At 47.0% G+C, this 144,179-nt stretch overlaps 2 protein-coding genes across 11 annotated transcripts; both read left to right on the forward strand.

Moving 5' to 3' along the window:
* Positions 1–359: 359 nt before the first annotated feature.
* Positions 360–25,408, forward strand: LOC144605510 (GTPase NRas). 9 transcript variants are annotated; one of them, XM_078420871.1, is made up of 7 exons: positions 370–526; positions 3,936–4,064; positions 8,037–8,171; positions 11,883–12,061; positions 13,799–13,958; positions 19,223–19,346; positions 20,236–25,408. In XM_078420871.1, exons 3-6 carry the CDS (start codon positions 8,061–8,063, stop codon positions 19,340–19,342), a joined length of 570 nt encoding a protein of 189 aa, XP_078276997.1. In that variant the 5' UTR covers positions 370–526; positions 3,936–4,064; positions 8,037–8,060; the 3' UTR covers positions 19,343–19,346; positions 20,236–25,408. The 9 variants fall into 9 exon arrangements, with proteins under 9 accessions (XP_078277003.1, XP_078277002.1, XP_078276997.1 ...); XM_078420875.1 differs by having other exon boundaries at positions 388–459; XM_078420874.1 differs by lacking the exon at positions 370–526 and adding an exon at positions 571–592.
* Positions 25,409–39,468: 14,060 nt separating this feature from the next.
* ampd1 (adenosine monophosphate deaminase 1 (isoform M)) lies at positions 39,469–78,461 on the forward strand. Of its 2 annotated transcripts, XM_078420458.1 has the most exons (15): positions 39,469–39,490; positions 44,881–45,055; positions 46,639–46,798; positions 48,030–48,195; positions 54,260–54,479; positions 60,749–60,878; positions 62,450–62,644; positions 64,309–64,440; positions 66,496–66,659; positions 68,997–69,123; positions 70,281–70,444; positions 74,073–74,193; positions 76,211–76,384; positions 76,936–77,046; positions 78,303–78,461. In XM_078420458.1, the coding sequence occupies exons 1-15, from the start codon at positions 39,469–39,471 to the stop codon at positions 78,459–78,461; spliced, it is 2,220 nt and encodes a 739-aa protein (XP_078276584.1). The 2 variants fall into 2 exon arrangements, with proteins under 2 accessions (XP_078276584.1, XP_078276585.1); XM_078420459.1 differs by lacking the exon at positions 39,469–39,490 and having other exon boundaries at positions 44,991–45,071; positions 46,712–46,798.
* Positions 78,462–144,179: the final 65,718 nt, after the last annotated feature.

The following is a 144,179-nucleotide window of genomic DNA, read 5'->3' on the forward strand; positions in this document are numbered from 1 at the left end:
CCTGGTGCGCCCAATCCTCTCCTGCATTGGTGCAGCACCCTCTCCTCCCCCCATCCTGGTGGGGTGTGTGGGGGCTGTGTGGGTGGGGGGATGTGTGTGGGGGGGGGGGGGGGGTTGGTGTGTGTGGTGTAGGTGTGTGTGGTGTATGTGTGTGGTGTGTATGTGGGGGGGTGGGGGGGGGGTGTATATGTGGAGGGGGGTGGTGGTTGCTCCTCCAGCCGCTCTGTCCCGCCTCCCCGCCACCGACTGCCAGCCGGCGCGCTTGCTGCTGCTTTTATACCGGCTATTTATAGCCGCGCCGCGCGCTGACGTCACCGCGCCGCCCACGTGCCCGGCGACGCAAACCCCCCGCGGCCGTTGGCAGCCACTGCGCCTGCGCGCCGCCCGGCGGCTTGGCCTTCTGCCTGTGACATTACAAAAAAAAAACAAAGGTTCCTCCACCCGGAGAGAGTGGGTGAGGTGAATATTTACACGGAGCGACAAGCTGGCGGGGGAGGGACGAGCCTGAGGTGCGCGCGGTGCCCGGGTAAGGAGGGCTTGGTGTGTGGGGAGGGGCAACCGTGTGTGGCCGCCCGTCCTGACTGAGAGGCAGGTTTGTGTTCGGTTGGCAGGGGCGGGGGGGGGGGGGTCGCGGACACGTGACACACCGGGGGGGGGGGGCGCGGGCACGTGACACATCGGGGGGGGGGCGCGGGCACGAGGACACACGGGGGTGGAGGGGGGGAGGAGTGTCACAGGACGGGGAGCGCGCGCTTTGGGGAGGGGAGCGAGCGCGAGCGCGGCCGTTAGCGGGCGGGGCGGGGCGGGGGCAGCGCGCATGCTCAGAAGCGCTCGGACAGCCAGCGCTGCCGCTGCCGGGGCCGAAGGAGAAGCGGTGAGAGGGGGAGGGGAGTGAGGGGGGATGGGGTGAGGGGAGAGAGTGAGGGGAGACGGTGTGGAGTGAGGGTGAGGGGAGAGAGTGAGAGGGGACGGTGTGAGGAAAGGGGGGTAGGCGTGAGGGGTGGGGAGAGGAGGTTTTTGGGGTATGGGGAGAGCGTGAGGAAGGGCGGTAAGAGTGAGGGGGTGGGGATAGGGTATGGGGGAGTCGGTGGGAGGGAGTGGGGTGAGGAAGGAGGGGTGGGGGGAGAGGGTGGGTATGGGGAGGTGTGGGGGAGAGGGAGGGCAGTATTGATGAGGGGAGAGGGTGTGGAAGGGCGGTAAGTGTGGGGGGTGGGGTATGGGGGAGTGGGGTGAGGAGGGAGGGTGTGAGGGGAGTGGGGTGGGGATAGGGTATGGGGGAGTCGGTGGAGTGGGGTGAGGAAGGAGGGGTAGGGGGGAGAGCGAGAGGGTGTGGGGGAAGGGGGGTGGGGAGGGTGGGTATGGGGAGGTGTGGGGGGAGAGGGTGAGGGAGGGCAGTAATGATGAGGGGAAAGGGTGTGGAAGGGGTGTGAGGGGGTGGGGATGGGGTATGGGGGGAGTCGGTGGGGGGGAGTGGGGTGAGGAAGGGCGATAAGGGTGAAGGGGAGTGGGGTGCGGAGGGGGGGTGTGGGGGAAGGAGGGTGGTGGGGAGAAAGTGAGGGAGGGCAGTAATGATGAGGGGAGAGGGTGAGGGGAGTGGTGTGGGAAGGAGAAGAGGGTGTGGGGGAGGTAGCGTGGGGAGGTGGGGAGAGGGTGAGGAAGGGCGGTGCGGGTGAGGGGAATGGGGGTGGGTGAGGAGACAGTGCAGGGGGGACACGTTGCGGGTACGGTGGGAGGTGGTGAGTGAGTGGAGGGAGTTGTGAGTGGTTGGGGAGAGGGTAGGATGTGGGGGGAAAGGAGGGTGAGTTGTGAGGAAGTGGGCGTGGAGGGAGGGTTTGTGGGAGGGGAGAAGGGCGTGGGGAGGAGAATGGGGAGAAGAGGGAGGGTGAGGTGAGGAAAAAGGGATGGGGAGAGGCAGGGATGCATGGGAGAAGAGTGGGAGATGGGAGTGGTTGGAGAGCGGTAAGAGAGTTTTAGCGGAGACGGGTGGAATGAGGGGTGTGGGGAGTGTGGTGGGGAGGGGTGAGGAGGGTTGTCGGCAGCGGGGAGGGTGGGGTGAGGGAAATGGGTGCATGGGAGTGTGGAGGGGTGGGGGTGTGAGGGCCAGTCAGGAGGCAGTGAGTGAGGGAGGGTGGGTGGGGAAAGGGAGTGAAGGTGGGTGTCGGGGTAGGGAGCTAGGATGGCTGGAGAGGAATGGGGAGGAGGGAAGAGGATAGGAGGGAGAGTGCGGGAAAGTTGAGGTTAGGGGAGGAGTGGGTGTGGAGGATAGGGGAACAGAAGGGGTATTAGAGGAAAGGGGAGGGAGAGTGAGTGGGGAGGTGAAAGGTGGGAACGAGGATGGCAAGGGCAGTGGGAGTATGAGGGAGGGGATGAGGGCACGTGTAAGAACGGGAGGGGAGGGAGGAAGTTGAAAGTGGAAGGAACAGGAGGGATGGAGGGGGTGTTAAGATGGGAAGGGTAGTGAGGGCATGAGGGGAGGGGGGGTGAGAGGAGGGAGGAGGAGTTATGGGTGGGAGCGAGAGAAGTGAGGGTGGGTGGAAGGGAGAGGGGTTGTGAAATTATTTGGGTAGGAGAGTGGTAGAGAGGAGAGGACAAGGATGTGGGAGGGAGGACGAGAGGACAAGTGGAAGGAGAGGAGTGGTAAAGTAAGTGGAAGGCAAGAGAACTAGGAGAGGACAATGGACTTTGCAAGGGAGTAAAAGGTTTATGAGGGGAGTGCACGTGAAGGAGCAAAAGAGGAATGCAGGAGGGAAGGGCAAGGGAAGAGGGGTTGGATAGGGTAAAAGCAGGAGATGTGGATGGGTGGATCTCGATGGGGAGAGTAATGGAGGGGATGTTGGCGATGGGCTCGGATGGGAAAGGATGATTGGAGGGAGGAAGGAAAGAAAGGGAGTTGGGAGAGGTGGGGATCAGGCAGGATGGGAGGGGGTGCTAGGGAGGGGCAATGGATGGGGGTGAACAGTGAGGTGATTGGAGTGGGAATTAATGGGGGGTAGGGAAGGGAGAATGGATATAGAGGAATGTTAGCATAGGAGTGGAATAAGTGGAGCAAGATTAGGAGTATGGAGGATTGTGGGCAGGGGAATGCAGAGAGTGGGAGGGGTGAGGAAATGGGAAGATAGGACAAATGATGAAGGGGGCCATGGGAAGGAGGGAGGGCTGCTAAGGGAAGAGCATGGGATATGACCAGGAAGGAGAGGGGTGGACTTGGGAGAGTGATAGAGAGACAATTGAAGGGGGAGAGCAATGGTGGGCACCAAATGAATGGTAAGGAGGTGGTAAAACAAGCAGCCAAAGATAGACCAAGCGATGGAGTGAGGCAAAGGCAGGCAAAGATAGAGGGTTCATCATGGGGCAAGAGGAGAAGGGGAGGGATGGAAAGGGGGATGAAGGAGGGGGTGTATGAGGAAGAGGGAGGGCAAGGGGTGGGTGGTTGTTTGGAACGAAGACGTGCGGTGAGAACAGTGGAAGGGAGAGTGGGGGAGGGAGGGGGTGTTGAGGGGATGCAAAGGTTGGTAATTCATGGGGAGAGCGCAATGGTAGTCTGGGTGGAAGGAAGCAAGTGGGGTGGGAAAGATTGCTGACAGATGGAGGATGTGGATTTGAGGAGGCTGAGGTATTGTTTGATCATGTACCTTAGGAGCAGGCCTTCGAGCCTGCTCCACCTATTAATATGATGTTTTGAGTGTCACCATAGTTCCCTGTTCCTGTGACTGGGGGAACATTTCACTTTTGCTTATCAAAAAATTATCTACTTTTGCATAAAAATATTCAAATCTATCTTTGTATTAAATATATTCATAGGCTCTGCTTCCACCCATTGGAAATATAGTCCCAAATACCGTAGACATTTTTAGTGTAAACTTTGCCTCGTCACTTCCAAATGAGCAACCCCATAATTTCCAAAAGGTGATCTCTTGTTTTGCATTCTCTCACAGGAGGAAACATTGTCTTCTGATTATCCACCCCACCCAGCAGGACCCTTCAATTGTCACCTCTCACTCTCGTCCAAACTTCATTAGATACGAGCCTGTGAACCTGCTGGGTGAACCTCCAAAGACGTACAGGTATGTAGGTTAATTGGCTGGGTAAAATGTAAAAATTGTCCCTAGTGGGTGTAGGATAGTGTTAGTGTACGGGGATCGCTGGGCGGCACGGACTTGGAGGGCCGAAAAGGCCTGTTTCCGGCTGTATAGATATGATATGATATGAACCCTTTCCTTCCAAGCCAATTCTCCCATCCTAGTTAGTAAGTCTTCCCTGAACTGCTTTCAGCACACAAATATATTTCTATAATTGAGGGTATTTATGCAGATATTTATTTAGACTGAAGAAGGGCCCCGACCCAAAACGTTGTCTGTCATTCCCTCCCCAGATGTTGCCTGACCCGCTAAGTTCCACCAGCACTTTTTGTTTTGCTAAATGAAGGCAGGAACTGGAGGGCACAGAGTTATACGGGTGACAGTAAGGAGTGCTGCAATGAAAGGCATGGGTGGGGGTGTGAGGTGTTGAAGTGATCAGGGTAGGCAGAAGAAAGAACCCAATGGGTAAGGACACCAGCTTTTCTCCCCTGAATGAAGAAGTAATGAACCAACTGGATTTGTAATGATTTTCTGGTAGTTTCATGATCATCATCACCAAAATGTTCTGTTCTAAATTAATTCCATTCTGAACTTGCGATTCCAGGTTGTTAGTCTTGACCACCAGGTTTCTAATCTGCTGATTAAACTAATGTGCCACTTGTATTTTTAGTTTTGATACTTAATAATCTGTTAGGAAGTTCCAGAATTTAGATGTAAAAACGATGGAGAAATAATATTTTTCTGAATTTGGAAGTTTGAGACTTGCAGGAGAACCTGAAGGTGATATTCTCTTGCCCCTCTTGGTCATAAAAGTAACAGGTTTTGGTGGTGGTGTCCGAGTAGGGTAATTGCAGTGCATTTTGTAGTTGACACTGGCAGTGGAGAGAGTGAATGCTTGGGTGGGTGGCTTTGCTCTGGGTGGTATAAAAGCTTTTTGAAGAGTGTTGGTTGAATTGTTCTCATTGAGGCAAATAGGCAGAATACCAGCTTAATCTCTGCCTTACTGCTCTATGCCTTGTAGATTGTGAAATGTCAATTGATTGTCAGATGTGCCACTTCCGTGCTTGTAACCCCAGCTTTCTCTGGTGACATCAGTTGAGTTTCTGGTCACTGATGATCCACAGGATGGTCGGGGATTTGGTGACGTCATTCTATGTTAAGGACAAGTGATTGAACTCTCCCTTATTGTAGATGGTCATTTATTGGTGTGCTCATAGTGCACGTTGCTTGCAACTTTACCAAGACGCTGCCTGGATTTAGTGGCTATGATTGGACAATAGGTTTGACAAACTTGGATTGTTTTCTCTGAAGTCTTTGAGGCTGAAGGGAATGTTGAAAGAAGTATAGATAATTATAAGAAGCCTGGCAACACGGTGGTGCAGCCGTGGAGTTGCTTCCTTTCAGCGCCAGAGACCCGGGTTTGATCCTGACTACAGGTGCTGTCTGTATGGAGTTTGTACGTTCTCCCCCTGACCTGTATTGGCTTTCTCTGGGTGCTCCAGTTTTCCTCCCACACTCTAAAGACATACAGGCTAGTAGGTTACTTGGCTTGGTCAAATTGGAAATGGTCCCTAGTGTGTAGGATAGTGCTAGTGTGTGGTGCTCGCTGGTCGGCGTGGACTTGGGGGGCTGAAGGGTCTGTTTCCTCGCTGTATCACATCACTGAACTAAACTAAGTATCAATATGGTGCACAGTCAGAACCTTTTCCCCAATGAAAATATCAAATACTACAGAACATGGTTCTAAGGTGAGAGGGGGAATGTTTAAAGGAGATGTGTGGTACAAGATTTTTACTGTGAGAGTGATAGATAGGTGCCTGAAATGTACTGCCAAGGGCAGTGGAAGCAGATATAGTGATGTTTAAGATCCATTTAGAAAGGAAGTTGAACATGCAAGGAATGGTGTGATGTGGATCATGTGCAGGTTAAAGGGATTAGTTTAATTTGGCATTATGTTGGCACTGTATCATCAGCTGAATGGCCTGTTCCTGGGCTGTACTCCTCTGTGTAATATTTAGTTTGTATGAAATCTACTGGGTATTTGATAGGATAATGAATGGTTTGATTTGAAGATGTTACCGCTACATCGTCAGCAGAGTGTACACTATTGTTACACGTGCCCATTGAAACATAAGGTGTTTTTGTGTTGCTGATATTTGATAAACTTTAGAGAAGCATTACAACAGAGCAAATGAGGTGTCAAACATTTTAAAAACATTCTGCTATGATTTAATCAAGATATTTTAATTGGTAACTTGAAAAGCATCCATCACTCAAAATATTAGCAATCAAAACTTAATCATTATATAATTTTATATTGGCAGAGCCATTATTTTGTATAGCCTTTTCACTCTAAGCTCTTTATCTCATGTTGATGTGCACATCCCATTGTTTTGCTTTTTTAAAAAAAATCAAATTTATAGCTGGTTGTGAGGAAAGAAGAATAAGGGATAAGCGTGATATCAGATGTTAATGATTAACATTGTCATCTGGACTCTGTAAAAGTATTCTTCTGCCAAAGAGTAGGAAAGTGCAGAGTTCGTTCTTCTTTATCCCTTGGTTGTCTACTTCATTGGTGGAGGGTTGAATCAATTTGGCACGTTTAATATTGTGATGATCATTAAACAGTACCATGCTTATTAAATAGTACTAGGTCCAACTTGTCCATGTTGATACAGATGCCCATCTAAGCAAGTCCATATGCCCATGTTTGACCCATATCCTTTTAACCCTTGTGTACCTGCCTAAATGACTTAAATGTCATTGAACCACTTCGTTCAGCAGCTTGTTCCATATTCATTCTACCCTCTTGTGTGAAAACCCCTCGGGTTCCTATTAAATCTTTTCATTCCCAATTTATACCTTTACCCACTGAATCTTGATTCCTCAACCCTGGGGGGGGGGGGGGGGGAAGCTGCACTATCTATGCCCCTCACAATTTTATACACCTCAATGAGATTGTCTCCTATGCACCAAGGAATTAAGTCCTAGCCTGCTCAACCTCTCCCTATCACTCAGTTCCTTATGTCCTGGCAACATTCTTGTAATTTTGTATGACATTTTTTCCAGCTTAATGGCATCTTTCTTATGACAATGTAACCAAAACTAATCACAATACTCCAAGTGGAGCCTCGATAACGTCTTGTAACAATCCAAAGAAATATTCCAATTTATGTACTCAGTCCCCCTACTATAAAAGGCCAGTGTGCCAAAAGCCCTCTTCACCACCCTATGTAAGTGTTGCAAGTTCAGAAAATGTAATCTTATACTTGCACATCTCTGTTCTGCTCTACTGCCCAGGGCTCGACTGAAAGTCATACCCTGGTTGGATCCCAAAATGCAACACCTTGCACTTATCTGAATTAAACTTCCACTTGTTCAGCTGATCAGTGATAACATTAATCACTGTCTGTAATACCACCTAATTTAGTGTCTCGTTGAATTCAGTACCAAAGTTCTTCGAAATCTAGCTTAGTCGAGTGCGGCCTTTGAGGGTTGTTGCACTCACTTAACCTCTGGAATTCAGCTCTTGCTCACATTGGAAAAAAGTCAAGACTAGCCATCGCTTGAAAATAAAATACAGACGTTGCAAATTTGGAATAGAAATGTGCTGTTTACTCCAGCACTTTGTTTTCACCTGTGAATGAGTATTGCTTAATTCCTCCACCAGCACTTATTACTTTGATGATTGAGTCAGCTGAAACGGTGGTAATTTGGCAGGCACAGTTTAGTAACTTCGCTCTTACTATTTTATAAATTTCTCTCGGCACTGATCTAGAGTAACAGGTTTGTCATTTCACATTGCTTGGATACTCTCCAGGTTGCAGTCAAGTTTTGGAGAGAAAATTTATGATTGCTATTCTTAATGGTTTTCCAAGTGTCACAAGTCCACCATTACAGCCTTTTAAAATTGTGTGGATAAATCCGATTAATATTCCCACCTTTTACCGCTTTCAGATTAACTGTAAAGGGAAGCAGGAAATGACGGAATACAAACTTGTCGTGGTAGGAGCTGGTGGTGTGGGAAAGAGTGCCTTAACGATCCAGTTGATTCAGAACCACTTTGTGGATGAATATGATCCAACGATAGAGGTAAGTGAGCACAGACCTGTGCTTTCGACAGAGGATAGGTTCTTAAAGTCACTTTGACAGAGTTTTATTTGTGTTTGGAATAATAGTGTTTTCTTTCCTGTAGTCAAAAAGAACCAGGTAACATCACTGAACTTTTCCAAAACACTTTCTGTTATTGATCTCCTAAACAGAAGTTACCCCACCTGTGGCCAAATTGGATACCTATTCTTCAATGCATTTTATTCAAACTCTTCTGTATAAACCTGGTTGTTCCTTTTCTTATTTAAACCTTGGCTGGGAACTCGCAGTTATAAAAGATTTGGGGTTCATATCTAACCTTGGATGCTTGTGTAGAACTGTCAGCAAAGTGGTCTTTCATATTTATGAACTCAATCTCCTCAAATAGGTATAGGGTGGCTATTTAAAATGTACAAAGGGTGAGGAGCTGTTTCTTTTATTACTATAAGGCTTAGCTACAACATCTTGTGAAGATACAAAAAACGAAGCTCTGAAAAATGAAAGTTTCCATCTTTCAACCATCGCAACAAGGAGGAAGTAGCAATTTTATAATACCTGCTGCAACTTCAGGGCCTTAAAATACTTTCCAGCCAATTAAGTAATTCTGAAATTTAGCACTGTTGAAATGTTGAAAACACGCAGGCCACTTTCTAGATTGCAAGTCCCACAATTGCAATCTATTAAGGGGGGTTTAAAGACAGGCCAGAATATTATGAATAACAGTCCCGCTCCTAGAATGAAGCCATGCAATTTCCTTTCAGGCTTCAATGTGATATGTTACCTAAATTATTGCATTTCTCTCAGTTCAGAACTCTTCCATTATTACTGCAATAACTGCAAGTCTAGATATAGTGCTTAAATCCCTGGGGCAGAATTGGAATCCGCAACATTTTAACTTTTGTCGAGCCGCATTTGACACCATTATTAAAATGGGCTTTAATCTTCAAATCAGATTATATTCTAACTGAATTTATTTTGCCCATTTGTTTGATAATTCCTTAAAGAATGATAAAATTGACAAATGGGATCTGCCTTTCATTGGTTCATGTATTTGTTAAATGTTTCCTTGTCTTTTGTAATGGAATATTCTATAAACCTCTTGATACCAATCTTTAATGAAAGCCAATGCTAATTGGCAAGCAATTTGCCTGCTCTCCACTATTACCTTCTTTCAGAGCAGATAAGTAACATTCTCCACTCTCTGGTACATAGTATAATTACTGCTTCCAAAGAACTTGGGAAAATGAGTGCTTCTACTTCAAAACTTCAATATGGATTGTCTGGGGCCTCTTATTAACGTAGAAGAAAAATGCTGGATGTGTGACGTAAAAAGAGAAAGCACTGGCAATACTCAGTGATTCAGAACTTTTAAATCACTGAATTGCTGTGACTCAGTTGATGGTTATTCAGCATATCAAGTTCATACCAGCTTTTTGCAGAGCATATGTTAGTCCAATTTCCCTGTCTCTCACCCTGAAAATTATTTTCCTTCAAGTCCCTCTCCAATTCTTTTAAAAGTCCTGATTAAATATGAGAAAAAACAGTTATGGATAGTCACTACTCTATTTAATAATGTTCATTGTATTTCCTACCCATCACTTTAAAATTATTTCCCCAGCCCTTGAACTACATGTTGTGGGAGTAGCTTCCCTTGATCCTATTTAACCCTGACAAGATCTTGTACAGCTGTATCAAAACTCTTATCCACTTCCTTTTCTACAAGAACAATCCAACTTCAGTTTAATCTTGTAGCTGAAATCTTTCATCCATAACCATGCTAGTAAATCTTTTTTACACGCTCTATAGGATCTTTGTATTCTTCCTAGAATGTAGTGGCCTGAATTGGCAATAATTTGAGGCATAATTGTTACTTTAAAAATATAATAAATGAGCAAAATCACTGCTTTTGTATTCTGTTATCGTACCTACAAGCCTAATATTCCAAATGACTTACTAAATATACACTTAAGATGTTTTGCCACATTCAAAGACTGCAAATATTCCAGGCCTTCTCTTATATACCTGTTGGAAATATGATACCTAATCTGTATTAACTCTATCTTTCTACCTAAATGTATCAATTTGCACCATCCTGTATTAAATTTAATTTGCCAATTCACTGCAAATTTTGAATTTTTCATAAGTTCGCAAGTTATAGGAGTAGAAGTAGGCCATTCGGCCCATCGAGTCTACTCCGCCATTCAATCATGGCTGATCTCTGCTTCTTAATCTAATTTTCCTGCCTTCTCATAACCCTTGACACCCGTTCTATTCAAGAATCAGTCTTTCTCTGCCTTAAAAATATCCAGACTTGGCCTCCACAGCCCTCTGTGGCAATGAGTTCCACAGATGAACTACTCTCTGGCGAAAAAAGTTCCTCCTCATCTCCTTTCTAATAGAGTGCCCTTTAATTCTGAGGCTATGACCTCTGGTCCTAGACTCTCCCACCAGTGGAAACATCCTTTCCACATCCACTCTATTCCTTTCATTATTTTGTACGTTTCAATGAGGTCCCCCCTTAACCTTCTAAACTCCAGCGAGTAGAGGCCCAGTGCTGTCATGTGTTCATCATATGGTTCCTGGAATCATTCTTGTTAACCTCCTCTGGATCCCCTCCAGAGCCAGCACATCCTTCCTCAGATACGGGGCCCAAATTTGCTCACGGTACTCCAAAGGTGGCCTGACCAGCGCCTTATAGAGCCTCAATATCTGTTTTTAATATATATGAGCAGTGGTCCTAGCTCCGAACCTGGGGATACTATTGTATATTATTTTCCTGTCTGAAAACAAACCACGTTCTATGTGTCTGCTGTCATCTTTAGCCAAATTTGTTATTCATGCTGGCATTGGTCATTTTGTTCCACTGCCCACAATTGTGCTAACCAGTCTTTACTTTGGGACTTCAAATGCCTTTTGAAAATCCACATTGGTGACCTCTGCCGCATTCCCTTCATCAGCTTCCCTGTACATTATTGTAAAAATAAACCATTTAATTAAAAGCAATTAGGCTTTCAAAACTTTATACTGGCTGTCATCATTAACTCGAGCTTCTCCAAGTGCCAATTAATTTTATTCTTACATTATGGTTTCTAAGGAGGTGAAATTGTAGTTGCTGGGCATGTCCTTGCAGGCCTTTAAAATATCTGAAAAATTAACTATTTCTCATCCCTGTCTGATCTACTGAGTCTTCAATATTTTCTTTCCGTTTTAGATGAATTTTGAGCATCAATTTTCATTAATAAAAGCACCAAATGCTCTAAACACTCAACAGATCAGCCACCACTGTTTATCTTACCAAAGGTCCTCTCGGGTTTGCTGTGTTTTCCCCGCATCTTCTGTTTATTTTCCAGATTTCCAACATTTGCAGTTTTTTATTTTATTTTATATTAGCTTTTTCCAGACTGTTTCCTTTTTAATGTGGTTTCTCTATCTTTTCTGCACTTTCCTTTTTAATCACTGTTCCTTTTTTGGTGGGATCTGTTCACTAAATTGTCATTGCTTGATACTGTGGCCACAAAAGAATTTTATGGGTTGTTGTTTGCTTATTTTTGTGCTCTCTGTCTTAATATCCTTCTGCTTATTCCATTACAAATGTGCAGAAGTATTGTATTGGAATAAATGCATAGACATTTCTAGAGTGATTTCATGCTTGTGGTGTAAAATGATTGCTAAACTATAATTGAAAATGAATTAATATTCTGTGTCTCTCTTCAGGACTCCTACAGGAAGCAGGTAGTGATTGATGGTGAAACATGTTTATTAGACATTCTGGATACAGCTGGTCAAGAAGAGTATAGTGCTATGAGAGATCAGTACATGAGGACAGGAGAAGGGTTCCTCTGCGTCTTTGCCATAAACAATCATAAATCATTTGCAGATGTTCACTTGTACAGGTGGGTGTTAAAAATATTCTCTATACAACTTAGTTACTTTTGAAAATGAATTGAAGTTTAAGACTTTTGGTTCCTCTACCATGACCCCTGAAATTCAGATGTTGGAGATCAATGCTTTTGAAAACCTGCCTCCCCATATGTGCATTTTATTTTTGAAAGTAATATGAGAAATATTAGGTTAACATAATTTTAAATGAGCTAGTTAGGGTATTGTTCAAAGTTCAGTTGCATTCAAATAAGTGGAGATATTTTGTCTGACAAATAATTCCGGTAAATAACCTACACAGACTTCGGAAAAGACTTCAGAAATATGTTTTGGAAACAACCAGAGAAAAAACTATTTTGGGTGTCTTATGTAGTATTCAGTGGAAGTAGAATTTTATTTGAAGAGTGGCATACTGCAGACTAAAGCTATATAGTCTTGAACACAATTGTAGAAGTATAATGGTAAATTGGAAAATGTAGTTTTATAATGTGGCAAATATTGTTTCATAATTATCAATGAAAATACTTGATTTTGAAAAATAAAAGGAAAATTGATTAACCAAAGTAGGGTTAAGTATTAAATTGCGGAGATAAAGGGATGTGTGAGAATTGGGGTACTTTTGAAAACCGTCAAAGATGGACCACAAATTACCACGTAAAGATAAGAGTAAACTTGTAAATAAGATAGAAATTGGTAAGAGCGTCTTGCACCATGTAAAAAGAGAATAAGAACAGTAGTTCTGATCAGAGAAATAAAGATAAAGGAAATAGTGCATGTTTCGTATCTGCCTTAAATATAGAAGACTTTGATTATACCAGTAATAGAAGGAAGAGGGGAGCTTGTAGGGGTGAGAAACTTTGTATGGAAATAATGCTGAAGAAACTGCAACTTGAAACCAATCAACATCTGGCCTGAATGACTACCTATTCTAAAAGAGGTGAAAGATGAGAGTTTAGTTTAGAAATAAAGTGCAGAAACAGGCCCTTCGGCCCACCGAGTCCGCTCCGACCAGCATCCCCTGCACATTAACACTATCCTACACACACTAGAGACAATTTACATTTATACCAAGCCAATTAACCTATAAACCTGTATGTCTTTGGAGTGTGGGAGGAAACAGAAGATCTCGGAGAAAACCCACGCGTTCATGGGTAGAATGTACAAACTCGGTACAGACAGCACCCGTTTGTAAGTTAGTTACCTAAAATTGGAGAATTTGCTGTTCATAACTTTGGGTTGTAAGCTATTCAAGCAGCATATGGGATGCTGTTCCAGTTTGTGTGCAGCCTCACTCTGGCAATGGAGGAGGCCCAGGACAGAAACGTCAGTATGGAAGGGGGCTTAAAATGTTTAGCAACCAGGAGATCCAGCTGGCCTTGACAGACCGAGCACAAGTGTTTGAGAACATTCAAAGTTTGATGACCAATGTACATGGGAATAAATTTAGAAAATGATAAATGGAGTTTTAACATCAAATGTGAAAAAGCACCAATTTCACTATTGTCCAACTTAATTGTAAACAGCGTTAAATTATTTTAAAGAATTGTGTAATTTCATTCATTTTTATAATTGTTGCCTAATACTTATACAATACACAAGCAATAAAACAGAATGCACCATCAGTTTTTGTGCCCCATTGTTTTTTTACTGCCTAATCAAAGTTAGCAATTGTTTCTTGTCACCTTTTGAATTGCTTGCATTTGGTTTTGTAACGTAAATATATAATGACATTTAATTTATTGTTCATTTAGAGAACAAATTAAAAGAGTAAAGGATTCTGAAGATGTCCCCATGGTCTTAGTGGGAAACAAATGTGATTTACCTTCACGGACTGTGGATACAAAACAAGCCCAGGAACTGGCTAGGAGTTATGGAATACCTTTCATAGAGACCTCTGCAAAAACAAGACAGGTAAGCTCAGTGGGAGGGTAAGGTAGTTTGATTAGGTAGTTTAAGGTAGTATGTCATTATTGGCTGAGGATTAAAAAAGTAAATGAAATCATGAGTCACTCCAACACTTTGTGTCTATCTTCGGTACGTACCACCATCTGCAGTTCCTTTCTACACGTAAATACATCCTCACTGTTCATTAGGTTTGATCATTATTGTAGAAGATGAATATATCTCTCAAAAAATGCAAAGTTTGAGGATGTTGCCAGGGCTGGATAATTATAGTTGTGAGAAACGCAATAAAATGGGATGATTTTCTCTGGAATAAAGGAGGCTAAGGGAAATTTGAGTTGAGTCCATGTAAAAACAAGAGGCTTGGGTGGGAGCAACAGGTAAGAAATTTTTTTCCTGAGCAGAGGTCGATAAGAAGGAAATATAGATTTAAGCTAATTAATGGGAAGAGTAGAGGGAAGTTTAAAGGGGGAAAAAAATCACCCAAAGAGTAGAGGGGCTCAAAGAGTGGTGAAGCCAGAAACCCTGAATGTGTTTTTAAGATATCTGGATGAGTGTGAGAGACATAATCTACAAGGCTGCAGATTGAGAAATGGGAAATAACCAAAATAATGATCTTTGAACAGACAGAACACAGTGGACTGAGTGGGTGATTCCTGCCCTGTATGTTTCTGTGAATCAATTATCTTCGGGAGGAAGATTCCATCATAGTCCATCCTAGTTTTGGGGAAAAGGTAGATTTAAATAAATTTACAACAACAATTGTACCGCTGGCAGCATGGTGGCTCAGCAGTAGAGTTGCTGCCTTACAGTGCCAGAGACCCTGGTTTGATGCTTGTGCGTTGTTTGTACATTCACCCCGTGACCACAAGGGTTTTCTCCGGGATCTTCGGTTTCCTCCCACACTCCAAAGGCGTACAGGTTTGTACGTTAATTGGCGTGCTATAAATGTACATTGTCCCCAGTGTATGGGCCGAAGGGCCTGTTTCCGTGCTGTATCTCTAATTTAAACTAATCTAATTCAGTTTTGTTCCTAGTCCGTTTAGTGTTAATGTAACATTCACAATTATATGTTCTTTCAAAAGTTGTGCTTCAGGTGAAAGAAAATTGACACAGTAAGTTTTAACCACAATGGGAGACTCCCAGACGCTCTCGTCATGTTGGCACATGTAGTTGCAATTGCAAGATCATTTAAAACTTGTTTAGAAGTAAATCTTTCTGACTGATATTATGCCAATTGATTCTCGATTAGCCAGGGTGTCAGGACTTATGGGTAGAAGGCAGGAGAATGGGATTGAGAGGGAAAGATGGATCAGACATGATTGAATGGCGGAGTAGACATGATGGTCCGAATGGCCTAATTCTGCTCCTCTAACTTATGAACTATAACTCAAAACTGACTTACTATTTATGGGAACATCAGGCAAAATGGGCACATTTCAATTCCTCAGATTTGTAATTGACCGTCAGAATTTATTGTTCAATTACTTCAATCAAATCTTCAGTAATCATTGCACGAAGGTGTGTGTTCTGCATTATCCGGCGTTAAACCCTGGCTCTGCAGGAGCACGCATGTGAAGGTTTCCTTTCTGGTCTGTGCTGAGTTATCAGTACGTTAACATTTGGGGCTCAGTGATTGACTTTGTTGTTCATGGGCTCGTGAGAATCACTCGCTGCTGTTTTCCCAATTGCTCTTCAGTGACCTTGTTAGAACATGACTATGTGGATATTTGTTAGAACACGATTGGCTTGACTGCAACATTCTCTAAAGATAATGCTGACTCTACTGTTAGAAGAATACGCATTTGGTTACCACATAACCTGCATGTGTGACACTACCTCAGCAAAAGCCTGTGGTTTTAGCAGAAAGGAGGTGGAACATTTTTAATTGAGATTTAAGTCCAATTTGTGCTTTCAGCGCTGAGTATATATAAGGTGCTATTTTACATGTAAATATTACTAAGTCAAATGTTTTATATTTACGGGTAAAAGATGTCACTTGAATTATTAGCAGCTCTATCACGTAAAATCTATCAAATCAAAGTGCTTTAAAATTGTGGTCAATTACTTTTAGCTGCTCACCTGCCTTTGTGTTGGAAAGTCAGAAACGACTCCAGTCTCCCTTTAAACATACTTTTTCCTCAAGATTTCAAAGCTGTAATTTCTTACCTACCTTCTGGTACTATTCCTTACTTGTTTCTAAGTTGAAAACCGCCAAAATCTTACACTTAAATATATTTTAAAAGTTTCTCGATCATTAGGTTCTACACCAGATACTTCCCATAACCAGTTTATTACTGAACTAACCTGCTTGAGCAGCCTTGATTATTCTGTACATAGGATAAGTCTGTACATGCCTGGAATGTCACTTTAGTAGATGTTTATAAACTGCAAACTGATACTTCTCTGGCAGTTTGTAAACTCCTGCACCCCACATAAGATGTTGTTTGATTTTCCCTCCTCCAGTTTTTTTCCTCCTGTTAGCTCCTGTTGACCTTGTACTAGCAATATTGTGACTGGCTTTGTGATTCAGAGATTTGACCTCCCAATCCAGAGATCTTCAACGACCATGAAGACAGTAGGAAATGTAAATTCAGTTAAATGTATAATCGGGAATTTCAAGGAGTCGACACCTCAAAAATGATTACCACAAATCTAATAGTTTGTTATAATGACCTGCTTTGTTTAATATTTTTTTTAGTCTGTTGTCCTTAACCAGTCTAGCCTACATGTGATTCCAGGCATGTAGCAATGTGTTTGGCTCTTAGCAGTTCTCTGAAATGCTGCATCAAATCATTCAGTTCATGGGGTGTTAAAAGGTGGGAAATAAATGCTGGTCTGCACAGTAACTTGCAGAACTGCTCAATGGGTAGAACACACTTTAGGCGTGTGTTTAATGTTAAAGGGCTGATTGTCATATGGTTCTATAGACAATAGACAAAAGGTGCAGGAGGAGGCCATTCGGCCCTTCAAGCCAGCACCGCCATTCAATGTGATCATGGCTGATCATTCTCAATCAGTACCCCGTTCCTGCCTTCTCCCCATACCCCTTGACTCCGCTATCCTTAAGAGCTCTATCTAGCTCTCTCTTGAATGCATTCAGGGAATTGGCCTCAACTGCTTTCTGAGGCAGAGAATTCCACTTGCTCACACTAGTTCAGTTTTATCTATTCTGATAAGATTTCTGAGTAGTGACCAGAGGTGACCTCTTCCCGAAATATAGCTTTTTTTCCTTGTCTTCATGGCTAGACATTATTATGGGGAACTGAAACTCTCAGCAGAGATCAACTGATCCAGTACAGAATTTAGTTCTTGATTTATGACCTGTACAGCAAATTGAATAATATAGTGCAGATCATTTATTGAGGGCACCTTTAATCCTACCACAGTCACTTTCTATAAACACTGAAAATAAATCTTCTACATCAGCCTCTCCTTCGGTCCTTTGTTAATTTAAAATTTAAAGTAAATTGCCAATTTAAATCTGCTAAACTAGTCAAGGTGTAAAGGATTCTGAGAGATTCTCATAGTTCTAGTCTTTGGTAATCCCTTGGTAAATACAATTTTGTAAGTTCCAAGGTAGGTGATGAGGCCAGTGTGGGATTCAGAAACTCTGGCACAAGGTGGGGTGGTGGTGTTTGATGCACTCCATTTAAAGTGAATGTTTATGCACTCCCAATGAATGGATTCGACACGTTGCCAAATGCAGTGCCTCCATTTCAGGCAGTCGCAGACCAGGGATTCCCACAAGTCAGTTGGATGCTATACTTTTTCAAGGAAGCTTTGAGATTTTAGACTTCTTTAGACTTTAGAGATACAGAGTCGAACCAGGCCCCTTCGACCCACTGAGTCCATGCCGACCAGCACTATTCTACACACTAGGGGCAATTTACGATTAACCTACAAACGTGTACCTCTTTGGAGTGTGGGATGAATCCCGGAGTAAATCCACATGGTTACAGGGAGAACGTTCAAACTCCGTACAGACAGCACTCGTAGTCAGGATCGAGCCCGTGTCTCTGTCGCTATAAGGCAGCAATTCTACCATTGTGTCGCCCATTGCGCCACTGTGCCGCCCATTGCGCCACTGTGCCGCCCGTAATCCTTGAATCATTTCCTCTGTCTACCTGGTAATCTGTTGTCCTGAAAACAGAATAGTATCTGTTTTGGGAGTCTGATGTTTGGCTTGTAAGTTGCATGGCCTGACCGTTGAAGCCAAAAGTGTGTAATTAAGGCTGCTTTGCTTGGATGTTGGCCTGGGAAAGAATATTGATGTTGGTTCACTTATCTTTCCAATGGATTTTGATGCTTTGGGAGAGGCATTATTAGTGGAATTTCTGCAGTGCTGCTGTAGGTAGGCAATGTCTAGGGATTGTACAGGATGTTTAGGATAACTGCTGCTCGATGGGTCATGTGCCTGGTATGTATTCTTCATCTTCAAATTTTTTCTCGGATGGCGGTGTGAAGAAAGGTTTATTATCAACTGCTCTTTGTGCTTTGGTCCGTACAATGTGCTCTATATTTAATAAACCCAACACAACTGGACAATTAACTGCAACAGCAATTCTGCCAGAAGACAGCACAGATATCATAATTCTAAGATATGTACGCACGGACCATGTTAGCTGAAATAGTGTATTTAACGTGCTGCATGTCTTAATTGTAGATGACCGTCATGAATGCTAGAATGTCAGTCTGAAGAAGGGTCTCGACCCGAAACGACACCCATTCTTTCTCTCCAGAGATGCTGCCTGTCCCACTGAGTTTACTCCAGCATTTTGTGTCTATGAATGGTAGAATGTTGTTTGGTTGATTTAAAAAAATCACCTGACTTTAAATGAATGGTTGAGTTGATGGGGTTTTACTGTCAAAGGTGACTAAAGTTCTTGAACCAAGCGGTTGATGGAATGAGATTTGACTACGGATTTGAAAGATCCTCAAGAAAGTCTTTACATAAAGGATATAAATACCAATGGTGAAGTTGTAATATGATAAACATTATATTTTAAAACATACTAAAAGCAGTATGATCTGTCACAACTGTTCAAAAACTATACAGTTTAAGAAACAATAGTCAAGCACTGACTGAAAGGACCATTGCAGCCATAATCCTGATATTCATATCAATTTGTTGTAAGGAATCCTTAAATGCTTTCTACTGAGTGTCTGTCTATTTGTATACTCTTGCTTTGAATAAAATGTTGATAAAAGACTGGTATTGATGTGTCTTTACTCCACCCAGAATCTAATAGAATCTTGTCTTTGAATTAAAGGGAGTTGAAGATGCATTTTACACATTGGTACGAGAGATTCGGCAATACAGAATGATAAAACTCAACAGTCAAGACGATAGAAATCAAGGTTGCTTGGGGTTAAAATGCATCATTATGTAATTAGGTAGGTAATGTCTTTTTATACTTGTCGCTCTTGTTCAGTGAAGGCAGTAGAACATCCTGCCTGAGAAGATCTTTCTCTATAGCTATAGAATAATTCTCAAGCAAATACGAAGCAAAGAAAGAGGAAGGAAGTGTATTTATTATATATAAACATTCACGATTCACTCAGCAGTCCTTCCAGATGAGACAGGGGTTCAAGTGCACCTCCTCTAACCTCATCTACTGCATCAGATGTTCCCGATGCAGATGCCTGTACATTGGTGAGACCAAACGTAGACTCGGCGACTGTTTCATTGAACACATGCATTTGGTCTGTCATGGCTGGCTGGATCTTCCGGTTACTAACCATTTTAACTCCCCTTCCCATTCTGGGCTTTCTGTCCTGGGTTGCCTCCATTGCCAGAGTAAGGCCACACACAAACTTGAGGAATAACACCCCATATTCCACTGGGGTAGCTTATAACCCAACGGTATGAATATTGAATTCTCCAATTTTAACTAACCTCCCACTCCCACCCTTTTGCCCCACCTAGGCTCCTACCTATTTCTCCCCACCGTGCCAATTTCCTCCCTCTAACTTCGCAATTCACATTTCTTCAACCTTGTCTCTTGCCTTCTGCTTTTATCTCTGGCTTTTAGCCTAATCTTCTGCCCATTGGAAAAACCTCACCTTTGGTGCCACATTATCTCCTGCCTCTCCCCTCTAGCTTTCTCTCCCCCCATGATCTGTCTGAAGAAGGGTCGCAACACGTAAAGTCACCTATCAAAGAGATGCTGACTGACCTGCTGAGTTACTCCAGCACTTTTGTCGTCTTAAATTTTCTGTTGCATATATTAATAAAAATGCTATATTTATGGACAGTCTTAACATTTTTTTGTTTCCTCTGTAGGTTATTGAATGCCTTCTACATGATTTGTAAGATAACAAAAAAACTGAGCAAAGATGGAAGAGAAAGACCAAAATTCCTTGGTGTGAGATTGACCCCACCTGACCCCTTTTTTAAATATATAAAGAAATCTGTTGAATTGTACAATAGGTTTACTAGGTACAGGTGCAATGTTTGCTCATTCTCTTTGTGCATTACACTAAACGTACCGGATGTAATTTTTATAGTACACTAACAAAGTCATGTTGCAGATGTGTGATCAGACTGTAGCAATACTAGTCTGAATGCAAACTGATTTTTCAATATAAAGTGCCTGTTTACTGTAACAAATATTTTTGCTGTTTTAAACCCTTGTGCTTACTAGAATTGCCTACTTTTGGCCAACAGATTTTGTATGTGTAGACAAATTTATTTTGTTCTGTTTGTTTGCCTTGGAAGTATAGAATATCATCAGTATGTTGAGACCTACATTGACAGTTGATTAGAATGGTTCATGTGGGCAGGCACACCAAGTATTAAAAGGGACACTCAGGCTAATACTGTTCAAATGTAGCCGCAATTACCTACTATAACAAACCAATGGATGTGACCATTTTAACCTGTGCAAGAAAGTCACAAAGTGGTTGTACCACACTTGGTATGAAGGGTGTATTCTTTATATTTATTGCCTCCCTTGCTAAATTATTGTAGCCCAGAAGGAGGCTAGGTTGCTTGTCCACGATCCTGATTTAGGAATTAAATACGGTGATTGCAGATTAGCTTTCTTGTTCACTTCTCGCAATATCCATGCTTAACCATAGCATTGGGCAAATTATGGACTGGCATTCATAGAAAGCTCAGCAGTGGCCCTAATGAATACAATGTGGTTCTTTAAGTTATTTTGTTTGAAAGTTAAAAAAAAAATTGGATTGATTTTAGTTTGGAATATTTTTATGACTAATTTCTGACTGCGGTAACCTTGACTTGTACTCTATTCGAATTAGCTTTGTTGCAAAGGATCAAATATTTTTTTCAGCTTTAACGCTCACTTTCACTGCAAGGTACAAGGCTGAAGTTGTCTATGGCCATTAATAGGCAAGAAAGGGAGGGGCACATGAGCTTTATTTTCTCTCTTGTTTTGTGCATTGGGGCGTTTCATCAATTCTTTCAGCACAGTTTGTTTCTTACATTGCCAAGCAGCATTATCCATGTGGAGCCTTCCAGGAATGTGGTTTAATGACAATTGTACGATGGCCGGAAATCTAAAACAAATTTGTTGGAAACACTAGGCAGTCACAGCAGGAGCCACAAAGTAACTTTTCAACCCTTGGCATGTGTGTGCGCACGTGTGTGTGTGTGTGTGTTGGTGTGTGTGTTGGGGAGGGGGGTGGAATCCTTAGGACTATTTTAAAACAAACAACCATGTTTTAGATCGAAGCTTTTCCTCGATTAGTTTATGGTCATAAAATTGAGACGTAAAATACTTCTTGGTCGGGAGCACCGTTTAATTGAAAACCATCTTTAGTACTTGGAAGCATCACAAAAAAAATATTACAGTATAATTTAGAGTAGATATCGGTATAATGAAATGTCATGTTAGTATTTAAAAAACAAAACAATTCCTTCATAGTTCCATGAATGATTGCTTGACACTTGATTCGGGAAGAGGTTGTTAGCAAACTGCAATGGTGTGTAATGAGGATGGCTTTTTCTGACATCCAGTGGTGTATTATTCTGCAGTACTAGGCTGTGCATATGCAGTGCAGGTTTTTCAGTTCCCACCTTAAAATGATGATTTTCCTTTTAGGTTAAACTTAATATTCATTGCTTAGTGATCTTTAGTTTATAGCAGGTTTTGCTTTGTTTAGTAGGCTTGTGTTCATTGCCTCCACATGTTAGCTGATCTGGGCAAGGCCTGCTCAGGTTTAAGCTCTAAAAATTGGGGAGCTTGGAGCCTGTAGAGGCACCTGTACTTGGCAGCAAAGGAACAGGAGTAGGCTATTCAACTCCCAGTTAGTTCTGCTTTTTTTTAGTGTTGGGGTAAATAATAGCAAATTAAACTTGTTTTTCAACATGACCTATTCTGATAACTGCTGTATTAGCCTTTCACCTGACAAAGACTTTAATTAGATTTTGCATTGCCTGACTACATTTTTAGCTCGTGCATTTTGTTCTCTCTTAATTATAATACCCCCTAAGATACTAAGTCTTAATATAGGCGTAAGAAGATAATGTTTGATTTACTAGCAGTCCTAGCTATGTTTTTGTGTTCTTTCGATTTTAAGTTTGATTTATTTTCCATCCATTCACTTTAGAAATGGTACCTCATCCAGATACATGTAGAGAATATTTATTTGATCTCCAGTCTCTTTCTCTGCCATGAGCTACACCTTGCTTCAGGATATTCAGGAACTCTGTACACTGTTGCACACATTTATTGCTGTGGCCTTCTGTTGAACAGATTGGGGCAGATCTTTTCCCCAATATTTATTCTGTCTAATCATACGGGTGATATGTTAAAAATACCAATTTCATGTTAAAATTTGGAACTGGAGTCATTAACCACTAGATTCTGATGTCAAATTCATTGTACTATTGATTAACTAACACAATTGCATACTCTCTATGGCAAAGAGCAAACTGAAGTAGTTGGTTCACCTCACCAATCAAATGAGATCAAGACTGTTTTGAGATCTAATTCTGTAGACCCACCAATGCCCCAGAATCCTCATTAACTGCTTTTCAAAAATGTCACTTAAAAAAAAATCATTGGATCAGTTGAAGGCTAGGTTTGCTTCTCTATTATTACTCCAAATTGGTGTTACTCATGGGGTCATTTGACTCAAATGCAGAATCAAGGCACCAACGTATTGAAAGGACCTGCATTATCTGCTCAGAACCTCCCACATATATACACAAAATCTAAAATAAAAGAAAATACTGAAAACACTTGAGCTCAGGCAGTATCTGTGGAAAGAGAAACAGGTGCCATTTCAGGTTGACTGTCCTTTACCAGAATAAAACAGTACAAATATTCAGTTCCATTAAAAACGCTCTGTGATGCAGCCCTCTGCCTAGAAGCTAGTGAATCATACATTAGCTTTTTAAACTGCATAGGTTTACTTGAAAATTATTCTGAAATTTTCTGTTTGTAACCTTCGTGGTATTGTATTGTGGTTGTGATTGTATTTAATGTTGATGCGTTTCCAGTTTTGTTCAGCGGTCCAAGTTGATCTCTTGAGCCTGATGACTTGTTCTGATGTAATTAAACTATTAGAATACAGTGGCAAAGGTTTTGTTTAGCATGTACCAAAACATATGCTGTGACTTCAGATAGATTGAAAACCATTGATTTCAATTGCATTAAGATTCTGAGAGACAGCATTTTTTTTGCTTCAGTCTGCAGGAGCTAAAACCAAACACCCAATGCAGATACAGCTGATGTTTTCTGCCATTAACATTATTACATCTCTTCAAATCTATTTTTTTGTATTGCAAAGTTCATATAACAAATTTTATATATTTAAAAAATGTTAACTTTTGTCTCAGTATAAGTGAAAAGTTGTAAGTTTTTCCTTACTTTCATATTGTATAGGGATTCATTGTACAGTTTGCAGAGAGGGAAAATATTCTCCCAATTTTTTATAATCATCTCCAACTTGGGCCAGAGTTTAATATACTTTGATAAAATAGGCTTGCTTTGGACAAGTTTCCTTTTACTTTAATATTTTCATTTATTCAGTTTTGGTGTGGAATTGTCCATCAATCTAAAAGCTCTTTTCCAAAAAAAAGATGCTGTCTCTCTTTGACTTATGCATAACAGAAGAGCATTTTTCTCAGTTCTTCTGAGCATGTCATGAGAACACAGTTTGTATTGGGATTTTCTTGGTTGAGGACATATTTCTGTGATGCACTGCACCAAATGAGCATGTTCAGTACATTTTAAGAGATTTGGGTAAATATTGATGTATCTGATAAACAGACTGTAACATAGCATTTCTCTCGTTTTTACAGAAAGTTTTTGCTTATTTGGAAACACTCAAAGTGTACATTGCAGCTTTCAATTGTACCTCGAATTATAACTCTGCAAAATGACTACCGTGAGGAATTGTGCAATGTATATTGCAGTTCTGGAGGCGTATACGCTTTGAATCTAACATTGTTTCAAATCCATTTTACTGAACCTTAAACATACTAAACCCTAACCCTGTCTGCAGGTTTGTAATCTTGGTTTCTACATTAGTTAGAGAAAATACTCAAAATTGGCACTAACAACCTGATGCAATGATACATTGATAGATCATTGAATATTATTTGGGTATGACTTTACAGGTTGATGAATCTCGCTCCTTGTGTTAAACTATTAAACTAACGTACCAATGACTTTCCTCCTCTGTCGGATGACCCTGTGTGACAATGTATAATGATGGTAGATATTCCACCTCTTGGGCTGGATGGAGTTTTTTTTAATTTGAGAGAGACTAAATCATCAGTGTTTTTGTAAAGAGACCGAGTAAATTGTCAAAAATCTTTGAATATGAGCGTTCAGCAAGTGGGCCCCATTAAAATCTGGATTACTGTGCACATTACTGATCCAGATTTTGGACATCATTTATTTTGCTTTATTCACCTTGTATTTTGTAACAAAAAACTTTGAATAGATAAGACATTTTTAAGTGTTTCTGAGATTCTTTAACATTCTCCCCTGCTTTTGCTCCATCCCTCAAAAAAAAATCAATAATTGCAAATAAAAGAGTTAAATGTTGCTGATCTTGTTTTATTTTTTATTTTTGTACACTCAGGATTTTTTTCAGATTTGATAATATTCTGAGTGAAAGAAAATAATCATGTACCCTTTAACAATGTAAATGCTATATCTTTTCACTTTTTATTAACTCCAACCTGTGTCTTGTAACCTCAGTGCTGGTTTGAAAATATGTGAAAATAGCTGGCTGAAAGTATATTTCTTAACACGTTGCAATGAATCCCCCCCCCCCCCCCCCCAATGTTGACCATTTTTTGTAAATAAGTTTATTTTAAAACATGAACATTTTCTGTAGATTAATGGATTTTCTGAGGTCTGGGACAAAAAAACAAAGCACTGGTGACCCTTAATTTCTCCGCGGTCATTTGTTTCTCCTGAATGCAGGAACATTCGCCCTGAGCCATTTTATGTATTCAATGCAGTGAGACAATAAAACAACTTTTTTTTCTGTAGATGATGGTTGTCTGCACTTATGTTAATTTTGATTTCAATAGATTTCCATTTTAAGTACATTACTGACAACTTATTTGTATGAATTTCTATTTTGATTTCAAATCATTCAATTCTGGTTATATGGTAACATAAACACTGCAATATTACCAGCGTGTAAAGTTTTAAATTTGGTCAGAGGGGGTTACAGGGGCACGCATGGCTTTGTTTCAATACTTGCAGACACCTTAGTAGCGCAGGTAGCAGAGCTGCCGCCTCACGACACCAACAGCCTAGGTTCAATCCTGATCTCTGATGCTGTCGGTGTGGAGTTAAACAATTCTCCCCATAACTGCTGAAGTTTCCTTTCAATGTTCCAATTTCCTCCTGTATCATAAAGATATGAAGATTGATAAATTAATTGGCCACTGCAAATTGCCCCAAACGTGTAGGCAGTGTTTATACATAGTCCCCCCATTTCAGGGCACCAGAATATTTGGACACATGGCTTCACAGGGGTTTGTAATTGCTCAGGTGTGTTTGATTGCCTCAAATGCAAGTATAAGAGATCTCTCAGCACCTAGTCTTTCCTCCAGTCTTTCCATCGCCTTTGGAAACTTTTATTGCTGTTTATCAACATGAGGACCAAAGTTGTGCCAATGAAAGTCAAAGAAGCCATTATGAGACTGAGAAACAAGAATAAAATTGTTCGAGACATCAGTTTAGGCTTACCAAAATCAACTGTGTGGAACATAATTGAGAAGAAAGAGCTTACTAATCACAAAGGGACTGGCAGGCCAAGGAAGACCTACACAGCTGATGACAGAATTCTCTCTATAATAAAGAAAAATCCCCAAACACCTGTCTGACAGATCAGAAACACTCTTCAGGAGTCAGGTGTGGATTTGTCAACTACACTGTCCGCAGAAGACTTCACAAACAGAAATACAGAGGCTACACTGCAAGATGCAAACCACTGGTTAGCCGCAAAAATAGGATGGCCGGGTAACAGTTTGCCAAGAAGTACTTAAAAGAACAACCATAATTCTGGAAAAAAGTCTTGTGAACAGATGAGACGAACATTAACTTATATCAGAGTGATGGCAAGAGCAAAGTATGGAGGAGAGAAGGAACTGCCCAAGATCCAAAGCATACCACCTCATCTTTGAAACACGGTGGTAGGGGTGTTATGGCCTGGGCATGTATGGCTGCTGAAGGTACTGGCTCACTTATCTTCATTGATGATATAACTGATGGTAGTCGCATAATGAATTCTGAACTTTATAGACACATCCTATCTTCTCAAGTTCAAACAAATGGCTCAAAACTCATTGGCTGGCGGTTCATTCTACAGCAAGACAATGATCCCAAACATACTGCTAAAGCAACAAAGGAGTTTTTCAAAGCTAAAAAATAGACAATTCTTGAGTGTTCTGAACCCAATTGAGCATGCCTTTTATAAGCTGAAGAGAAAACGGAAGGGGACTAACCCCCAAAACAAGCATAAGCTAAAAATGACTGCAATACAGGCCTGGCACCAGAGAAGGCACCCAGAAACTGGTGATGTCCATGAATCGCAGACTTCAAGCAGTCATTGCATGCAAAGGATATGCAACAAAATACTAAACATGACTACTTTCATTTACATGACATTGCTGTGTCCCAAACATTATGGTGCCCTGAAATGGGGGGGACTATGTATAAACACTGCTGTAATTTCTACATGGTGAAACCAAAATGTATAAAAATGGCCTTTATTAAAATCTGACAATGTGCACTTTAACCACATGTGATTTTTTTTCTATTACAAATCTCAAATTGTGGAGTACAGAGGCAAATAAATAAATGATGGGTCTTTGTCCCAAACATTATGGAGGGCACTGTACATGCTCCAAGATATGACATTTTGAACGAAGCTGCTCCAGAACCTGGACGTTACAGTTTTCAGGCTGCCATACCTTTTTCCTGATGGCAGGAGTAAAATGAGTTTGTGGCCAGGGTGATCTTGGTCTCCGATGCTGGCTGCCTTTTTGAGGCAGTGACTCTTGTAGATCCCTACAATGGTGGGGTGGTCAGTACACATGGTGTCCACCCCTTTTTGCCTTTTGATGAGAAGGACAGTGTTGTGTTCTACACACCCCCCCCCCCCCCCCCCACCCCTCTCTTAAGTCAACTACCAATTATTTTCTCTTGCTGACATCAAAGACCAAGTGTTCTGACAACACGACAAAAGATTCTTCGCCTTTTTGCCCCATCTCATTTTTATTGAAATGTTTGACCGTGGTGATATAATTGAGATTTTAAAAATGATATGGTGCTGTATGGGGCCACACAGTCATGGGTGTACAGGGAGCAGAGCAGGTTCCCATTAAACCTTTCCCTCCCACCTTAAACCTATGTCCTCTGGTTTAGGCAAGGGACTGTGTATGTCTACCCGATCTATTCCTCATGATTTTGTACACCTCTACAAGATCACCCCTCATCCTCCTGTGCTCCAAGCTAGCCTGCTCAACCTCTCCCTATAGCTCAGGCCCTCGAGTCCTGGCAACATCCTCGTAAATCTTCTCGGCTCCATTTCCAGCTTGACAACATCTTTCCTATAACATGGTGCCCAGAATTGAACACAATGCTCTAAATGCGGCCTCACCGACGTCTTATACAACTGCAACATGACCTCCCAACTTCTATACACAAAGGTAGCACCTTTTGTTGCTTTTCCTTTTTGATGGGGATATCTTGGGCCAGGAGAGGGAGCTACTGTTCTGAATGAGATCCTGAGTGCGTGGAATAAAATGGAACATTTGGTATTGATATTGATGCTGTTCCTTCATTTGTTACAGTTTGATCCCATATACAACGTAAGATGGACTCAACTAAAAATAATCAATCTTCCCTTAGTTTATAAATATCTCAAGTTATTGTGGCTAATATTCTAGTGTTCATATTCAAAACTTACAATCGGTCTCAAGGTGTACCTACAGCGCATCGATTTGCACATTAATATCTCTGAGGATATTTTCCATATCCCATGCTCATAGAACACATAACAGTGCAGCACAGGAATAGGAAACTTTGGTCCACACTGTCCTTGCCGAACATGATACCAAGTAAAACGAATCTCCTCTGTCTGCCTGTTATATATTGTATTTTCGCAGTCTGGATGACAAGCAACAAAAAAACGTTTCTATATACACGTGACAATAATAAACTAAACTTATTACGCCCCGTACATCCATGTGCCTATCTAAAAGCATCTTAAATGTCATAACCATATCCGCCTCTGCCTACACCACCACCACCACTCCTGGCAGTACATTCCAGGCACACACTTTGCTTCCACGGGGAATGATGTGAAAGGGGATCTATGGAAACATCATCTCCATCTTTGGACTTTAGGCTCTAGACTTTAGGGATTCAGCGTGGAAACAGGCCCTACGTCCCACCGAGTCGGCGCCGACCAGCAATCCCCATACACTGGTGCCATCCTACACACTAGGACAATTTTCAATGTTACCAAAGCCAATTAAACTGTAAACCTGCATGTCTTTGGAGTGTGGGAGGAAACCGGAGCACCCGGAGAAAGCTCACATGGTCATAGGGAGAACATACAGACTCTGTCCAGACAGCACCCTGTAGTCAGAATCAATCCTGGGTCGAACCCCTTCTCTTTATACAGACTATCCTTTCCACGCTCAGTCCTGATGCTCAGTCCTCAATAAGTTATTTCCCTCCACAGATGCTGCCCGACCTGTTGAGTTCCTCTAGCAGTTTGTTCTTTGCTCTGTGCCTCTTAGCCTTGCGGTAAGCAAAGGCCAATTCACAGGCAGCTGTTGAGTTTATTCCTGTCCGTCTGTAACGCTACACTGCTGTTACATCAGTTACCAACCGGAGAAAAGCTGAGCTGTTGCTGGTTCTAGGGTCAGAGCTTGATTTCACTCGATTTCCCCCAGTAGAACCCAGTCGCTATGTTCACACAGCACAGCGTGGTTTGGGAACAGCTCTGTCCAAGACCGCAAAATATTGCAGAGAATTGTGGACGCAGCCCAGACCATCACACAAACCAGCCTCCCATCTTTTGACTCCATTTACACCTCACGCTGCCTCGGCAAGGGCAGTAACATAATCAAGGACGAGTCGCACCCTACCCACTTGCACTTTTCCCCTCACCCGTCAGGCAAGTGTGAAAATGCACATTTCCGGATTCAGGGACAGTTTCTTCCCAATTGCTGTCAGGCCACTGAACCATCCCACCAACAACTAGAGAGCTGTCCTGAGCAACTATCAAACGAATTGGAGACCCTTGGGCTATCTTTAATTGGACTTTACTCGACTATATCTTGCACTAAACGTTATTCCCTTTATCATGTGTCTGTACACTGTGGATGACTCCATTGTAATCATGTATTGTCTTTCCGCTGACTAGCACACAACAAATGCTTTTCACGGTACACGTGACAATAAATTAAACTAAACTATCACAAGGCCATCCTCCTTACTGATAATCCTGTAGTCATTGCAATTCTGGACCCAAACATCACCTATCAATATTCTCCAGACATGCTGCCTGACCCATTGAGTTAATCCAGAACTTTGTGCCTTTATTTGTAAACCAGCATCTGCAGTTCTTGTTTCTACATTCTCCCGTCGAAGGGAAGTGGAGAACTTCTTCAAAGTAGGCATAGCATTAGGCAATTTCACAGTGAAGCAGCAAAAGATACCTTTTACTGTAAAATCTCCTCACGGTGTCCTCACTTCGAAAATGTTCTCCTCCTCCCTCTGACGAGAGTTCTTCGAGATTCTCTCTCACTGCTCCCCCTCTGATTTCTGCTGCTCTCCTGATCTTCGACCACACTAACACTAGCCTGGCTTTGGCCTTCCCCATCTCTCTTCCAGCTCCCCCCCCCCCCCCCCCTCTTCTACAGTCGTCTCAAGAAAGGTCCTGACTCGAAACGTCACCTTTAGACTTTTTAGACTTTAGAGATACAGTGGGGGAGCAGGCCCTTCAGCCCACCACAGCGGTGCTGGCTCGAAGGGCCGAATGGCCTCCTCCTTCACCTATTGTCTATTGTCTATTGTCTGCGCTGACCACCGATCACCTTGTACACTAGCACTATTAACCTACAAACCTGTACGATTTTGGAATGTGGAAAGAAACCGGAGCACCCGGAGAAACCGGAGAAACCGGAGCACCCAGAGAAAATCCACGCAGTCACGGGGAGAACGTTTGGATCAAACCTGGGTCTCTGGTGCAAAAAGGCAGCATCTCTACCGCTGTGCCACTGTGCCACCCGAGTCATACCCTTCAGAGTTGCTGCCTGACCCACTTAATTACTCCAATACTTTGTGTCTTTTTTGTAAAATACCACCAACATTTTTTTTTTAGTTTAGAGATACAGCATGGAAACCGACCCTTCGGCCCACCGAGTCCACGCCAACCGATCACACTAGTTATCCTAATACACACGGGGCCTTACTAACCTGCAAACCCACGCGTCTTTGCGATGTGAGGGGGAAACCAGTGCGCCTGGAGGAAACCCAAGCGGTCACAGGGAGGAACAAACAAAGTCAGACAGCACCCAAGGTCAGGATCGAACCCAGGTCTCTGGCACTGTGAGGCAGCAGCTCGACCACTGAGCCGCCCGCATCCCTCACTGTATATCACTGGGAGCATGAACACCAGTAACATAGAAACATAGAAAAGAGGTGCAGGAGAAGGCCATTCGGCCCTTCAAGCCAGCACCGCCATTCAATATGATCATGGCTGATCATCCAAAATCAGTACCCTGTTCCTGCTTTCCCCCCCCCCCATATCCCTTGATTCCGTTAGCCATAAGAGCTATATCTAACTCTTGAATACATCCAGTGAATTGGCCTCCACTGCCTTCTGTGGCAGAGAATGCCACAGATTCACAACTCTCTGGGTGAAAAAGGTTTTCCTCATCTAGTAATCCTATCTTGCTTCTCAATGTGTTGGGGTGTCTGGTATCTCACGGTCCCCAGCTTATTTATTCATGCTGCTCTGCCCCCTGTCCCGATGTTAACAGGTATATATACTCATAAGCTCAGGCACTTGGTATTTACTTGGCAGGTTGCTGCACAAGTAACTTAGTCTCCTGGTTCTAGTTAGGATTGATGGGGCCATGGGAGGCCACCTTAGTTCATTTGTACACTTTTATTTCATGCATTATCTAAGGGTCAGTAAATGCTGTCCAGAACTGGAAGAAGATGTCACACTGAAAGGTTTAAGAGTTTGGCTGCAAGGTTATCATAAACCACTGAGAATTCACACAGTGTGGGAAGGAACTGCAGATGCAACCGAAGATAGACGCAAAACGCTGGAGTAACTCAGCAGGACAGACAGCATCTCTGGAGAGAAGGAGTAGGGGGACGTTTCGGGTCGAGACCCTTCTTCAGACTGAAGGAGGGTCTCGAGCCGAAACGTCATCTATTCCTTTTCTCCAGAGATGCTGTCTGACCCGCTGAGTTACTCCAGCTTTTTGCGTCTATCTTCGAGAATTCACACAGTATGTGCACACTGTCATTAACACTAGATCCTAATTCTTAAGCAAAAAAATGCACTCATTTCATGGCAACCATTACTCCAACGTGAGCATCTTATCTTATGTCACCAAACTGCGAGGACATAACTTTTTCAGTCAGAGAGTTGTGAATCTGTGGAATTCTCTGCCTCAGAAGGCAGTGGAGGCCAATTCTCTGAATGCATTCAAGAGAGAGCTAGATAGAGCTCTTAAGGATAGCGGAGTCTGGGGGTATGGGGAGAAGGCAGGAACGGGGTACTGATTGAGAATGATCAGCCATGATCACATTGAATGGCGGTGCTGGCTCGAAGGGCCGAATGGCCTCCTCCTGCACCTATTGTCTATTGTCTATTGACATTTAGGGCGGCACAGTGGCTGAGATGGTAGGATTAGCCATGGTGGGGTTAGTTTATAATTTAATTCTCCACCACATACAAACCCCAACCCTATTCAAGCAACAACATTGCCAGGCCAAGATCATCAGGTCAACGGGCCTTCAAGGCCAAGATTAGACAATATTTTTTTTAAGAACTTTCGAGACCTTTCTTCAGACTGAGAGTCACGGGAATAATAGGTAAACTAATGAAAAGGTACAAAGGAATGAAAGGCATGCAAAGAACAAATCATAGCCAGCCAGATGATCGAGGAAAGGTGGAGCCCACAATGGTCCATTGTTGGCTGCGGAGAATGTGATAACGAGTGGATACAAACAGTGAAACTAAGCAGGGTGACAGTGAAACTAGGAGGATGACTGGGGTGGAGGAGGGATGGAGAGAGAGGGAATACAAGGGTTACTTGAAGTTAGAGAAATCAATCTTCACACCACTGAGTTGTAGGCTGCCCAAGCGAAATACGACGAATATCCTGTTTTACTGCAGCTAGTCCATGGTCCTGGCCTGAGACGTGGCCTGTCCATTCCCCCCACAGATGCCGCCCGTCCCACTGAGTTCCTCAGATATTATATGTTATCTATGTGTACCGGATTTACAGGCCTGTTATGCTGCTGCAAGGAGAAATTTCATTGTTCCTTGGTCGCTACATATGACAAATACTCTTGACTTTAAATTAAGCCTAATGTGTAGGTTTGCAGTAGAGAATCAGTGTGGATGATGGACTGGTGAGAGAGAATAGTTTTTTTGTTTTTAGTTTAGATAGATAGATTCTTGATTAGACAATAGACAATAGACAATAGACAATAGGTGCAGGAGTAGGCCATTCAGCCCTTCGAGCCAGCACCGCCATTCAATGCGATCATGGCTGATCACTCTCAATCAGTACCCCGTTCCTGCCTTCTCCCCATACCCCCTCACTCCGCTATCCTTAAGAGCTCTATCCAGCTCTCTCTTGAAAGCATCCAACGGACTGGCCTCCACTGCCTTCTGAGGCAGAGAATTCCACACCTTCACCACTCTCTGACTGAAAAAGTTCTTCCTCATCTCCGTTCTAAATGGCCTACCCCTTATTCTTAAACTGTGGCCCCTTGTTCTGGACTCCCCCAACATTGGGAACATGTTTCCTGCCTCTAATGTGTCCAATCCCCTAATTATCTTATATGTTTCAATAAGATCCCCCCTCATCCTTCTAAATTCCAGTGTATACAAGCCTAATTGCTCCAGCCTTTCAACATACGACAGTATACGACAGTAGTGCGGGTGTCAGAGGTTATGGGGAGAAGGCAGGAGAATAGGGTTAGAAGGGAAAGATAGATCAGTCATGATTGAATGGGGGAGTAGATATGATGGGCTGAATGGCCCAATTCTGCTCCTATTACTTGTGAATATTGAAAAAGAACACAAAGTGATGGAGTAACACAGCGTGCCAGGCAACATCTGTGGAAGGAGTGGATGTGGATCCAGTCCTGGGAAAAAAACCCAACTGTGAGGATAGATTGGGCAGCTGTCTTTTTCAGAAAAGGTGAAGTCAAAAATCACGGGGGCAAATATTTAAAGTAATCGGTACAGAGGATTCAGTGGGAGATGAATTTGTTTTACCCAGAGAATGGAACTGACTGCCTGAAAATGCAGTAGATGTAGAAATTCTCAGTGGAATTAAAAGATATTTGCTGTGGAATGGAAGAGGGTTGAAATGTAGTTATTTTGACGTAACAATAGACAATAGACAATAGGTGCAGGAGGAGGCCATTCGGCCCTTCGAGCCAGCACCGCCATTCAATGTGATCATGGCTGATCATTCTCAATCAGTACCCCGTTCCTGCCTTCTCCCCATACCCCCTGACTCCGCTAGCCTTAAGAGCTCTATCTAGCTCTCTCTTGAATGCATTCAGAGAATTGGCCTCCACTGCCTTCTGAGGCAGAGAATTCCACAGATTCACAACTCTCTGACTGAAAATGTTTTTCCTCATCTCAGTTCTAAATGGCCTACCCCTTATTCTTAAACTGTGGCCCCTTGTTCTGGACTTCCCCAACATTGGGAACATGTTTCCTGCCTCCAATGTGTCCAACCCCTTAATAATCTTATACGTTTCGATAAGATCCCCTCTCATCCTTCTAAATTCCAGTGTATACAAGCCTAGTCGCTCCAGTCTTTCAACATATGACAGTCCCGCCATTCCGGGAATTGACCTAGTAAACCTACGCTGCACGCCCTCAATAGCAAGAATGCTGAAAGGGTAAAATTACTAAGCAGGTTTTAATTAATTGGCACAGCTTGACGTCCCTCTGTGTCATCACGATCTAAAATATTGGAAGACTAAAGCCAATAATCTTTAACCTTTTCTAAGGAAGCTTAGTGGCTCATGCAAACACTTGCACCTAGAAAATTATGCTTACTTCTACTTGCTTCTGGTGGGAGGAGACGTAACAAGCTTAAATAACCAAAGCATGCCAGTAATGTTACATGAGCTGCAAGCAGAAGGCCAGATGCATCTAAAAGTAATTCCCAAGATAGTCGGACGTAATCATTTCAACGAAATTAAGACATTCAGCAGTTGTAGAACATAGAACATGGAAGAGAACATGGAACAGGCCCTTGGGCCCACAATGTCCGTGCTGAACACAACGCCAATTCCTGCTGCAGAACCATCCTCAGTAGACCCATCTTGGAGAAAAAAATCAAAACAAAGAATAGGACGGCACAGTGGCAGAGTGGTGGAGATCCAGGTTCGATCCTGACTACAGTTGCTGACTGTACGGAGTTTGTACGTTCTCCCTGTGACCGCGTGGGTTTTCTCGGGGTGCTCCGGTTTCCTCCCACACTCCTCAGACGTACAGGTTTGTAGGTTGATTGGCTTCTGTAAATTGTCCCTAGTGTGCAGGATAGAACTCGTGTACGCGTGATCGCTGGTCGGTGCAGGCTCAGTGGGCCGAAGGGCCTGTTACCATGCCGTATCTCTAAAACTAAAACCACAGTAATTCACATTATACAGTGTTGCTAACAGCTTAAAGATGTCCATTTACATTTAAATGCGATGTAATAATTTGCAATTGTAGGTTCTATTATGAGACAGACCTGGCAATAACATTGTCCCTTCACGCTGATGCAATGGACCGAAAGTGCATCACAGTGCTATGTTTAATTTATTAGGTGTCTGAGAAGTTTTGGCATGTCCACAAGGATTCTTTCAAACGTCTACAGAATGCCTGATAGAAAATGTTCTGACGATACGATACGATACGATACGATAGACCTTTATTTATCCCAGGAGGGAAATTGGTCTGCCAACGGTCATAAAACACAACAAGACACATGAAACATGAAATTAATGTGACGAGTGGAAAGTCCAAAGATTGGAGATGTGCAAAGATTGGGGAGGAGGGGTGGGGGTAAGGGGAGTCAGTCCCCCCCACGACAGAAGGGGGAGGAGTTGTGCAGTTTGACAGCCACAGGGAAGAAGGATCTCCTGTGGCGTTCTATGCTGCATCTTGGTGGAACCAGTCTGTCGCTGAAGGTGCTCCTCAGGTTGACCAGTGTGTCATGGAGGGGGTGAGCTGCATTGTCCAGGATGCTCCGCAGTTTGAGGAGCGTCCTCCCCTCCAAGACCATCTCCGGTGAATCCAACCCCACTCCCAGGACGGGGTCAGCCTTCCTGATGAGCTTTTTAATTCTGTTGGCATCCGTGGCCTTCGCCCTGCTGCCCCGGCACACGGCAGTGAAGAAGATGGCACTGGCCACCACCGATTGGTAGAACATCTGCAGCATCTCACTGCAGACTCCTCAGAAAGTACAGCCGGCTCTGTCCCTTCTTGTACAGGGCCTCAGCGTTCCTGGACCAGTCCAGTTTACTGTCCAGGTAAACTCCAAGGTACTTGTGCTCCTTGGTAACCTGCCATCCACACCATTGATGGAGACAGGGGACAGGGGTGTTCCTCACCTCCTAAAGTCCACCACTAACTCCTTAGACTTATTGGTGATGACGGGATGCATCTCAGCCTGGTCGGCCAACGGCTCTGTTCTTGACCGCCTGATCCCGCAGAGAGCGGTGAACACAGCCCGGTCCATCACAGGTTCGGCACTTCCTCCCACCCCAGCCCATCTTCACGGTGCGTTGCATCAGGAGCGCTGAAGGTTTCGTGACGGATGCCTACCACCCTGGATATTCCCTTTTCCTCCTCTCCTACCTGCACCAACGTGCCACAGTGCAGTTACTGCCTTTCGGCGTCAGGGACCCGGTTTCGATCCTGACTACAGGTGCTGACCATACGGGGATTGTACGTTCTCCCCGTGACCTGCGTGGGTTTTCTCCAGGTGCCCCGGTTTCCTCAAACACTCCTAAAACGTGCAAGTTCGTAGCTTAATTGGTAAAATTGTAAATTGTCCCTCGGGTGTAGGATTGTAGGGCTAGCGTACGGGGTGACCGAGGTTGGGGCGGACTCAGTGGGCCGAAGGGCCTGTTTCTGTGCTGTATCTCTAAAGAAAGGTAAAATAACCGAAACATTATAGGAAGTACTGGCATGCAAGCCCTGCTGCTGCTGCCACGTGTCCGTCTGATTCTCCAGTTTGGAACGAAAGTTAGTTTAGTCCATCCGTGCCATTCCTGTTGTTAATAACTGATAGATATATCACCCAAAGAACCATCATTCATATTCAAGACCGGACAGTAAGTGGTAGAAAACTGCTTATCTGCCAGGAAACAGTTGAGCTATGTCCTAATTATTCCACGTAAATACAAGCTAATGGTATTGTGGTAGTAATATGTCCTTGATAATGGGGGAATGGCTGATAGGAAATGTCATCTTCTGCCTTGATGTATTCCTTGACAGTATTCTGTCTGTCTTTACGTACAGACAAACAAGGATAGAAATAATGTGCTCCAAACTGCTCCATGCGTGAAATAAAATCCAGTCCAGAAGAAATAGGAGCACAATAGGAGTAGATAAGACTTTTCTTTGCCTTCCATCACAGTGAGGGTATGCCTAGAGCAATCACTGTGATGGCTGTTTGTGTAAAAATTGTATCTGTGTGTCCTGTGCTTTTTGTTGTCTACTGCCGGACCCTGACGTGAGAGGACGCTGGCGTTGTTTATTCGCCGCTTTTCCGTTAGGATAGTTTGTCTGTTTGTTTTTATGTTATGATTGTTTTTGTAAAGCGCTTTGAGCACCTGATAAGGCGCTATATAAAATAAATGCTTATTATTATTATTATTATTACAATTAGGCCATTTGGCCCATCGAGTCAACTCCCCCATTCAATCAAGCTGATCTATGTTCCCTCCCAACCCCATTCTCCTGCCTTCTTCTTCCCGTCCCCTTTGACACCCGTACTAATCAAGAACCTATCAATCTTTGCTTGAAAAATACCCACTGTGGCAATGAATTCCACAGGTTCACCACCCTCTGGCGAAAGGAATTCCTCTTTTATATGTCCTTTTATTTTGAGGCTGTGCCCTCTAGTCTTACACTCTCCCACTACTGGAAACATCCGCTCCGCATCCACTCTATCTGGGCCTTTCTTTATTTGGTAGGTTTCAATGAGGTCTCCCCTCAGGCAGGTAAGTTCCACAGAGTGCTGTTGGCCGAAGTGAAAATGCTAGCCATTACATTGAAGAGACCCTTCCTTAATCTCCTTGTTAGGGTGGGTCGAACATCCTGCTTCTGTATCTCTAAACTAAACAAAATTAAACAACTTCTCCCTCAATGTCAGCAAGACGCAGGAGCTAGTTCCTTGACTTCGAGAAGCAAGGTGGAGCACATGTTCCCAATCAGCATCTATGGTGCCAAAGTGTAAATTGTCGAGAGCTTCAAGTTCTGAGGCATAAATATCACCCACAATCTGTCCCGGACCAACCCCATGGAAAATACAGCTGAGAAAGCACACCAATGCTTTTACTTCTTCAGAAGAATGAACAAAATTCGTCCTGCCACCAACGACTCTCACCAACCTCTACGTTGGTGCACCGTAGAAAGGGCTGCACGGTGGCGCAGCAGTAGAGTTGTTGCCTTTACAGCGCTTACACCATCAGAGACCCGAGTTCGAACCCGAATACGGTTGCTGTCTGTACGGAGTTCGTACGTTCTCCCCCTGCCCTGCGTGGGGTTTCTCCGAGATCTCCTCCCACACTCCAAAGGCTTGTCAGTTAATTGGCTTGGTATAAATGTAAATTGTCCCCAGTGTGTGTAGGATATAGTGTTAATGTGCGGGGATCGCAAGTCGGCACGGACTCGGTGGGCCGAAGGGCCTGTTTCCACGCCGTATCTCTAAACTAAACTAAACTAAAGCATCCTATCGGGATGTATCACAGCTTGGCTTGGCAGGACGGCAAGAAATAGCAGAGAGCTGTGAATGTAACTCAGTCCATCGCACATAGCAGACCTCCTTCCATCAACTCCATCTACACTTCACACTAGGCAACTCCATCCACTCAGACCCTGGCCATTCCACCTTCTCCCTTCTCACAATGGGCAGAAGATACAAACGTTTGAAAGCAGGTACCATCAGATTCAGGAACAACTTATTTCCCACTGTTGAACATCCTGTCAGAAAGGGAGCATCTCTCATAGGGTGCAATCCCGATCTTATAACCAACCTCATTGCACCCCTTGGACTTTTTTCTTCTTCAAACTATTCTTCCTTCGTAACTGTAACTCTCTAACGCTGTCACACTATATTCTGCACTCTAATATTTTTCCTCTTTCCACTACCTGTTGTCTTTGGACATAGCGTACTGTACTCATGTATAGTTTGATTTGACTGGATAACACGTTTTGATAACAAGATTTGACTGGGTAACAAAGTTTTTTACTGTACCTTTGGTGCACATGACTAAAATCAACTAATTGCAATACCAGCTGAGGAAATGGAATAATAATATTTTATGTTAAAATTCATGATGATAATGCAATAATTATTATACTGTACGGGCCAAACCTATCACATGGCCTCCACAGGCAAAGGTTGTCCTCCTGAAATAGCTGTGTGTATAAATACTTCCAGCCTTTTATAGGAGATGACCAAGCAAGATCAAGCTGCAACTGAGCCCAGACCAAACACTGTGTTAGATAGTCCATTCGACGCACGATTAACCGGTACTGCAACCCACCTCAGCGGGAAAATTCACCGCAAGTCAAGATGTCTAAAGGCGGGAAATCAGGTAGGAAACATTCTCCAGCATCCAGAGCCCATTCACACCATGTTCTGGCGTATGAACCTGGACTATTGTGTGCAGTTTTGGTCTCCTAATCTGAGGAAGGACATTCTTGCTATTGAGGAAGTGCAGCGCAGGTTCACATAGTTAGTTCCTGGGATGGTGGGACTGACGTATGATGAAAGAATGATCGACTGGGCTTACATTCACTGGAATTTAGAAAGATGAGAGGGGATCTTGTAGAAACATGTAAAATTCTCAAGGGATTGGACAGGCTAGATGCAGGAAACATTTTCCCGATGTTGGGCGAGACCAGAGCCAGGGCTCACAGTTTAAGAATAAGGGGTAGGTCGATTAGGACTGAGATGAGGAAAAGCTTTTTTCACCCAGAGAGTTGTGAATCTGTGGAATTCTCTGCCACATAAGGCAGTGGAGGCCAATTCACATTAAACATAGCATACATACATTATATATAATTAACAGAATTTCAATAATATAATATAATGTAATAATATAATAACATAATAATACCAAACAAAAATATAATGTCCTTAGTGCAACCAAAGACAGTTCACAGGTCATAGTTGAGGTTAGTGTTGTGCAGAAGTTGGACACAAAGTGCTGGAGTAACTCAACAGGTCAGGTGACCTCTCTGAAGAAAAGGAATAGGTGATGTTTCAGGTCGAGACCCTCTTCAGACTCAGGGGAGAGGGAAACTCAGTCTCAGTCTGTTACTCCAGCATTTTAGAAAATAGACAATAGACAATAGGTGCAGGAGGAGGCCATTCGGCCATTCGAGCCAGCACCACCATTCAATGTGATCATGGCTGATCATTCCCAATCAGTACCCTGTTCCTGCCTTCTCCCCATACCCCCTGACTCCGCTATCCTTAAGAGCTCTATCTAGCTCTCTCTTGATCGCATTCAGAGAATTGGTCTCCACTGCCTTCTGAGGCAGAGAATTCTACAGATTTACAACTCTCTGACTGAATTTTTTTTTTCTCATCTCCGTTCTAAATGGCCTACCCCTTATTCTTAAACTGTGGCCCCTGGTTCTGGACTCCCCCAACATTGGGAACACGTTTCCTGCCTCTAACGTGTCCAACCCCTTAATAATCTTATATGTTTCAATAAGATCCCCTCTCATCCTTCTAAATTCCAGTGTATACAAGCCTAGTCGCTCCAGTCTTTCAACATACGACAGTCCCGCCATTCCGGGAATTAACCTAGTAAACCTACGTTGCACGCCATCAATAGCAAGAATATCCTTCCTCAAATTTGGTGACCAAAACTGCACACAGTACTCCAGGTGCGGTCTCACCAGGGCCCTGTACAACTGCACAAGGACCTCTTTGCTCCTATACTCAACTCCTCTTGTTATGAAGGCCAACATTCCATTGGCTTTCTTCACTGCCTGCTGTACCTGCATGCTTCCTTTCAGTGACTGATGCACTAGGACACCCAGATCTCGTTGTACGTCCCCTTTTCCTAACTTGACACCATTTAGATAATAATCTGCCTTCCCATTCTTACCACCAAAGTGGATAACCTCGCACCATGCATCCGCCCACTCACACAACCTGTCCAAGTCACCCTGCAACCTCATAGCATCTTCCTCACAGTTCACACTGCCACCCAGCTTTGTGTCATCTGCAAATTTGCTAATGTTACTTTTAATCCCTTACTCCAGCATTTTGTGTGCATCTTCGGTTTAAACCAGCATCTGCAGTTCCTTCCTACATGCATCTGTTTATGAGCCCTGACTCGAAACGTCATCTCTCCCTGTAGTTGAGAAATCCTGCTTGACCCGACGAGTTACTCCACCACTTTGTGTTTTCATCTGTGGTTCCTTATTTCTCCAATCTACTTATGACATACTTCAAAGAATCCACTTTTTTTCTTTCTATGTTGTGTTATGTTCAAATGTAGGTTTGGGTTCCTGATGATGTGTTATGAGGTTATGATTCAATCTGCACATCTCAAAATAGCGAAGCAATAAAGGGATCATGGCAAGGCGTAAAGTCACTGATGAAGCATGCACCAACTGAAACATGACTCTGGGTGGAGCAGCTGCCTTACAGCGCCAGAGATCTGGGTTCAATCCTGACCCCGGGTGTTGCCTGCACGGAGTTTGCACGTTCTCCCCGTGACCTGTGTCGGTTTTCCCTGCGTGGGTTTTTCCCTCCCACACTCCGAAGACATAGAGGTTTGTAGGTTAATTGGCTTTGGTTGTCCCTAGTGTGTTGGATAGTGTTAGTGTACATGGCAGCGCAGACTCATTGGGCAGAAGTTACTCCAGCATTTTGTGTCTGTCTTCAGTGTTAACTCAATTTCTTTCTTCTCATTGCTGTTTGAGTTGCTGAGTGTTTACAACTTTTTCCTATTGTTGTTATGTATCTTTCTTTGATAGTTGCCATATCAATAAATTCCCTGACATTTACAAGCTAGGAATGAATGTACAGCTACATTGGTTGGCCTGGTATCAGTTTACTAAGACAACAATTGTCCCAATGTGGTGGAAGATTGGTCAGATCCTGCCTTCATCGTTTAGGGGCCCACATCCCTTAATACCCAACCCTTCAATACCTAATTTGCTTCTTGCTTTATGAATGAATGAATCAATCAATCAATTAATAAATAAATAAATTAATTAACCAATCAAGTAAACAATGAATGAATGAATGAATTAATTAATCTGTCGCTTAATCAATCAATGAATCAATTAATCAATTAATTAACCAATCGATTAATTAATTAATTAAAAAATAATTAGTTAATTGATTGATGAATTAATGAATGAATATTCTATTGTTACATGTGGCAAGTCACAGTGAGATTCTTTACTTGCACACCCAAGGCATGCAAATAGTCACCGATAAAGGGCGATTACAAAGTATCCCGCACCAGGTCCCCCTCTGTTCTCCCACCTCCCCCTCCCTCTTGGCGATCCCCCCACACCAGGTCCTCCTTTATTCCTTCCCCCGGAAGCAGCGTCCTCACTCCCACGTGGTCCGTCCTCGTCCGTCGGTCGGCGCCCTCATCGATCGGCGCACCGACCCCTCCACTATTGCCGCCGGGTCCCCTCCTGCCTCCTCCGTGGTGCCGACCCTGGTCCCAGCTGCGAGCTCCGCACTTTGACTGCCTAGGGTAGGATGTCCTGGAGGCAATAATTGACCCAGGAGAGTGGGCAGTGGCAGATGCTGGATCTTACCACCAACTGCAGTGGTGAGATATGGGTGAAGTGACCCTTTGAACCAGTAGTGGGAGAACGGGGTAGGGATTGGATTCGAGGAACAATATCAGGAAGTCGGGGCTGGAGAATTGGACTGAAGGATATGCAGGAGTATGAATGCTGGATTTCGTCCCCTCCAGCTGTTTCTTGGCTGAAGTGACTCCACCTGTATGGTGGGGAAGAGGCTGTCTCTGGAGAAGGAAGAGTGTGGAGTCCTGATTGTTAGAGGGTTATGGGCCCATGCATTAATCTGTTCTTAAAAAAGAAGCAAAGTGTTGGAGTAACTCAGCCGGTTAGGCAGCATGCCTGGAGAACACGGATAGGTGACATTTCAGGTCAGGACCCTTCTTCAGACCGATTGTAGGGTCTGAAGAAAGCTCCTGACCCAAAATGTCACTGATCCCTGTTTTCCAGGCATGCTTCCTTCCCTGCTGAGTTACTCTGGCATGCTGTGATTTTTTTGTAAACCAGCATCTGCAGTTCCATGTTTCTACATTAACCTGTGCCTGTATTTTTTTTTAAATCCACCAACTTGTGCAACTCCCTTTGATCATACATCTTGGCCTCCCCCATCATAGTCAAGATGGCTGTCGACACATTGGCCTTCATCAGTCAGAGAATTGAGTATAGAAGATAGGAGGTCATGTTACAGTTGTACAAGACATTGGTGAGGCCACATTTAGAGTATTGTGTTCAGCTTTGGTTATCCTGATATAGAAAATATGTGGCTAAGCTGGAAAAGGTGCAGAGAAGATTTACCAGGACTCGAGGGCCTGGGTTATAGGGAGGGATGAGCAGGCTAGGACCTTATTCCTTGGAGCGCAGGAGGATGAAGGGTGATCTTTTAGAGGTGTGTAAGATCACATGAGGAACTTATCCTCCTGCGCTCCAAGGAATAATGTCCTAACCTGCTCAACCCTCCCGCTAGCTCAGGCCCTCGAATCTTCTCTGCACTCTTTCCAGCTCAGCGACATCTTTCAGTTTTGCTTACTACTCCTGCAAGGCAAGTTGAAGTCAGCATTATGTAGATTGAGAGAATTCAGTATCGTGTTAAAAATATTATTCGTAATTGTAGCAGTTCTGCAAGACAGTTCAACCTTTTGTTGAAAATTCAGTATCTTATTAAAAATATTATTTGGAATTGTTGCACTTTTACAAGACGGTTCTACCCCTTTGCTAAGAATTGCCCAAGTTCGATCATAAAAAGTGTGGTTCCACAACAACCGAATCACCTCATTTTCTTAGTCTGTAGAATTGTTGGTGTCATTATAAGTTCGTAAGTAATAGGTGCAGAATCAAGCCCTTTCGGCCCATCAAGTCTAGTCAACCATTCAATCATGGCTGATCTATCTCAACCTCATTCTCCTGCCTTCTTTCCACAATCCCTGACACCCGTCCTAATCAAATATCCATTGGCCTCCACAGCCTTGATTCATCACCCTCTGACTAAAGGAATTTCTCATCATCTCCTTCCTAAAGGAACAACCTTCAATTCTGAGGCTATGGCCTCTGGGCCTAGACTCACCCACTAATGGGAACATCCTCTCCACATCCACTCTATCCAGGCCTTTCACGATTTGGTACGTTTCAATGAGATCCCCTCCTCAGTCTTATAAACTCCAGTGAGAACAGATCCAGTGTCGTCAAACGCTCATCATACGTTAATCTACTCATTCCTGGGATCCTTCTCATAAAATGTGCTGCTTGATTAAATCTTCTCACTCATATATATATATATATATATATATTTGGACCCATTGGGGCCAAACCTCTCCTGCATTGATGCAGCACCCTCTCCTCCCCCCTCCCCTCTCCCCACTCCCCTCTACTCACCTCTCCCCTCTACCCACTCCTCCCCCTCCCCCTCCCTCCTTCCTCCCCTCCCCCTCCCCTCCCCTTCCCGCCCCCCACTCCATCCCCCTCAACCCCCCTTTTCCTCCCCCCTCCCTCCCTAGGAGATAGATTTAAACTTCAAAATGTGAATAACTTCAAAAATATAACACCGATTTCAATGAAACTTCTTCCATTAGCCCCAAAGGGACGATGGTGAGTAAGGTGGGCCTAAAATTGGCGTGCTATTGCGTACCTTTTTAGCTGTAGTTCAGGAACAAACAAACGAGAGTTTTAGTATATAGATATATATCCATGTGACTTTTCTTTTCAGGATTGGATGAAAGTGATCGGATCCTAGCTGAGAAAGTCTTTGCCCAAGATGCCAAGGACGAAGATGAAAGAGATGAGATCTCTCCATTTGGAATAGCAGAGGATTGCCCAATCGGACAACTTGAGATGCAGCACCACCTCATTGACAGAAAGTCAAAGGAATCCATAGAGAAGAGGTACCAAAGCACAAAGGTCGAATCTCAAAAACACCTTCAATGTAGTAGGTACCAGAGTAGGGGAATCGAGACGAGAGGACATAGGTTTAAGTTGAAAGGGAAAAGATTTAATAGGAATCTGAGGGGGTGACATTTTCACACAAAGGGTAGTTGGTGTATGGAACGAGCTGCCGGAAGAAGTAGTTGAGGTAAGGATTATCCCAATGTTTAAGAAATAGTTAGACAGGTACATGGATAGGACAGGTTTGGAGGGATATGGGCCAAAGGCAGGCAGGTGGGACTGGTGTTGATGGGACATGTTAGCCGGTATGGGCCAGTTGGGCCGAAGGGCCTGTTTCCACGCTGTATGACTCTGTGACTTATCCAGAAACGATCATAATTATAATCATAATCACAATCATACATTATTAGCCAAGTATGTTTTGCAACATACGAGGAATTTGATTTGCCAAACAGTCATACCACTAAAAAGCAACAGGACACACAAAATACATTTTAACATGAACGTCCACCACAGTGACTCCTCCACATTCCTCACTGTGATGGAAGGCGGAAAAAAGTTCAATCTCTTCCCCTTTTTGTTCTCCCGCGGTCGGGGGCCTCGAGCCTTCCGTTGATGGGGCGATCTTGGCTCTGGTAGCTGGAGGTCGGGCCCTCCACGTCAGGCGATTGGACTCCGGGTCGTGGCATGGTCGAAACCTCTGCGACTTTGGAGCTTCCCGACATCAGTCTCTACCCGAGACTGCGAGCTCCACGATGTTGGAATCTGCAGGTCGCGCGCGGTTGGAGCGTCGATCCCAGGCAAGGGATCGCAGGCTCCAATGGTAAGTCCCACGGTGGGGCTCAAAGTCAGACTCTAGCAAGGCCGCCACCTCCACGATGTTAGGCCGCAGGGCGACCGGAGATACGATCCGGAAAACAATCGCATCTCAGGCAAGGTAAGAGATTGAGAAAAAAGTTTCCCCTGACCCCCTTCCCCCCCCCCCCCCCACAGAAAACAAACCAGAGAACATTAACACAAACTTTTAAAAACACACTAAAAATAACAAAAAAGACGAAAAGATAGACAGACCGTTGGCGAGACTGCCATCGCTGACGGCCCCACCCGGTGGAATTTAAATTTGTGAATTTAAACATCTTTTGGAACTTGGAAGAGGTACAGCAATAACTTTTTTTTAAAACAAGCACAAGGTTTTGTAGATTAGCTTAGTTTAGTATAGTTTAGTGGAAACAGGTCAATCGGCCCACCGAGTCCACGCCCAGCAGCGATCCCCACACACTAACACTATCCTACATACACTGGGGACAATTTACAATTAGACCAAGCCAATTAGCCTACAAACCTGTACGTCTTTGGAGCATGGGAGCAAACCGGAGCCCCCGGAGAAAACCCACGCAGGTCACGGGGAGAACGTACTAACTCCATACAGACAGCCCCCATGGTCAGGATCAGACCAGGGTCCGTGGTGCTGTAAGGCAGCAACTCTACCGCTGCCCCACCGTGTTGCCTTGATGAAGACCCTCTGTTCTAAAACCGGGATGTTTTAATTAATAAAGACCTTTGGATTGTGTTGTCACATTAGGAAGAAGCTAACAATGAAGGCAAAGGTCATCGAGTCATCAGTGCCAATGGTTCATGTGGCTGAGGTAATGCAGTCGACGCCTGCCCAGATGATGGAGCCGTCATACCTGGATGTACCTGATTTCCAGAGAGTCTCTATCACTGGAGACTATGCATCAGGGGTAAGGCTAAGTCTACATTACACAATGAAGCTTTGCACAGAATACCATTCCTTCCTTTCTTCCTGCTTTGTTTTAAGAGAGAGTTAGATAGAGTTCTCGGGGCTAGTGGAATCAAGGGATATGGGGAGAAGGCAGGCATGGGTTATTGATTGGGGACGATCAGCCATGACCACAATGAATGGCGGTGCTGGCTCGAAGGGCCGAATGGCCTCCTCCTGCACCTATTTTCTATGTTTCTATGTTTCCCAACTAAGGAGCGAAAGACAATGGACAAAGGTGTGGAAGATTCAGCAAGGTTGCAGAGGAAGGTTAGCAGAACGATGCCTGAATTGGGGGGGGGGGGTAGGGTATGAGCGGCAGGGAGAGGTTGAGCCTAAAAGGAACTGCAGATGCAAGTTTGTACCGAAGACACAAAGTGCTGGATTAACTCAGCTGGTCAGGCAGCATCTCTCGAGAAAAAGGATGGGTTCAGAACCCCCTGCACTACTGTGCCACCAAACCAACCTGCACGCCATTAGGTCTTATTGCCAACTCGACAAAGGCTTAAGTCCACCGATTTCTGCCCAGATGATCGAGGTGTTCTGGTCACTATATGGCTTCTAAGGGAATCAGATTGCATTGATATAGACAGGAAGGATGGACAGTTGGAAAAACTCAGCAGAGTTTAGGGCGGCACGGTGGCGCAGAGGTAGAGTTGCTGCCTTACAGCGCCAGAGACCCAGTTTCGATCCTGACTACGGGTGCTGTCTGAACTGTTTGTACATTCTCTCCGTGCCCCGGGTTTTCTCCGGGTGCTCCGTTTTTTTCTCCCACACTCCATAGACGTGCAGGTTAATTGTAGGTTAAATGGCTTCGGTGACGTGTAAATTATCCCTCGTGTGTAGGATAGTGTAGATCAGTGTAATGGTGTCACTCATGTTATGCGTCACGCTTTTGAAGTTACGCCCCTTTAGCTTTTGAGTGACCACTGCTTGCGAGATTGGGGTTAGTGTAAGTGGAACGTGCAGGCGTGAGGTCGTGCTTGCTACGTAGTTAATAAAGTCTACCGGATCGTTATCCAGGTGTAAGGCTTCTGTTATTATGCGGTCAGCACAACAGATAGTACTAGTGTAGGGAGTGATCGCAGGTGGGCACGGACTCGGCGGGCCGAAGGGCCTGTTTCTGCCCTGCATCTCTCAAGTCCAAAGTGAAAACCATTCCGAATTTGACTGTCTCCCCCGTCTGTGAACAGGTAACCATGGAAGATTTTGAAATTGCCTGCAAGGGTCTGTATCGAGCTTTGACCATTCGGGAGAAATACATGCGGCTCTCTGTTCAGAGGTTTTTTAGGACCACGTCTCGCTTCTTGCGAACCATGGAGCATGAACAGTGGAAAGAGGAGGATGAGGTGCATCCAGGTAAGGATGAGTCCATGAATGGGCGCCCTGTGTCCCTTACCCAGAGTGGGGGAATCGAGAACCAGAGGGCATAAGCTTAAGGTGAAGGGGAAGAGACTTTATGGGGATCTGAGGGGTCACTTTTACACGCAAGGGGTGGTGGGTGTAGGGAACGAGCTGCTGGAGAAGGTAGTTGAGGCAATTTCAACAGGTACATGGATAGGAAGACACAAAATGCTGGAGTAACTCAGCGGGACAGGCAGCATCTCTGGAGAGAAGGAATGGGTGACGTTTCGGGTCGAGACCCTTCTTCAGACTGAAGGTATTTATTCACAAAATGCTGGAGTAACTCAGCAGGTCAGGCAGCATCTCAGGAGAGAAGGAATGGGTGACGTTTCGGGTCGAGACCCTTCTTCAGACCCGAAAACGTCACCCATTCCTTCTCTTCTGAGATGCTGCCTGACCCGCTGAGTTACTTCAGCAATTTGTGAATAAATACCTTCGATTTGTACCAGCATCTGCAGTTATTTTCTTATTCTTCAGACTGATGTCAGGGGAGTGGGCGGGACAGAGATAGAATGTAGATGGTGGGAGAAATGGGAAAGGGGAGGGGATGGAGAGAGAGGGAAAGCAAGGGCTATTTGAAGTTAGAGAAGTCAATGTTCATACCGCTGGGGTGTAAGTTACCCAAGCGAAATATGAGGTGCTGTTCTTCCAATTTGCACTGGGCCTCACTCTGACAATGGAGGAGACCTAGGACAGAAAGGTCAGATTGGGAATGGGAGGGGGAGTTGAAGTGCTGAGCCACCGGGAGATCAGGTGGGTTAAGGCGGACTGAGCGGAGGTGTTCAGCGAAACGATCGCCGAGCCTGCGCTTGGTCTCGCCGGTGTACAGAAGATGACACCTGGAACAGCGGATACAGTAGATGAGGTTGGAGGAGGTGCAAGTGAACCTCTGCCTCACCTGAAAAGACCGTCGGGGTCCTTGGATGGAGTCGAGGGGGGAAGGTAAAGGAACAGGTGTTGCATCTCATGTGGTTGCAGGGGAAAGTACCTGGGGAGGGGGTGGGGGTGGTGTGGGTGGGAAGGGACGAGTTGACCAGGGAGTTGCGGTCTCTGCGGAAATCAGAAAGGGGTGGAGATGGGAAGATGTGGCCAGTGGTGGGATCCCGTTGGAGGTGGCGAAAGTGTTGGAGGATTATGTGCTGTATGCGACGGCTGATGGGGTGGAAGGTGAGGACAAGGGGGACTCTGTCCTTGTTACGAATGGGGGGAGGGGGAGCAGGAGCGGAGCTGCGGGATATCGAGGAGACCCTAGTGAGAGCCTCATCTATAACGGAAGAGGGGAACCCCTGTTTCCTAAAAAATGAGGACATCCCCGACGATCTGATAAACCTCATCCTGGGCGCAGATGCGGCATAGATGGAGGATTTGGGAGTCGGGGATAGAGTCTTTACAGGAAAAATGGGAGGGAAGAAATGTAGTTGAGATATCTAGGTACAGAACTAGGACAGGTTTAGAGGGATATGGGCCAAACGCAGGCAACTGGGACTCTGTCTGAAGAAGGGTCTCGACCCGAAACGTCACCCATTCCTTCTCTCCCGAGATGCTGCCTGACCCGCTAAGTTACTCCAGCATTTTGTGTCTATCTTCGGTTTAAGCCAGCATCTGCAGTTCCTTCCTACATTTCATCCGTAATCTTCAATGCAAGGCGATTTAAGTGCACCTCTTCATGTTCATAAGTCATCGGAGCAGATTTGGTCCATATGGTCCATTGAGTTTGGTAAACCATTCAATCATGGCTGATTTCTCATCCCTGCCTCCTGTCTCCTCTCCTTAACCTTTGACACCCTTACTAATCAAGAATCTGTCAATCTCCACTTTAAAAATACCCAGTGACTTGGCCTCCACAGCCGGCTGTGGCAATGAATTCCACAGATTCACCACCCACTTGCCAAAGAAATTCCTCCCCATCTCCTTTCTAAAGGCGCGTCACTCTATTCTGAGGCTGTGCTCCCTTAGACGATATTAGTGATCATAAGGTCATAAGGAGCAGGAGTAGAATTAGGCCATTCGGCCCATCAAGTCTACTCCGCCATTCAACCATGGCTGATCTATCTCTCCCTCCTAACCCCATTCTCCTGCCTTCTCCCCATAACCTCTGACACCTGTACTAATCAAGAATCTATCTATCTCTGCCTTAAAAAAAATATCCGTTGACTTGGCCTCCACAGCCTTCTGTGACAACGGATTCCACAGGTTTGACTAAAGAAATTTCTCCTCGTCTCCTTCCTAAAAGAACATCCTTTAATTCTGAGGCTATGACCTGTAGTTCTAGACTCTCCCACTAGTGGAAACTAGTGGTCTCCTAACCTGAGGAAAGACGTTCTTGCCTTAGAGGGAGTACAGAGAAGGTTCACCAGATTGATCCCTGGGATGGCGGGACTTTCATATGAGGAAAGACTGGATAGACTGGGCTTGTACTCGCTGGAATTTAGAAGACTGAGGGGGGATCTTATAGAAACATATAAAATTCTTAAGGGGTTGGAGAGGCTAGATGCGGGAAGATTGTTCCCGATGTTGGGGGAGTCCAGAACCAGGGGTCACTGCTTAAGGATAAGGGGGAAGTCTTTTAGGACCGAGAAGAGAAAACATTTCTTCACACAGAGAGTGGTGAGTCTGTGGAATTCTCTGCCACAGAAGGTAGTTGAGGCCAGTTCATTGGCTATATTTAAGAGGGAGTTAGATGTGGCCCTTTTTGCTAAACGGATCAGGGGGTATGGAGAGAAGGCAGGTACAGGCTATTGAGCTGGATGATCGGCCATGATCATATTGAATGGCGGTGCAGGCTCGAAGGGCTGAATGGCCTACTCCTGCACCTATTTCCTATGTTTCTATGTTTCTAACATCCTCTCCACCCAAGCCTTTCACTATTCTGTACGTTTCAATGAGGTCCGCCCTCATTCTTCTAAACATCAGCGAGTACAGGCCCTGTGCCGACAAACGCTCATCATGGGTTAACCAACTCATTCCTGATACGCTCCCAGGCAGTATGTTTCCGGTATCATATCATATCATCATCATATATATACAGCCGGAAACAGGCCTTTTCGGCCCTCCAAGTCCGTGCCGCCCATTGATCCCCGTACATTAACACTATCCTACACCCACTAGGGACAATTTTTACATTTACCCAGCCAATTAACCTACATACCTGTACGTCTTTGGAGTGTGGGAGGAAACCGAAGATCTCGGAGAAAACCCACGCAGGTCACGGGGAGAACGCACAAACTCCTTACAGTGCAGCACCCGTAGTCAGGATCGAACCTGAGTCTCCGGCACTGCATTCGCTGTAAAGCAGCAACTCTACCGCTGCGCTACCGGTACTTGTCACTCTCGTGGGTAATCAAAGTCCACTTCAGTTCTCCTCTCAATCTTTTAACCCCTGATCCTAACTGATCTATGTTTCCATTTATCTCATCAACAAAGCACCACTTATCTGATTAAGATATAATATTTTCAATTTGATCGTCTGAAGTCGTTCTTTTACTGCGATCTTAAACAGCAAAACTTGCATGTAAGGCAATACCTTGAATTAAAATGGACGCACCTCAGAAAAACAGGACGTACCTTAAGGATGGAGATGAGGAGAAATTGCTTTAGCCAGCATCTGCAGTTCCTTCCTACACTAGCGTAGATGAGACATGTTGGTCGGTGAATCTGTGGAATTCATTACTGCAGACGGCAGTGGAGGCCTAGTCATTGGGCACTTTAAAAGCACGGATTGTTAGGTTCTTGAGGGTGTAAAAGATTGTGGGGAGGAGGCGGGAGAATGGGGTTGAGAGGGAAAAATAGATCAGCCATGATCGAATGGTGGGGGAGACTTGATGGTCCGAATGGCCTTTTTCTGCTCCTATAAGCTTATGAAACTGAATGAGAGAGTACATGGGATCCTCACCAAAAACAAAATAGGTGAAGGAGTAGGCCATTCGGCCCTTCGAGCCAGCACCGCCATTCAATATGATCATGGCTGATCATCCAAAATCAGTACCCCGTTCCTGCTTTTTCCCAATTTCCCTTGATTCCGTTAGCCCTGTGAGCTAAATCTAACTCTCTCTTGAAATCATCCAGTGAATTGGCCTCCACTGCCTTCTGTGGCAGAAAATTCCACACACATGACGTTGCAGAGTGAAAGGAATGGGATTATAATGAGAGCCAGTTCTTGTAAGAAAGATGCATTGTTTCATGACTCTGGGAAAGAAATGGCCTACGTTAGATGGCGTACCATTTAAAAATTACGCTACGACAGAGTGATAAAATATTCCTTGTAATATGATACCATTTATCAAATTTAATTAGCCTGTTTAAATGCAAAGAACTGGGTGGGTTCATAAAGTTAAATTAAGGAAGGATTCATTTCACAGGAGTCGTAAATCAGTGTTATTTGATCTCAGCCATGTCTCAAATTCTGCAAGGATCTCTACATTTAAAAACTGTTCAGCAAATATCCATGCTCTTAAACTTTGCTCTGATGCTTTTGCCCAAACCATTCTCTGTACTATCTTCTGAGTAAGATTTTATTTCATTAAGATGCAGTGTTTGTCATATTCCTCTGTCAACTTGGCACGGTGGTGCAGAGGCCTTACAACCGGGTTCGATCCTGACTACGGGCCCTGTCTGTACGGCGTTTGTACGTTCTCTCCGTGACCTGCGTGGGTTTTCTCCGGGTGCTCCGGTTTCCTCCCACACTCCCAAAGTCATACAGGTTTGAAGGTTAATTGGCTTGGTGAAATTGTAAATTGTCCCCACAATATGTGGGACATTGTTCGTGTGCGGGGATCGCTTGTCAGAATGGACCCTGTGGGCCGAAGGGCCTGTTTCCACGCTGCATCTCTAAGCGAAAAAACCCAAAACTACGTTCCCTATCAGAATAGACTCTCTTCATTCTGTAGTGATTTAATCCTCTCTAGCCTTTTCTTAAAGCATATCAATGCCTGAGTTTGGAACTACAGTGAACACAAACAGAAACATGTTAAAGAATGCCAAAGTGAATCGATGCACACGATTATCTTTAGCCCAGTAATAAAAATCTCCTCTGCCACAGCAACCCTGAGAAGGATGTGTGTATGGACTGCTGCAGAATTTAATACAAGTACAGTTTGTTCTTGAGATCACATTCAGGGCAGCACAACATTACAGCATTAAAGCACCGGAAACCCGGGTTCAATCCTGACTATGGGTAGTGTCTGCATGGGGCTTGTATGTTCTCCCCGTGACCTGCATGGTCACAGGGAGATAAGTAAGTAAATCATATTTATTTTTATTTCACGTATACACTCCACTGATAAAGCCTGGAGATGATCCCTTTCATCCCGAGGACCTGCCTGCTCCGGTGCTGTTTTGTTCCATGTTCTATGTTCACACTAGTTCTATCCCACACATTCGGGGCATTTTTACAGAAGCCAATAATCCTACAAACCTGCAGGTCTTTGGGGATGTGGAGAGAAACCAGAGAACCCGGAGGAAATTCACTAGATTTTAGATTTTTTAGATGTAGAGATACAGCGCGGAAACAGGCCCTTCGGCCCACCGGGTCCGCGCCTCCCAGCGATCCCCGCACATTAACACTATCCTACACCCACTAGGGACAATTTTTACATTTACCCAGTCAATCAACCTACATACCTGTACGTCTTTGGAGTGTGGGAGGAAACCGAAGATCTCGGAGAAAACCCACGTAGGTCACGGGGAGAACGTACATACTCCGTACAGACGGCGCCCGCAGTCGGGATCGAACTTGAGTCTCCGGCGCTGCATTCGCTGTAAGGCAGCAACTCTACCGCTGAACCACCGTGCCGCCCTAGGGCAAGGGGAGGGCGTACAAACTCCGCACAGACAGCACCCGTAGTCAGGATGGAACCCGGGTCTCTGGCGCTGTGAGGCAGCAACTCTACCGCTGGTCAACCAGCATCTGCATTGTTCTCTTCTCTTAAAGAGTGAAGATGTTGGATCTGGTCCTTGTAATAAATGCGATGGTCTTCCAGAAAAGTTATTCTTGACCTTACAACATTGACTTTTATTTCAGTGTATACTCCACATCTAAGGCCGGGAGACGATCCCTTTAATCCCAAGAGTCTGCCTGAGAATCTTGGCTATGTGTGTAAGATGAAAGACGGTATGATCTACGTGTACGCCAACAATGAATCTGTCAAGAGGGATGAACCCAAAGACCTGCCTTACCTCGACCTGTTCACCTTCTTAGACGACATGAATTTTCTCATCGCACTGATCGCTCAGGGGCCTGTGTGAGTCCTGACAGTTGTTTTGTGCTTTGCACTGAAATAACAGAATGTAAACTTTCCCGATGGCCCATTAACTCAACGCATCATTGAGCCACACTCGACCAGGCTATCCGAGGTTCAAACTTTATTAAATACTACTCCCTACCTGGGGGTGGTTGTGCATTCACTGATACAAGCACCCACTGTCTCAGAAGAATGATCTGGTGTTTGTCTATGATGTGTGTGTGTGTGTGTGCGCGTGCATGTGTGTGTGCGTGCATGTGTGTGTGTGTGTGTATGTGTGTGTGCGTATGTGTGTTCCAGCGTGTGTGTGTTCCAGCGTGTGTGTGTGTGTACGCGTGTGTGTGTGCATGTGTGTGTGTATGTGCATGTGTGTGAGCGTGTGTGCGAGCGTGTGTGTGTGCGTGTGTGTGTGTGTATGTGCTTGCGCGTGTGTGTGTGCAAGTGTGCATGTGTGTGTGTGTATGTGTGTGTGCGTGTGCGTATGCGTGTGTGTGTGCGTGTATGTGTGCGTGTGTGTCCACGGACAATGTTAAGTCCGAAGTAGGGTCTCAACCTGAAACATTGTTTTGTCTTTTATGCTCCAGAGATGCTGCCTAACTTGCTGAGTTCATTCACACTTGTGTGTGTGTGTGTGTGTGTGTGTGTGTGTGTGTGTGTGTGTGTGTGTGTGTGTGTGTGTGTGTGTGTGCGCATGTGTGTGTGTGTGTGTGTACACGTGTTTGTGTTGGTACGTGTATATGTGTCTGTAATGTGTATGTCTGTGTGCTATATCTATGTATGTGAGCATGTGCATGTGTCTGTGACGTATGTCTGTGCGTTTGTGTGTCTGTGTGTGTACACGTTTGTGTGTGGCTGTGTGTATATGTGTGTGACTATCTATGTATTTGTGTGTGTGAGTATCTGTGTCTGTGTGTATGCTGTGTGTGTGCATGTGTCTATGATGTGAATGTCTGTGTGTGTTTGTATCTATGTGTTTGTGTCTGCAAGTAATAATAATAATAATAATACATTTTATTTATATAGCGCTTTTCATATACTCAAAGGCGCTTTACAGAGATTTTGAGAACATAGGGAAATTAATAAATAGATAAATAAGTAAATAAATAAATGAACAGAGAAAGGAGACAGTAGGTGAGGTGACCTTCAGTGGTTGAAGGCAGTACTGAACAGGTGAGACATCAGCGATGTTTTGAATGTGGTGAGTGTGGGGGAGTCTCTAACGGTTTGGGGTAGTGAGTTCCATAGGGTGGGAGCAGCGATGGAGAAAGCCCTGTCCCCCCAGGATCTGAGTTTAGTCCGGATGTGGGGGGATAGGAGATTGGCAGCGGCAGAGCGGAGGGTGCAGGTGGGAGTGTGCCTGTGGAGGAGGTCGGTCAGGTAGGATGGGGTCAGGTTATGGAGGGCTTTGTAGGTTATGAGGAGGATTTTGTACTGGATTCTCTGGGGGATGGGGAGCCAGTGGAGTTTATAAAGGACGGGGGTGATATGGTCACGGATCAAGGTGTGTGTGAGTAGACGGGCAGCGGAGTTTTGAATGTATTGAAGTTTATTGATGATTTTTGAGGGTGCGCCACAGAGGAGGCTGTTGCAGTAGTCCAGACGGGAGGTGATGAAGGCGTGGATGAGGGTTTCTGCAGCTGTGGAGGAGAGGGATGGACGGAGACGGGCAATGTTTTTGAGGTGGAAGAAGGCTGTCTTTGTGATGTGTTTGATGTGTTTGTCGAAGGAGAGGGTTTGATCAAGGATGATTCCAAGATTCCGGATGTGAGGTGAGGTGGATACTGGGAGACCATCAATGTTGAGGATGAAGTTTTGGGTGGATTTGGTGAGCATTTTTGGACCAATGATGATGATTTCAGATTTGTTGCAATTGAGTTTGAGGAAGTTTGATTGAAGCCAAGATTTTATTTCAGTAATGCAGTTTGTCAGTGTAGAGTGTGTGGTGGAGGAGATTGACTTGGTGGAGATGAGGAGCTGGATATCATCGGCGAAGCAGTGGAAGTTGAGACCATGACGGCGGATTAATTGACCAAGGGGGAACAGGTAGAGGATGAAGAGGAGGGGGCCAAGGACTGAGCCTTGGGGGACACCTTGGGGGAGGGGAGCGGTGGGGGATTTACAGTTGTTAATGGAAATGAACTGGTGTCTGTCAGAGAGGTAAGATTTAAACCAGGATAGGGCTGTGCCGGTGATGTTAAGGGAGGTTTCAAGTCGGGTGAGGAGAATGGAGTGATTTATGGTGTCAAAGGCGGCGCTGAGGTCAAGTAGGATGAGGATGTTGAGGTTGCCAGCGTCGGAGGAGAGGAGAATGTCGTTTGTGATTTTGAGGAGTGCAGTTTCAGTACAGTGGTTTGAGCGGAATCCAGATTGGAAAGTTTCATACAGGTTATTGGTAGAGAGGTGGTATTTTAGTTGGGAAGCTACAGCACGTTCCAAAACTTTGGACAGAAAGGGTAGGTTGGAGATTGGTCTGAAGTTGTTTGGGGTGTCAGGGTTTAGACCAGGTTTTTTCAGAATGGGGGTGACAGCAGCGATTTTGAGGGATGGCGGGACGATGCCAGTGGACAGGGAGGAGTTTATTGTTGCAGTGATAAGTGGAGAGAGAGCAGGAAGGCAGGCCTTGACAAAGCTGGAGGGGATGGGGTCCAGAGAGCAGGTGGCAGTTTTTATTCCTGTGAAGAGGTCAGAGAGGTCGGTGGTGGAGATTGGGGAGAACTGAGGCAGGGGCTGACAGGATAAGGGGGGGCAGGTGGTTTGAGGGGGAGCAGGTGCGTTGGTGGTTAAGGTGCTGTAGATGTTGTCTATTTTGCTTTGGAAGAATGAAAGGAAAGTGGTGCATTTGTCAACTGTGAATGATTGGGAGATGGTGTCCAGGGGGCTGAGGAGTTTGTTTATTGTAGAGAAGAGTGTTTTGGGGTTTCCGGAGCCAGAGTGAATTATTTGAGAGTAGTAGGTGGAGTGGGCATGGGAGAGGGCATCTTTATAGTGCTGTATGTGGTCTTTGTAGGCTTGGGAGTGAATTGTGAGACCTGTTTTGTTGCGGAGTCTTTCAAGTTGACGGGCATGAGTTTTCATCACGCGGAGTTCAGGGGTAAACCAGGGAGCAGAGTGGGTGAAGGAAACTGTTTTGGTTTTTATAGGTGCAAGCTGGTCGAGGCAGGAGGAGAGAGTGCGGTTGTAGTAGTCAGTGAGGTCAGAGGGGCTGTGGAGGTCAACGAAGGGAGAGGCGGACATTATTTCAGAGAGGGAGGATGAGAGCGAGGTAGGTGAAACAGAGTTCAGCTTGCGGAAGTTTATTTTGCGTTTTTGCTTTGGAGCTGGGGTGGGAATGTTGACGGACATGGTGATGGCTAAGTGATCAGAGAGGGTGGGGTCGGAGCCAGAGAGGTGATGTAGATTTAGTCCAGTGGAGCAGACAAGGTCCAGAATGTGCCCATGGTTATGGGTGGGAAAATTTACGTGTTGAGTGAGGTTAAAGCAGTTGAGTATTTCAGTGAAGTCAGCGGTTATTGTGGAGTCAGTGGAGTCCATGTGGATGTTGAAATCACCGAGGAGGAGGATTGAGGGGGAGAGAGAACAGAACTGGGTCAGAAAGTCAGAGGAGTCAGAAAGGAATGATGGGTGTGGTTTGGGAGGGCGGTAGACAACTGCCATGACTAATTTTGTGTGGCCAGAGAGTTTGAAAGCCAGGTGTTCAAATGACGGAGCAGATGAGATGGAGATGAGATAGTGTGCTTGTATCTGTGTGTGTGCGCTTGTGTGTACTTGTGTCTGTCTGTATGTAGGTCCCAAAGATGTAAGACATCAAGTTTAAAGAAAGGTCCCGACCCGAGACATCGACTGTCTATTTTGCCCTCGAGATGCTGTCTGACCCACTGAGTTCCTCCAGTACTTTGTTTTTTAATCAGCTCCATATCACCCCATCAAGCCCCTTAAAACTGGTACATTCATTGAAATTACCTCACGTTCTTCTCAACTCAATAAAGTATAGTTGTGGTTGACTTAGCTTCTGATATTACAAATCCATCTTCCTAAGAATCAGTCTGGCGAACCTTTGTTCCATATCCTCTGTAACAAGTACGTCCTTCCTTAGATTATGGATACCAGCCCAATTGTCCAGATGTAGTCACACTGGGCCCTGTATAACGAGCATGAAGTCTTTATTCTTGCAATCCTGTACTCCTTGCCTTCCTAATTTCTACCGCGATGGGCCAGCGGTAGAGTCGTTGCCTCACAGCGCCAGAGACCTGGGTTCGATCCTGACTATGGGTGCTGTCTGCATGAAGTTTGTACGTTCTCCCTGTAACCTGCGCGAGTTATCTCCGGGCGCTCCAGTTTCCCCCCACACTCCAAAGGTTTGTGGGTTATTTGGCTTTGGTAAAAAAATGGTAAAATTGTCCCTGGCGTGTGTAGGATAGTGTTAGAGTGCGGCGATCGCTGGTCGGCACGGACTCGGTGGGCCGAAGGGCCTGTTTCCGCGCCGTATCTTCTTGCTAAATCTGCATATTAACTTCTAGTGGTTTGTTTAGATCATAGGATCATAAGTGATAGGCCATTCGGTCCATCAAGTCTACTCTGCCATTCAATCACGGTTGATTTATCTCTCCCTCCTAACCCCATTCTCCTGCCTTCTCCCCATAACCCCTGACACCCGCACTGATCAAGAATCTGTCTATATCTGCCGTAAATATATCCATTGACTTGGCCTCGGCAGCCTTCTGTGGCAACGAATTCCACAGATTCTCCACCATGGGTTTACCCAGTTCCCATCTAAACAGCAACACCTTTCATCTTCTCACCATAATGAAATATTGCTCTGCTTTTCTATTTTTTCCACCAAAGGGCAAGAGCTGTAATTTCTCCACTCTGTTTCCCAATTACCGTTTTATTACCATTGTACGTCATCGGCCAACATCCCCTCGAGCCTCTCCAAACCTCCACACCAGTCCACACTATCCCCCGACTGTGTGGAGATGAATGGATGAGTCACGTGCGTTGGTGCCTGCAGGAAAGTTACTGTGGGAGTGGGACAAGCACGAGACTGTGTGTGTGTGTGTGGCTCGTCGAAGGTCTTCAAGATTATCTTTTTAACCCATTCACATGTTTCTGATCGTGGCAGCGACTGAATTTAAGTGGGCACACTCACTCCAAGGAAGGTGCAACGTCAGGTGGTGGACTGGGCGTGGACCGGACGTTCAACAAATGGAGAGAGGGAGAGAGCATGAGAGAGAGGGGGAGGGAGAGGGAGAAGGGGTAATTTACAGAGGGCCAATTAACTGACTAACCCACACTTCTGAAGGAGCATCCCGACCTGAAATGTCACCCATCTTTTTTCGCCAGAGATGCTGCTGGACCCGCTGAGTTATTCCAGCACTTTGTGTCTAACTTTGGCATAAACCAGTCCTGCTAGTTCCACTGTTCACATCCTTGTATCACTTCATTATCACCTCTTCTCAATAGACAATAGACAATAGGTGCAGGAGTAGGTCATTCAGCCCTTCGAGCCAGCACCGCCATTCAATGCGATCATGGCTGATCACTCTCAATCAGTACCCCGCTCCTGCCATTATGGACCTTTCCTTGGTTGTCTATTTTGTTCTGGGCTTTTGTTACCTCCCCTCTACTTTCAGTCCGAAGAAGGGTCCCAACCCAAAACGTCACCCAGAGTTTTTCTCCAGAGATGCTGCCTGACCCACTGAGCTACTCCAGAACTTTGTGTCTATCGTTGGTGTAAACCAGCGTCTGCAGTTCCATTCTATACACTACACATCTTTAGGTTGTGGGAGGTAAAACCGGAGCACCTGGGACTAACCCACACAGTCACAGGGAGAACGTGCAAACTCCACACAGACAGCACCCGAGGGAGTCAGGATCAAACCCGGGTCTTTGGCGCTGTGAGGCAGCAGCTCTACCAGCTGTACCACTGTGCCACCATTATGGAAAACAAAAGTAGAAGCTCTTTTCCATTTATAGACAATAGATAACAGACAATAGGTGCAGGAGTAGGCCATTCGGCCCTTCGAGCCAGCACCACCATTCAATGTGATCATGGCTGATCATTCTCAATCAGTACCCCGTTCCTGCCTTCTCCCCATACCCCCTGACTCCGCTATCCTTAAGAGCTCTATCAAGCTCTCTCTTGAATGCATTCAGAGACTTGGCCTCCACTGCCTTCTGAGGCTGAGAATTCCACAGATTTACAACTCTCTGACTGAAAATATGTTTCCTCATCTCCGTTCTAAATGTCCTTATCTCTTGTTCTTGTTTAGAAAGACGTACGCCCACCGCCGTTTACAGTTTCTTAATTCAAAGTTTAATCTGCATGAGATGCTGAACGACATGGAAGAGATAAAGGAACTGAAGATCAATCCTCATCGAGATTTCTACAATGTCAGGAAGGTAAAGCACCTGAACCCAGGGGTCTTGCAGTCCGTCAGTACTTGCGTGTCTATGCATCTCCACACACTGGTCTCTCTGGGTTACATTCATGAAGCCCACAAGGCAATGAAGCAGAATTAGGCCATTCGGTCCATCGAGTCCATTCCGCTTTTCAATCATGGCTGATCTATTTTTCCCTCTCGACCCCATTCTCCTGCCATCTCCCCGTAACCTTTGATGCCCTTACTAATCAAGAACCTATCAATTGCGCTCTATACAGTAAAGACCTAATTCGAGTCTTGATCTCCACAGCTGTCTGTGGCAATGAATTCCACCTCATCGCCATTCTACATCTACCTGAACCTCACGGGCCATACAATACTTTACAGTCAGACCAACTGGTCCTCTCAAATTGGAATTCTCCAACGTTAGGAAGCCTCTATCAACCCCAGTGGCACAGCGGTAGAGTTGCTGCCTGACAGCGCTTGCAGCGCCAGAGACCCGGGTTCGATCCCGACTACGGGCGCTGTCTGTACGGAGTTTGCACGTGCTCCCCGTGTCCTGCGTGTGTTTTCTCCGAGATCTTCGGTTTCCTCCCACACTCCAAATACATACAGCTTTGTAGGTTGATTGGCTTGGTATAAGTGTAGATTGTCCATAGTGTGCGTTAGTGTGCGGGGATCGTTGGTCGGTGCGGACTCGGTGGGCCGAAGGGCGTGTTTCTGCGCTGTATCTCTAAACTAAACCGCCCCCCGTCCTGTTCCCCCCTCTTCCTGCACATATTTTGCTTGTGCAGCTTACAGCCCAGGGGTATGAATATTTGTAACTTCAAATAGCCCTCTCTCTCTCCGTCCCTCCCCCACACGAGTCGCCATACGAGTCGCCTAACTGTTTAATTTCACTGTTCGTATCCACTCGTTATCACCTTCTCCGCAGCCAACAATGGACCATTGTGGGCATCACCTTTCCTCGATCATCTGGCTGGCTTTGATTTGTTCTTTTCATCCCTTTCATTCCTTTGATCTTTGTACCTTTTCACATCTCTAGTTTCCTCTCCCCTGACTCTCAGTCTGAAGAAGGGTCTCGACCCGAAACGTCTCCTATTCCTTTTGTCCAGAGACGCTGCCTGACCCGCTGAGTTACTCCAGCATTTTGTGTCTATCTCCTACAGTATATTGCTACATTGCCATTCAACATAAGCTCAAAGGACAGCTTCTCAACTTGTGAAGGTAGACACGAAATGCTGGAGTAACTCAGCGGGACAGGCGGCATCTCTGGAGAGAAGGAATGGGTGACATTTCGGGTTGCTTCCGAAGAAGGGTCTCGACCCGAAACGTCACCCATTCCTTCTCTCCTGAGATGCTGCCTGTCCCGCCGAGTTACGCCAGCATTTTGAGTCTACCTACATTTTCTTATCACCGTCTGCTTTGATCTGTCGTTTTCACACCTTGCCGTTCCACATCTCCCCTGACTCCCAGTATGAAGAAGGGTCACGACCCAAAATGCCACCACATTCCTTCTCTCCAGAGATGCTGCCTGTCCCGCTGAGTTACCCCAGCATTTTGTGTCTCTCTTTACTTCCTGGGCCTCAGGTTGATACCCACATCCATGCGGCAGCCTGCATGAATCAGAAGCACCTCCTGCGCTTTATAAAGAAGACTTCGATGCTGGATTCAGATCGGGTGGTCTGGAGCAACAAGGAACAGAAGCTAACTCTGAAAGAGCTCTTCACCAAGTTGAAGCTGAATGCCTATGACCTAACTGTTGATTCCTTGGACGTGCATGCTGTAAGTATTTAGAGTCATACAGTCATACAGCGTGGAAACAGGCCCTTCGGCCCAACTTGCCCACACCGGCCAACATGTCCCAGCCACACTCGTCCCACCTGCCCGCGTATGGTCCATATCCCTCCAAACCTGTCCTATCCATGTACTTGTCTAACTGTTACTTAAACATTGGGATAATCCCAGCCTCAACTACCTCCTCTGGCAGCTCGTTCCGTACACCCACCATCCTTTGTGTGAAAAAGTAACCCCTCAGATTCCTATTCCGATTTTTCAGTCAGAGAGTGGTGAAGGTGTGGAATTCTCTGCCTCAGAAGGCAGTGGAGGCCAGTTCGTTGGATGCTTTCAAGAGAGAGCTGGATAGAGCTCTCAAGGATAGCGGAGTGAGGGGGTATGGGGAGAAGGCAGGAACGGGGTACTGATTGAGAGTGATCAGCCATGATCGCATTGAATGGCGGTGCTGGCTCGAAGGGCTGAATGGCCTACTCCTGCACCTATTGTCTATTGTCTATTGTCTATTGTCTATTAAACCTTTTCCCCTTCACCTTAAACTTATGTCCTCAGGTCCTTGATTCGCCTTTTGGCTATGTTTAAGATACTTCCACCAGTAAGCTGCGTTCGAAGGAAGAGCAAGGTGGCAGTAGGTCCACAATGTATCTGGTCACTTTCTCCATTCAGTTTATTGTCACGTGTACCGAGGTACAGTGAAAAGCTTTTGTTGCGTGCTATCCAGTTAGCAGAAAGACAACACATGATTCCAATTGGGCCTGTTTCCACGCCGTATCGTCAAACTAAACTAAACTAAACTAAACAAGAGGCAGATGGTTAAAATCTGACTGAGGAAGTGACCGTATCTCCCAGTCAAGGCCTGGACAGTATATATCAATGCAAATGGCATCCAAATCCCAAGAGTTGATATGAATACAATAAAGCATGAGTGTCGTACAGAAACCAAGCGGTCTGAAATTATATTTGTACCGTGGAATTTAGAAGGATGAGAGGGGATCTTATTGAAACATATAAGATTATTAAGGGATCAGGCATGCTAGAGGCAGGAAACATGTTTCCGATGTTGGGGAGTCCAGAACCAGGGGCCACAGTTTAAGAATAAGGGGTAGGCCATTTAGAACGGAGATGGGGGAAAACTTTTTCAGTCAGAGAGTTGTGAATCTGTGGAATTCTCTGCCTCAGAGGGCAGTGGAGGACAATTCTCTGGATGCTTTCATGAGAGAGTTAGATAGATAGTTAATGAGAGAGAGAGTTAGATAGATAGATAGATAGAGAGAGAGAGAGAGAGAGAGAGAGAGAGAGAGAGAGAGAGAGAGAGAGAGAGAGAGAGTGCAAAAGAGAAAAAGCGAAGAAAAAAAAAGAGATAGATAGATAGATAGATAGATAGATAGATAGATAGATAGATAGATAGATAGATAGATAGATAGATAGATAGATAGATAGATAGATAGATAGATAGATAGATAGATAGATAGATAGATAGATAGATAGATAGATAATTAATGATAGCGGAGTCAGGGGGTATGGGGAGAGGGCAGGAACGGGGTTCTGATTGAGAATGATCAGCCATGATCATATTGAATGGTAGTGCTGGCTCGAAGGGCCGAATGGCCTCCTCCTGCACCTATTGCCTATTGTCTATTGTCTATTGTCTACAGGGGCATCAGACCTTCCAACGTTTTGATAAGTTCAATGCCAAGTACAATCCAATGGGTGCCAGTGAACTCCGTGATGTGTATCTGAAAACGGAGAACGCCATAGAAGGAGAATACTTCGCTCATATCATCAAGGTCTGTGGTCTCCTCACTTATTTGGTTTACTTCCAAGAAGGTATTGAATTTCGCTTCATCACTCATCAATCCCCGCTTAATCACCACTTGTAAGCTGTCTCCAATAACGAGCTGTCCCCATAATTTGAATTCCTCGTTGATATTCCCCATTGCTCCGATCTTCCATCCACATGCTCTCCTTACACTCCGCCATCATGCCCGTGTCCCCACCACATATCTCACCCTTGCTTTTTAGTTTTCATTTTTTAGAGAAATTTTTTTTTTCGTTTCTTTTTAGAGAATTTAATTTTGCAAGGCCTGGATAGAGTGGACGTGGGCAGGATGTTTCCACTGGTGGGAGGGTCCCGGAGCAGAGGCAATAGCCTCAGGATTAAAGGACGCTCCTTTGGGAAGGAGATGAGGAGGAATTTCTTCAGTCAGAGGGTGGTGAATCTGTGGAATCCGTTGCCACAGAAGGCTGTGGGGGCCAAGTCAGTGGACATTTTTAAGGCAGAGATAGACGGATTCTTGATTAGTGCGGGTGTCAGGGGTTACGGGGAGAAGGCAGGAGAATGGGGGTTAAGAAGGAGAGATAGATCAGCCATGATTGAATGGCGGAGTAGACTTGATGGGCCGAAGGGCCTAATACTGCCCCTATCACTTAGGATACAATGTGGAAACAGACCCTTTGGCCCACCTAGTCCACACTAATCATAATCGCCCCTATGCTAGTTCTATGCTATCCCACTTCCATTGGTGGATAATCCTTCCGCTGCCTTGACACCAAACTTCGGGATTCCTTCCATATGCCCTTGCTCTCCGCACACTTCCCCTTCCTTGTAAAAACCCATCTTCTTGACCGGTCAATCCTCTCCAGTCTCATCCTCCTTAGCTTGAAATCCATTTCCCTTGCCTTACCCATTCGTTTAGAGATGCAGCGCGGAAACAGGCCCTTCAGCCCACCTAGTCCGCGATTCCCACACATTAACACTATCCTACGCCTACGAGGGACAATTAACCTACATACCTGTGCGTCTTTGTAGTGTGGGAGGAAACCGAAGATCTCGGAGAAAACCCACGCGGTCACGGGGAGAACGTACAAACTCCGTACAGGCGGCACCCGTAGTCGGGATCAAATCCGTCTCTCCGGCGCTGCTTAGCACTGTAAGGCAGCAACTCTACCGCTGCGCCACCGTGCCGCCCCACGGGTGTTCGTTGAGGTGTTCTTTGCTCAACGGAGTTTAAGCGTGCACTGTTTGCAATGCGGTCACGATGCGGAGAACATACGACAACGCATAAACACCGTGTTCTTGGTCAATGCCAGTAGACACAGATAAACCTCTCACCCCCGCTGCACCACCGTGCTGCCACCATGCGAATGCAAAGCCAAGCGATCTGAACGGGCGGCCTACGTCACCTCAGTGTCCAGTGCGGCTCGATTGTGGAATTTGAACTGTGATGGACAGCGATACTAATATACTAATATACTAATATACTAATATACTAATACCAGTTTTGGTCTCCTAATCTGAGGAAAGACGTTCTTGCCTTAGAGGGCGTACAGAGAAGGTTCACCAGATTGATCCCTGGGATGGCGGGACTTTCATATGAAGAAAGACTGGATAGACTGGGCTTGTACTCGCTGGAATTTAGAAGATTGAGGGGGGATCTTATAGAAACATATGAAATTCTCAAGGGGTTGGAGAGGCTAGATGCGGTAAGATTGTTCCCGATGTTGGGGGAGTCCAGAACCAGGGGTCACAGCTTAAGGATAAGGGGGAAGTCTTTTAGGACCGAGATGAGAAAACATTTCTTCACACAGAGAGTGGTGAGTCTGTGGAATTCTCTGCCGCAGAAGGTAGTTGAGGCCAGTTCATTGGCTATATTTAAGAGGGAGTTAGATGTGGCCCTTGTGGCTAAAGGGATCAGGGGGTATGGAGAGAAGGCAGGTACAGGTTACTGAGCTGGATGATCAGCCATGATCATATTGAATGGCGGTGCAGGCTTGAAGGACCGAATGGCCTACTCCTGCACCTATGTTTCGATGTTTCTAACGGTACCTCTCATGTACGGCAGGAGGTCGCGTCGGACTTTGAAGACGCCAAGTACCAGTACGCAGAGCCACGCCTGTCCATTTATGGGCGGTCGCCGGATGAGTGGTCAAAGCTGGCCGCCTGGTTTATCAAGCACAGGGTCGTCTCTCCGCACATGAAGTGGATGATTCAGATCCCCAGAATCTAGTAAGTTCCTCTTCTGTCGTATGTCAAGCACGACAATCAAAAGTGGCCGTTGGTGCTTCAGAGGACCGTAGTTGAGGCTTTGCTGCAAACTTTGCCAGTTCCATGGAACTGCCCAGGGTGGACGACAAGGATGGTGACGTGACACAGCTCCCTCCACGTCTAGTAAGTTGGAAGCTGCCCCCGAGTAAAGGCTCTATGAGTGGCTGGATGGACCCTTACATGGATGGCATGGGCAGGAACTGCAGATATGCTGGTTTACACCGAAGATAGACACAAAAAAGCCGGAGTAACTCAGTGGGTCACGGAACTGGCAAGGTGTCGGGTCCAGACCCTCCCTCAGACGGCGTCTATAGGGCTCTCGGCCTGATGAAGGGTCTCGACCCAAAACCTGTTCCTTTTCTCCAGAGATGCTGCCTGACCCGCTGAGTTGCTCCAGCATCTTCCTAATATGGACGGGCTACCCGCAGCCGAAAAGAAAAGTTAAAAGGGTGAAAAAGTAACAGGTGCAATGATGTGGAGAAAGAATCACGATTGGAGAGACTAGTCCACCTCTGAACTTATTTTCTGTTTCATTCATTGGGGTATAATAACGCAGCAGATATGGCAAGTGTTGGACTCTCTGAGGTCCATTCATTCCAACACGTACAAGTCAAGCAAAAGGCAGCCACACTTAGTCCAACCAACATTGCCACACTTTGAATGCATGTGCATCTTACTGTTTAGGGAGAAAAGTGGGATGGATGAATATTTTCGTAAGGAATGCCATGGAAGAGGCAAACTACTTGTCTGGGAAGTGTAAACATCGGAGATATTCAAGGGTATGTGTGGGACACGTTTATGACACAGAGTGTGGTGGGTGGGTGGAGTGCACTGCCAGGGTTGGTGGTGGAGGCAGATACGATAGTGGCATTTGAGAGGGTTTTAGATAGGCACATGGATATGCCCTAGGATATGCAGGGAATATGGAGGGATATGGACCACGTGCAGGCAGAGAAGATTAGCTTCACTTTGTAGGCGTCACGGTGGTGCAGCGGTAGAACTGCTGCCTTACAGCACCAGAGGCCCGGGTTCAATCCTGACCTCGAGTGCTGTCATATGTTGAAAGACTGGAGCGGCTAGGCTTGTATACACTGGAATTTAGAAGGATGAGAGGGGATCATCGAAACATACACGATTATTAAGGGGTCGGACATGTTAGAGGAAGGAAACATGTTCCCAATGTTGGGGGAGTCCAGAACCAGGGGCCACAGTTTAAGAATAAGGGGCAGGCCATTTGGAATAGAGATGAGGAAAAACCTTTTCAGTCAGAGAGTTGTAAATCTGTGGAATTCTCTGCCTCAGAAGGCAGTGGAGGCCAGTTCTCTGAATGCATTCAAGAGAGAGCTGGATAGAGCTCTTAAGCAGAGCGGAGTCAGGGGGTATGGGGAGAAGGCAGGGACGGGGTACTGATTGAGAATGAACAGCATGATCACATTGAATGGTGGTGCTGGCTTGATGGGGCCGAATGGCCTCCTCCTGCACCTATTGTCTATTGTCTGTGCAGAGTTTGTACATTCTCCCTGTGACTGCGTGGGTTTCCTCCCACATTCCAAAGACGAGGAGGTGTGTAGGTTAATTGGCTTCTGTAAATTGTCCTTAGTGTGTAGGATGCGAAACTGGGATAACATAGAACTTGTGTACGGGGGATGGCTGGTCAGCGTGGACTTGGTGGGTGGAAGGGTCTGTTTCCACGCTGTATCTCTGAACTAAACTAAACTTGACATCACGCTCAGCACAGACATTGTGAGCGGAGGCACTGTCTCCTGGATTGTGCTGTTCCCTGTTCTATATAACATTAGGAAGATTAGGGATTATTGATGGGATTAACTGTTATTGGAGAGAGGTTAATATTGGAATTAATAGGAATAACAATTGAAATTATCAGATTTAACAGGAGCCTGAAGTGCAGATTTTCCACACAGAGGGTGGTGGGTGTACGGAACGAGCTGCCAGAGGAGGTATTTGAGGCAGGTGCTATAACAGCATTTAAAAGACACTTGGTCAAGTACATGCATAGATCGATGCGGGCCAAACGTGGGCAAATGGGACTAGCGTAGATGGAGCATTTTGGCCAGCATGGGCATGTTGGGCCGAAGAGCCTGCTTCAGTGTTGCATGAATCCATTACTGTAGGTTTGCCTCGGCAGTATCATGGGTGACAGCGTCTGGATCCTGTGACTTGGTCCCAGATAGAATGAGTTTGTATCTCAAGGAGATGCAGACGGTCTTGAATGCCCGGTCACAGTTGCAATTACTTTCTGTTTGGGTTTCTGACACCTCTTCTGCGTTTTGTTTCAAGTGATATTTTCAGGGCTCAAAACGTCATCCCACACTTTGGGAAAATGCTTGAAAACATCTTCCTGCCGCTCTTCGAAGCCACGGTGAACCCTCAGGACAACATCAAGCTCAGCATCTTCCTCAAACACGTGAGTAAGGCCAGCGTGTCGTACGGTCTGAAGACAGACACAAAGGGCTGGAGTTACTCAGCGGGTCAGGCAGCGTCTCTGGAGAAAAAGAATGGGTGACGTTTCGGGTCGGGACCCTTCTTCAGTAGAGGGTCATAAGGGATAGGAGTAGAGATAGGCCATTCGGCCCATCAAGTCCACTCCGCCATTCAATTACGGCTGATCTATCTCTCCCTCCTAACCCCATTCTCCTGCTTTCTCCCCATAACCCCTGACACCCGTACTAATCACAAATCTATCTATCTCTGCCTTAAAAATATCCACTGACTTGGCCTCCACAGCGTTCTGTGGCAAAGAATTCCACAGATTCACCACCCTCTGAATAAAGAAATTTCTCCTCCATCCTAAAAGAACGTCCTAAAAGAAGGGGAGGGAAGCACAGGTACAAAAGGGCCTTGTATGCCTGGTGCTTGTCTGTGGGAACATGCAGAAGCTTGAGAGTGTGCCCAACCCGTCTCACGAACAGCTTTTCCCCCTCTGCAATTAGGCTTCTGATTGGTCCTTCCATAAGCCAGGGTACTGTCCGATTCACTTGACCCGACCCGCCGAGTTACTCCAGCACTTTGTGTCTTTCCTCGGTATAAAGCAGCCTCTGCAGTTCCTTCCTGCACATAGACCTAAGTCTAAGAGGAACAACTTCCCTCTGTTTACCGTATCTAAACCAGTCACGGCCTAGTGCCTCCTCCCCTAAGCCACTTCTCTTGCACGAAACAGAGAGCGCCATCCAGATTCAGGGACAGTTTCTTCCCAGCTGTTATCAGGCAACTGAACCATCCTACCACAACCAGAGAGCAGTGCTGAAGTACTGTCTTGGTGACCCTCGGACTATCTTTGATTGGACTTTACTGGCTTTACCTTGCACGAGACGTTATTCCCTTCTCATGTATCTGTCCACTGTGAATGGCTCGATTGTAATCACGTATTGTCTTTCCGCTGACTGGTTAAGCACGCGACAGAGGCTTTTTTTCCACTGTACCTCGGTACAAGATTCAAGATTCAAGATTCAAGATAGCTTTATTTGTCATCCAAATTGGACGAAATTCAGTCACCCACAGTCCAACAACAAAAGCATTACACGTGACAGTAACCTAAACTTGGTCTTTTCTGCATGGATTCAGATCACGGCCTTTGACAGCGTGGATGATGAGTCCAAACACAGTGGGCATATGTTCTGCACAAAGAGCCCTAAGCCTGAGGAATGGAACGTCCCGAAGAACCCTTCATACTCCTACTACCTCTGTTACATGTATGCTAACATCATGGTCCTGAACAACCTGAGGAGGTAAGATCTTTCGATCAGACAAGCGTTGCAGAGCAAAGGCATGGCATTTGCTCCTCCATTATCGATCGGTAGATGCACAGTAAGTTTGATGAAAATATATTGTGCTACTGCCTACTTCTGCTTTTAGTCAGTGTTCATCCCCAGAGCCAAGAGTGATTAGTTGCAGCAGCAACCCAGACCTGTAAATACAATACGCAAGAGTCAAGAGTGTTTAGGGTCATATGTCCCACAACAGCTCAATAAAACTGCAGCAGCACAACAGATCTGTAAATATAGTGCTCCGTAAACACCATCATAAACAATAAAAAAGTCAGTGTATATATGAACTTCATATATATATATATATATATATACACACACACACACACACACACACATATATATAGATGTATGCGTGTGTGTATGCATATGGGTGTTTCTGTAAATAAGTGTGTGTAAATAAGTGCGCAAGTGTGTATAAAACAGTAGTTACACATACACGCGTGCACACACACACACACACACACACACACACATATATATATATATGCGTGTGTATGTATGTATATACATGTATATGTATGTATATATGTATATGTATTTATACATACACACACGCACACACATATATATGTGCGTGGGTGTATGTATATACATGTATGTGTATGTATATGTGTATATATATTTATACATACATATGCACATATATATAGGCGTGTGTATGTATGTACATGTATATGTATGTATATATGTATATGTATTTATACATACACACACACACACACACACACACACACACACATATATATATATATAAAACAATAGTAGTGGAAGGACAGAAACAATGTCCCCATATCTATGTAGTTCAGAGCTTATTTGGATGTTTTAGTGTTTAATAGCCTGATGGTTGGAGGGAATAGCTGCTCCTGAACCTGGACGTTACAGATTTCAGGCTCCTGTACCACCTTCCCAATGGCAGGAGTGAAATGAGAGCGTGGCCAAGGGTGGTGTGGATCTCCGGTGATGCTGCCAGCCAGTTTGAAGCAGCGACTCTTGTAGATCCCTTCGATGGTGGGGAGGTCAGGACCCATGATGGACCGGGCAGTGCACGCCACTGTTTGTAATCTCCTTCGACCATGGGCGTTCAATTTACCGAACTAGGCCATAATGCAACCAGCCGATGTGCACCTGTAGATGTTCAAGACAGTGTTTGTCAGCATTCCGAATATCTTCGAGCATGACGTGAACTGCTTTGGATATTTTTATTATGAAAGAGGAAATGCAAGTAAACGTGTTAAAGTCATCAAGTCACACAACACAGAAACAGGCCCTTCAGCCCAGCTCGTCCATGCCGACCAAGATCCCCCCATCTGGAGTGAGACCGCACCTGGAGTACTGTGTGCAGTTTTGGTCTTCAAATTTAAGGAAGGATATTCTTGCTATTGAGGGCGTGCAGCGAAGGTTTACTAGGTTAATTACCGGAATGGCGGGACTGTCGTATGTTGAAAGACTGGAGCGGCTAGGCTTGTATACACTGGAATTTAGAAGGATGAGAGGGGATCTTATCGAAACATATAAGATTATTAAGGGGTTGGACACGTTAGAGGCAGGAAACATGTTCCCAATGTTGGGGGAGTCCAGAACAAGGGGCCACAGTTTAAGAATAAGGGGTAGGCCATTTAGAATGGAGATGAGGAAAAACTTTTTCAGTCAGAAAGTTGTAAATCTGTGGAATTGACTGCCTCAGAAGGCAGTGGAGGCCAAGTCTTTGAATGCATTCAAGAGAGAACTAGATAGAGTTCTTAAGCATAGCGGAGTCAGGGGTATGGGGAGAAGGCAGGAACGGGGTACTGATTGAGAATGATCAGCCATGATCACATTGAATGGTGGTGCTGGCTCGAAGGGCCAAATGGCTTCCTCCTGCACCTATTGTCTATTGTCTATCTAAGCAAGTCCCATTTCGCCACATTTGGCCAATATCCCTCTTAACCTTTTCCTATCCATGTACCTCTATACCTCTCAACGTATCATTACAATGCTGTTATAATATATCCACAATAACTATCTCCTCTGGCAGCTTGATCCATATACCCCTCACCCTCTGAGTTTAAAAATGTGTCCCTCATGGGACTAGCTTAGATGTGGTCACGGTGGCGCAGCGGTAGAGCTGCTGCCTTACAGTGCTTGCAGCACCCAGAGACCCAGGTTCGATCCCGACTACAGGTGCTGTCTGTACGGAGTTTGTACGTTCTCCCCGTGACCACATGGGTTTTCTCCGCGATCTTCGGTTTCCTCCCACATTCCAAAGACGTACAGGTATGTAGGTTAATTGGCTTGGTGTATGTGTAAATTGTCCCTAGTGGGTGTAGCACAGTGTTGATGTGTGGGGATCGCTGGTCGGTGCGGACTCTAAACTAAAAAGTAAATCTTGCTCAGCATGGACAAGTTGGTATGAAGGGCCTCCTTAGATGCTGGTTGACTCTATGCCTCATGTTTCTATTAAATCTCTCCCCTCTCATCTTAAACTTATATCCTCTAGTTCTCGATTCCTCTAACCTGGGTAAAAGACTGTGTGCCCTGTCCATTTCCCTCATGATTTTATGCACCAGAAAGAGTTGGGCAGGCTCGGACTCTATTCCTTGGAGCACAGGAGGCTGAGTGGTGATCTTATAGGCCACCCCTCTTTTACCTTGTGCTTACCTGATTTATTCCTCTCAATCCTGATCGATTGTAATCACATAGAGTCGATTGGAATCAGGTAGTAAAAGCTGTTCATTTTACTTTGGTACATGTGACAATAAACTAAGCTAAACTAAATTAAACTAAACTTAGGTCAGATGATGGCTGTGGCTGGTTTAGTTTAACTTAGTTTAGAGATACAGTGCGGAAACAGGCCCTTCGGCCCACCGAGTCCGCACTGACCAGCGATCCCAGCACACTCCAAAGACGTACAGGTTTGTAGGTTAATTGGCTTGGTAAATGTAACAATTGTCCCTAGTGGGTGTAGGATAGTGTTAATATGTGGGGATCGTCGCCACGGACCCGGTGGGCCGACAGGGCTTGTTTCCACTAGGGCTTGTATCTCTAAACTAATTAACACTACCCTACACACACTGGGGACAATTTACATTTATACCAAGCCAATTAACCTACAAACCTGTAGGTCTTCGGAGTGTGGGAGGATACCGGAGATAGACAATAGACAATAGGTGCAGGAGGAGGCCATTCGGCCCTTCGAGCCAGCACCGCCATTCAATGTGATCATGGCTGATCATTCTCAATCAGTACCCCGTTCCTGCCTTCTCCCCATACCCCCTGACTCCGCTATCCTTAAGAGCTCTATCTAGCTCTCTCTTGAAAGCATTCAGAGAATTGGCCTCCACTGCCTTCTGAGGCAGAGATCTCGGAGGAAACCCCACGCAGGTCAGGTGGAGAACGTACAAACTCCGTACGGACGTACAAGCACCCGTAGCCGGGATGGAACCCGGGTCTTTGGCGCTGTGAGCGCTGTAGGGCAGCAACTCTACCGCCGCGCCACCGTGCCGCCACCACCGCGCCACCCTTGGTGTCGTGCAGTGTTCAAGAGCCTGAGAGTTGCTTGGAAGGACATTGTGGCACTAATGGGTTTATTTCTCTGTCTGTCCTGCAGGGAGAGAGGGCTGAACACGTTTATGTTTCGGCCGCACTGTGGAGAAGCAGGGGCAGTGACGCACTTACTCTCGGCTTTTATGACCGCAGACAACATCTCGCATGGACTTAACCTGAAGAAGGTCAGTGGGCCGAGAGAAGTGGGGTTAGGTGGGGGGGGGGGGGCTGGGGGGGGCTTTAAGGAGGGAGAGATGGATCTCATCATGTTCATGTTCATAAATTGTAGGAGCTGAATTAGGCCATTCGATCCATCAAGTCTGTTAGATAGAGCTCTTAAGTTAGATGGAGCTCTTAACGATAGCGGAGTCAGGGGGTATGGGGAGAGGGCAGGAACGGGGTGCTGATTGTGAATGATCAGCCACGATCACCTTGAATGGCGCTCCAAAAACGTACAGGTTTGAAGGTTAATTGGCTGGGCAAATGTAAAAATTGTCCCTGGTGTGTGTAGGATAGTGTTGATGTGCGGGGATCGCTAAGCGGCGCGGACCCGGTGGGCCAAAGGGCCTGTTTCCGCGCTGTATCTCTAAATCTAAATCTAAAAATCTACTCCACCATTCAATCTATCTGATCTATCTCTCCCTCTCAATCCCATTCTCTTGCCTTCTCCCCATAACCCCTGACACCCGAACCAATCAAGAATCTGTCTGTCTCTGCCTGAGAAAAATATCCATTGACTTGGCCTCCACAGTCCTCTGTGGCAATGAACACCACAGATTCACCACCCTCTGACTAAAGGAATTCCTCCTCAACTCCTTCCTAAAGGAACGTGTAAATAATGACTGCAGTATCAAGCCCACCCTTGGGTTAGGGTTAGGTTCCCCCATTGAAAATATAGTGAAATCTAAAGACACTAGAAGGGTCATGTTGCAGTTTAATTTAGTTTAGAGATACAGCACGGAAACAGGTCCTTCGTCCCACCGATCTGCCCCCAACCAGAGATCCCTGCACATCAACACTATCCTACACACACTAGGGACAATTTACAATTTCACAAAGCCAATTAGCCGACAAAAATCCATTGACTTGGCCTCCATAACCTTGTGTGGCAATGAATTCCACAGATTCACCACCCTCTGGCTAATGAGAAGGGGCGGTGGGGCTTAAAGGAGGAAGATCATAAGTTGTCAGAGCAAAATCAGGCCATTCAGCCCATCAAGTCTACTCCGCCATTCAATAATCGCTGATCTACCTTTCCCCCCCAACCCCATTTTCCTGCCTTCTCCCCATAACCCATGACACCCGTTCTAATAAAGAATCTGGCAATCTCCACCTCAGAAATATCCATCGACTTGGCCATCAAAAACACGTCTAGCTGGAGTAAATATCCACACACAGCGGTACAGCGGTAGGGTTGCTGCCTTACAGTGCTTGCAGCGCCGGCGATCCTAACTGCAGGTGCTGTCTGTACGGAGTTTGTATGTTCTCCCCGTAACCTGCATGGGTTTTCCACGCTGCATCTCCATATTCCAAAGACGTGCAGGTTTGTTGGTTAATTGGCTTCTGTAAAGCCCCTTGTGCATCGGGCAGTTCTAGTGTACAGGTGATCGCTGGTCAGCGAGGACTCTTTAGATTTTGGACATCAGAGATACAGTGTGGAAACTGGCCCTTCGGCCCACCGAGTCCACGCCGACAGGCCATCACCCCATACGCGACACAAGAGGGACAATCTACAATTTTTACTAAAACCAATTAACCTGCAAACCTGTACGTCGTCGGAGTGTGGGAGGAAACCAGAACACCTGGAGAAAACCCACGCGGTCACATGGAGAATGTACAATCTCCCAACGGACAGCACCCGTAGTCAGGATCAAACTTGGGTCTCTGGCGCTGTGAGGCAGTGACTGGAACATTGCGCCACCGTGTCACCTGACTCAGTGGGCCCAAGTGACTGTTCCCACTCTGTATATCTAAACTAAACTAAACTAAGCTAAGCTATACTATACTAAACTAAGTTAGACACAAAAAGCTGGAGTAACTCAGCGGGTCAGACAGCATCTGTGGAGAGAAGGAATAGGTGACGTTTCGGGTCGAGACCCTTCCTCAGACTGAGAGCCAGGAATATCCCACTCCTATCTTCGGTTTAATCTGGCATCTGCAGTCCCGTCCTAAACTGAACGAAGTGCTCTTTTTCCTTTGCAGAGTCCAGTGTTGCAGTACCTGTACTTCCTGACTCAGATCCCCATCGCAATGTCCCCTCTGAGCAACAACAGCCTTTTCCTGGAGTATGCCAAGAACCCGCTCCCTGAGTACATGAGGAAAGGCTTGATGGTTTCGCTCTCCACCGACGACCCCATGCAGTTCCACTACACCAAGGTGAGAACTCCTCGGGTTACCCCAACGACACACATGGACCGAATGTGCAGGAAGGAACTGCAGATGCTGGTTTTACACCGAAGAGGGGCGCAAAATGCCGGAGTAACTCAGCGGGACAGGCAGCGTCTCTGGAGAGAAGGAACGGGTGACGTTTCGGGTCGAGACCCTTCTTCAGACTGAGAGTCAACAAGGGTCTGGACCCGAAACGTCACCTGTTCCCTTTCTCCAGAGATGCTGCCCGACCCTTCCGAGTTACTCAAGCGTTTTGTGTCTATCTTTGGTGTAAACCAGCATCTGCAGTTCTTTCCTACACATTCCGTCTGCTCCACTGAAAAATCTCCTCAAGGCATGTCTACTTTGAACAAGTTCTCCTCCTCTTTCCGGCAAGAGTTTTGCAACACCTTCTCTCGCTGCTCCACCTCCGTGAACAGACACGGAGCCCAACCTCTCACTGTCTGTACTCCTCTCCTCTCCCCCGTTCTCTGCTGTTGCCGGGTACATTATAAGCATGAGATATCTAATGCATCTCTAATTCTTCCTGACATTGACAGGAGCCGCTGATGGAGGAATATGCCATTGCTGCGCAAGTCTTCAAGCTGACCACCTGCGACATGTGTGAGATAGCACGCAACAGTGTCCTGCAGAGCAGCCTCTCCAAGGAGGTAACTGGTCAACTTGGGGGATGATCGCACCAGTAGCTCGGAGCTTTCCAACAGTCAGGCTCCAGAGAGTCAAACAGACACAACTATTTCACAAAGGGTGGCGAATCTCCATCATAATCTACCATGGAGCATTCAGTTTAGTTTAGTTTAGTTTAGTGTAGTTTAGTTGTTTAGTTTAGTTGAGTTTAATTTAGTTGAGTTTAGTTTAGTTGAGTTGTTTAATTGAGTTGAGTTTAGTTTAGTGTAGTGTAGTTTAGTTTTGTTGTTTAGTTTAGTTGAGTTTAAGTTAGTTTAATTTGATTTAGTTTAGTTGAGTTGAGTTGAGTTGAGTTGAGTTGAGTTGAGTTTAATTTAATTTAATTTAATTTAATTTAATTTAGTTGAGTTGTGTTTAGTTTAATTTAGTTTTGTTGAGTTGAGTTGAGTTGAGTTGAGATTAGTTGAGTTGAGTTGAGTTGAGTTTAATTTAATTTAATTTAGTTGAGTTGTGTTTAGTTTAAATTAGTTTAGTTTAGTTGTTGAGTTGAGTTGAGTTGAGTTGAGTTGAGTTGAGTTGAGTTTAATTTAATTTAGTTGAGTTGTGTTTAGTTTAAATTAGTTTAGTTGAGTTGAGTTGAGTTGAATTGAGATTAGTTTAGTTTAGTTGAGTTGAGTTGAGTTGAGTTGAGTTGAGTTGAGTTGAGTTGAGTTGAGTTGAGTTGGGTTGAGTTGAGTTTAGTTGAGTTTAGTTGAGTGAATCGGTGTAGAAACAAGCCCTTCGACCCTCAGAGTCTGCCCAGCCAGCGATCACCCCATACATTATTTCTATCCCACACTGGGGACAATTTACAGACACCAATTAACCTACAAACCTGGACGTCTTTGGAGTGTGTGGGAGGAAAAAACTCACCCGGAGAAAACCCACGTGATCACAGGGAGCGCATACAATCCTCATACAGACAGCACCCGTAGTCAGGTTCCAGATAGATAGGCAGAGATAGATAGATTCTTGATTAGTATGGGTGTCAGGGGTTATGGGGAGACGGCAGGAGAATGGGGTTCGGAGGGAGAGATAGATCAGCCACGATTGGATGGCAGTTTAGATTTGATGGGCCGAGCGGCCTAATTCTGCTCCTGCAACTTATACACATGCAGAGGAAGCGGGGAACCACTCTACAAATCCCCAGTCACTACCAGCACGCAGAAAGAAAACACAATCACATTAGTGGTGGGGATGACTTGCAGAGTTGTGCTACCGTTTAATTTTTCCATTGCAGGAGAAAGCCCACTTCCTTGGTCCGGATTATCACAAGGAAGGCCCAGCAGGGAACTACATCCCAAAGTCCAACGTGGCTCAGATTCGGATGGCTTACCGCTACGAAACACTCAGCTACGAACTGAACCTGATCAAGGAAGGACTGCAGGGCCTGGAATGAGAGGACTATCTGCCTGTAGCATAAAAAACATGAATGAGTTTGTCGTGGGCCCTCGTGTCGTGTGCCGCCTGGAGTTACTCCAGCTTTTTGTGTCCATCGCCTGTCCAGTAGTTTTAGTTGTTCGGATTTCAGGAGGAATCGTTTGTGATTGCCACAGATACCCATGACAGTCCGCTGCTTAGGCCTTCAATGACAATAGGTGTGTTGTAGTGGGAGGCAGGAATCCTGCCAACTCATCGAATCTCAGCTTCCACTGCAGTTGAGGAATACAGTAAACCCTGGTGATGTGTGTTGGGAGGAACTGCAGATGCTGGTTTACGTGCCATTGATATGTTTAGTTTCTGCTGTTATTGTGCGAACATTCGGTCGTCAGTAAAATGGTTGACTTGCGCTACATATATTTTTAGTCCAATTTTTAAAAAAGGATTGTTTACAGAAATATGACAGCAATTGTTCTGAACCCCTCCATTGTTTGATCTGACACCTCCTTTCTTTTCCTTTCGGTCTTCCGTCTCTTTAGACAGTCCCTCAGGATCAATGAATGAATGAATGAATGAATATTCTATTGTCACATGTGACGTCACAGAAATTCTTTGCTTGCGTACAAAAGGTATGCAAATAGTCGCCACATAAAGGCCGCTGAGAAAGTTGACAAAGACAGAATAAATTCTTTCCATGCACTTTGCTGCTCTTTGTTTCATTAAATAGGGAAAACCGACTGACTTTTGGGTGACGTCCTGAAATTGGCCATTCTCCTCAACTGTGTACAAATGGGCATGGCCACAGGTAGGGGTGCCAACTACCTTGCCGAAGAAGGGTCTCGACCCGAAACGTCACCCATTCCTTCTCTCCTGAGATGCTGCCCGACCCGCTGAGTTACTCCAGCATTTTGTGAAATAAATACCTTCGATTTGTACCAGCATCTGCAGTTATTTTCTTACACTACCTTGCAGGCCCCGCTTTGTTCTAGCCTTTTGCTTACCTCCAGTTCCCTCCCCTTTACTTTCAGTCCGAAGAAGGGTCCCGAACCCAAACGTCACCCATCCTTTTTCACCAGAGGTGCTGCCTGACCCGCTGAGTTACTCCAGCACTTTGTGTCTATCTTCAGTATAAATACCAGCATCTGCAGTACCTTTCTACACATTTCGCTTTACGACGATGTTGCCAGGACTAGAGTTTCTGAGCTGTAGGCAGAGGTTGAGTAGGCTGGGACTCTATTCATTGGAGCGCAGGAGGATGAGGGGTGATCTTATAGAAGTTATATTATTATATCTTAAATTCCCCTTTATTTTTATTCCCGTTCTCAACATCATAAGACCATGAGAGGAATAGATCGGGTAGATGCACAGAGTCTCGTGCCCAGTGTAGGTGAATCGAGGACCAGAGGACATAGGTTTAAGGTGAAGGGGAAAAGATTTAATAGGAATCTGAGGGGTAACTTTTTCACACAAAGGGTGGTGGGTGTATGGAACAAGATGCCGGAGGAGGTAGTTGAGGCTGGGACTATCCCAACATTTAAGAAACAGTTAGACAGGCACATGGATAGGACAGGTTTGGAGGGATATGGGCCAAATGTATGCAGGTGGGACTAGTGTAGCTGGGACATGTTGGCCGGTGTGGGCAGGTTGGGCCGAAGGGCCTGTTTCCACACTGTATCACTCTCTGACTCCATGACCATAAGCATAGATCTCCAGCAGATGGCAGCAGATCCTCTCCATTGCAAGGAGAGCATGATTTCCATGCCGGGCCCAAACTCAGCTCAGGCTCAGTTTGACATCATTAGGCCTGATTCAGTGTTCTTTTTATCCCCAAAGATACTCACAATTCTTCTGACATTTTGCGTTCTTCAGATCTCATTCTTGGAAGATGTTCTTGATCTCCAGGATACACAGTCTAATAGTTTTAGTTTTTACTTTTAAGGGATGCATCGCAGAAACAGGCCCTTCGGCCCACCGAATCCACACCGACCATCGATCACCAGTTCACACTGGTTCTACGTTATCCCACTTTCTCATACACTTTCCTACACACCAGGGACAATTTTTACAGAGGCCAATTAACCTACAAACCCACATGTCTTTAGTTTGTGTGACCCTCAATCTTTGATCAGACTTTACTGGCTTTACCTCGCACTAAACGTTATTCCCTTACCATGTATCTGTCCACTGTGAATGGCTCGATTTGTAATCATGCATTGTCTTACCGCTGGCTGGTTGGCAGGCAACAAGAGCTTATCACTGTACCTCGGTACACGTGACAATAAACTAAAACTGAAAACTGAAACTAAATGTGGGGAGAAACCGGAGCACCCAGAAGAAAATCAAGAGACAGCTGGATAGAGCTCTTAAGGATAGCGGAGTGAGGGGGTATGGGGAGAAGGCAGGAACGGGGTACTGATTGAGAGTGATCAGCCATGATCGCATTGAATGGCGGTGCTGGCTCGAAGAGCTGAATGGCCTACTCCTGCACCTATTGTCTATTGTCTATTGTCTATTGGGTCACATGGAGAGCGTGCAAACTCCACACAGACAGCACCGGAGGTCAGGATCAAACCCAGGTCTCGGAATGCTCTGAGGCAGCAGCTTTACCAGCTGCACCACTGTTTAGTTCACTGTTTAGTTTTAGTTCGGAGATAAGGCCCGGAAACAGGCCCTTCGGCCCAGTTGAGTCCGCACCGGCCAGCCATCCCTGCACAGTAACACTATACTGCACTAGGAACCATTAAAAAATATATATATTTATATACCTAGCCAATGAATCTACAAATCTGTAGGTCTTTGGAGCATGGGAGGAAACTGAAGTTCTTGGAGAAAAGCCACGCAAGTCACGGGGAGAACGTACAAACTCCGTACAGACAAGCACGTGTAGTCGGGATCGAAGCTGGTCTCTGATGCTGCAAGCACTGTAAGGCAGCAACTCTACCGCTGCACCACCGTGCCGGCTGCTGTGCCTGAGGAAAGAGTTCCTGATTTAGAGAAAACACCAGGTGAAACCATTAAAACAGCCCAGCTCCTCATTGCGAGCTCTGTCCCCATATCGTCTGCTCCCCCGCGACCTGCGTGGCTTTCCTCCGAGGTCTTCGGTTTCCTCCCACACTCCAAAGACGTACAGGTTTGCAGGTCTATTGGCTTGGTGTGAGTGTAAATTGTCCCTAGTATGTGTAGGATAGTGCAGGGATCGCTGGTCGGTGCGGACTCGGTGGGCCGAAGGCTACAACTAAAAGAGGGCGGGTTAAGACCCTCGAAAGGGACTAGCTTAGATGGGGCATGTGGGTTAGCATGGGCGAGTTGGGCTGAAGGATCTGTTTCCGTACTATATTGCTCCGTGAAAGCCGGGAAAGAAGTGGGAAGGTTGGGTATGAGAAGCATGGATGGGGTTTGCAAAGCGAGGGGCTTAATGGCGGGCACGAGAGAGATTAGATTCTGGAGGTGGAAGGAGCCTGGTGAGAGTTTGGGATGGAAATCAAATAGAAAACCAATGTCGTAAGCTACTGGAGCGTTGACCAACTGGGCCAAGAGTACACTTTAACTGATATCGGCGTCGTTTTAATAACATTTGCTATCAAACAATGAGTGCAGGCTTTGTGGACAGTTGAGGGCTCTGGTTTAACTCAGATTGTGTTGCCTTCAGAAGTTGTGTGAAGCAGATAACGCGGCCGGGAGACATGGCGGTGTTCCTCGGCTGGAAGGGGAGACGGCTGCCTCTTCCGACCAGTTCTTAGAGCCAAGCCCTACTTCCTCACTCATCAAGCTACATATGCTTGTTCCGAGATGTTGAGAAACGTAAAAAGATAGCAAAGAGTTAAAGAAAAACAGGAATGTTATACGTCGGACATTGTGCTGTGGGAAGCACTCAAGTTTCTTGTTTAGTTTAGCTTAGAGATACAGCGTGGATACGGCCCGTCGAGTCCGCGCCGACCAGCGATTCCCGCACGCTGACACTATCCTACGCACCACGAGGGAAAACTTACAACTGCACCAAGCCAATCAGCCCACAAACCTGCACGTCTTTGGAACGCAGGAAGTAGCCAGAGATCCCGGAGAAAACCCACGCAGGTCACGGGAAGAACGTACAAACTCTGTACAGACAGCACACGTGGTCAGGATCAAACCTGGGTCTCTGGCGCTGTAAGGCAGCAACTCTACCGCTGCGCCACCGTGCCGTGCCGCCCTGTGTTGAAGGAGATTTACAAAGTGTAAAATAAATAATGTGCGGCACGGTGGCGCAGCGGTAGCGTTGCTGCCTAACCGCGCCAGAGGCCCGGGTTCGATCCTAACTACGGGTGTTGTCTGAACAGAGTTTGTGCGTTCTCCCTGTGACGGCGTGGGTTTTCTCCAGCTGCTTCGGTTTCCACCTACACCCCACAGACGTGCAGGTTTGTAGGTTAATTGGCTTCTGTAAATTGACCCTAACGTGTCGGATAGAACTGGTGTACGGAGTGATTGTTGGCTGGGGCAGATTTGGAGCAAAGGGCACTCATCCTCCTGCGGTCAAAGGAATAAAACCTTAGCCTGCACAACCTCTCCCTCTCCCTCAGCTCCTCGAGTCCTGGCAGCAACCTGGTAAATCTTCTCTGAACCCTTTCAAGTTTGACAGCATCTTTCCTATAACAGGATGTCCAAAACTGAACACAATAAACCAGAACAGAACACTACAATAGACAATAGACAATAGGTGCAGGAGGAGGCCATTCGGCCCTTCGAGCTAGCACCGCCATTCAATGTGATCATGGCTGATCATTCTCAATCAGTACCCCGTTCCTGCCTTCTCCCCGTACCCCCTGACTCCGCTTTCCTTAAGAGCTCTATCCAGCTCTCTCTTGAATGCATTCAGAGAATTGGCCTCCACTGCCTTCTGAGGCAGAGAATTCCACAGATTCACAACTCTCTGACTGAAAAAGTTTTTCCTCATCTCAGTTCTAAATGGCCGACCCCTTATTCTTAAACTGTGGCCCCTTGTTCTGGACTCCCCCAACATTGGGAACATGTTTCCTGCCTCTAACGTGTCCTAGCTACATCTTACAGGTATATCAATTACCACCACCCATGCCGATTCACCCTGCTTACACCAGACTGAACGCTTAAAGCACGGTGGCGCAGCGGTAAAGTCACTGCCTTACAACCACAGGTTTGATCCTGATTACGGCTGCTGTCTGTACGGAGATTGTACGTTGTCTCTGTGACTGCACCGGTTTTCTCTGGCTGCCCTGCTTTCCTCCCACATTCCAAAGACGTGCAGGTTTATAGGTAAGTTGTAACAATTGTTCCCGGTGTGTCGGACAGTGCCACTGTACGGGGTGATCGCTGGTTGGCACGGGCCTGGCGGGCCAAAGAGGACTTTTCCACACGGTGTCTCTCTGCAGTCTCCCGTCTAAAGTCAGTATCATTCCCAAGTCGGCATGGTGAGTTGAGTTAGTTTAGTTTATTGTCACGTGTACCGAGGGTGCAGCGGAAAGCTTTTGCCGCGTGCTGACCAGTCAACGGAAAGACAACGCACGATTGCAATCCAGCCATCCACATTGTACAGGTGCATGGTAAAGGGAATAACGGGAATAATGTTTAGTGCAAGATAAAGCCAGTGAAGACCGATCCAAGATAGTCCCGAAAGGAGTACAGGTTTAGTTTAGTTTCGAGATACAGCGCGGAAATGGGCCCTTCGGCCCACCGAGTCGGCACCGACCAGCGATCCTCACACACTAATACTATCCTGCACACGCTAGGATCAATCTACGCTGGACTTTACATCGCCCGGTGCGGCTTGGCCGCTGGACTTAACAGTGCCCGGTGCAGCTCGGCCGCAGGATTTAACATCGCCCGGTGCGGCTCGGCCACGGGACTTTACATCGCTGGTGCGGCTCGGCCGCGGGACTTAACATCGCCCGGTGCGGCTCGGCCACGGGACTTAGCTGCGCAAGGCTTGGTCGCGGGCCTTTCATCGCCCGGTTCGGCCGCAAGACGTTTCAGCGCCCGGTGCGATTCGGCCGCGGGGACTTCCATCCCCTTGCGGGGACTGCGGGTCGGTCGGGGACGAGCTGTCTGTCCGTGGGCGTGGGGAAGAGAGTGGAAGTTTTGTTGCCTCCATCACAGTGAGGGGGTGTTTGGAGTCACTGTGATGGACGTTTGTGTTGGGGTCATGTGTCTTGTGTTCTTTTTTTCTATGACTGCTATGTAGTTTCGTTCGGTACCTTGGTACAAATAAAGCTCTGTTATACCTGTTATACCTGTTATACCAAGCCAATTAACCTACAAACCTGTACGTCTTTGGAGTGTGGGAGGAAACCGAAGATCTCCGAGAAAACCCACGCAGGTCACGGGGAGAGCGTACAAACTCCATACAGACAGGGATCGAACCTGGGTCTCTGGCGCTGTGAGCGCTGTAAGGCAGCAACTCTACCGCTGCGCCACCGTGCCGCCCTGAAAGGTGAAAAAGGAGATGAATTTCCTTGGTTTTGCAAGGGAATCCTCAGCTTAGTGGCCCATCGGAAACCAAATGAATCCATTTCAATGGCCGTCAGCTGTGACTAAAACCCTTTGGAGATTCAGATTGAAGTGACAGAGCTTCGAGCAGGAGTCGGAGCAGCAGGAAAGGGAAGTTCTTGACCTGGATTGTTGACCCCCCCCCCCCCTCCCCACGATTAAGTAATTAACTTCCTTTTATCACATCAAAATGGAACTGCGTTGTTAGCTGGGGTTGAGCAGAGACAGGATGACAACAGGATGAATCCTATAAATCTCCAGCAATCCTATTTATAGCCATCTGTTCCCAGGAGCATAGGTTGTCTTTGGGCGGCATGCCCGATCCGATCCGATCCGATCCGATCCGACTCCGTGTCATTCCTCTGGTGCTTCCTGTTTTCCATCCCCGTCTGAGCTCCGCGGTTCTCCAGAGGGGGAAAAACGCACAGGGTTGTGAATTGTGTGGGGAGGAACTGAAGATGCTGGTTTACATCTCAGTGTGAAGAAGGGCCTCGTCCCGAAACGTCGCCCATTCCTTCTCTCTTGAGAGGCTGCCTGTCCCGTTGAGTCGCTCCAGCATTTTAGTTTCGTTTCGTTTTGAGATTCAGGGCATAAATGGGCCCCTTCGGCCCACCGAGTCCGCGCCGACCAATGATCCCCACACACTAACATTACCCTGCACGCACTAGGTCCAATTTACACTTGTACCAAGTCAATTAACCTACAAACCTGGACGTCTTTGGAGTTGGGGAGGAATGTCTATGCTCATTTCCCAATTTTACTCTCTTTTGTGAAAATACTTTGGTGTAGTTTAGTGATACAGCGCGGAAAGAGACCATTCGGCCCATCGGGTCCGCGCCGACCAGCGATCCCCTACACTGGTCACGAGGGACAATTTACCATCCTTATCGAAACAAATTAAGCTACAGACCTGCACGTCTTCGGAGTGTGGCCTGAAACCAGAGCACCCGGAAAAAAAACCCCAGGCGGTCACGGGGAGAACGTACAAACTCCATACAGACAGCACCTGTAGTCAGGATCGAACCCGGGTCTCTGGCGCTGCAAGGCAGCAACTCTACCGCTGCGCCACCGTGCCGCTCTGTGCTCGGTGACTCATTAATAATGACTCATCATTAATAATGACTGATTAATAAATGACTCATTATTTTCTAAATTACACAAAGTGAGTGGGAAAAATGAACACGTTATCACCCTGTTAGTGTCACTGGAAACACTTGCAATAACAGATCACGGGGGGAGAATGTTGTCCGCTAATGCCGATTGTCCGCTATAACAGAGTGAGGGGAGATAAAGTTTAACCCTAGGCCAGGAGCGATGAAATATGGCATTAGGGTGGGGGGGGGGGGGGGGGGGGGGGGGGGGGGTGGGCAGGGGGAGAGGGGAGAGGGGAGGGTGGGGGGGTATATCCTAGCGGCACTTCTCAGACCAGGATGCCTGTTTGTTCAGGGGGAAGGGTGATGTCTTTGGAGAGATCCAACCTTTGGGTGGAGTGGGTAGAAGGATCGAAGCACATGATTCGGAGCTGAAATCCTGTTTCTGGACATGGGAGGCTCCATCAGTGTAGGATTGGCCAGGGGATCAATCCCATCCAGAGATTGTGGAGATTGTGGGAGACTCGGGGATGTGAGGATGGGGAGGTTGGGAAATCAGGATTGGGTGGACCGAAGTGGGAATTGGGAGATCAAAGATGTCCTCAAGATTGGGGATTGAGAGAATCAAGAGCTTGGGAAATTGGGTCGTTGGCAGTTAAGGGGGGTAAGAAGAGTTAGGCTGGGGTCCAGGGTCCAGAGGATGGACTTGGGGAGAATCAGGATCAGCGTGTTAAAGATAAGGAACATAAGCATTGTTGGGTGAATGTGTGGCTTACCAAAAGGAAAGCCAAGCCACAGGCACTGCAGTTTGCCATTGCATCGGCAAGTGTTTTATTGCCATACGAGACCAAGTGGAACGTTGGGCCCAAACCTTGGGATTGAGGGGCATTGGTGCAGCACCCTCTCCCCCCCCCCTCCCCCTCCCCCCTTTCCCCTTGCCCCTCCCTCCTCCCCCTCCATACCCCCTCCCCCACTCCCCACCCCCTCCCCTCTTCCCTCCAGCCCCCCTCCCCCTCCCCTCCCCCTCCCTTCCCCCCACACTCCATCCCCCTCAACCCCCCCTTATCCTCCCTCCACCCCCCCTCCCTCACTCCCTCCACCCCCCCTCCCTCCCTCCCTCCACCCCCTCCCTCCCCCCTCCCTCCCTAGGAGATAGATTTAAACTTAAAAATGTGAATAACTTTTAAAATATAACACCGATTTCAGTGAAACCTCTTCCATCAGCACCAAAGGGACGACGGTGAGTAAGGTGGGCCTAAAATTGTCACGCTATCATGTACCGTTTTGGCTGTAGTTCAGGAACAAACAAACAAACAAACAAACGAGAGTTTTAGTACGCAGATGTCCCAGGCAGAACAATGAACTTCTGACGTGCAGCGGCCCAACAGAAAATGTAAACATAGTACTCTGAAAAATATATAATAAACGAGAAAAGAAAGTGCACTATATAACTGAACTAATGTTGAGTGGGAAAGTCCAGGACTAGAGACCACAGCCTCAGAATTAAAGGACATTCGTTTAGGAAGGAGAAGAGGAGAAATCTCTTCAGTCGGAGAGTGGTGAATCTGTGGAATTCTTTGCCACAGAAGGCGGTGGAGGCCAAGAGAGTGGACATTTTTTAAGACAGAGACAGATAGATTCTTGATTAGTACAGGTGTGAGAGGTTATGGGGAGGAGGCAGGAGAATGGGGTTAGGAGGGAGAGATAGATCAGCCATGATTTAATGGCGGAGAGAACTTGATGGGCCGAATGGCCTAATTCTACTCTTATCACTTATGACATAACCTTATATATTATATATAAATATATATATATAAATAGTGTGTGTGTGTGTGTGTGTGTGTGTGTGTGTGTGTGTGTGTGTGTGTGTGTGTGTGTGTGTGTGTGTGTGTATATATATATATATATGTGTGTATATATATGTACATACACACATACTAATAAACAAACAACAATAATGCAAAAAGACCAATCCAATGCCCCCAAGTCTATGTAGTTCAGAGCTTATTTGGAGCTTGCTGTGTTTCACAGCTGAATGGTTGTTGGGAAAAAGCTGCTCCTGAACCTGGACGTTACAGTTTGCAGGCTCCGATATCTTCTTCCCGATGGCATTGGACTGAGTGCGTGGCCAGGGGTGGTCTGGGACTGGGCAGTGTTCACCACGTTTTGCAGTCTTCTTCGCTCCCGGCTGCTCACGTTGCTGAACCAAGCTGGGATGCAACCAGTCGACCTGCTCTCAGCTACGCACCTGAGAGAGTTCAAGAGGGTCCTCCTCCTCCCTGACATACTGCGATCTCTGCAATCTTCTCACGCGGTCCGTCCGTGGTGAACCAGGAGTATCCAGCAATGGTCGTTTCCAGGACAACTTCCCTCTTTTCCCCACTGATTTTCTGAAGGGAACATGATGCAAGGAGTAGACAATAGACAATAGACAATAGACAATAGACAATAGGTGCAGGAGGAGGCCATTCGGCCCTTCGAGCCAGTGCCGCCATTCAATGTGATCATGGCTGATCATTCTCAATCAGTACTCCGTCCCTGCCTTCTCCCCATACCCCCTGACTCTGCTATCCTTAAGAGCTCTATCCAGCTCTCTCTTGAATGCATTCAGAGAATTGGCCTCCACTGCCTTCTGAGGCAGAGAATTCCAAAGATTCACAACTCTCTGACTGAAAAGGTATTTCCTCATCTCAGTTCTAAATGGCCTACCCCTTATTCTTAAACGATGGCCACTTGTGCAAGGGAAAATACGGTCAGATTTCCACAGTCATGTAAAACGGTGCATGCACAAAGATGTCACCCATCCCCCTGAGCAATCCCCAAGTTCATAGGTTCTAGGAGCAGAATTAGGCCATTCGGCCCATCAGCTCTACTCCATCATTACTAGTGTGAAAGGCCAATGTCCTTCACGCAACCAAAGACAGTCCATGGAAGTTCATAGTTAAGTTCAGTGTTGTGTCGTGTTCATTAGCCTGACAGTTAGGTCGTAAGTGATAGGAGCAGAATTAGGCCATTCGGCCCATCAAATCTACTGCGCCATTCAATCATGGCTGATCTATCGCTCCCTCAAGAATCAAGAATCCATCTATCCCTGCCTTCAAAATGTTCACTGACATGGCCTCCACAGCCTCCTGCGGTCGTGGGGAAGAGGTTATTGAACCAATCACTGCCTCACAGGGAGCATTGGCCGGACCCAGCCAACCTTGGCCGGTGAGCAGGCCCACCTTGTCCGGTGACCAGGCCCACCTTGGCCGGACCCAGCCCACCTTGGTCAGTGGGCAGGCCCACCTGGCCGGTGACCAGGCCCTTCTTGGCCGGTGAGCAGGCCCACCTTGGCCGGTGACCAGGCCCACCTTGGCCGGACCCAGCCCACCTTGGTCAGTGGGCAGGCCCACCTGGCCGGTGACCAGGCCCTTCTTGGCCGGTGAGCAGGCCCACCTTGGCCGGTGACCAGGCCCACCTTGGCCGGACCCAGCCCACGGCCGGTGACCAGGCCCACCTAGGCCGGTGACCAGGCCCACCATGCTGGTGAACAGGCCCACCTTGGCCAGTGACCAGGCCCACCTTGGCCGGTGAGCAGGCCCACGGCCGGTGACCAGGCCCACCATGCTGGTGAACAGGCCCACCTAGGCCAGTGACCAGGCCCACCACCCCGGCCGCTCGGACTGAGGATAAACTGTGTGAGCAGTGCAGGTGCCAGGGCTGTGGTGGTGACGTGGGGTGGCCGGGACACCTGGTGCGACGTGTGGCCAGGGCGAGACACGCTGGAGACACAAGCAGGATGTGTGGGGCGGCCGGGTGGCTGCTGGCAGCTGGGACACCGTTTGTTCTCTCGTTAAATGTTAACGACTGATGCAACGACACGTTTGGCAGAGAAGTCGCGGCCAAAGCCCCGTGGGAGGCGGCGATTGGTTGAACGTGCCTGCGGGGGTCGGGGATAAGCCGGGGGTAGGTATAACTGGAGCGAGCGACGGGCAGGAGATGTGAACAAGACCGGGCCTCCGTCACCCTGCTGTGCAATCTCCGGAGCTGCTAACCATCCCCTGCGCTTCCTGCAGGTGTCTGTGAGTGATGGGGGTGGGGTATCGTTTCTGTTCACTCTTCCCCCAGTTCAGAAGCCTGATCGCAGAGGGGAAGAAACTGTTCCTGAGTCTGGTGGTGCGCGCTTTCAATCTTCTGTACCTTCTGCTGGACAGGACCAGGGAGAAGGAGGAATGGCCGGGGTGGGACAAGTCATACACCCTGGAAACAGGTCCTTCGACCCAACGTGCCCACGCCGAACAACATGTCCCATCTAAACTAGTCCCACCTGCCTGCTTTTGGTCCTTATCCCTCTAAACCTACTCTATCCATGCACTTATCTAAATGTCTCTCAAAAGATGCGATGGTACCTGCCTTAACTACCTCTTCCGGCAGCTCGTTCCATACACCCACCACCCTTTGTGTAAAAATGCTCAATTTCCCATTAAGCTTCCCCCCCCCCTCCCCCCCTCCCCCCCCTCCCACCCTCCCCCCTCAACTAAAACCCATGTCCTCTGGTTCTCGATTCCCCAACTCTGGGCAGGTTCAGAGAATGTCATCATAACAAACCTACCGAGTTGCAATAAGATGACCCATTGTTTCGCCCACAGGAACATGCGACCTCAGAGATGGATAGGATTCATGGTCCTTGTGACAGTGTGGGACTTCTCCAGAGCTAGGCCAGCTCCGATGGCCAGAGAATGGGGAGAGGATGCAAACATGTCCAGGCGTGGCGAGCCGGCACCTCTACACCCCTATGAGGAACCTTTTGCCGAATCTGTGGCCATTGAACCGAATGTATACGTTCTATATATGCAAAAAGCTGTTCTTGCACCTCCGCAAATAGCTGTACTCAGTACTAAGCAGTGATCCCCCACAAACCTCATGGTCATGTGGATGGATCAAAGGGCAGAGACGATGGGCTCGTTTCATGAAATGGTCGGTGTGATCTATCAGTCACTTGAATCATCAGGAGGGGGATAGATATGGTGCATCTTTTACCCAGGGTAGGGGAATCAAGAACCAGGGGACCTAGGTTTAAGGTGAGAGGTGCAAGATTTAATAGGAACCCGAGGGGCACCATTTTCACTCAGAGCGCGGGGGTGGGGTGGGGGGGGGGGGAGGGCGGGACGGACATGTGGAACCGTTAGCAGAACAAAAGCAACGTTTAATAGATTCTTGGGTACAGAGATAGGAAACGTTTAAAAGGGGATATGGGGCGAATGCAATGGACGACTCTTCTTGCACCTGTAAATGTAAGATTAATGGTAAAATAAACTCTACTCTGCCTGCCCTGGAGACAGACAGCGTCAGTGATTCTTTGTAAGCCAGCATTCAGTTGGGTGTGAACTTTGTGCAACCCCTGCATGCCAAGGGCAACGTGGCCGGGTTCTGTGAGCTGTGTCCATTCTTGGTGACGACACACAGGTACGGAACAACATGTCAAAAATCAGGAGCCTGCAGTTAGAGTCATAGAGTGATACAGAACGGAAACAGGCTCTTCGGCCCAACTTGCCCACATCTCCCAGCTCCACTAGACCCGCCTGCCTGTGTTAGGCCCATATCCCTCCAAACCTGTCCTATCCATGTACCTGTCTAACTGTTTCTTAAACGTTGGGATAGTCCCTGCCTCAACTACCTCCTCTGGCAGCTCGTTCCATACACCCACCACTCTTCGTGTGCAAAACTTACCGCTCAGACTCCAATTAAATCTTTTCCCCTTCACCTTAAACCTATGTCCTCTGGTCCTTGATTCCCCCGACTCTGGGCACGAGACCCTGTGCATCTACCCCGATCTATTCCTCTCATGATTCTATGACGTTGAGTACGGAAACAAAAGTAGTGTGATGTCTTGAGAGGTCGGGAGCTTTTCTCTTGAAGGTTGGGAGGTGTGGGGGCCGGAAATGAAGACAGAAAAGTTCTTGTTTTCAAACTTAAATTCCATATATTTAGTCTTTTACCAAAAACAGGCAAACTTAATTGTTTGCAGACAGGTACACAAAACCAAAACAGGTAGTTAAATCAAAACTGTAGCTTGCTGCCTTCTTACAAAATATAACTCAAACACTGCTTTTCTCTCTCCCCGTCTGCTCCAGTCGTTGTCTCTCTTTTTAAATACACTGTTTCCCTTCCCTTTTAGCTCCCTCACTGAGGCAATCAGCGCATCTGGTTCAGCTGGGCAGCAATCAGTGTCAGCAGCAATCAGTATCAGCAGCAATCAGTGTCAGCAGCAATCAGTGCCAGCAGCAATCAGTGTCAGCAGCAATCAGTGTCATCAGGGCAGGCAGCCCCGCTGACTATGGGTTTTGTAGTCTTTTGCTGGCAGCCATGATGGTTTGTAGTCCCAGTTGCATCCACCGGGAGGAAATGTATTTCCCCTCCATGACTCTACCTCTCATGATATCACAGTAGAGAGGAATGTGGGAGACACACGGTGGGTCAGGCGGCAGCTGTGGGGGAGCGAGAGATGTTTAGAACCTTAACCAAAGTGGAGTTGCTGTGACTGGTGTGATCTCACTCAACGATGAAGCAAGCTCCAGGGCATCTGGTCAGATCTAAGCCCTAGTCCCCATGTCCCGCACGGGTGTCACCTCAGCAACTGCACCTCAACACCTGGGCCCTTGGGATGACCAGTGATTGACCTCATGGTGGTAAATCCTCCATCACCCATCGCCACTCGCCCACAACCTTCAACTTAAGGCAGGCACAGCGCACGCAGCGGGTAGAGCTGCTGCCTCACAGCGTCGGGGACCCGGGTTCCATCCTGACCTCGGGCGCTGCCTGTGTGCAGTTTGTACGCTCTTATCTCAAAGACGCGTGGGTCTGTAGGTTAATCGGCCTGTGTAAATTGCCCCCTGGTGTGTAGGCAGTGGATGAGAAAGTGGGATAACGTAGAATGAGTGTGAGCAGGTGGTCGGCATGGACCCGGTGGGCCGAAGAGCCGGTTTCCATGCTGTATCTGCGAGCTAAGCTGAACTAGTTCCACATCCCTCGGTGTCAAAGATCTGGAGGTCATGTGGAGACACAAGAGACTGCAGATGTTGAAATCCTGAGATAAATACCAAGTGCTGTGTCTTTTGGTCAATTCAATCAATCGAACTAAACGGGCTTCACAGATGGGGGGGGGGGGGGTATGCGGAGGTGGGAGAGAACGTAACCAGATGTGGGAGGGGTTGCAGTGAAGGTCGAAACGTGATTTGCTGCCTCATTGCTTGCCGACCCTGCATGTTTACTTTGCACATTCCCATGAAGCAGCCGCACGGATCCCTCTGCGCGCCAACCTTCTAGAGTGTTCTAAAAGAGAGCGCAGAGGGGTGGGGAACCAGTGTCCCCTCTCTGTGACCCCCCCCCCCCCGCACCTCTCACCCTGTAACCCACCTCCTGACCACTGCTGCACATCCACAAGTCACAAGTCTGGAGAGAGTTGAAGGTGGGGAGTGGAGACCGCATTGCAGATGTACAACACAAAGTGCTGGAGTAACTCAGCGGGTCAGGCAGCCTCTGTGGAGAAAAAGGAATAGGTGACGTTTCGCATCCGGACTCTTCTTCAGATGTCCCAACCCACGAAACCTTACCCGTCCTATTTCTCCACAGATGCTGCCTGACCCACTGAGTTACTCCGGCACTTTGTGCCTATCCTTCATTTTTAATTTAGTTTAGTTCAGAGATACAGCGCAGAAACAGGCCTTTCGGCCCACCGGGTCCGCGCCGACCAGCGATTCCCGCACACTAACACTGTGTCCTACACACACTGGGGACAATTTTTACCTTTATACCAAGCCAATTAACCTGCAAACCTGTACGTCTTTGGAGTGTGGGAGGAAACCGAAGATCTCGGAGAAAGCCCAGGCAGGTCGCGGGGAGAACGTACAAACTCCGTACAGACAGCGCCCGCAGTCGGGATCGAACCCGGGTCTCCGGCGCTGCATTCGCCGTAAGGCAGCAACTCTACCGCCGCGCCACCGTGCCCAAATGGTTTGTGGGTTTTACACAACTTCATTTGGTGAGATGAAAGAAGACATTCAATTCAATGATTCGATGATTCAACCATACTCTATTTATTTCACAAAATGCTGGAGTAAATCAGCAGGTCAGGCAGCATCTCAGGAGAGAGGGAATGGGTGACGTTTCGGGTCGAGACCCCTCTTCAGACTGATGTCAGGGGGCGGGACAAAGGAAGGATATAGGTGGAGACAGAAAGATAGAGGGAGATCTGGGAAGGGGGAGGGGAAGAGAGGGACAGAGGAACTATCTAAAGTTGGAGAAGTCAATGTTCATACCACTGGGCTGCAAGCTGCCCAAGCGAAATATGAGGTGCTGTTCCTCCAATTTCCGGTGGGCCTCACTATGGCACTGAAGGAGGCCCATGACAGAAAGGTCAGACTGGGAGTGGGAGGGGGAGTTGAAGTGCTGAGCCACCGGGAGATCAGTTATTTTCTTACACAACCATACTCTATGATCACCTGTGCACAGGTGCAGTGAACCGCTTTGTTTTGCGTACTACCCGGTAAAGCCGTCCAGCAGGCCTGGGCAGTACACAAGAGCCGCCATGTTTCTGGCGCCGACCAAGTTACAAACGTTCACCGAACAGACCCATCTTCCGCTTGCCCCCGCACGTGGCAGCAGCCCCCCACCCCCTGCCCCCCCACCCACCTCCCCGCTGCCGGGTCACACCTTCCTTCTCGGCGACACCCCTTTCCCGCTTCATTCTCAGCGTCCCCTCGCCAGGTTCCCCCCTTGGTTCTCGGTGCCCCTCCCCCATCCTCCTTTCACCGGGTCCCCCCCCTCCTTCCGTTCTCGCCCCAATCCCCACCCACCCCTCCCCGCACCCCGGCCTGTTCTGGCCCCTCGGAGTCCTGGGGCCCAGAGGCTTCGGGAACGGAGACAAGTGGGAATGGTAGGGAATAGTCCCCTTGGCTGGCCGCCGCAGTTAGGAAGAGAGGGTGTGAGTCCGTGAAGCCCGAGCTCAAAGGGGAAATGTATTCAAGAGAGAGTTAGACATAGTTCCTCGAGGTAATGGAATCAAGGGATATGGGGAGGAAGCAGGAACGGGGTACTGATTTTGGAGGATTCACCCATGATCATATTGAATGGCGGTGCTGGCTCGAAAGGGTCGAATGGCCCCTCTACTCCAGCAGCTATTTTCTATGTTTTTATGTTTAAATGTTTCCAATTGGATGGATTGCCAGATGTGGTATTAGTCACAGAGTGGGGGAAGAGGCGGACAGCCACTTGATCAGCCCCTTTTAAGGGAAGGAACACAGGCAAACGAGGTACTTTGACCCAAGTGTTTATCTTTAATAATTAGAAGCAGATTTCTCAGATGGAATGAAGTCATCCAGATGGAACAGCAGTTCCCTGAGCAAAAAGTGGTTTTAATAGAGAGATGCTGTTTGAGGGCGGAATTGCTTTAAGGAGCCTTGCATCGGGTCAGTTGTCGACATGCAGATTTATTCCCAATACTATGGGCTGATCTACCAGACTTTGTACAGTAAGGGCGTGGCACGCTGGCGCAGAAGTAGAGTTGCCGCCTCACAGCGCCAGTGACATGGGTTCCGTACCCACTACGAGCGCTTGCCTGTACGGAGTTTGTACGTTCTCCCCATGACCTGCGTGGGTTTTCTCCCGGATCTCCGGTTTCCTCCCGCACTCCAAAGACGTACAGGTTTGTAAGTGAATTGGCTTGGTATAATTGTAAATTGTCCCCAGTGTGTGTAGGATAGTGTTAATGTGCGGGGATCGCTGGTCGGTGCGGACTTGGTGAGCCGTATCACTATCCGCGCAGTATCTCTAAACTAAACTAAACTAAACTAAACTAAACTAAAGAAAGAGACACAAAAAGCTGGAGTAACTCAGCGGGACAGGCAGCATCTCTGGAGAGAAGGAACGGGTGACGTTTCGGGCCGAGACCCTTCTTCGGACTGGTTAGGGATAAGGGAAACGAGAGATATAGACGATGATGTAGAGAGAAACGTCGCCCATTCCTTCTCTCCAGAGATGCTGCCTGTCCCACCGAGTTACTCCAGCTTTTTGTGTCTATCTCTAGTTTGAACCAGCATCTGCTGTTCCTTCCTAAACTAAAGAGAGCATTGTTGGAGTTACCCTGATAGTCACCACAGGAGGCTTGATTCGTGGCTCTGTGCTTAACAACATTAAAATGCTGACGATGGAGAAAAAGCTGGAGTAACTCAACGGGTCAGACAGCATCTCTGGAGAAAAAGGAATAGGTGGCACTTCGGGTCGGAACCCTTCAGACTGAAAGTAGAGGTGGGAGCGTGGGGAGAGTGCGGGGGGGGGGGGGATGGGTGGAGAGGGGGTAGGATTGCCAACTGTCCCGTATTAGCCGGGACATCCCGTATTTTGGGCTAAATTAGCTTGTCCCGTACGGGACCGCCCTTGTCCCGTACGGGACCGCCCTTGTCCCGTACGGGACCGCCCTTGTCCCGTACGGGACCGCCCTTGTCCCGTACGGGACCGCCCTTGTCCCGTATTAGGCTCGGGGGGAGCTGTAGGCCAGGGCGCTGTAGGCCCGGACAGTGTAGTGGGAAAAAATCTGCAGTTGCTGCGTAAAATCTGTGTCTACCTTCCGGACAGTGTAGGCCCGGGGGCTGCCTAACGGAGGTTGCGTGGCAACCCGCCTCCCGACCCGAGCGGCCGCCATTGGTGGAGTGGGAGCACGTGGCCACTGGCTGGGTGAGGTCACGTGGGAGATGGGGCGGTGACATCACCTTGTCCCTTATTTGGGAGTGCTATAGTTGGCAACCCTAGAAGGGGGTGGGGGGGGGGTGGGTGGTGGTGAGAAGGGGTGGGGTTGGGGGAGTAGTTGGGGGGCAGGGGGGGAAATAAACTGGAGGCGAGAAAAGGCCAGAACAAATCTGGGCCAGCGATAAGATGATCTCAGAATTTTGTGTCTCTCTGGGGACTTTAGGATAAGGTAGAGCTGTAAATCTTTATCCACTTTATCTAATCCTTAGCATTAGACAATGAGAGGTTAAACAGATTTGATCAGCTTACAGCGCCAGAGATCCGGGTTCAATCCAGGATAAGGGTGTTGTCTGTACGGTGTTTGTACGTTCTCCCTGTGGCCCTCATGGGTTTCCCGCCACCCCCCCCCCCCCTCCCCGGGTGCTCTGGTTTCCTCCCACACTCCAAAGACGTAGAGGTCTGTAGGTTGATTGGCTTCGGTAAAATTGTAAATTGTTCCCTTGCATGTCGGGATAGTGCTAGTGTACGGGGTGACCCCTGGTCGGCACGGACTCGATGGGCCGAAGGGCTCGTTCCCGCGCCATATCGCTGTATCTCTATATCTCTGTGAATCAAAACAAGGCAAATGCTGGAACTAATCAGCAGGTCAGACATTATCCACAAACAGAGAAGCAGCATTAACATTTCAGGTCAACGATCTTGCACCAGAAGTTATGTTTCTCTTTCCCGACCCAGTGAATATTTCTCGCACTTTCTGGTTTTTATTTCAGATTTCCGGCGTCTGTGGGTTTTTTTTTTCCTTTTTTTCACGTTCATGAGTTCACAAGTTATAGGAGCAGGATTAGGCCATTTGGCTCGTCACCTCTACTCCGCCATCAAATCATGGCTGATCTATCTTTCCCTCTCAACCCCATTCTCCTGCCTTCTCCCCACGACCTTTGGCACCCGCACTAATTAAGAACCCATCAATCTTCGCTTTGAAAATAGCCAATAACCTGCCCTCGGCGGCGATGAATTCCATAGATTCACCACCCTCTGGCTGAAGAAATTCCTCCCCATCTCCATTTAAAAAATGCGTACTTTCATTCTGGAGATGTGCCCTCTGGTCCGAGACTCGCCCACTACTGGAAACATCTCTTTTGGTGCTCTGCTCTACCCTGCTCTGCTAACTCCCAGCTCTGCTAACTCCCTGCTCTGCTAACTCCCTGCTCTGCTAATTCCCTGCTCTGCTAATTCCCTGCTCTACTCACCCCCTGCTCTAGACTCTAGACCAATGTTGGGGGAGTCCAGAACAAGGGGCCACAGTTTAAGAATAAGGGGTAGGCCATTTAGAACTGAGATGAGGAAAAACTTTTTCAGTCAGAGAGTTGTGAATCTGTGGAATTCTCTGCCTCAGAAGGCAGTGGAGGCCAATTCTCTGAAAGCATTCAACAGAGAGCTGGATAGAGCTCTTAAGGATAGCGGAGTCAGGGGGTATGGGGAGAAGGCAGGAACGGGGTACTGATTGAGAATGATCAGCCACGATCACATTGAATGGCGGTGCTGGCTCGAAGGGCTGAATGGCCTCCTCCTGCACCTATTGTCTATTGTCTATATACTGGAAATACCCTCTCCATATCCCACTCCATTTAGGCCGTTCGTTCATCATTACAATGTTGCTGGAATTACAATATTTCCCCAGGTCAAAAGTGTACCCAGGATATGAAAGGTTACATTTACATTACATTTTACATTTACACCAAGCCAATTAACCTACAAACGTGCTTGTCTTCGGAGTGTGGGAGAAAACCGGAGCATCCGGCTAAAACCCACACGGTCACGGGGAGAACGTACAAATTCCGTACAGACAGCGCCCGTAGTCAGGATCGAACCGCAGTCTCTAACACTGTGAGGCAGCAACTCTACCGCTGCGCCAGCGTGCCGCCAATAGGGTGGAATGAAGTAGATTGCACACCAGAGTGGACAACCTGGTGAAAGGGTGAGGAACGGTCTCGACCCGAAATGTCACCTCTGCCTTTTGTTCCGGAGATGTTTCCTCAAACGCTAAGTTACTCCAGCTTTTTGTGTCTGTCTTCGGTGTCAACCCCAGCATCTGCAGTTCCTTCCTGCACACCAGTAAAAAGCGCACTGCACTTGAGGTGGACTTCCAGAGGTTCATTCTCCTGTCCAGAAGCTTCATTGGCAGGGCAATGTTGCCACATCAAGTCTTACATCAATGCTCAGATCCCACATGGAGTCAAGGGATATGGGGAGAAGGCAGGAACGGGGTACTGATTATGGTCACAGTGAATGGCGGTGCTGGCTCAAAGGGCCGAATGGCCTGCTCCTTCACTTATTGTCTATTGTCTATTGTCACACAGTCTGTTGTCCGCTACCAACAAATCCCCCCCAAAATTGCCCCTGATGTTTAAGACTCTGGTTACTAATTAATTGCAGCGATTCTTAATGAATTCCATTCATCGTTATCAGAGTGAATACGTTGCCATTCAGCATGTGAACCAGACCATCAAGTCCATGAATGCAACATTGCAACGATTGCCATTGAGTTCCGCACACTGCACATTATTGCCTTGGCCTCATAAATCACTGTGTAAAATTACCGGTGACTTTTTAGATTTTAGAGTTAGAGATACAGCGCGGAAACAGGCCCTTCGGCCCACCGTGTCCGCGCCGCCCAGCGATCCCCGCACATTAACACTATCCTACACACACTAGGGACAATATTTTTTAAACATTGACCCAGTCAATTAACCTACATACCTGTACGTCTTTGGAGTGTGGGAGGAAACCGAAGATCTTGGAGAAAACCCACACAGGTCACGGGGAGAACGTACAAACTCCGTACAGACGGCGCCCATAGTCAGGATCGAACCTGAGTCTCCGGCGCTGCATTCGCTGTAAGGCAGCAACTCTACCGCTGCGCCATCGTGCCTCCCCTGCGCCACCGTGCCGCTTTTGTACCCAGACAGTGGCACCTTCACCCCAGTGTAGAAACAGGGCTTTAAAAGTCCTTTGCTGCAGGTAAAGTTCATAAGTTCACAAGTGATAGGAGCAGAATTAGGCCATTCGTCCCATAAAGTCTACTCCACCATTCAATCACGGCTGATCTACCCCTGCCTCCTCACCCCATTCTCCTGCCTTCTCCCCATAACCCCCGACACCCGGACCAATCTATCCACCTCTGCCATAGAAATATCCATCGACTTGGCCTCCACAGCCTTCTGTGGCAACGTATTCCACAGATTCACCACCCTCTGAGGAGAAAGAAATTCCTTCTCCTTCCTAAAGGAACACCCTTTGATTCTGAGGCTATGGCCTCTGGTCATAGACTCTCCCACGAAGGACTGGAGCGGCTAGGCTTGTATACACTGGAATTTAGAAGGATGAGAGGGGATCTTATCGAAACATATAAGATTATTAAGGGGTTGGACACGTTAGAGGCAGGAAACATGTTCCCAATGTTGGGGGAGTCCAGAACCAGGGGCCACAGTTTAAGAATAAGGGGTAGGCCATTTAGAACGGAGATGAGGAAAAACCTTTTCAGTCAGAGAGTTGTGAATCTGTGGAATTCTCTGCCTCAGAAGGCAGTGGAGGCCAATTCTCTGAATGCATTCAAGAGAGAGCTAGATAGAGCTCTTAAAGATAGCGGAGTCAGGGGGTATGGGGAGAAGGCAGGAACGGGGTACTGATTGAGAATGATCAGCCGTGATCACATTGAATGGTGGTGCTGGCTCGAAGGGCCGAATGGCCTCCTCCTGCACCTATTGTCTATTGTCTATTGTCTATTGTCTATTCTCTTCACTAGTAGAGGTGCTGCCTTCCAGCGCAAGAGACGAAGGTTTGATCCGGACTACGGCTGCTGTCTGTACGGAGTTTGTGCGTTCTCCCCGTGACCGCGCGGGTTTTCTCCGGGTGCTTCCTCCCACACTCCAAAGGCGTGCAGGCTTGTAGGTGAAATGACTTCTGTAAATTGTCCCGACTGTGCAGGATAGAACTAATGTACGGTTGATCGATGGTCAGAGTGGACGCAGTGGGCCGAAGGGCCTGTTTCCACGCTGTATCTCTGAACTGAACTGAACAGGCCAAGCAGCACCTCTGGATAACATGGATAAGTGAAAAGGGTCCTAACTCGAAACGTCACCTATCCGTGTTCTCCTGAGATGCTGACTGACCTGCTGAGTTACTCCAGCACTTTGTGTCTTTTAAAGTCCATGTATTGTACAACAGAGAAAAACACAGCAATTAGCAGCAGTTCTATAAATAGTGTGATAGTGGCCTGATGTGGACACCAGAGAAACATTGATCAGAATACTACATCGTTATTAATCTGCTGTTAATGGGAACGTCTGGTATGTGGATTGGCTTCCATATTGTTGAGATTTAGAGAATTACAGCATGGTCTCGGCCCACCGGCCCACCGGCCCACCGGCCCACCGGCCCACCGGCCCACCAAGATGCAAGTCGATCATAGAGTCATAGAGTCAGAGAGTGATACAGTGTGGAAACAGGCCCTTTGGCCCAACTTGCCCACACCGGCCAACATGTCCCAGCTACACTAGCCCCACCTGCCTGTGCTTGGTCCATATCCCTCCAAACCCGTCCTATTCATGTACCTGTCTAACTGTTTCTTAAACGTGGGATAGTCCGAGCCTCAACTACCTCCTCTGATCATCGATCATTCTAACTAGTTCCACGTTATCTAATTTTCTCATCCACTCCCTATTTATTTTCAGCCAGCTCTCAGCAATCAAATCCTGCAATACTGACTGATTGATTGATTGACGGAAAGATGGCATGGAAACAGGCCCTTCGGCCCACTGAGTCCATGCCGCTATGTTATCCCACTTTCCCGCCCCCTTCCTGCACACCAACAGGGGCGATTTGCAGAAGCCAATTAACCTACAAACCTGCACATCTTTGGGATGTGGAAGGAGACCGGAGCCATCCAGAGGAAACCCACGTGGTCACAAGGAGAACGTGCAAACTCCACATAGACAGCACCCGTAGTCGGGATCGAACCGGCGCTGTAAGCGCTGTAAGGCAGCAACTCTACCGCTAAGCCACTGTGCAGCCCTAAAAGTATGTTATTCACTGAAGGCAGTGAATAATAGGCTTGTGGTCAACCACAGTGACGTTCACAATCCCAGCAGGTTCACTCCATAGACATACAGGTTTGTAGGTTAATTAACCTGAACAATCAGAGAACATTCCTCTTCAAAATGTTTCGGCAAAAACTGCCGATCAACACATGTGTTTTCATTTTGGAATCAAGTTCATAATACAATCAGTACCCAGGGCCCAATCCCATCTGCTCTGACAACGTGATAAGACATCTGTCTCACAGCTGGGTGGGTACAATATGGACCCCATACGCCTCCTCGATTCCTCGACCTTTCCAACGTTTGACTCCATATAACCCAAAACGTTCAGAACATTTTTCTTCTTCTCTTTTGGTGAGCTTAGTTTCTTTGTAATTCTGACTATTGTCCCTAGTAGTTGTGGCAGCATGGTGGCGCTAGAAGTAATGTTACTGCCTCACAGTGCAAGAGACCAAACGTCACCCATTCCTTCTCTCCCGAGATGCTGCCTGACCCGCTGAGTTACTCCAGCATTTTGTGTCTACATTCGATTTAAACCAGTTTTTTTTTCCGAGACCCGTGGCTCGATCCTGACTACAGGCGATGTCTGTACGGAGTTTGTACACTCTCCCCGTGACCGCGTGGGTTTTCTCCGGGTGCTCCGGTTTCTTCTCACACTCCAAAGACGTGCAGGTTTGTAGGTTAATTAACCTCGGCTACAAAGAAATTGTAAATTGTCCCCAGTGTATTGGGTAGTGCTTGTGTACGGGAACGTAGCCAACGCAGACGCAGTGTGCCAAAGGGACTGTTGCTGCTCTGTATTAGACACAGAATGCTGGAATAACTTAGCGGGTAAGGCAGCATCTCTGGAGAACATAGACAGGTGACGTTTCGTGTCAGGACCCTTTGTCAGCCCGAAGTAGGGTCCCGACCTGAAGAAATATTCTGAAGATTCACCCGAAAAGTCACCTATCCATGTTCTCCAGAGGTGCTGCCTGACCTGTTAAGTTATGCCAGCATAGATAGTCACACAGTGTGGAAACAGGCCCTTCGGCCCAGCGTGGAGTGTGGTGCACAGTACTGTTTGTCCTGCTGCAGGAAGGAAGTAATTGCATGAAAAAAAAAGCGCAGAAGAGGTTGCCTGGAACGGAGCAGCACACCGGGAGCTACCTGCTGTGGACCGACGATGGCGGACCCGTCCGCCGCGGACCGATGATCTCCCACCGTGGACTCCGAGCTCGGCCCCGAGCCACTGGCGCCGAAGGGACGTGAGGGAAGTGGACCGTCGAGAGAGAAGTGGAGTGTTGGGGAGAGGTGGACCATGAAGGGAGAGGTGGACCATCGAGGGAGAGGTGGACCACCGAGAACGACGGAGGAATACTATCACTGACCGGATAGCACTCAACATAAAGCTTTTCACTGTATCTTGGTACACGTGACAATGATATACTTCACTGAATCAAAACTAATACGGATAGGCATTTAAGAGAGACCACATTGCTGGAGAAAGGGAAGAGTGGTGGGACTTCCTCTGTTACTGATCAGGCTACTGCAGATAGTTGTGGACGTTCACCGCCACCACTCGATGGATGTTAAACTGATCTCTGAAGCACCAGGCTATCGGCCTCTCACGGAGAACCCAGCCATGCCTGTACACCACTTGGTGGTGGTGTGCTCTGGAGACAGCACTTCTTTGCTGCTCCCCTCCGTCTTCACTGGGCCACTGTTGACCCACCGAACCACAAACAAGGTTGGCACGGTGGCGCAGCGGTAAAGCTGCTGCCTCACAGCGCCAGAGACCCCGGTTCGATCCTGACCTCCGGTGCTGTCCGTACGGAGTTTGCACGATCTCGCTGTGACCGCGTGGGTTTTCCCCGGGGGCTCCGGTTTCCTCCCCCATTCTGACAAACCTGCAGGTTTGTAGGTCAATTGGCGTCTGTAAATTGCCCCCAGTGTGTAAGATGTGAAAGTGGGATGACTTAGAACTGGTGTATGGGTGATCGCTGGTTGCCACGGACTCGGTGGGCCGAAGGCCCTGTTTCCACGCTATGTATTAGTCTAGTTTAGTTTGGAGATACTAAATGGAAACAGCCCCTTCAGACTACCGAATCCGCAGCAACCAGCGATCCCCACACATTAACACCATCCTACACACAGTAGGGACAATTCTACATTTACACCAAGCCAATTAACCCACAAACCCGCACGTCTTTGAAACCGAAGATCTCGGAGAAAAACCCACGCAGGTCACGGGGAGAACGTACAAAACCTCCGTACAGACAGCACCCGTAGTCGGGATCAAACTCGGTTCGTTGGCGCTGTAAGGCAGTGGGCCTGCCACCAAGCCATCCATATCTCTGAAACTAAACTAAACAAACTGGAGATGCCGCTGGTTTTATTGCTCCCCATTCAACTTCCCATCTGCGATTGTGACTTATTAACCGAGCGAGTGCAGAATGCAGAGCAAATGTACTGCAAGTAAGCCTTTCTGTCGAGTGGATGAGAAATGGGCTGTGAATGCTGTGTATTTTCTAGCGTCAATTCTCAGGAGCGGCCTCACAATGTGCGGCCTTGCTGAGTTGAGCAGTCACTTCCTGAGCTGTAACATTTCTGCCGTTCTGCGGAAAGATTGTGTGGTAGGAATCCTTGCCTCCTGCCTGTGGAACTCCCCTGCAAGATACATCGACATCTCTGCCCAATGACAGGGGGCTTTCCTTCACTGAAGTAAAGCTCCAGTCAGCACTGAATGCAACATTAATCATGGCTGTAGTTTAGGTTAAGATTTTCTCCTCATTAGTTTAGTTTCGTTCAGAGATACAGCGTGGAAACAGGCCCTGCGGCTCACCGAGTCCACACCGACCAGCGATCCCCGCACACTTAACACTATCCTACACGCAACTAGGGACGATTTTCAATTATACCAACCCGATTAACCTACAAACCTGTACGCCTTTGGAGTGTGGGGGGAAACCGAAGATCTTGGAGAAAACCCCACGTAGGTCACGGGGAGAACGTACAAACTCCGTACAGACAGCACCCGTAGTCGGGATCGAACCCGGGTCTCTGGCGCTGTAAGGCAGCAACTCTACCGCTGCGCCACCGTGCCGCCTCAATTGCATCCCACTTACTGTGGAACAGACACAAGCGTTCGCCCTTAAACTGAATTGAACACAAGGAAGTGAAGGTGCTTGAGCTTTGATCAAAGCACAAAAGTGCTGGAGGAAGTCTCAGCAGTAGAGTTGCTACCTTACAAGCGCCAGAGACCCGGGTTCGATCCCGGCTATGGATGCTGTCTGTACGTTCTCCCCATGACCTGCGTGGGTTTCCTCCGGGTGCTCCGGTTTCCTCTCACACTCCAAAGACGCACAGCTTTGTAGACTAACTGGCTTGGTTTCATTGTAAATTGTCCCTTATGTATGTAGGATAGTGCGAGTGTGTGGGGATCGCTGGTCGGCGCGGACCCAGCGGGCCAAAGGGCCTGTTTCAACGCTGTATCTCTAAACTGAACTCAACGTGTCAGGCAGCACCTGTGGAAGGAATGGACAGGTGACGTTTGGGGTCGGGACCATTCTTTAGACTGGAGAAGGTTCCAACCCAGAATATTGCCTGTCCATTCCCTCCACAGATAAACTCACAAAGAGCTGGAGTAACGCAGTGGACCAGGCAGCATCTCTGTAGGACATCCAGAATTGACCATATTCCAGAGAGGCTGCCTGGCTTGCTGAGTTACTCCAGCACTTTGTGTCCCTTTCTGTAAAATACAGCACCTGCAGTTTCTCGTGTCTCCCTCCACAGATGCTGCCTGACCCATTGAGCTTAGTTCAGAGATACAGCCTGGACACAGACCCTTCAGCCCACCTACTCCATGCTGGCCCGTTCGGACAAGTTGTACGTTAGCCCACATATCCTACACTTTAGGGGCAACTTACGGAGGCCAATTAACCCACAAACCCGCACGTCCTTGGGACGTGGGAGGAAACCGAAGTGCCAGGAGGAAACCCATGGGATCACAGGGGAGAACGTGCGAACTCCAGACAGGCAGCACCAGAGGTCAGGATCGAACCGGGGTCTCTGGCTCTGTCAGGCAGCGGCTCTACCAGCTGCCCCACAGTACCACCCTGTATTGATGGGATGGGTGGCAGGTATTGAAGTGTCGTGAGTTCCGCTAGACACGTTGTGTTTTAAACTTGCACTCATTCCAAGCACATCTGCAGCAGGAAGTGAATCTACTGTGGCTCGACTAGAATTACTTTCCGAATGAATGTTCTCTGAATTTCCTGATAGTGAACTTAAGTTCACTACGTGGAATGGATATGAGTCAGAAGCAGCACTGGGCGAAGTGAATAGTAATCTGGTCGCAGGTTACACCATGTAGCAACACTTTACAACAGTGCGGTTGTGAGTTACTGTGCGTTTGATCATTTATGCCTCAGAATTCCCTTCTTTACTCATGCACTATCCTACTCGCTTACCGTGACTATGCTGGCTCGTGGACTTCAGCATCTTCAATCAGTTCTTGTTTCTTCATTTAGTTTTAGATTCTGAGCAGAAGCGTGGAAACAGGCCCTTCGGCCCACCAAGTGCGCGTCGATCAACGATCCCCGTAAACTAGTTCTGTCCTGCAGATTAGGGACAGTTTACAGAAGGCACATAACCTACACACCTGCACCTCTTTGGAGTGTGGGAGGAAACCGGAGCACCCGAATGAAACCACATGGCTCGATCCTGACTGCTGACTGCACTAGTTTGTACGTTCCCCCCTTGACCTGCGTGGGTTTTCTCCAGGCGCTCTGGTTTCCTCCCACACTCCAAAGACGTTCAGGTTTTTGGACAAACTGGCTTTAGTAAAATTGTAAATTGCCCCTAGTGTGCGGGATCGCTGGTCAGCACAGACTCAGTGGGCCGAATGGCCTGCTTCCGCGATGCGTCTCTAAACTAAACTAACCTAAACAGAGGGGAAGAAGCCATTCCTGAGTCTGATGGTGAACTCTTTCAAGTTTCTGTATAGTTTGCGTGATAAATGTTCCTAATACTGGGTTGAAATGCAACCCTGGCAGCTGTCAACAATATAATTAATTAGAAAGCTCTTTTAACTATTAGGCACAATACTAGCAAATTACTATAAATGTCAGCAGTGTAGGTATTCAGAATAATGAGACTATTTAAACAAGTAGTCGTATTTATTAGGTCTTGCAGGACGGCACGGTGGCGCAGCGGTAGAGTTACTGCCTTACAGCGCCAGAGACCCGGGTTCGATCCTGACTACGGGTGCTGTCTGTACGGGGTTTGTATGCTCTCCCTGTGACAGTGCGAATTTTCCCCAAGTGCTCTGGTTTCCTCCAACACGCCAAAGATGTACAGGAATGCAGGTTATTGGGCTTCGGTAAAAATTGTTAATTGTCCCCTGTGTGCAGTGTGTGCTAGTGTAACAGGGATCGTTGGTCGGAGCCAAAGATACTAGAGGAACAAGATAGACCACTCGACCCTAAAAACCGTAGTTCGTCACGGCGCCATTTTAATAGGCAGACACTTGCAGAAACATTTCAAAAGAAAAATACCAAAAATCTGTGAATTGATAGATGAGATATATTCTGCATTTTAATGGTATCATCACACATAGTGTTCCCCCAACACACTGATTAGACTGCGAGAGGCATAGCGAATGGCGGGTTTTGCCTACTAAAATGGCGGACGTTCCGCTCCTTTGCGTACTACACTTCAGTATAGGCGATTTCGACGGAGTGGTCCATCTTGTTCCTCTAGTATCTTTGGTCGGAGCGGGCTCGGTGACCCTAAGGGCCCCTTTCCGCGCTGTATCTCTAATCTAAGCAGTGGAGAGACGGATGCAAAATAAAACCAAACCCTTCAATGGAGACAAAAGGAACTGCAGATGCTGGTTTACAAAAAAAAGGGCACAAAATGCAGGGGTAACTAAAGCAGCATCTTTGGAGAACATGGATATGTGGTGTTTGAGTCAGGATCCTTCAACGGACTGACTGTGCTGGGGGTGGGGGAGGTAGAAACCTGGAAGAGAAGTGGGGGCAAGGCTAAGCCTGGCAAATGATTGCCTCTGCCCCTCCTAGGTTTGCACCCAGTTCTCCATTTCCCCATGCAACGGTCCCCGTCCCCCCGTCCCCCCACCAATGTTCCTTCCTCCGGCTTCACAATTCGTGCCTCTTCTATCTTTATCTCACACTTTCTGTCATTTCATCTCTAGCTTTTTCCCAGCCATATTCCAATCACCCCCCCTCCACCCCCCCCCCCCCCTCCTGTATTGCTTATCAGGCAAAAGGACACAGAGTGCTGGAGTAACTCAGCGGGTCAGGCAACATCTCTGGAGAACATGGATAGGTGACCTTTAGGATTGAGAAACTTTGGTTTTGTTTACTTTAGCTTAGAGATGCAGCGTGGAAACAGGCCCGTGGGCTCACCGGGTCCGCGCCGACCAGCGATCCCCGCACACTTACACTATCCTACACGCACTAGGGACAATTTACAATTGTGCCAAGTCAATTAGACTACAGACCTGTACGTCTTTGGAGTGTGGGAGGAAACAGTAGATCCCGGAGAAACCTCACACAGGTCACGGGGTGAACGTGCAAACTCCGTACAGACAGCATCTGTAGTCAGGATCGAGCCCGGGGAACGTGCAAACTCCGTACAGACAGCATCTGTAGTCAGGATCGAGCCCGGGTCTCTGGCGCTGTGAGGTGGCAGCACTACTGCTGCACCACCGTGCCGCCCAGCTGCTGCCTGACCCGCTGAGCTACTCCGAACCCTGTGTGTTTGAGACGCATTGCCTCATTTCTCAACCATTGCGTTTCATCTTGCATGTTGTTCGCTATGGACTGTGTGTCTATTGTCCTGGTTCTCATGGTTACCATGTTGTAACCAACTCCCTTATCCTCGTGACAAAACAATGAGATCACTATTTCACACAGTACCTGTTTCAACTGTGTGAAACTGTTTTCACTAAACAATTCCACTGTGTGAATGGCAAAGAGTGCTGTTAAGGAAGCAAATTCGACAATCTTCCAAGAGGAAACAACTAGGTCAATGGGAGACACAAGGACGTGCAGATGCTGGAACACTTGAGTGAAACACAGAGTCCTGGAGGGTCTGAAGAAGGGTCTCGACCTGCAACGTCACCCATTCCTTCTCTCCAGAAATGCTGCCTGTCCCGCTGAGTTTCTCCAGCATTTTGTGTCTATCTTCGCTGGAGGAACTCACCGGGTCAGGCAGCACCTGTGGAGGGAAATGGTCAGACAACGTTTCGGGTTGGGGTCCTTCTTCAGACTGATTGTAGTGGGGGGGGGGGGGGGGGGGGGGTGGTGAAAGCTGGAAGTAACGGGAGGATATTTTGAGAAGAAAGCAAAGTGCGATTGGGACTAGCTGAGATGGGGCTTTTTTTTGTTGGCATGGATGAGTTGGGCCGAAGGGCCTGTTTCCATGCTATGTGAATCTACGGCTCTCTCACTCAGTGGGACAGGCAGCCTCTGTGGAGGGAAATGGACAGATGACATTTCGGGTCAGATCCCTTCATCTGAATTGAAAGAGTCGGGGACAGATCGCCAGTGTAAGAACTTAAGAGGGGATGTTTGGGGCAAGAAACTGGCCCACTGCCTATTCTTAAAACCATGCCATCTGACCATGTCCCTCCTCAGATGCTGCCTAACCCGCTGAGTTCCACCAGCACATTGTTTTTTCCTCATTGAGATCACAGGTGCTGGTTGGGATAGTAGTTTTGACTCTCGCCAACTATTGCAAACAATCTTTCTTTACTCTCCTAATGTTTTCCTTTCACCTTCCCAGAATATAAACCTAGTGTTTTTTCCATCCCTTGAGTCAATCAGTTAACTTCAGGAACTTAAGTTTAGTTTAGTGATACAGCGCAGAAACAGGCCCTTCGGCCCACCGAGTCCACGCCGACCAGCGATCAATCTGTATGCCAACCATTTCCCACACACCAGGGACAATTTACAATTTTACCAAAGCCAATTAACCTGCAAAGCTGTATTTTTTGGAGTGCGGGAGGAAACCAGAGCACCCGGAGAAAACCCACGCAGATCGCGGGGAGAACGTACAAACTCCGTACAGACAGCACCCGTGGTCAGGATCGAACCCGGGTCTCCGGCGCTGTGTGATCCAGCGACTCTGCCACTGCGCCACCGTGCCGCCCCGTTAAGAGGAAGGATTGTTGGAATCGAGTAGATCTGAGGTTTGGAATCATTCCATTTCCATTATAAAATTGACAGGAATCCATTTTAGATAAACCACTCATGTCCATGCCAAGTGTACATCATTAAGAACCTTGGAAAGAGTATCCTGAACAGAAATTCTCAACGGCATCTGAAACAAATTAACAGGGAATGCCATTGAAGATCAAATGAATTCATTGCATCAACAATTTTTTTTTTTGAAGCTAACATTTTGTGTGGAATTGGCTCTAGGGTTGAGAATGTGAAGGATCACAGACCCAAACCATTAGCCAAGCGGAATATGAGGTGTTGTTCCTCCAGTTGGCGTGTGGTCTCACACTGGCAGTGGAGGAGGCCCAGGTCACAGAAAGGTCAGCGTGGGGCATGGACGGTGGAGTTAATGTGATTAGCAACCGCGAGATCCAGCAGGCTTTGGCGGGCCGAGCGCCAGTGTTCGGCGAAACTGGTCGCCGAGTCTACACTTGGTCTCACCGAAGAACAGGGAGGCACATTGGGAAAACCAGATGTGGTAGATGAGGTGAGAGGAGGTGCACGTCTCACGTGGAAGGACAGCTAGATGGAGGTGGGGGGTGGAGGTGTTACACCTCCTGCGTTTGCTGGGGAAAGTATCTGGGGAAGGGACTGGTTTGGGTTTAGTTTAGTTCAAGGATACAGCGCGGAAACAGGCCCTTTGGCCCACCGAGTCCGCACCGACCAGCGATCCCCGCACGTAAGCACTGCCCCTACGCACACTGGGGACAATTTTACATTCACACCGAGCCAAATAGCCGACCAACCTGCACGTCTTTGGAGCGTGGGAGGAAACCGAAGATCTCGGAGAAAATCCACGCAGGTCACGGGGAGAACGTACAAACTCCGCGCAGACAGCGCCCGTGGTCGGGATCGAACCGGGGTCTCTGGCGCTGTAAAGCTGCGACTCTACCGCTGCACCACCTTGCCGCCCACCCGTGCGGAGGGAATGGTCTCTGCAGAAGGCAGATAGGGGTGTAGGTGGGAAGATGTGACTGGTGGTGGGATCATGTCGGCGGAGATCATGGTGTCAGAGGAGCAACAAGTAGTATCAGAAAATAACTGCAGATGCTGGTACAAATCGATTTATTCACAAAATGCTGGAGTAACTCAGCAGGTCAGGCAGCATCTCGGGAGAGAAGGAATGGGTGACGTTTCGGGTCGAGACCCTTCTTCAGTCTGAAGAAGGGTCTCGACCCGAAACGTCACCCATTCCTTCTCTCCCGAGATGCTGCCTGACCTGCTGAGTTACTCCAGCATTTTGTGAATAAAAAGGTGTCAGAGGATGTTGATGAGTTATGGGTGAAAGAGGAATATTAATTGTTCCTCTTTCCACGGATGCTGCCTGACCTGCTGAGCTTTTTCAGAATTTTCCAGTTTTATTTCAGATTTGCAGCATCTGCAGTTTTTCTCATTTACGTTCACTGAAGATAAAATTAGCCAGCCTAACCTAAATATAATAATAATAATAATAATAATAATAATAATAATAATAATAATAATAATAATAATAATATAATAATAATAATAATAATAATATTCATTTATTGTCATTGCAACGAGTACAACGAAATTAAAAAACAGCCAATCCTGACGGTGTGTACAAACATATATGCAATAAATGCAAAAACAAATAAATACATAAATACAATTAAATTAAGTACAAGATTTTTTAACGGTGTTGCCTAGTGCACAGGTAGTGTTCAGTTCTCGTATGGCCCTGGGGTAAAAACTGTTCTTAAGTCTGTTTGTTCGGGATTTGATTGACCTGAAACGTCGACCAGAGGGCAGATGAACAAACAGACGGTGGCCGGGGTGGGATGGATCTTTTATTATTTTGCCTGCTCTACTGAGGCAGCGCAGGCTGAACAGGTGCTCCAGGGAGGGCAGTGAGCAGCCGATGATTTTCTGGGCCGTCGTGATGACCCTCTGAAGGGCCTTCCTGTCCTTTTCTGAGCAGCTGGCATACCATGTGGTTATACAGTATGCCAGCACACTCTCGATGGAGCAGCGATAGAAGGACAACATGAGCTTCTCCTGCAGGTTGGTTTTCCTGAGGATCCTCAGGAAGTGGAGTCTCTGCTGTGCCTTCTTTACTGTGGTGATGGTGTTGGTAGACCAGGTGAGATCCTCTGCGATGTGCGTACCCAGGAACCTGAAAGCTGGTACCCTTTCCACGCAGACCCCATTGATGTAGAGTGGGTCGTAATCTCCACTGGTTTTTCTAAAGTCAATTATAAGTTCCTTTGTTTTGGAGGAGTTCAGGACCAGATTGTTCACTGAACACCATGCTGCCAGCCTTTGGATTTCATCCCTATAGGCTGTCTCATCTCCTTCTGAGATAAGTCCAACCACAGTCGTGTCATCCGCGAACTTGATGATGGTGTTGGTGGGATGGGTGGGGGCGCAGTCGTGAGTGTAGAGGGAGTAAAGGATGGGGCTCAACACACAGCCCTGTGGTGAGCCGGTGCTCAGTGTAATGGTGGAGGAGAGGTGAGGGCCTATTTTGACTGTCTGGGGGCGGTTGGTCAGGAAGTCCTTGATCCATTTGCAGATGGGCTCATGCCTGAGGAAACTTTCCTATTCCTAATAAAACAATCCATTCTTATTATATCTACTCTTCCCTAAAGGGAATTTAAAATAAAAGTCAAAGAAAATTCAGGGACATCTCCAGGGTAAATCGACTATTTTTGCAATGTTCAAACTCATCAAAATGCATTAACCGAATAGGCTCTTGAAATATAAAAAGCTGCCATATTGTGGGTAACGTCTCTGAATTCTTAACTTCTTTCATTTTCCATTATTCCCTTTAGTCCTGCAGCTTTCTCTTTATATTCTGTGGGATAACAGTTCATGTGTCTTGTGATCAGAATTCGCAATGTAAACACAGGCCATTCAGCCCGACAGGTTGCTGCTGGTCTATGCTTCACACACTTTCGAGAGAGAGTTAGGTATACTTCTTGGGGCTAACGCAATCAAGGGATACAGGGAGAAAGCAGGAGCGGGGTACTGATTTTGGATGATCAGCCGTGATCACATTGAATGGTGGTGCTGGCTCAAAGGGCCGAATGGCCTACTCCTGCACCTATGTGCTTTGTTTCTATGAGCCCAGTGGAATTTTGAATTGTCCTAGAGTCAAATTGTGCTAGAGTCCGATGAAGCACGGTGGCGCAGCGGTAGAGTTGCTACCTTACAGCGCCAGAGACCCGGGTTCGATTCTGACTAAGGGTGCTTGTCTGTACGGAGTTTGTACGTTCTCCCCGTGACCTGCGTGGACTCGGTGGGCTAAAGGGCCTGTTTCTGCACTAAACTAAACTAGACTAGAGTCACAAATCATGAAAGCAGACCCTTCATCCTTCTGAGTCCATGCCACCGATCAAATATGACTTCGCACCAGTCCAACATGAAGATGAGGAAGGCTTTCTGCAGCCGGAGGGTGGTGAATCTGTGGGATACACTGCCAGATATGGTTGAGGAGGCCAGGACAGTCGGGATTTTTAAGGTGGAGGTGGGCATATTCTTGATTAGGAAGGGCGTCAAAGATTACGGGGAGGAGGCAGGAGAATGGGGTTGAGAAGGAAAAATAGATCAGCCATAATTGAATGGTGGAGTAGATTCAATGGGCTAAATTGTCTAATTCTGCTCCTCTGTCTTATGGTCTTATGGAACCCATTTCATTCTCCTCCACTTTCCCATCAACCCCCCCAGATTCTACTGTTCACTTATTCATCAGCGGCACGGATACTGTGAAGTTGTAAAAGACAATGTGCCTGTCTCCACCAAGGGCAGCGCGGTGGTAGAGCTACTGCCTTACAGCGCCAGAGACCCGGGTTCGATCCTGACTACGGTTGCTGTCTGTACGGAGTTTGTACGTTCTCCCCGTGACCCGCGTGGGACTTTCTCCGAGATCTTCGGTTACCTCCCACACTCCAAAGACGTAGAGGTTTGTAGATTAATTGGCTTGATAGAAACGTAAAACTGTCCCCAGTGTGTGTGTAGGATAGTGTTAGTGTGCGGGGATCGTTGGTCGGCGCGGACTCGGTGGGCCGAAGGGCCTGTCTCCGCGCTGTGTCTCTAAACTAAACTAAACAATGTACAGAGACCAATTAAGCAACCAACCTGCACATCTTTGGGAGGTGGGAGGAAACCAAAGCATCCGGAGTAAACCCACATGGATACAGTTGGGATTTGCAAACCTTCACCGGAGGTCAGGATTGGATTCCAGAAGTCAGGGACCATATAGAGGACAGAGTGAAGCAAAATAATATCAAGATTGTTTATGTTCTGAATTGGAGATAGAGATTTCAGAGGTCCGTAGATTTGAGGAGGTGATAGAGATGGGAATAGGTGGGACCATGAAAGACGTCGTAGGATGGTCTGGATAACTGAAGACTCTGGCTTTGCTGAATGCAGACCAAAATGTCTAACAAGACTTCCACTGGGGACAGTGGTCCGGCACTGGGCGGCACGGTGGCGCAGTGGCAGAGTTGCTGCCTTACAGCGAATGCAGCGCAGGAGACTCAGGTTCGATCCTGACTACGGGCGCTGTCTGTATGGAGTTTGTACGTTCTCCCCGTGACCTGTGTGGGTTTTCTCAAAGATCTTCAGTTTCCTCCCACACTCCAAAGACGTACAGGTTTGTGGGTTAATTGGCTTGGCAAATGTAAAAATTGTCCCTAGTGTGTGCAGGATGGTGTTAATGTGCGGAGATCACTGGGCGGCGCGGACCAGGTGGGCCGAAGGGCCTGTTTCTGCGCTGTATCTCTAAAATCTAAAAATCTAAAAAGTTGTAGTTTAATTTTCAGTTTTGGTTTTAGTTTTAGAGATACAGGCCCTTCGGCCCACCGAGACCGCGCCGACCAGCGATCCCCGCACATTAACACTATCCTGCGCACACTGGGGACCGTTTTACATTCTTCGGTGTGTGGGAGATCTCGGAGAAAACCCACGCAGGGCACGGGGAGAACGTACAAACTCCTCACAGGCAGCACCCGTAGTCAGGATCAAACCTGGGTCTCTGGCGCTGTAAGTGCTGTAAGGCAGCAACTCTACCGCTGAGCCACTATGCCGCCATTGTAATAAGTACCGAAGGGCCCGTTTCCATGCTGTATCTTTAAACGAAACAAAATGGTGTTGAGAGGGAAAAAGAGATCAGCCGTGATCGAATGGAGGAGCAGATTCGATGGGCCAAATGGCCAAATCTTACTCCTATGTCTTATGGTCTTATAGAATCATAGAGCGATACAGCATGGAGACAGGCCCTTCAGCCAAACTTGCCCATACCGGCCAACATGTCCCAGCTACACTAGTCCCACTTACCTGCGTTTGGCCCATTTCCCTCCAAATCAGCCCTCTCCATTAACTGTTTCTTAAACTTTGGGGTAGTCCCTGCCTCAACTACCTCCTCTGGCAGCTTGTTCCATGCACCCACCACCCTTTGTGTGAAAAGGTTACCCCTCAGATTCTTATTAAACCTTTTCCCCTTCACCTTAAACCTGTGTCCTCTGGTCCTCGATTCCCCGACTCTGCAGCATGAGACTCTGCGGGCCTACCCGATTTATTCCTCTCATGATTTTGTACACCTCTATTCACCTGTGTGGGTCCTGCCCATGTGAGACTTTGCAAAATGCAACACCTGACATTCCTCCAGATTAAATTTCAAAGACATTTCAAAGAAAAGCAAGGGAGCTCACCCCTACCTTGTGACTGATCTCACAACACTCACCTAAAACAAACAATCGCTCTATTATCTCATTGCTATATATAAACTAGAAACCATACTGCTTGCATTACAACAGTGAACACATTTCTAAAATACCTCTTTTGCTGTAAATCTTACTGGGGCATCCTGAGGTCATAAATACAAGTCCTTTTTCTTTCTCCCTACAGAGTATCTGTTGCCAACACCGTCAGCAGCCAGCCGGTGGTGGGGAGCAACAAACTGCCAATTTTGCAGCTACATTGGTTTGCCCAGTAAACAGTTGACTTAAAGAACCTGGAAAACAGCCAGCACAGAGTCGATTGTTACGGAGGCGCGGTGGCGCAGCGGTGGAGTTGCCGCCTCACAGCGCCAGGATTCGATCCCCGACCACGGGTGTGCTTGTCTGTACGGAGTTTTGTACGTTCTCCCCGTGACCACGCGTGGGTTTTCTCCGGGTGCTCCGGTTTCCTCCCACACTCCAAAAGCCGTACAGGTTTGTGGATTCATTGGCTTGGTACAATTGTACTTTGTCCCTAGTGTGTGTAGGGTAGCGTTCGTGTGCGGGGACCGATGGTCGGCGCGGACTCGGTGGGCTGAAGGGCCTGTTTCTGCGCTGCATCTCTGAACCATTCAAATCCACTGAACTAAATAAAGGTGAAAGGCTTAATTGCCATCCACTCCCAACCTCAAAACTCAGGCTCAATGTTAAAACGAGAGATTAATACTCCGAATTAAGTTGAATGCTCCTCATTTTCTGTTTGTGTCTGATGCAATGCAGACCCACCCTGCACTTCCCTGAGTTGCTGAGCATCAAGGCCCTGGATTGGAGGTGCTGGTGATAGAATGACTTCCACAAATATCCTACGCTTCAGTGCATAAAAAAAACTGCTGCTGTGGAGATTAATACCACATGGACTGCAACAAAAAAATCGTTCTTGTAACATCTGCATCCTTTTCTCTGGAAGCATCTGTTTCCTGTTTACAGATAAGACAGACTACGTATGTCTGTTTCTCTGTATTGTTAATCGCGAGTCTCTGATCCCTCAGCCTGACCAGTAACTGTGAGCTGCCTCCCCTCACAACCCTACCATTGTGCCCTTCATGCAAACATGGAAGGGATGCTTCCAGTCACGGGGGGAGTCGGAATAAAAGGACGTGCCTTCAGAATGGAGATGAGGAGGAATTTCTTTAGCCAGAAGGTGGCGAATCTGTGGAATTCATTGCCGTGGACGGCGGTGGAGGCCAAGTCATTGGCCATAAGGTCGTAAGGGATAGGGGTAGAATTAGGCCATTTTGGCCCATCAAGTCTACTCCGCCATTCAGTCATGGCTGATCTATCTCTCCCGCCTAACCCCACTCTCCTACCTTCTCCCCGTAACCCCTGACACCCGTACTAATCAAGAATTAGGTATTGTTAAACCGGAGATTGACAGGTTCTTGATTAGTACGGGTGTCAAAGGTTACAGGAAGAAGGCAGGAGAATGGGGTTGAGGGGGAAAGATCGATCCGCCGTGATTGAATGGCAGAGTAGACTTAATGGGCCGGATGGGCCAATTCTGCCCCTGACTTGTGAACGTAGCAAAAACCTTCTTCACCACCCAATGTACCTGTGGCACCATTAATTTTGAAAAGAATCTTTAAAATCTCATATTTTAGTTTAGTTTTTAAGCGAATGCAGCGTCGGAGACTCAGGTTCGATCCTGACTACGGGTGCTGCACTGTAAGGAGTTTGTACGTTCTCCCCGTGACCTGCGTGGGTTTTCTCCAAGATCTTCGGTTTCCTCCCACACTCCAAAAGACGTACAGGTATGTAGGTTAATTGGCTGGGTAAATGTAAAAATTGTCCCTAGTGGGTGTAGGATAGTGTTAATGTGCGGGGATCGCTGGGCGGCGCGGACTTGGTGGGCCGAAAAGGCCTGTTTCTGCGCTGTATATATATGATATGATGATATGATATGATATCGCGCGGAAACAGGTCCTTCGGCCAATCGACCATCAATCCCCTCCCATTAACACTGCCCTACACTCGGGACAATTTCTATCAAGCCAATTAACCTACAAACCCGTACATCCTTGGAGTGTAGTATTCCATCCAATAAGCAAGAGTGTAAGGGTTCGGACCTGAAACGTCACCTATCAATGTTCACCCATAGATGCTGCCTGACCCAGTGAGTTACTCCACCATTTTGTGCCTTGTTTTTTAAAACAAGTTTGCACCCCCCTGATTATTGAACCCTGCTTGTGGAAACGGTTTATTCCCAATACCCTTATCAGAATCGGACACAACTTGTTGGAGTACTCAGCGACTCTGGAGGACATGGACAGATGATGTTTCTGGACTTGAGCCATCGACTATCCATATTCCCCACAGATGCTGCCTGACCTGCTGAGTTACTCCAGCACTTTGTGTCCTTTCGTGCATTAACCAGCATCTGCAGTTCCTTGTTCCTCCTCTATCAGCACCCTTCGTGTTATTATACACCCTCGACACAATCACTCAGTCCTCTCTTTTCTAAAGGGAGTGGGTTCAGTTACGCTCATTTTTAATAACAATCTCAAATCACTCTTGGCGATGTTACCGCTCAGTAATTCCACCTTGGCAGTCTCAATGCTGCAGAGCTCGTGCGTATTGCTTCTACTCTCAGTGTCGGGTGTGAGGAGACTTTATTCCAAATCACAGAGCTATCCAGCTCTCCATCGCTGAAATGGGAGTTTTCACCCCATCTGTGTGAGTTGCATTTGGACCAGAGATGAAAAAGGCTGTTTGCAATAACCGACCCCACCCACCACACTGCAATCCAGCTCTGTTTTTTCAAAATCCCAATAAGCAGTCTCGAGAGATGAAAGTTGAAAAGGGTACCAGCAAACCTCTATCAGGGAGGAACCATTCATTCCAGCGCTCAGGGTTCAAGGGGGTGTTGGAACTTTGACTCAGATTGGGAACACCCAGCACAGCACTAGTCCATGTGTTTTCAGTAAAGATTAATGGAAACTTAATAACAAAACCTAAACAGGGATGTAATGCTGAGACTTTATCAGGCTCCGGTCAGACCGCATTTGGAGTATTTTGTGAGCGGTTTTGGGCCCCATATCTGAGGAAGGATGTGCTGATGTTGAAGAGGGGCCCAGAGGAGGTTTACGAGAATCATCGCAGGAATGAGTGGGTTAACGTATGAGGAGCGTTTGATGGCTCTGGGCCCGTTCACGCTGGAGTCCAGAAGGATGAGGGGGGGGGGGGGGGACCTCATTGAAACTTCAGGGTGTCAGGGGTCATGGGGAGAAGGCAGGAGAATGGGGTTGAGAGGAAAAGATAGATCAGCCATGATTGAATGGCGGACTGGACTTGATGGGCCCAATTCTTCTCATAGAAACATCGAAACGTAGAAAATAGGTGCAGGAGGAGGCCATTTGGCCCTTCAAGCCAGCACCGCCATTCATTATGATCATGGCTGATCATCCACAATCAGTAACCCGTGCCTGCCTTCTCCCCATATCCCTTGATTCTGCTAGCCCCTACAGCTCTACCTAACTCTCAATGTTGGGGGAGTCCAGAACAAGGGGCCACAGTTTAAGAATAAGGGGTAGGCCATTTAGAACGGAGATGAGGAAGAACTTTTTCAGTCAGAGAGTGGTGAAGGTGTGGAGGCCAGTTCGTTGGATGCTTTCAAGAGAGAGCTGGATAGAGCTCTTAAGGATAGCGGAGTGAGGGGGTATGGGGAGAAGGCAGGAACGGGGTACTGATTGAGAGTGATCAGCCATGATTGCATTGAATGGCGGTGCTGGCTCGAAGGGCTGAATGGCCTACTCCTGCACCTATTGTCTATTGTCTATTGTCTATTGTCTATAAATTCATCCAGTGAAATGATGGCATCTACTGCCTTCTGTGGCAGAGAATTCCACAAATGCACAACTCTCTCCTATCGCTTTTGAACTTATGAACTTAATTTTAAATTTCAGGGCAGTGATTCTGAAGTTGATCATTGATATTTTTCACTGTGAATCATAAGTACACGAAGGAATTTAGGAACAAATGGAGCAAAGAGTAAACGGATAGAGACACTTAGCAGATCAAGCAGCTCGTGTGCAGAGGGATGGTTGATATTTCAGGTTGGGACCCAGCATCAGGACCTGACCTGAAACGTCAACCATCTCATTGCCTACCAGGGCCAGTTTCGTTCTCTCTAGAGATGCTGCCTGACCCACTGAGTTGCTCCAGCATTTTGTGTCTACCTTCGATTTAAACCAGTATCTGCAGTTCTTTCCTACCCAGTTTGTTTTTTTTGCTCCAAATTCCTCCATCTGCAGTCTATCGACTTTAGCTTTAGATTTTAGCTTTGGACTTACAGTGTGGAACCTGGCCCTCCGGCCCCATTGAGTCCACCCATTGACTGGTACACCACCACTATTCTACACACCAGGGACAGTTTACAGAAGCCAATTAACCTACAAACCCGCCCGTCTTTGGAGTGTGGGAGGAAACCGGAGCACCCGGAGGAAACCCACGTGGTCACAGGGAGAACGTGCGTACTCTGCACAGACAGCGCCCATAGTCAGGATCGAACCTGGATCTCTGGCGCTGTAAGTCAGCAACTCTACCACTGTCCCAGCATACCACCCTTGTGATTCTCGGATTAAACCGAGCTAATTAGCCCCAACTAGCCTATCCCTTTTTGATGATAGATGTCAGAGTTACCTATTGAACTAAATACCACTCTATAACTTCTATTTTTCAAAGGAAACCATACCCTCTCTCAAATCAAATCACATCAACGGTCTTACTGAACAATTGTTACGCACGGCTATAAACTCTTGGTGAACATTTCTCTTGCCTTTCCTCTGAAGTGCTAATGCCATCATCTGATGTGGTTTACTAAAAACCCACAATGCTCTGGAGTAACTCAGCGGGTTAGGCAACTTATATAATCATATATAACCCTATATGATTACGGTAGAGCAGCGGTAGAGTTGCTGCTTTACAGCGAATGCAGCGCCGGAGACACAGGTTCGATCCTGACTATGGGTGCTGCACTGTAAGGAGTTTGTACGTTCTCCCCGTGACCTGGGTGGGTATTCTCCGAGATCTTCGGTTTCCTCCCACACTCCAAAGACGTACAGGTATGTAGGTTAATTGGCTGGGTAAATGTAAAAATTGTCCCTAGTGGGTGTAGGATAGTGTTAATGTACGGGGATCGCTGGGCGGCACGGACTTGGAGGGCCGAAAAGGCCTGTTTCCGGCTGTAGATATATGATATGATATGATATGAGACACACAGCGTGGAAACAGGCCCTTCGGCCCAACTAGTCCCACCTGCCCTTGTTTGACCCATATCCCCCTAAACCGGTCCTATCTATGTACCTGTACAAATGTTTTTTTCAAACTGTTGAGATATTACCTGCCTCAAATACCTCCTCCAGCACCTTGTTCCAAATACTTTCTACCCTTTGTGTAACAAAGGTGCCCTTCAGGTACCTATTAAATCTTTCCCCCCTCACTTTAAACTGAAGGACATGAATAGGTTTTGTTTCAGGCCTACTGAAGAAGGGTCCCGATCAGATACATCACCTCCCCATGTTCTCCAGAGATGCTGCCTGACTCGCTGAGTTACTCCAGAACTTTGTGAGGGTTTTTTTTGTAAAACATTATGTGTAGTTCCTTGTGTTTAGTTTTCTTGCTTAGCTTAGAGTTACAGCGCGGAAACAGGCCATTCGGCCCACCGAGTCCAGGCTCACCAGCGATCCCCGCACATCAACGCTATCCTACGCAAACTGGAGACAACTTACAATTTTACCGAAGCAGATAAACCTACAAACCTGCACGTCTGTGGCGTGTGGGAGGAAACCGGAGCTCCTAGAGAAAACCCACGCAGGTCGCAGGGAGAACGTACGAACTCCGTGCAGACAAGCACCTGTAGCCAGGATCGAACCTGCGTCTCTGGTGCTGTAAGGCAGCAACTCTACCGTTGAGCCCCTGAACTGATTCGATAACCTGCAAAACAAAGCTTTTCACTCTATCCTGGTACACATGACAATAATAAACCTAATAATCTCCCATCCCCCTCGAATATGCGAGCACACCAGTTATGAAGTTCGTGAAGCAAGGCTTTCTTACATGCTTGTGCTTTGGGTGTAATATGCAAAAGATTAGCACTGCCAAAAGCCTGCGCTAAACTGGCACAGGTCTCGCTGGCTTTTACTTTAATGTTTGTTTGCTAGGCAAACCTCAAGTATAAACAAACGCATGTGCCAATTCAACACTCAAGGTCAGAGTCAGGGTCACCCTTACCCTGGGAGCCTCGCCTCGGTAACCTTGCATTCTGCGACTGTGGGGGAGAAAAAAACACAAAGTGCTGGAGTAACTCAGGCAGCGAGCCCGAGGACATGGCTCGGCAATGTCTAACCTCACCTATCCACGCCCTCCAGCGATGCTGCCTGGGCCTGTGAGTTACTCCAGCACTTTGTCCTTTTTTAAAAAAATAAACTCACGCCTAAGCTCACGCAAACAAACCGCTTTGCACTCACCGACCCACACGTAAATGACCAAGCTCCCATTCGCAAACGTATACATAGCAAACTGATTCTCATTCCCAAAGTGGGCGGCACAGTGGCGCAGCGGTAGAGTTGCTACTTCACAACACCAGAGACCCGGGTTCAATCCCGACTACGGGAGTGCTTGTCTACATGGAGTTGTACGTTCTCCCTGCGACCTGTGTGGGCTTTCTCTGAGATCTTCAGTTTCCCTAGTCTGTGTGTAAGATAGAATTGGTGAATGGGCAATAGCTGCTCAGCGCGGACTCGGTGGGCCGAAGGGCCTGTTTCCATGCTGTATCCCTACAGTAAAAAAGTAAAGTTCACCGAACAGTCCTATCTGTTGCCCACCACCACACGTGGCCCCCTGGCTGTCTGATGGCCTCCCCCGCTCTCCAATGGCATTGTTAAAAACTGGTTCTTCTGTATGTGAACAGTGTGAATCAGACCACTAAAGTTGAAAATCTTGTCAGAAAATAATTTTAGTTCCTGTATCATCATTATCCTTAGGGTACCTAAAATTATTTTCTGACAAGATTTTCAACTATAGCTGAACGCCCGTAAAGTAGTGCTAGAGTACAGAAAAAAATCTCACACCAAAAATGTCATACTTTTTTAAATAACTGGTGCTAATTTACTAATTGGTTAACACTACATTGGCACAATTAGGCGGCACGGTGGCGCAGCGGTAGAGTTGCTGCCTTACAGCGAATGCAGCGCCGGAGACTCAGGTTCGATCCTGACTACGGGTGCCGTCTGTACGGAGTTTGTACGTTCTCCCCCTAACCTGCGTGGGTTTTCTCCAAGATCTTCGGTTTCCTCCCACACTCCAAAGACGTACAGGTTTGTAGGTTAATTGACTGGGTAAATGTAAAAATTGTCCCTAGTGTGTGTGTAGGATAGTGTTATTGTGCGGGGATCGCTGGGCGGCGCGGACTCGGTGGGCCGAAGAGCCTGTTTCCGCGCTGTATCTCTAAATGTAAATCTAAAAAAAAAAAATCATCTGTGCAACATGGTGTTTCTAACATGTGCAGATAGATTTCTGTGGATCGACACAAAGTGCTGGAGTAACTCAGCGAGACAGGCAGCATCTCTGGAGAGAAGGCATGGGTGATGTTTCAGACCCTTCGTCAGACTGATCAGATTTCTATGAACATCCCTTTACCTGAGAAACTTCAGTCTCTCAACACTCTTTCCTCCTTTAAGACTCTTGTTAGAACTTAGAGACCCAAAGAACTGCTGATGCTGGAATCTTGTGTCAAACACAAAGTGCTGGAGTAACTCAGCAGGTCAGGCAGCATCTCCGGAGCAAAGGAATAGGTGACGTTTCGGGTTGAGACACTTCTTGCATCTATCTTCAGTTTAAAACAGCATCTGCAGTTCCTTCCTACATATCTTATTAAAGCTTACCTCTTTAGACTTTTAGAAACAAAGAACTGCAGATACTGGTTAATACACAAAAAGACACAAAGTGCTGGAGTAACTCAGCAGGCCAGACAGCATCTCTGGAGAACATGGATAGGTGATGTTTCAGGTTGAGACCCTTCTTCTCAACTCGAAACATGTTCTCCAGTTCTATCCATGTTCTCCAGAGATGCTCTTTGTATATTTTTGTTCTAATTGAGTCATAGAGTCATACAGCGTGGAAACAGGCCCTGTGGCCCAACTTGTCCACACCGACCTAAATGTCCCATCTATACGAGTCCCACCTGCCTGCATTTGGCCCATGTTCCTCCAAACCTATCCTATCCATAAACCTGTCCTAATGTTAAATCTTTTCTGCTTTAAACTCCTATGAAGGCAGTATATAAATGCAGACCATTGCTGCCGTACATATTAGCTGCATTGTTCTTAATGATAGATACGGGATGCAGTGCAACAAATGCTACAATCTATACATTATGTTACAGACGTAGTGGTACTGAACGCCAATTCACAGATGCATTTGCCAGTACTGCACTGACGATATGTTTTAAAAGCTGAGCCACAGATAACAAGGTACAGATGCTGCTTTACGGATACTGTATTGTACAACAGATAGGGTTGCCAGCTTTCTCCCAAATAAGGAACAAAAGGTGATGTCACCGCCCCGCACCCCACATGACCTCACCCAGCCAGTGGCTACGTGCTCCCGCTCCACCAATGGCGGCCGCCTGGGCCGGGAGGTGGGTTGCTATGCAACCTCCGTTAGGCGACGCCTGGGCCCCCGGGCCTACAGTGTCTGGGCCTACAGTGTCTGGGCCTACAGTGTCCGGGCCTACACTGTCTGGGCCTACAGTGTCCGGGCCTACAGTGTCCGGGCCAACAGTGTCCGAGCCTACATTGTCTGGGCCTACAGTGTCCGGGCCTACAGTGTCCGGGCCTACAGTGTCCGGGCCTACAGTGTCCGGGCCTACAGTGTCCGGGCCTACAGTGTCCAGGCCTACAGTGACTGGATAGCACGCAACAAAAGCTTTTTGCTGTACCTCAGTACACGTGACAATAACTAAACTAACTAATAACATCAAGCGAGAAAAGGCAGATGTAAATTCTCTAACAATAGAGCCCATTTGATTCAGAGATGTAATGCGTTATATTGTTTCATCAGGAGGTGAGTACAGTGAGAGTAATGTAGGTTGCTGTTAACTGGAGCACAGTATATAGGAATCTAAATATAGGTCACTGCTGTTTAAAGAGTTAACTCTGTTTGCTTGGTTGGACCTGTGGCATTATAGGTTACGAGCCTATTGGGGCAGAATGAAGTACAGTTCACCATCACCAATGGAAGCTGGATTTCCAATTATCGTTGGTCCACTTTATCTTCATTATTCATGAATCTGGAATGAAATCTGCATTAAAGTCCCACCAACGTTTGTGAAACATTTAGACGGGTACATGGATAGGGTAGGTTTGGAGGGATACGGGCCAAAGGCAGGCAGGTGGGTCTAGTGTAGATGGGACAAGTTGGCCGGCGTGGGCAAGTTGGGCCGAAGGGCCTGTTTCCACGCTGCATGTCCTGATGCCTCTATGAGAGAATGAGCTGGCTGGGACTCTATTCCTTGGAGCGCAGGAGGATGAGGGGGGATTCTTATGGAGGCATACAAAATCATCAGAGGGATGGATTGAGTCTCTTGCCCAGAGTGGGGAAACCGAGAACCAGAAGACATAGGTTTAATGTGAGAGGGGAAAGATTTAATAGGAAGCTGAGGGATACCTATTTTACACAAAGGTACTGGAGGCAGGTGCTATCGCAACGTTTATGAAACATTTAGACAGGTACATGGATAGGACAGGTTTAGAGGTTTCTGTTATCATCATATTTGCATATCTTTCATTCGTTGTTCTTTATCTCTCAACATCATCGTCTATATCTCTCATTTCCCTTTTCCCTGACTAGTCTGAAGAATGGTCTCGACCTGAGACATCACCCATTCCTTCTGTCCAGAGATGCTGCCCGTCCCGCTGAGTTACTCCAGCTTTCTGTGTCTATCTTCGTTTTAAACCAGCATCTATAGTTCGTTCCAATTGACAAAATCCAATGTTCGCAATGGGATAGTGGTTAACCAGATAGTAAGTACCCTAGCTTATGGGAGGACCATACAGAAGCCAGTCAACAGACAGGGAGGAGCTGTTCCTGAGTCTGGTGGTACTCATTTTCAACTTTCTGTACCCTATGCTAGATTGGAGCAGGGGGAAGGAACAACCTCGGTGGGACAAGTCTACTTCTCCAAGGTGGTGTGAAGGGTAGATGGAGTCACTGTTGGGAAGTCTGGTCTGTGTTATGGACTGGGCTACATATGCAACGTTGCTATTTCTTGCAGTTAGAGCAATAGACAGTGTGAGAACATTAGGGTAACTGAGATTTGGACAAGAATGGACCTTTGTAAATCATGCCCGAGGGACTTTACATGCATAGATTCAATGGGCCAAACGGCTTCCTCCAGTTATAGCTTTTATGTAGAGATATAGCGTAGAAACAGGCCCTTCGTCCCACCAAGTCTGCACTGACCAGCGATTCCCACACATTTACTCCATCCCACGCCTTCCAGGGACAATTTTACATTTATACCAAGCCAATTAACCGACAAACCTAAACGTCTTTGGAGTGTGGGAGGAAACCAAAGATCTCGGAGAAAACCCACGCGGGTCACGGGGAGAACGTACGAACTCCGCGCAGACAGCACCCGTAGTCAGGATTGAACCGGGTCTCCGGCGCTATAAGGCAGCAACTCTACCACTGTGCCACCGTGCTGCTGTTTTTCTCTTAGTTTAGAGATACAGCACAGAAATAGGCCCTTCGGCCCACCGAGTCCACGCAAACCGGCGATCCCCGCACACTGGTGCTATCCCACACACTAGAGACAACTTACAATTTACAATTTCTACCGAAGCCAATTAACCTACAAGCCTGTACATCTTTGGAGTGAGGGAGGAAACCGGAGCACCCGGACAACACCCACACAGTCACAGGAAGAACGTGCAGACAGCACCCGTCGTTGGGTCCTTGGCGCTGTCTGGCAGCAACTCTACCGTTGCCTATTCAGTATCTCCAGAATTCTCTTTTATGTTGGATTTCAGTGTTATCATTTTTCTGTAATGCGGACATACCAACAACAAAATAATGCCTGACTAAGCTTGTCGTTCCAACACACCCCACCCACTCCAACCACTGGCCCGCTGAGCTTGCCTGTTTGAGCGTGATCTCTAAAGGAGATGAACGTTACAAGTCAAAAGCAGTCCTACCTGTTGAGACGCAACGCTGGGAAATATATTGACGAAGGCTCGGTAATATATTCACAAAGTAGGCTGCAAACAAACACTCACTTAAACCAGCCAACACCCAACAACATCACCAGGCTTTCATGGTTTGCATAAGACTGTTGCTGGAGGGCGCTTATGACTGAGCTGGGACAGATCCCATGACTATCTGCCTTCAGCGACCATAGAAAAGAATCTCAGTCACAAAATAGTCAGGTAAATGAGCATTCATTGGAATTCTCTGCCACAGAAGGCAGTGGAGGCCAATCCACTGGATGTTTTCAAGAGATAGTTAGATTTAGCTCTTAGAACTAAGGGAATCAAAGGATATGGGGGGAAAAAGCAGGAACGGGGTACTGATTTTAGATGATCAGCCATGATCATATTGAATGGCTGGCTTGAAGGGCCGAATGGCCTACTCCTGCACCTATGTTTCTATGTTTCGATGTATCGGGCAGCAACACAGGGAACAGCATATTAGTTTAGTATTAGTTTAGAGATACAGCATGGAAACAGGCCTTTCGGCCCATCGATCCCGCGCCAACCAGCAATCCCCACACACTAACACCACCGTAGACACACGAGGGACAATTTTACATTTTATACCAAGCCGATTAACCTACTAACCTGTACATCTTTGGAGTGTGGGAGGAAATCGGAGATCCCGGAGAAAACCCGAGCAGGTCACGGAGAGAACGTACCAACTCCGTATAGACAACACCCGTAGTCAGGATCGAACCCGGGTCTCTGGCACTGTAAGGCACTCTAAGGCAGCAAGTTTACTGTTGTGCCACCGTGCCGCCCGTAATTATCACCTGAGAAAAGTTCTCCCCAGTTTTAGGGCCAATGTTTACCACTCAATCTATGTCCCTTTTAAGTAAAGATCGACACAAAGTGCTGGGGTAACTCAGCGGGTTAGGCAGTACTGTGTGTGAACCCAAGCATCATTTCCAATCCACCTCTCCTCATTCTGTAGCTAGGATCCCGATTCCATCTAACGAGAGGTACAAACAAGTTTCAGGTTTAGTTTTATCATTGTCACGTGCACCGAGGTCCAGTGAAAACCTTTGTTCTTCGTGCTTATCCAATCTGATCAAATAATACCATACATAAATACAATCAAGTCAAAACATCAGTCTGCAGAAGGGTCTCGACCCGAAACGTCACCCATTCCTTCTCTCCTGAGATGCTGCCTGACCCGCTGAGTTACTCCTGCATTTTGTCTCTACCTTCGATTTAAACCAGCATCTGCAGTTTTTTCCCCTATACAATCAGGTCAAACTCGTGTACAATAGATAGAGCCCAAGGGAAGATGCACAGGGAAGAAGGTCCCGACTCACAACGTCACCCATCCTTTTTCTCAAGAGATGCTACCTGACCCTCTGAGTTACTCCAGCACTTTGTGCCTACCTTTGGTATAAACCAGCATCTGCAGTTTTTTTGTTTCTACGTTTTATAGACAATAGGCAATTGACAATAGGTGCAGGTGTAGGCCATTCGGCCCCATCGAGCCAGCATCACCATTCAATGTGATCATGGCTGATCATCCACAATTGGCACCCCGTTCCTGCCTTCTCCCCATACCCACTGACTCCGCTATCATTAAGAGCTCCGTCTAACTCTCTCTTGAAAGCATCCAGAGAAACGGCCTCCACTGCCTTCTGAGGCAGAGAATTCCAGAGATTTACAAACTCTCTGAGTGAAAAAGTTTTGACACTCTTAACTAGATGATAAAGTCATTATCACACTGTGGGAGGTGGCTGTGCTCACAAACGGCAGCTGCCCCTCAGAGGTACTTTGTTAATTGTGGAGTGCTCTGCCAATTCTCTGGGTCGCAGGGTGTGCCGGCTTAAAGCGAGTCGCTGCCCTTGAGAAATAGAGAGTGGAGGATGAGCAAACGTTTCACGGAATGGCGTCATAGAGACACAGAGCGTGGAAGTGTAGAACCTGCTACAACAGGGAGTGTGGAAGTAAGGAATAGGTCATCATAGAGTCATACAGCACAGAAACGGGCCCTTCGGCCAGACCTGCCCGTGCCGACCAACACGTCCCATCTGCACTCGTCCCACCTCCCCACATTTGGCCCATACCCCTCCAAACCTTTCCTATCCATGTATCCATCCAAGAGTCTTGTAAATGTTGTTATAGTACCTTCTTCAACCACCACCCTCAGTCTGAAAAGGTTGCCCCTCAAGTTCCTGTTAAATCTTTCCCCTCCCACCTTAAACCTGTCTACTAATTCTTCATTCACCTGCCCTGGGTAAAGTACAGATGCAGCAATTGCCCTTTAAGTTTTCCTTTCCCACCTTTCCCACCAAGGTCCGGCGCGGTGGCGCAGCGGTAGAGTTGCTGCCTTACAGCGCTTACAGCCCCAGAGATCCGGGTTCCATCCTGACTATGGGTTGTGTCTGTACGGAGTTTGTACGTTCTCCCAGTGTCCTGGGGGGGTTTGCTGCGTGATCTTCGGTTTCCTCCCACACTCCAAAAAGACATGCAGGTTTGTAGGTTAATTAGCTTGGTATAAATGTTTTTAAAAAATTCCCTAGTGTTAATGTTAATGTTAATGTGCAGGGATCGCTGGTCAGTGCGGAATCGGTGGGCCGAAGGGCCTGTTTCCACACTGTCTCTCTAAACCTTCAGGGACCCAGCTGTTCCCACTAGGTGAACATTCAATCCACTGGCACTTCTTCTACCTTAGTGCACGCTGTGGCCTCCAATACATTGGCAAAGCCGTAAGCGGACATGTTAGAGAACCTCCATTGAGTACACACGATTCATTCTGAGTTTCTGAATAAGTCAGAGAAGGCCCACGCTGTCACAGGTTGAACGCACAAACGTCGTACAGACAGCAGCCGTAGTCGGAATCGAACCCGGGCACTGTGTTACTGAAGGAGACGCATTATTGAGCATGAATGCCTATGTTTATGTTTAGAGATACAGTGTGGAAACAGGCCCTTCAGCCCCCCAAGTGCACCTCGACCGTCCATGCTATCCCAGTTTTGCATCCGACACAGTAGGGATAATTTACAGAGGCCAATTAACCTGCAAACCTGCACGTCTATGGGATGTGTGAGAAAACCGGAGCGCCCGCAGAAAACCCATGCCGTCACAGGGAGAACGTACAAACTCCGCACAGACAGCACCCGAGGTCAGGATCGAACGCAGGTCTCTGGTGCTGTGAGCGAACCACTCTACCACTGCGCCACTGTGCCGCCGTGATAGAGTCAAGCGGGATTTAGTGTTATATGTACCAAAGCAGAACAATAAAGTTCTTACTTGAACAACAGGTTTGTAAATACAGTGCACAATAGATAATAGAATAACGAAACAAAAATGAAAATCGATTTAAAAAAAAATTAATATAGTGAGAAACAAAACAAAGCCCCAAATCCTTATTGCAACCAAGACAGTTGGTAGTTTGGAGTTTAGTTGGAGTTCCTAGTGTTCCGTAGGCTGGTGGTTGTAGGAAGAAACTGTTCCTGAACCTGGATTTTATCATTTTCAGCCGCTGAAAATTGCAATTTTCAAAAATTTACAATTTTACAATTTTCCTGTACCTTCTTCCCGATGGCAGGAGTGAAATGAGCGGTGTGGCCAGGGCGGTGTGGGTCAGTCATGATGCTGGCTGCCTTTTTGAGGCATCGACTAACGTAGTTCCCCCCCCCCCCCCCCCGATGGTACTCTTGCTCTGAGTCAGAACGTCACAGATATGTGTGTCACATTCTTGAGCCGGCACTGACTGAAAGAATGCTGCACTGTCGGTGTCGTCTTTCAGGTGAAATGTTGAACAGAAGAGGCATTGAAGGGTTTCCTTTATTTTGGAGATACAGCACAGAAACAGGCCCTTCGGCCCACCGAGTACAGGCCGACCAGGAATCCCCGCACACCAACACTATCCTACACACACTAGGGACAATTTTACAATTTTAACAAGACAATTAACCTACAAACCTGTTTTGTGGCAAGGTGGCACAGCGGTAGAGTTGCTGCCTTACAGCGAATGCAGCGCCGGAGACTCAGGTTCGATCCTGACTACGGGCGCCGTCTGTACGGAGTTTGTACGTTCTCCCCGTGACCTGCGTGGGTTTTCTCCGAGATCTTCGGTTTCCTCCCACACTCCAAAGACGTACAGGTATGTAGGTTAATTGGCTGGGTAAATGTAAAAATTGTCCCTAGTGGGTGTAGGATAGTGTTAATGTACGGGGATCACTGGGCGGCACGGACTTGGAGGGCCGAAAAGGCCTGTTTCCGGCTGTATATATATGATATGATATGATATATGATCTTCGGTTTCCTCCCACACTCCAAAGACGTACAGGTATGTAGGTTAATTGACTGGGTAAATGTAAAAATTGTCCCTAGTGAGTGTAGGATAGTGTTAATGTGCGGGGATCGCTGGGCGGCGCGGACTCGGTGGGCCGAAGGGCCTGTTTCCGCGCTGTATCTCTAAATCTAAAATCTAAATCTATGGAGTGTGGGAGGAAACCGGAGCACCCAGGGAAAACCCATGCAGGCCACAAACTCCGTACAGACAGCACCCTAGGTCAGGATGGAACCCGGGTGTCTGGCGCTGTAAGGCAGCAACTCTACCACTGCACCACCATTGGTTAATTGGCGTGTTCTACTGATGGTTTGTGGAACGTTGCCATAACTCGAAGAACTGTTTGATATAGTCGCATTATAATAATGATTACATGTTGAGCCTGTGTGATTCGGTGTAAAGTTCCTTGGGGCATTTTGTCATTGTGCATGGCTCAACATAGGAATGAAACTATTCTCCCATCAGCTGCTGACTCATACAGGGAGTGTCAACATGGAAAACCCATCAATTTTCAGCTTGAAACATCAGAAATAGCATTCGGTACAAAAACATCTCCAATAATAGAAAGTAAAAACAAAGGATCATTTCCCCTCTGTTGTTTCTGTACAAAAGTTAATAATGTCCCTGCCAGAAGGGCTCTAGTGGCTAGCGGAGTCAGGGGACGTGGGGAGAAGGCACGCACGGGTTACTGATTGTGGATGATCAGCCATGATCACAATGAGTCCAGAACCAGGAGCCACAGTTTAAGAATAAGGGGGAGGCAATTTAGAACGGAGATGAGGAAAAACTTTTTCAGTCAGAGAGTTGTGAATCTGTGGAATTCTCTGCCTCAGAAGGCAGCGGAGGCCAATTCTCTGGATGCTTTCAAGAGAGAGCTAGATAGAGCTCTTAAAGATAGCAGAGTCAGGGGGTATGGGGAGAAGGCAGGAATGGGGTACTGATTGTGAATGATCAGCCATGATCACATTGAATGGCGGTGCTGGCTCGAAGGGCCGAATGGCCTACTCCTGCACCTATTGTCTATTGTCTATTGAATGGCAATGCTGACTCGAAGGGCCAAATGGCCTACTCCTGCACCTATTGTCTATTGTCTATTGAATGGCAGTGCTGGCTTGAAGGGCTGAATGGCCTACTCCTGCACCTATTGTCTATTGTCTATGTCTCGGACCTATTCCTGCACCTATTTTCTATGTTTCTATGTCTCGGAGACCAACACAGTTGGTAGAGTTGCTGCCTTGCAGCGCCAGAGACCCAGGTTCGATCCTGACCTCGGGTGCTGTCCGTGCGAAGTTTGTACGTTCTCCCTGTGACCGCGTGGGTTTCCTCCGGGTGCTCCGGCTTCCTTCCACACCCCAGTCGTGTGCGGGTTTGTCAGTTACTTGGCCTCTGTAAGTCCCATGAAAACCCATGCTGTTCCCCGGGAGAACGTACAAACTCCGTACAGTCAGCACCAGTGGTCAGGACCCAACCCAGGTCTCTGGCGTTGTAAGGAAGCAACACTACCGCTGCGCCACATTGAGTATCGAGCACTAAAATCAGACTTTTTTTAGTCAGCAAGTTCCTCATGAGAAAATAGCCAGCGTTCACACTTATTTCAACATAAGTGCAGGAAATTTCAAGAATAACCATCAAATTGTGGTGGGACCAAAGGGTTTCCCCCTTCAGTTGGCCGGGAACGATGACACCAGCAAAATGGCCAGCAATGTGGTATTACAGGGTTGATGGTGCTTGCAAAGACTTTACTTTCAATCAGTTGGCACAGTTTAGTTTAGTTTAGTTTAGTTTAGAGATTCAGCGCGAAAACAGGCCTTTTGGCCCACCGAGTCCACGCCAAACAGCGATCACCCCGCACGTTAACACTATCCTACACATGTTAATGTGCGGGGTGAACGCTGGTCGACACACTAGGGACAATTTACACTTACATCAAGCCAATTAACCTACATTCCTGTACATCTTTGGAGTGTGGGAGGAAACCAAAGATCTCGGAGAAAACCCGCGCGGTCGCGGGGAGAACGTTGAAAGCCCGTACAGACAGCGCCCGTGGTCGGGATCGAACCCAGGTCTCCGGCGCTGCAAGCGCTGTAAGGCAGCAACTCTACCGCTGCGCCACCGTGCCGCCCTGAAATGTTCCCGCAGGAAGTGGGAACATTCAATGCATCTCACGCACATTCCATCTCAGCCCGACTGCGCATTCCCCAATTCCTTCACATCCCATGAACTTATCCCACTTCCCTTTCACAGTTACGCAATTGAGACGGGCAAAGTGTTTCTAGCATGCAAAGCCGCTTCATCGATCCGGAGGCCCAACGTTCAAGAAGATAGACACAAAGTGCTGGAGTAACTCAGCGGGTCGGGCAGCACCTGGAGAAAAGGACCCAGGTTCAACGTTGACCTCGGGTGCTTTCAGCGTGGAGTGAGAGGAAATAGACAATAGACAATAGGTGCAGGAGTAGGCCATTCGGCCCTTCGAGCCAGCACCGCCATTCAATGTGATCCTGGCTGATCATTCTCAATCAGTACCCCGTTCCTGCCTTCTCCCCATACCCCCTGACTCCGCTATCCTTAAGAGCTCTATCTAACTCTCTCTTGAATGCATTCAGAGAATTGGCCTCCACTGCCTTCTGAGGCAGAGAATTCCACATCTGAGGCAGAGAAACAGAGCGAGTTTAACGTTTGTACGTTCTTCCTGCGGCCCTCTATATTCCTTCTACGCGCTCCAGTTTAGCGTAGTTTAGTTTAGAGATACAACACGTCAACAGGCTCTTCCGCCCACCGAGTCCATGGCTGTCCATCGGTCTTGCCTCCATGCTAGTTCGATGTTATCCCACTTTCTCATACCTTTTCTGCACATTAGGGGCAATTTACAGAGGCCGATTAACCTCCAAACCAGCATGTCTTTGGGACATGGGAGGATACAGGAGCACCCAGAGGAAACCCACGTGGTCATACGGAGAACGTGCAAACTCCACGCAGACTGCGCCCAAGGTCAGGATTGAACCCGGGACTCTGGCGTTGTGAGGCAGCCGCTCCACCTGCTGCGCCACTGTGCCGCCAATCGATTCTTCCCACGTCCTAAAGACCAACGGACTGGTGAGCTTATTGACTCCTCTGAGTTGCCTCCAACTGAGTGAGTGGTAGAATCTGGGAGATTTGATGAGAATATTGGGAAGATAAAATAGGACAGTTGTGACTGGCGATAAAATGATGAGAGGTATAGATAGGCTAAACAGTCAGAACCTTTAACACAGAGGGGGAAATGGCAAACACTAGAGGGCATAGCTTTAATAGACAATAGACAATAGGTGCAGGAGTAGGCCATTCAGCCCTTCGAGCCAGCACCGCCATTCAATGCGATCATGGCTGATCACTCTCAATCAGTACCCCGTTCCTGCCTTCTCCCCATACCCCCTCACTCCGCTATCCTTAAGAGCTCTATCCAGCTCTCTCTTGAAAGCGGCAATGTTTAAGGTGAAAGGGGCAATGTTGAAAGGAGATGTGTGGGGCAAGTTGTTTTACACAGATGCCTGGAACATGCTGTGAGGGGTGGTGTTGGAGGCAGATACGATATTGGCATTGAAGAGGCTTTTAGATGGTTTTTATGGTGACGCAGTGGTAGATTTGCTCCCTTACAGTGCCAGAGACACATGCTCCATCCTTACTACAGGTGCTGTCTGTACAGAGTCTGTACGCTTTCCCCATGACTGCGTGGGTTTTCTCCAGGTGCTCTGGATTCCTCCCACATTCCAAAGATAGGCTAATTGACTTCAGAAAAAATTGTAAATTGTCCCTAGTGTGTATGATAGTGCTAGTGCACGGGGATCGCTGGTCGGCGCGGACTCGGTGGGCCAAAGGGCCTCTTTCCACGCTGTATCTCTAAGCTAAACTAAACTAAACTAGACAGGCAGTCTGAAGAAATGTCCCGACCCGAAACATCTCCCATCTTTTTTCTCCAGGGATGCTGCCTGACCCGTTGAGTTACTCCAGCACTTTGTGTCGATCTTAGGCATATGGATGTGCGGGGGAGGGAGGGATAAGGATCACGTGCAGGCTAAAGAGATTGGTTTAGCTTGGCATCAGGTTCGGCAAAGACACTGTGGGCCGAAGGGCCTGTTCCTGTGTTGTATTTTCCTACGTTGTATGTTCTGTGATTCATTACTGTCTGATTCCATAACAAGCTAGGAGAGTTCACAAGTTCACAAGTTCACAAGTTATAGGAGTAGAATTAGGCCATTCGGCCCATCGAGTCTACCCTGCCATTCAATCACGACTGATCTCTGCCTCCCAATCCCATTTTCCTGCCTTCTCCCCATAACCGTTGACACCCGTTCTAATCAAGAATTTGTCTTTCTCTGCCTTAAAAATATCCACTGACTTTGCCTCCACAGCCCTCTGTGGCAATGAGTTCCACAGATTAACTACCCTCTGACTAATGAAGTTCCTCCTCACCTCCTTTCTAAAAGGGCGCCCTTTAATTCTGAGGCTATGACCTTTGGTCCTAGACTCTCCCACCAGTGGAAACATCCTTTCCACATCCACTCTGCCTGTGCCTTTCATTATTCTGTAAGTTTCAATGAGGTCCCCCCTCAACCTTCTAAACTCCAGCGAGTTTACACGGATAGGGCAGGTTTGGAGGGATATGGACCGAGCGCAGGCAAGTGGGACTAGTGTAGCTGGGACATTGTTGGGCGGTGTGGGCAAGTTTGGCCAAAGGGCCTGTTTCCACACTGTATCACTCGATGACTCTCTGAGTAGAGGCCCAGTGCTGTCAAGCGCACATCACATGCTAGCCCACTCATTCCTGGAATCGTTCTTGACCCTCTCCAGAGCCAGCACATCCTTCCTTAGATGTGAAGGAGCACATCCTGCATTCCAACCACTTCCTGGATTGAGTGTTACACGTGTGATCACATGATGTCATGCTTATTTACATACACTACAAAGCTGTTGCGAATCTTCTATCTCAGAAATTCAGAGGAGACTTTGTGTCGATCCATAGAAATCTATCTGCACATGTTAGAAACACCATGTTGCACAGATGACATTTTTTTTTTAGATTTAGATTTAGAGATACAGCGCGGAAACAGGCCCTTCGGCCCACCGAGTCCGCGCCGCCCAGCGATCCCCGCACATTAACACCATCCTGCACACACTAGGGACAATTTTTACATTTACCCAGTCAATTAACTTACATACCTGCACGTCTTTGGAGTGTGGGAGGAAACCTAAGATCTCGGAGAAAACCCACGCAGGTCACGGGGAGAACGTACAAACTCCTTACAGACAGTCAGGATCGAACCCATGCCTCTGGCGCTGCAAGCGTTGTGAGACCAGCAACTCTACCGCTGCGCCACCGCGCCACTTTTGTTTCTCTGCCATTCCACTTTCGCATCCACTCCCGACACGTTAAAGACAATTACAGAAACCAATTAAGCTACAAACCCACACATCTTCAGGGGTTATTTGAAGTGGGCAACGAGAAGTGTTGTTTTTAGATTATCAAAGCCTAATGAATGGATTATGAAAATTAATACCAGTTTATGTACCTGAATAAATGAAAGTCGCTTTAAACTTCAAAGCAATTACTCAGCAGCGACGCCCACACAAAGACTATCGGAAACATTTCCACTTCTGATAATGATCACACAATCCCAGTGCTAATGAAGCTGATCTGATGCTGTGATATGAATCTTCCTTGTTGAACGTTTAGTAATGGCCTTTGTTTTTTCATTTCAAGTTACACTTTGAATCAGGGTTGAACCTGGGTCTCTGGTGCTGTGAGGCAGCAGTAGGCCATTCAGCCCTTCGAGCCAGCACCACCATTCAATGCAATCATGGCTGATCACTCGCAATCAGTACCCCGCAATCAGTAGATGAGGTGGAATTATTTTAGTCAGAGGGCGGTGAATCTGTGGAATTCATTACCACAGGTGGCTGTGGAGGCCAAGTCAATGGATACTTTTAAGGAGGAGATTTACAGATTCTTGATTAGTGTGGGTGTTGGGGTTATGGGGAGAAGGCAGGAGAATGGGGGCAAGAGGGGAAGATAGATCAGCCATGACTGAATGGAGGAGTAGACCTGATGGGCTGAATGGCCTAATTCTGCACCTATCACTTATGAACTTATGAACTCCCTACCTTGACGTTGGTCTGTCCAGCCAGGGAACCGGCTTGAAATGTCTAAATTGTCAAGGTCTTTAAGAGTTGGTAAAGCACGTACTTCCTAACAGCGTTATAAAATGTTCTTCCCGTGTCTGTGGGTTCAGGCGATGAGGCCATAATGCTTTCCTGGCTGAGTTTAGTTTGATCAGCAGAAAGTCAGGTAATGAAACAGTCAGCTTGTGACCACACAGCATTTGCTGGACAGCAGCACCAAGGCTTGTAAGTAAACAAGGGCCAAATCATGACGGTCTCCAGCGAGGGAAAGTCTAACCATTTCTCACTATCTACAAAACCATCTATACTCCACAGGTCAAGGCCACACTTTGACCACAAACTAAATCATAGCACACACCTCCTGCTAAGTTTGCATTGTATCGTTGAGAAAGCAAAATACTAGGCTCCATGTTTCCATTCTTTCCCCATATACCAACAATATTATTCTCCAAATATTCAACACAATGGCGCAGCAGTAGAGTTGCTGCCTTATAGTGCCAAAGATCCCGGGTTCGATCCTGACTATGGTTGCTTGTCCGTTTGTACGTTCTCCCTGTGACCACGTGGGTTTTCTCCGGGTGCTCCGGTTTCATAAGTGCATACGCTCATAAATAAATTCAAGGAGCGGAGAATTAGCCATTTGGCCTCATGGTCCACTCCGCCATTCAATCATGGGTGGTCTGTCTCTCCCCCTCAACCCCATTCTCCTGCCTTCTCCCCATAACCCCTGACACCCGCACTAATCATGAATCTGTCGCAGTCCGCCTTAAAAATATCCTTAAAAAGGCCTTCACAGTCTTCCGTAGCAATGAATTCCACAGATTCAACACCCTCTGACGAAAGAAACTCTTCCCACATCCCAAAGATGTGCAGGTTTGTAGACTAATGGGTTTCGGTAAAATGTCTTTAGTCTTAGGAAAGAACTAGTGTTCATTGGTCTGTACGGAGTTTGTACATTTTCCCCATGACTGCGTGGGTTTTCTCCAGGTGTTCTGGGTTCCTCCCACATTCCAAAGACGTACAGGTTTGTCGGTTAATTGACTTCGGTAAAAATGGAAAATTGTCCCTATTGTGTATGATAGTGCTACGGGAATCGTTGGTCAGTGCAGACTCAGTGGGCCGAATATCCTGTTTCCACACTGGATCTCTAAAACTAATTCCCTTTTGAACACCACTACTTAATCTGCTTCTACCATCCTTTCAAGAATGAATTTAAACTTTAGTGATACAGCACGGAAACAGGCCCTTCGGCCCACCACGCCCACACGACCAGCGGTCACTCTATGTACTAGCACTATCCTACACACTTAGATTTTGTTTTTAGATTTAGAGATACAGCGCAGAAACAGGCCCTTCGGCCCACCGGGTCTGCGCCGCCCAGCGATCCCCGCACATTAACACTATCCTATACCCACTGCGGACAATTTTTACATTTACCCAGGCCAATTAACCTACGTACCTGCACGTCTTTGGAGTGTGGGAGGAAACCGAAGATCTCGGAGAAAACCCACGCAGGTCACGGGGAGAACGTACAAACTCCGTACAGACGGCGCCCGTAGTCAGGATCGAACCTGAGTCTCCGGCGCTGCATTCGCTGTAAGGCAGCAACTCTACCGCTGCGCCACCGTGCCGCCACTTAAGATAATTTAACAATTTTACCAAAGTCAAATAACCTACAAACCTGCACGTCTTCGGAGTGTGGGAGGAAACCGGAGCTCCTGGAGAAAACCCACGCAGGTCATGGGGAGAACGTTAAACTCAATACAGACATCACCCGTAGTCAGGATCGAACCCGGATCGCTAGCGCTAGAAGGCAGCAACTCTACCACTGCAGCACTATGCCACCCCAATCTAAATATACTTTAGGTATAATAATTTTCCTTACAATGCCTTAGGTTCTTTGGCCGACCCTCTTAATCCTGTGCCTTGAGTCAACTTTTAGGCTATGAGGAGCACTTTTTAAATTATTTAAACACTCCATTATTTTGTCAACTCCGCATGTCTCTGCAGTTGGATCAACCTCTAACTTCGCTGATCCACGCAGGCAATTGTAATCCATCACCCCAGGCCCATCCTAATACACTTCTTCACCATCCCTTCCAAAACACGTCCTGTTATTCCTAGGTGTGGTGCCCAGATTTCGATTCAATAATTCAGCCGGAGCCAATGTAATCTTTTTTTTGCAATATATACTTAGTTCTATCATAACATCCTGTGATTTTTGCTCTCTGCTCCTGAAATAAATCCACATTCCACATGCTCTTGTTTACCCACCCTGCCGCCTCCAACATTCTGTGCAACAATACTCCCTGTCTGGTCTCCCTCCTGTTCCCACACTCACCTTTCTGTCCTGGGCCTCCTCCGTTGGTCAGAGTGAGGCCCAGCGCAAATTGGAGGAACAGCACCCCATATTTCACTTGGGCAACTTACACCCCAGCGGTATGAATATTGACTTCTCTAACTTCGAGTAACCCTTCCTTTCCCTCTCTCTCCATCCCTCTCCCTTCCCAGTTCTCCGACCAGTCTGACTGTCCCCTTGATTTAATTTTATCTCCGCATGCTTCGTTGTCACCTTCTCCTAGCTAACAATGATGTATTCCACGTTTTCCTTGAATGTCATCTCTTTTGATAGTCTCGTTCTCACACCGCACCCTTCCTTATCTCTGTGCCTCCCTCTTCTCTGACTCTCAGTCTGAAGACGTGTCTCTACCCGAAACGTCACCCATTCCTTCTGTCCGGAGATGCTGTCTGTCCCGCTGAGTTACTCCAGCATTTTGTGTCTATCTTCAATCCTCCCTGACTGTTCTTTTTCCTGCATCCCATTCAAAACTGCTCAATTTAATACAACGAAAAGACACGAAGTGCAGGAGTACTGGAGTAACTAAGCGGATCAGGCAGCGTCTCTGGAGTAGATGGACAGGTGGCTTTTGAGACCGGGACCCGTCTTCAGGATCGCGACCAGAAACGTTGCCGATCAATAGTGGGGTGGCAAGGTGGCGCAGCTGTGCAGTTGCTCTGGAGAAAAAGGATTTTTCTACATCCTCGTTTCCTCGTTTCCTTGTTTCCACATCAACAGCATTGCCTTCATCCAACCAGTTTATATGTGGTCACGGGGTGATCTTTGGTATTGGTACGGGTTTATTATTCCCGGAATGGCGGGACTGTCATATGTTGAAAGGCTGGAGCGGCTAGGCTTGTACACACTGGAATTTAGAAGGATGAGAGGGGATTTTAACAAAACATATAAGATTATTAAGGGGTTGGACACGTTAGAGGCAGGAAACGTGTTCCCAATGTTGGGGGAGTCCAGAACCAAGGGCCACAGTTTAAGAATAAGGGGTAGACCATTTAGAACGGAGATGAAGAAAAACTTTTTCAGTCAGAGAGTTGTAAATCTGTGGAATTCACTGCCTCAGAAGGCAGTGGAGGCCAATTCTCTGAATGCATTCAAGAGAGAGCAAGATAGAGCTCTTAAGGATAGCGGAGTCAGGGGGTATGGGGAGAAGGCAGGAACGGGGTACTGATTGAGAATGATCAGCCATGATCACATTGAATGGCGGTGCTGGCTCAAAGGGGCCGAATGGCCTCATCCTGCACCTATTGTCTATTGTCTATTATTGTCACATGTCCATAGACACAGTGTCGGAAAGAACTGCAGATGCTGGTTTAAATCGAACATAGACACAAAATGCTGGAGTAACTCAGCGGGACAGGCAGCATCTCTGGAGAGAAGGAGTAGGAAAGGTCTGCCGATGCTGGTTCGAAACGTCACCCATTCCTTCTCTCCAGAGATGCTGCCTGTGCCGCTGAGTTACTCCAGCATTTTGTGTCTATCTCCGACACAGTGAAACGTTTTGCTTTGCATTCTCTCCGGGCGTACCATGCCATACATGGGCACTTTCGGCAGTGCAAAAATAAAAATGAACAAAGTGCTGAATATAGTGTTACTATTTCAGATCAGATACTGGGTATTCTGTAAAAGATGCCGCATTTGATTCCATAAAGCTTTCCCCACCTCTTACAGGCAATGCCAGGATTATGATGGAGTGTCCTCTTTATGAATTTCCCAGAACCCAGCTTCAACAATACCAAAGAAACTTGATGTCATCCAGTGCAGAAAAATCTGCTTTGTTATCGTGGGAGATACGGCATAGAAACAGGCTCTTTGGCCCACTGAGTCCAAGCCGGCCGTCCATCACCAAGTACATGTGGCACGATGGCGTGGCAGTAGAGCTACTACCTTACGGTGCCAGAGACCCGGGTTCGATCCTGACTACAAGTGCTTGGCTGTACGTTCTCCCTGTGACCTGCGTGGGTTTTCTCCGAGATCTTCAGTTTCCTCCCACACTCCAAAGACGTACAGGTTTGTAGGTTCCTTAGCTTGGTACAAATGCACAAATGTAAAATTGTCCCTAGTGCGTTAATGTGTCAATGTGCGGGGATCGCTGGTCGGTGCGGACTCAGTGGGCCGAAGGGCCTGTTTCCGTGCCAAGTCGGTGGATATTTTTAACGCAGAGATAAGTAGATTCTTGATTAGCTCTGGTGTCAGAGGTTATGGGGAGAAGGCAGGAGAGTGGGGTGAGGAGGGAGAGATAGATCAGCCTTGATTGAATGGCGGCGTGGACTTGATGGGCGGAATTGTCTAATCGTACTCCTATTCCTTGTGACCTTACGATCTCTAAACCAAACTAACCGAAACGTCTAGACGATCCACCTTGGATTCTCCAATATCCCTTTGGATATTCCCTGAATCTGACTCCCAGGAAGGGGATGTGTTGCGGGCACTCCTCAGCTTACGATGGGGTTACATTCCGAGAAACCCATTGCAAACTGAAAATATTGTATAGTATCACAAAAGCAGGTCAGGCAGCATCTAGGAGAGAGGGAATGGGTGACGTTTCGGGTCGAAACCCTTCTTCAGACTGATGTCAGGGGGGCGGGACAAAGGAAGGATATAGGTGGAGACAGGAAGACAGTGGGAGAACTGGGAAGGGAGAGGGGGGAGGGGGGGGAAGAGAGGGACGGAGGAACTATCTAAAGTTGGAGAAGTCAATGTTCATACCGTTGGGCGGCACGGTGGCGCAGCGGTAGAGTTGCTGCCTTACAGCGAATGCAGTGCCGGAGACTCAGGTTCGATCCTGACTACGGGCGCCGTCTGTACGGAGTTTGTATGTGACCTGCGTGGGTTTTCTCCGAGATCTTCGGTTTCCTCCCACACTCCAAAGACGTACAGGTATGTAGGTTCATTGACTGGGTAAATGTTTAAAAAAATTGTCCCTAGTATGTGTAGGATAGTTTTAATGTGCGGGAATCACTGGGCGGCGTGGACTCGGTGGGCCGAAGGGCCTGTTTCCGCGCTGTATCTCTAAATCTAAAAATCTAAAATCTAAAAGCTGCCCAAGCGAAATATGAGGTGCTGTTCCTCCAATTTCCGGTGGGCCTCACTATTGTACTGGAGGAGGCCCATGACAGGAAGGTCAGACTGGGAGTGGGAGGGGAAGTAAAGTGCGCAGCCACCGGGAGATCAGGTTGGTTAAGGCGGACCGAGCGCAGGTGTTGAGCGAAGCGATCGCCGAGCCTGCGTTTGGTTTCCGCCAATGTAAATAAGTTGACATCTAGAGCAGCGGATGCAATAGATGAGGTTGGAGGAGGGGCAGGTGAACCTCTGTCTCACCTGGAAAGACTGTTTGGGTCCTTAGATGGAGTTGAGGGGGGAGTTAAAGGGACAGGTGTTGCATCTCCTGCGGTTGCAGGGGAAAGTTCCCGGGGAGGGGGTGGTTTGGGTAGGAAGGGACGAGTGGACCAGGGAGTTACGGAGAGAACGATCCCTGCGGAACGCAGAAAGGGGAGGAGATGGGAAGATGTGGCCAGTAAATATTGTATAAGTCGGTCACGTGTCCGGAAGCAAGCGGTTCACTGTTGTGTTCCGCTGTTTCACACATTGTAGCATTTAAGATCACAACTTGGTGATATTTAAAATCTAATTGACTTTAGCTGCTTCCTAGAAATACTCGGCTGTTGTTCACAGTTGCTGTTAATGTGAAACAGTTTCACTATCAACTTGATACAGATTTTACATTACAATGTTAGTGCTGATTAATGTGTCTGAACCTTGACAAGTAATGGATTTAATACATTTTAAATGTTCTCCTCCTTCCTATTTTTGCAAAGCATTTGTGTCCAATTTTACGTCAAGCAGTTCAGAAAGAGGCCCTGTGGCCCATTGAGACTAGTTAGTTTAGTTTAGAGATACAGCCCTTCGGCCCACCGAGTCCGCGCTGACCAGCGATCCCTGCACACGAATACTATCCTACACACACAAGGGACAATTTTTACATTTACACCAACCCAATTAACCTGTCTAAATGCATCATAAATGTAGTAATTGTAACAGATTCCACCTTCTCTGGTAGCATAATGCAGATATCAACCACTCTTTGTATAAAAATCATTCCCCTCAAATGCCTTTAATATGCCTTCCCCACATTTTAAACCTATGCGTTCTAGTTTAGAGAATGATCAGCCATGATCACATTGAATGGCGGTGCTGGCTCGAAGGGCCGAATGGCCTACTCCTGCACCTATTGTCTATTGTCTATTGTCTATTGTTTTTGAATCCATGTCATGAGAAAAATATTTTGCCTCCCTACTCCTCTGATAGTCTTGTTTTTCTATCCGAT

The sequence above is a fragment of the Rhinoraja longicauda genome, chromosome 24 (assembly GCF_053455715.1).
Source record: "Rhinoraja longicauda isolate Sanriku21f chromosome 24, sRhiLon1.1, whole genome shotgun sequence".
Classification (NCBI taxonomy): Eukaryota; Metazoa; Chordata; class Chondrichthyes; order Rajiformes; family Arhynchobatidae; genus Rhinoraja; species Rhinoraja longicauda.

What these genes read in the sequence shown, in the direction of transcription:
- LOC144605510 (XM_078420870.1), top strand. Translation starts at nt 818, where the DNA reads ATGCTCAGAAGCGCTCGGACAGCCAGCGCTGCCGCTGCCGGGGCCGAA. An exon ending in CCGGGGCCGAAGGAGAAGCG is followed by an intron (nt 875 to 8,036) that starts GTGAGAGGGGGA and finishes TACCGCTTTCAG; the next exon opens with ATTAACTGTAAAGGGAAGCA. An exon ending in GCAGATGTTCACTTGTACAG is followed by an intron (nt 12,062 to 13,798) that starts GTGGGTGTTAAA and finishes TTGTTCATTTAG; the next exon opens with AGAACAAATTAAAAGAGTAA.
- ampd1 (XM_078420458.1), top strand. Translation starts at nt 39,469, where the DNA reads ATGTCTAAAGGCGGGAAATCAG. An exon ending in ACTTCGCTCATATCATCAAG is followed by an intron (nt 64,441 to 66,495) that starts GTCTGTGGTCTC and finishes CATGTACGGCAG; the next exon opens with GAGGTCGCGTCGGACTTTGA. An exon ending in TGCAGTTCCACTACACCAAG is followed by an intron (nt 76,385 to 76,935) that starts GTGAGAACTCCT and finishes TGACATTGACAG; the next exon opens with GAGCCGCTGATGGAGGAATA.